At 33.3% G+C, this 111,442-nt stretch overlaps 20 protein-coding genes, 3 long non-coding RNA genes, 5 other non-coding genes and 1 pseudogene across 32 annotated transcripts; 20 read left to right on the forward strand and 9 right to left on the reverse strand.

Moving 5' to 3' along the window:
- The first annotated feature begins 743 nt into the window (after positions 1-743).
- LOC105649626 (antitermination NusB domain-containing protein) lies at positions 744-4,613 on the forward strand. The gene is made up of 7 exons (XM_012236329.4): positions 744-1,174; positions 1,578-1,654; positions 1,765-1,899; positions 2,777-2,831; positions 2,951-3,038; positions 3,879-3,977; positions 4,105-4,613. Exons 1-7 carry the CDS (start codon positions 834-836, stop codon positions 4,240-4,242), a joined length of 933 nt encoding a protein of 310 aa, XP_012091719.1. The 5' UTR covers positions 744-833; the 3' UTR covers positions 4,243-4,613.
- A 388-nt stretch (positions 4,614-5,001) lies between these two features.
- On the forward strand, positions 5,002-6,184 carry LOC110011045 (uncharacterized). The gene is made up of 2 exons (XR_002286125.3): positions 5,002-5,768; positions 5,877-6,184. It is a non-coding gene; the product is annotated as an uncharacterized LOC110011045 (long non-coding RNA).
- Positions 5,409-5,486, forward strand: LOC119369281 (small nucleolar RNA R12). Its single transcript, XR_005176957.1, has one exon. It is a non-coding gene; the product is annotated as a small nucleolar RNA R12 (small nucleolar RNA).
- LOC119369279 (small nucleolar RNA SNORD24) lies at positions 5,567-5,664 on the forward strand. Its single transcript, XR_005176955.1, has one exon. It is a non-coding gene; the product is annotated as a small nucleolar RNA SNORD24 (small nucleolar RNA).
- Positions 6,185-7,725: 1,541 nt separating the features above from the next.
- On the forward strand, positions 7,726-8,500 carry LOC119369276 (uncharacterized). Its single transcript, XR_005176953.2, has 2 exons — positions 7,726-7,816; positions 8,012-8,500. It is a non-coding gene; the product is annotated as an uncharacterized LOC119369276 (long non-coding RNA).
- Positions 8,501-9,304: 804 nt separating this feature from the next.
- On the forward strand, positions 9,305-11,823 carry LOC105650150 (putative pre-mRNA-splicing factor ATP-dependent RNA helicase DEAH9). Its single transcript, XM_012237029.4, has 7 exons — positions 9,305-9,486; positions 9,582-9,726; positions 10,102-10,176; positions 10,657-10,746; positions 10,973-11,052; positions 11,482-11,551; positions 11,656-11,823. Exons 1-7 carry the CDS (start codon positions 9,383-9,385, stop codon positions 11,821-11,823), a joined length of 732 nt encoding a protein of 243 aa, XP_012092419.2. The 5' UTR covers positions 9,305-9,382.
- Positions 11,824-14,375: 2,552 nt separating this feature from the next.
- LOC119369232 (uncharacterized) lies at positions 14,376-15,324 on the forward strand. The gene is made up of 2 exons (XR_005176900.2): positions 14,376-14,490; positions 14,916-15,324. It is a non-coding gene; the product is annotated as an uncharacterized LOC119369232 (long non-coding RNA).
- Positions 15,325-16,202: 878 nt separating this feature from the next.
- LOC105649627 (RNA helicase family protein) lies at positions 16,203-25,765 on the forward strand. Of its 2 annotated transcripts, XM_089716574.1 has the most exons (23): positions 16,203-16,381; positions 16,477-16,621; positions 16,997-17,071; positions 17,552-17,641; positions 17,867-17,946; positions 18,375-18,444; positions 18,549-18,634; positions 19,262-19,331; positions 19,473-19,568; positions 20,213-20,318; positions 20,677-20,723; positions 20,809-20,892; positions 21,266-21,319; positions 21,753-21,853; positions 22,077-22,167; positions 22,579-22,743; positions 23,485-23,574; positions 23,800-23,868; positions 24,406-24,504; positions 24,671-24,757; positions 24,992-25,045; positions 25,146-25,225; positions 25,458-25,765. In XM_089716574.1, exons 1-23 carry the CDS (start codon positions 16,278-16,280, stop codon positions 25,603-25,605), a joined length of 2,091 nt encoding a protein of 696 aa, XP_089572700.1. In that variant the 5' UTR covers positions 16,203-16,277; the 3' UTR covers positions 25,606-25,765. The 2 variants fall into 2 exon arrangements, with proteins under 2 accessions (XP_089572700.1, XP_089572701.1); XM_089716575.1 differs by lacking the exon at positions 22,579-22,743.
- Positions 25,766-26,802: 1,037 nt separating this feature from the next.
- On the forward strand, positions 26,803-29,276 carry LOC149492321 (sodium/calcium exchanger NCL2-like). Its single transcript, XM_089716622.1, has 7 exons — positions 26,803-27,266; positions 27,355-27,543; positions 27,630-27,811; positions 27,898-28,019; positions 28,179-28,458; positions 28,541-28,855; positions 28,954-29,276. The coding sequence occupies exons 1-7, from the start codon at positions 26,888-26,890 to the stop codon at positions 29,200-29,202; spliced, it is 1,716 nt and encodes a 571-aa protein (XP_089572748.1). The 5' UTR covers positions 26,803-26,887; the 3' UTR covers positions 29,203-29,276.
- Positions 29,277-31,150: 1,874 nt separating this feature from the next.
- LOC149492322 (sodium/calcium exchanger NCL2-like) lies at positions 31,151-34,156 on the forward strand. The gene is made up of 9 exons (XM_089716703.1): positions 31,151-31,619; positions 31,704-31,913; positions 32,000-32,172; positions 32,269-32,414; positions 32,515-32,782; positions 32,877-33,019; positions 33,102-33,342; positions 33,420-33,683; positions 33,773-34,156. The coding sequence occupies exons 1-9, from the start codon at positions 31,253-31,255 to the stop codon at positions 34,019-34,021; spliced, it is 2,061 nt and encodes a 686-aa protein (XP_089572829.1). The 5' UTR covers positions 31,151-31,252; the 3' UTR covers positions 34,022-34,156.
- A 712-nt stretch (positions 34,157-34,868) lies between these two features.
- Positions 34,869-37,496, reverse strand: LOC149492323 (uncharacterized). Its single transcript, XM_089716046.1, has 5 exons — positions 36,215-37,496; positions 35,976-36,122; positions 35,665-35,834; positions 35,398-35,548; positions 34,869-35,266 (listed from the first exon to the last, which is right to left on the reverse strand). Exons 1-5 carry the CDS (start codon positions 36,848-36,850, stop codon positions 35,081-35,083), a joined length of 1,290 nt encoding a protein of 429 aa, XP_089572172.1. The 5' UTR covers positions 36,851-37,496; the 3' UTR covers positions 34,869-35,080.
- Positions 37,497-38,413: 917 nt separating this feature from the next.
- On the reverse strand, positions 38,414-39,397 carry LOC149492324 (RING-H2 finger protein ATL40 pseudogene; annotated as a pseudogene).
- Positions 39,398-40,631: 1,234 nt separating this feature from the next.
- TRNAI-UAU (transfer RNA isoleucine (anticodon UAU)) lies at positions 40,632-40,705 on the forward strand. The gene has a single exon. It is a non-coding gene; the product is annotated as a tRNA-Ile (tRNA).
- Positions 40,706-41,553: 848 nt separating this feature from the next.
- On the forward strand, positions 41,554-45,172 carry IQD9 (IQ-domain 9). 4 transcript variants are annotated; one of them, XM_089716011.1, is made up of 8 exons: positions 41,554-42,048; positions 42,154-42,222; positions 42,341-42,457; positions 42,566-42,676; positions 42,910-43,068; positions 43,611-43,838; positions 44,288-44,401; positions 44,479-45,172. In XM_089716011.1, exons 4-8 carry the CDS (start codon positions 42,602-42,604, stop codon positions 44,842-44,844), a joined length of 942 nt encoding a protein of 313 aa, XP_089572137.1. In that variant the 5' UTR covers positions 41,554-42,048; positions 42,154-42,222; positions 42,341-42,457; positions 42,566-42,601; the 3' UTR covers positions 44,845-45,172. The 4 variants fall into 4 exon arrangements, with proteins under 4 accessions (XP_089572137.1, XP_089572138.1, XP_089572136.1 ...); XM_089716010.1 differs by lacking the exon at positions 42,341-42,457 and having other exon boundaries at positions 41,556-41,770; positions 41,914-42,048; XM_089716009.1 differs by lacking the exon at positions 42,341-42,457 and having other exon boundaries at positions 41,556-42,048.
- Positions 45,173-46,074: 902 nt separating this feature from the next.
- On the forward strand, positions 46,075-48,909 carry LOC149492327 (nudix hydrolase 15, mitochondrial-like). The gene is made up of 4 exons (XM_089716013.1): positions 46,075-46,560; positions 47,162-47,304; positions 47,691-47,810; positions 48,080-48,909. Exons 1-4 carry the CDS (start codon positions 46,209-46,211, stop codon positions 48,302-48,304), a joined length of 840 nt encoding a protein of 279 aa, XP_089572139.1. The 5' UTR covers positions 46,075-46,208; the 3' UTR covers positions 48,305-48,909.
- A 202-nt stretch (positions 48,910-49,111) lies between these two features.
- On the forward strand, positions 49,112-50,642 carry NUDT11 (nudix hydrolase homolog 11). The gene is made up of 4 exons (XM_089716014.1): positions 49,112-49,640; positions 49,715-49,857; positions 50,087-50,206; positions 50,295-50,642. The coding sequence occupies exons 1-4, from the start codon at positions 49,367-49,369 to the stop codon at positions 50,514-50,516; spliced, it is 759 nt and encodes a 252-aa protein (XP_089572140.1). The 5' UTR covers positions 49,112-49,366; the 3' UTR covers positions 50,517-50,642.
- Positions 50,643-51,094: 452 nt separating this feature from the next.
- On the reverse strand, positions 51,095-53,015 carry LOC149492329 (magnesium-chelatase subunit ChlI, chloroplastic). The gene is made up of 3 exons (XM_089716008.1): positions 52,804-53,015; positions 52,500-52,615; positions 51,095-52,212 (listed from the first exon to the last, which is right to left on the reverse strand). The coding sequence occupies exons 1-3, from the start codon at positions 52,904-52,906 to the stop codon at positions 51,160-51,162; spliced, it is 1,272 nt and encodes a 423-aa protein (XP_089572134.1). The 5' UTR covers positions 52,907-53,015; the 3' UTR covers positions 51,095-51,159.
- A 2,773-nt stretch (positions 53,016-55,788) lies between these two features.
- Positions 55,789-57,720, reverse strand: LOC105649635 (HXXXD-type acyl-transferase family protein). The gene is made up of 2 exons (XM_012236344.4): positions 56,501-57,720; positions 55,789-56,404 (listed from the first exon to the last, which is right to left on the reverse strand). The coding sequence occupies exons 1-2, from the start codon at positions 57,307-57,309 to the stop codon at positions 55,876-55,878; spliced, it is 1,338 nt and encodes a 445-aa protein (XP_012091734.1). The 5' UTR covers positions 57,310-57,720; the 3' UTR covers positions 55,789-55,875.
- Positions 57,721-60,324: 2,604 nt separating this feature from the next.
- LOC105650152 (uncharacterized protein At4g18490) lies at positions 60,325-67,395 on the forward strand. The gene is made up of 14 exons (XM_020685388.3): positions 60,325-60,494; positions 60,609-60,735; positions 61,073-61,261; positions 61,381-62,280; positions 62,686-62,868; positions 63,042-63,179; positions 63,521-63,700; positions 63,799-63,979; positions 64,150-64,217; positions 64,313-64,352; positions 64,480-64,656; positions 65,417-65,527; positions 65,625-65,689; positions 65,768-67,395. The coding sequence occupies exons 1-13, from the start codon at positions 60,431-60,433 to the stop codon at positions 65,676-65,678; spliced, it is 2,412 nt and encodes an 803-aa protein (XP_020541047.2). The 5' UTR covers positions 60,325-60,430; the 3' UTR covers positions 65,679-65,689; positions 65,768-67,395.
- Positions 67,396-77,208: 9,813 nt separating this feature from the next.
- Positions 77,209-80,130, reverse strand: LOC105649637 (SGNH hydrolase-type esterase superfamily protein). Its single transcript, XM_012236345.3, has 5 exons — positions 79,740-80,130; positions 79,408-79,641; positions 78,150-78,217; positions 77,825-77,989; positions 77,209-77,594 (listed from the first exon to the last, which is right to left on the reverse strand). The coding sequence occupies exons 1-5, from the start codon at positions 79,836-79,838 to the stop codon at positions 77,435-77,437; spliced, it is 726 nt and encodes a 241-aa protein (XP_012091735.1). The 5' UTR covers positions 79,839-80,130; the 3' UTR covers positions 77,209-77,434.
- Positions 80,131-82,148: 2,018 nt separating this feature from the next.
- Positions 82,149-85,170, forward strand: LOC105649638 (Tetratricopeptide repeat (TPR)-like superfamily protein). Its single transcript, XM_012236346.4, has one exon. The coding sequence runs from the start codon at positions 82,353-82,355 to the stop codon at positions 83,937-83,939; it is 1,587 nt and encodes a 528-aa protein (XP_012091736.1). The 5' UTR covers positions 82,149-82,352; the 3' UTR covers positions 83,940-85,170.
- A 154-nt stretch (positions 85,171-85,324) lies between these two features.
- On the forward strand, positions 85,325-86,236 carry LOC105649639 (signaling peptide TAXIMIN 1). Its single transcript, XM_012236347.4, has 2 exons — positions 85,325-85,744; positions 85,863-86,236. Exons 1-2 carry the CDS (start codon positions 85,629-85,631, stop codon positions 85,984-85,986), a joined length of 240 nt encoding a protein of 79 aa, XP_012091737.1. The 5' UTR covers positions 85,325-85,628; the 3' UTR covers positions 85,987-86,236.
- A 1,013-nt stretch (positions 86,237-87,249) lies between these two features.
- Positions 87,250-91,578, forward strand: LOC105649640 (pyruvate decarboxylase 1). Its single transcript, XM_012236349.4, has 7 exons — positions 87,250-88,145; positions 88,241-88,404; positions 89,223-89,784; positions 90,292-90,380; positions 90,479-90,596; positions 90,822-91,010; positions 91,198-91,578. Exons 1-7 carry the CDS (start codon positions 87,666-87,668, stop codon positions 91,366-91,368), a joined length of 1,773 nt encoding a protein of 590 aa, XP_012091739.1. The 5' UTR covers positions 87,250-87,665; the 3' UTR covers positions 91,369-91,578.
- An 820-nt stretch (positions 91,579-92,398) lies between these two features.
- Positions 92,399-94,503, forward strand: LOC105649641 (GDSL-like Lipase/Acylhydrolase superfamily protein). The gene is made up of 5 exons (XM_012236350.4): positions 92,399-92,692; positions 92,949-93,170; positions 93,267-93,415; positions 93,816-94,089; positions 94,185-94,503. Exons 1-5 carry the CDS (start codon positions 92,458-92,460, stop codon positions 94,406-94,408), a joined length of 1,104 nt encoding a protein of 367 aa, XP_012091740.1. The 5' UTR covers positions 92,399-92,457; the 3' UTR covers positions 94,409-94,503.
- A 950-nt stretch (positions 94,504-95,453) lies between these two features.
- TRNAT-AGU (transfer RNA threonine (anticodon AGU)) lies at positions 95,454-95,527 on the forward strand. Its single transcript has one exon. It is a non-coding gene; the product is annotated as a tRNA-Thr (tRNA).
- Positions 95,528-95,764: 237 nt separating this feature from the next.
- LOC105649642 (adenylate-forming reductase 03009) lies at positions 95,765-97,449 on the reverse strand. The gene has a single exon (XM_089716662.1). The coding sequence runs from the start codon at positions 97,447-97,449 to the stop codon at positions 95,806-95,808; it is 1,644 nt and encodes a 547-aa protein (XP_089572788.1). The 3' UTR covers positions 95,765-95,805.
- Positions 97,450-100,649: 3,200 nt separating this feature from the next.
- Positions 100,650-102,346, reverse strand: LOC105649643 (adenylate-forming reductase 03009). Its single transcript, XM_012236352.4, has one exon. It carries the CDS (start codon positions 102,308-102,310, stop codon positions 100,658-100,660), a length of 1,653 nt encoding a protein of 550 aa, XP_012091742.1. The 5' UTR covers positions 102,311-102,346; the 3' UTR covers positions 100,650-100,657.
- Positions 102,347-105,714: 3,368 nt separating this feature from the next.
- Positions 105,715-105,796, reverse strand: TRNAS-AGA (transfer RNA serine (anticodon AGA)). Its single transcript has one exon. It is a non-coding gene; the product is annotated as a tRNA-Ser (tRNA).
- Positions 105,797-107,700: 1,904 nt separating this feature from the next.
- LOC105650153 (phospholipase A1-II 1) lies at positions 107,701-109,149 on the reverse strand. Its single transcript, XM_012237032.4, has 2 exons — positions 108,563-109,149; positions 107,701-108,455 (listed from the first exon to the last, which is right to left on the reverse strand). The coding sequence occupies exons 1-2, from the start codon at positions 109,112-109,114 to the stop codon at positions 107,784-107,786; spliced, it is 1,224 nt and encodes a 407-aa protein (XP_012092422.2). The 5' UTR covers positions 109,115-109,149; the 3' UTR covers positions 107,701-107,783.
- Positions 109,150-111,442: the final 2,293 nt, after the last annotated feature.

Raw genomic sequence — 111,442 nt, forward strand, 5'->3', positions numbered from 1 at the left:
CCTATTTATGTTTGTAAACTTCATTTTGTGTTTGATTTTCTTTTATTAGGAAATCTGCCAATCATTCTATTTATAGGTATTCGTGATTTAATTCCAAATAATAATGAAATAAAACTTAAAATGAAATTAAAATTAAAATGAAATCAAATTAAACATTTTGTAGTAGTTTGATTCGGTTTAACAGTTTGAAGCAATTTAAAAAATAAAAATTAAAATGGAGCAAGTTAAAGAAATCAATTAAATTTTTTAATATAAATGAAAGAGTATTCTAGTTATGAATTATGAATTTATACTTAAAATTAAGTGACCTATCAACATTCTTTAAATCATTTAATGTAATTAAATTTCAAGGATGAATTAATTTATTTGCCAAAGAGAGAGCTAAATGGCGGTGAATAGGAATTAAGGATCTGACCTAAAAAAACAAAACTGAAATTGAAAACCCTTCGATCTGTTTCGAGCGGACCGGAGGACCCTTGATCATGAAACAAGGCTGGCTCGACGGTTTGCTCCATTGATGTCTTTTGATGGGCTTCAATGGCCCACTTAGACATCATTAAGCAAATTAGATTTTACCGAACGACAGAAATTTAGGCACACTCCTCTCCTATCAACAATTGTCGTTTTTCTTGCCAAAATAAATAGGCAACTGCGATGATTAACTAAATTAAACGTCCATTTTGCGCGCTCGAAAACGACGTCGGTATATGAGCGTAGATATTATCTCATACTGAGACAGCAATGTGAATGTCCAACTCTGTACAAAACAGATATTGTTATCCATACCATCCGAGACCTCCAGAAGTACAAACCACGGTAGAAGAAGAAGAGGAATGGAGGGAAGCTCAATTTTAAGCTGTTCAAATTCTTACTCTTCGTCTTCAAATCATTATTCTTTAAAAACACATCTCAAATTCACTGTTCAATGGTCACGGTCTTTATCTTCTTCTATTTGGAAAAGCCAAAAGGCGAGTTTAGGCCTTATGTCCAATTTGCAAGCGAAGAGGCAAACGCTGGTGGCAGTCGCGTCTCCTACCCCTAGAAGCTCTCTTCGTACTTCTGCATTCGTGATTGAGAAAGCAACGGAGAATTCAACGAAGGGAAAAGAAATGATGCCAAAGATTGATAAGAGTGGCAGGTTTTGCAGCCCCAGAGCCGCTCGGGAGCTCGCTCTGTATGTCCTTTCTTTCTTTTTATGTCTATATTAGTGGATTGTAAAATGATTTCTGGGTTTTGGTTTTTAGGCTTCCAAATAACTATATTTTGTAACTTTCCTCGGTAAAAATGTGATGCAAAAGAATGTAATATTCATCCCCTTTCTATTTAAATTTTAAATTAATGCGTTTTTAAGTAATTTCATTTAGTTATTTTCACAAATGTGCGATGCGCAAACTTTTTTTACCTATCTGCTTCAATAAAATTTCAATCTTTGCCTTGCTCATTTCATTTCGTTGTCCTGTTAATAATTGCAGTCGTAATGTTAATTTTCCCTTTAAGAGCCTTAGAAATTCTTCTAGGTTTCTCTTTCTCTCCATTCTGATAATTTTATTTTATGGGTGTTGGTTGCAACTCGCAAGATTGACGATATATGCAGCATGTTTGGAAGGCTCCGACCCAATTAGACTTTTTGAAAAACGAATGAATGCAAGAAGAGGTAATGCTCTATTAATTATTCTTAACATAAAGTAAATTTGAATTTTTAATCATTTTTTCTTTAGAGCTATCTGTTTATCTTATTGAATTCTTTTCAACTCTAACATGCAGAACCTGGTTATGAATTTAACAAGGCATCATTGATGGAATATAATCATATGAGCTTTGGGGGACCTCCTGTTACAGCTGAAACAGTTGAAGAAGCAGACAAGCTTCAGCAAAGTGATGAAAAAGAATCTGCAGTCGGTAATCATGCTCTTGAATTAAACTTTATACTGGCTATCCAAGTTGCTAAAGCCTCTTATTCTTACAAATGGGGCATGTTCATGCTTATTGCTCATGATGTATTGCTTTTTTTTTTTTTGACGTCTCATTCATTTTGCAAGTCATTACACCGCATCTAAATTCCAGCCGTTGCACATCCACATGCAAAATTCATTTCAATTAGCAATATAATTGTTATACTCTTATGTTCACTATGAAGTTCTTTTAGGTTGCCAACAACCACCAATCACTGGCCAAACCAGGCCTTTTATTTTGTAAAATTTTTCACCATTAAAACCCTGAAGGCTATAGGTATAAGCAGCATTACTATAGTTGTGCTAAAAGTTTCAACTTTCATACTCTCCACTATTCATGTAGATGCAGCAATATTTTCCACTATGTGGAAAGCCATCAGGTATTTCTGCACAAAATCCTGATAGCTATCATTTGTCTAAGTTGTTCACTATTTTAATTATTGTTGGCATGTTGAGGGGATGTCAACAGTGTAGGATACAGGTTTAAACATGCAGTCAAGTATAGCTCAATATGCAACTACATAGAAATAGAACAAGTTGGACTGTGATTGTTATACCTATCATGGTTGTACCAGGAACATTCATTTCAGGTTAACTACTTTTAATTGTTCTTTTTCATTTGAGCCATTGCATGAAGTATATTATTGACTGTACTGAGACACGGAAAGAGAAAGTCTATTGGATTTTATATCTGGCGACCACATAATGTACTAGAATCTGATTCCACAGGCTATAGAATAATTCCTTATGTGTCTTTCATATAAGCTTAATTTCCCATTTTCTACTTTGAATATCTGAATCCATCTCGTTTCTTTGTAATTCAGAAGAAGAAGTCCTTTCAGCTCCTCCAAAGTTGGTGTACAGCAAATTACTTTTGCGGTAAACTACTCCATTATAACTTAATTATGTTAACTAGAGCTTATGTCTACAACAGGAGGAAGAGAGAGAAACATAATCTAGTAAGATGTTTCTGATAGTATTTATATGCTTACTGGCAGTTTCACAAGGAAGCTTCTAGTTGCAGTTGTAGATAAGTGGGATAGCCATGTCCTTATTATAGACAAAGTTTCTCCGCCTAATTGGAAGGTTTGGATGTTTGATTTTTATTGCACAAATTCATTATTTTCAAGTTCGCTTTAGTTTATTTCTTTCGTTTGCTTCATAGGTATTCTTTGAGGTTGCATTTCAATAGAGAATTTAAAATTCAAGGTTTTGAATGAGTTTTTAGTTCAAATTGTACAACTATTTGAACTTGCGAGTGGAAAAAAAATGCTTCAACCCAATGCTAGAGCACGTAAAATTACACCTTTGACACAAGGATTCAAATTCATGTTTAAACATTCATGCAAACTCTTGAATATACCCAGTGAACGAACACAATGTATTTCGGTATTATTGAAGTAATTTAAACTAGGTTATGAATTCTAAATCATTTCACTTGACCTGTACCTATCTAAATGCAACCTGAATGAAACATGGATTTTTTTTCCATAAGCCTTTTGTTTTCTTTGTGTGCATCTTAATGATGATCTGTTTTTGGTGTTGGATGTTGAGTCGTCCGTGAGTTTGATTCAAAATTGAATTTGCAACTGCAATCCACTTGCTTCTTAATTGCGTATCTGATCAGTCAAAAAGTTGTCCAAGCAGAGAGAGACTATAATAGTTTAAAGGGTTAGGAATCCTAAAACTGCCTTGTGTGCCCAATCGTGGAAGGTCGAATCCAACTAGCATCATTCTAGATAATTTCTTAGTTTTTAAGATGCAATACATACAATATCCATCCATGTAGCTGAGACTGAAAGCCTGTCAACTTATCAGTGTTAACAGCTGCTAAGAATTTATTATCTTCAAGAGTTTGATGGCAAATTTGTCAAATTTTATTCAAACACATCAACATCTCACAAGTTTATTGTACTGTAACATCAGAATCAACCAGCTGGCAGAATTTTAGAATTTTGTATCCTCCATTTGGCAATGTCCGAGATCACAGTTCTTGGAACACGACACCAGATTGTTATTAATGAGGTAACTTTTATCCTTCTCCTTGATCATTGCTCATCTATGCTTGACTTACATTTTGAATGCCGTTATCTTCCAAATCTTTATCCAATGCCAACTTAATCCTGTTTAATCACTTTGGTTATTAATGAAGGCTATCGATCTTGCTAAACGGTTCTGTGACGGGTCAGCACCGCGCATAATTAATGGGTGTCTTAGGTCTTTTATGAAGGATCTATCAGGAACCAATGAGGCTCGGGCTACAGATGCTAATCAGAAGGTAGAAGTATGAAGTACAAACTCATTAAGACTTTTATCTGCTGTGGTTGTGAGATCCCTGAAGGAAAAAAAAAGCCCCAGTTTGAATACCATCTTGCTGGTCTTGGAAGAGCTACTTTAATTTCCCTTTTACTTCCAGTTTCCTTGAAGCCTCAACAGGTTCCTATTTTGCTAGTTTGCATTGTGTCCAAAAGTGTAAACCGGATGGTAGACCAGAAACTTGTATAATATGTATCTCAATATATTATTCTTTTTGTTCTTGCTATGGTTTGTTGTAGCAACTTCCATGTTTAGGATAATGATGGATTAGTAGTCATTGGCTCTTGTTTACAACATTTTAAAACAGGCATGTGTAATGTAGAAATTTCAAAATTTTTGCATGAAGTGTAATGTCCCATCCAAATCCATTTACAAGCATGGTAAAACCCAATTGCAAATTTTGTTTTACAAGCATACAATTATAGAATTATGTATTTAAAAATGGATTTAATGTGACATAAATTTTAGATAATATTTAACTCCTGCATAGAAATTGAATTTATTTTATTAAATAAATAAATGACTACATCTATTGTGATATTTCCAGTATAAATTGTTGTAATTTAATATTATTTTTAAATTTTGAAAAAGCCTGCATAATGTGTTGAGGTGGTTGACGGTTGACAGGAGGAAAGTAGTGGGCTGGGTGCAAAGAACATAAAAGGGCCCAGCCCAACTTCTAATTCTAAATAGTAACTAGCAGACTCCAGTTCAAATACTATCTAGGTCTAGGGTTTCTTTCTCGCCCTTCTCTTCTCTTCTCTTCTCTTCTCTATAAATAACTAAGCTCCATGGCAGCACTGGTGGCTGGTGAGCGGTGACAGCCAGAGAACGCACAGAAGCGGATCTCTGCAATTTTATAATTCTTCATATTAGGTCTCTGTGTTTGTAGTCTTAGGATATGATAACTCTTTTGCAATATTTTGAAGCCTAATATTGCAATTCTTTGATCTCTTCCGAAATCGGAGATAGATCAAGGAATCTATCGTTAGGCAATAGTAATTGTTTTATTTTGTATGCATGAAATTTTTCAATTTCATGTATACTCTGCCTTTAGCTCCGATTTTCCTCTCCTTTCTTTAGGAATTATCGGTGACAAGGTAGATACAATTGAAATCCATGAAAAGGGTGTGATGGTGATGGAGGATGATGAAACAAATCAGACGGATTCCCACTGATTTTACTAAATATGATAGTTACCAGCTACTTCTGACTCTTCATCATTATACCTTTTTTTTGTACTTTTTTTCTTTTTTTAAGAAAATGAGTTTAGAAATTTGTTTTAAAGATAATATATAGGCCGGTGATGTGAGAAAAAATATTTGCTACTCTTGATGGGATTCTAACGAAGGAATTCCCCAGTTGATGATTCTTTTCCACCAAGATCTCTGAGGCCTTGACTAGGATCTGCCATATCAAGTTTCATACTGTATTTCACCAGTTTAAAGGATTGATTGCCATTTTTTAACTCGATTTCTCCTAAATATACAACTCAAATTTGTAAGAAAATTATTAAAGAAATGTTCAATACCGTTAAGTAACAATGTTCCAATACGATTCTCCTTCTCACTTTGCTATTTGGGGTGTCATGATTTTTTTCTTTTACAGGCAATTCCAATTTGTAATACTCGAATTATATTGGAAGCTAAGTTCTTGATTTTGCTGGGAAAAGGAAGCAAAGCAATTGAAAACGGAATTTTGAATTTTTAAATTTGAGCACTGATTACTCGTCATTGCTACATTTTGAAGGATCAATCTTGACTTGTCTTTTTGGTATAGAGAGGTTGAGTGGTGAGCTATGTAAGAATACTTGAAATGAAGCCCCTTTTACAAAAGGGCATATAAGTCTTTATTTATAGAATCGTATGATTTTCATTTGCAATGAGCCAATAATACTCACAAAGCTATTTTAGCCACTTTTTTTTGTTTTTTTTGACATTTATTTTACCCACTTAATTTAAAGTAATTTCATGCTCAAATATCAAATTACAATTTACCGTCATGAAAAAATATTTAAAATCTTAAATTTCTCTTGGAAAAAAAAAAAAAAAAAAAAAGAGAGTGAGACCATTGAAGATTTTCCCTTTATTACTTTAGTAAATAGATTATATAAAAAGATATCTCATATCTTCCATAAAAATAGGCCTAATAATTTTCCTTTATATGATTAAATCTGTAATATATATGAAAATGAAGATGAAGGTGGAACATTGGGATTACTGAAAGAACTCTATTAAATTTATATATTCATAAAATTATTTTCAAAGATTTTAATTTTATTAATTGAAAAAATAAAAATAATTTCATTTGATTGGTTATATTAATTTTATATTTAAATTTAAATTCTATCAGTCAAAAAATAAAATAATAAACTATTAGAAGAAAACAACAAATCTTTAATAGATTACAATATAATCTCTATAAATTTAATATAGTGAAAATTTTAATACAATCGCAATTGAGAAGGCATGTCCTAATTAAAATTTTAAAAATTAATTTCATAAAGTAGAAGTCATCATGTTTTAATTAGAAAATTATCATCTTATTATAAAAATTGTAATATCATAATTAGAAAATTATAATATTATTGTAGAAGTTTTGTCATATCTTAATTAAGATATTATAATTCTATTATAGAAAATTTGCAATAACTTAATTAAAAATTATAATGAACTTTATATATAATTATTTTATCTATGCAAGTTTTATTATTTCGCTATTAAAAGTTTCTTTATTTTATTATCGAAGGTTACATCAAACCAGCCATCCTCGAATTATTATTATTGATTATTGGTGTATTAATTTTATTTCTAAATTAATAATAGAAGCTTTTTATTTCTAAATTGAACTTTATTTCCATAAAAAAATATCATTATTTTAAGGTAGTTTTTTTATGAAGCCTTGTAGGCTATGGTAATACATGTATTTAAATAATTAATATGATTTGGTAAGTTATATATGAAAAATTTGTCTAACAAGTTACGAAATTTATATGTAATTACTACATTATATTTATTTTTGATAGATTTATTACTTTTTTTAGGAGATTTGAAGAAGACTAGAATAGAAAATTGAGTTGTTATATATAGGATCGTAAACCTTGCTTGTTATGGCAATGTACATATTACAATTACTGATATGATTTGGTATATGATATAAAATTTTTCTCTAACAAATTATGAAATTTGTTTGTAATTACTATATTGCATTTATTTCTGATAGATTTACAATTGAATGCGATATATATACCGATTCTTTATTTATTTCTATATTGATTTATGTTAAATGAAAATCAGCTACGATCTGTCAATTAAAAAACTTACCAAATATTTATAACGTACTAATTAGAATACCAAACAATCTTCTAAGTTGTAGGGTACAAATGCTATATATAGCACTCTAAACAATCACCTCATCATAGCAAATTTTCAATTCACAACACTCGAATAGTACAATAGTAGGAAGAGAAGAAGAAAAAAAAAAAAAGATGAAGGGAGGGAGCTTTCAAATTTTTGTCATCCTTTTGGTTATTCTTTTCCTCTCTAAAGGTATAATTTCGTAGTACTTAAATACATATTACATATATTTAGATACAAAATGTAAATATTGTTATTAATGTTGATTTAGAAATATACCAATTACTTAATTAAGTTATCGCTTTATAGAAAAATGTTTTTCATATATTATACTTTATGAAAAATAAGATATAATTAAATTTACTGAATAAAAATTGATGGTTGCAGGAAACGAAGTGTCTGCACAACCTGTACGCGTTTGTACAATTCCATACGGTCTTCCTAATTGCAACGATGCGCTGTGCAAAGCTAATTGCGTGAAGCTGCATGGCAATGCTGCCAATGGAATTTGTCTAAATAGCCAACAAACTTGTGAATGTTTCTTTCCTTGTGGAACGAAACCAAATCACAATACTAAGTTTTAGCGGGGCTAATATCCAAATAAAAAGTTTTGAGAGGTTTTCTAAATTTTTGAAAAGCCATAATTCTCAAAACTCTTTCTAATTTTGCCCCTCCCTACTTCTTTTCTAATGTGATAGAGAGAAGTTATAAAAATTCAAAAATAATATTAAAATGATTTTTAAAATGTTGAATCTTGCTAATTAAAAATAAATTCTCCCTGTGGAGATTCTATTAGTCTATTTATTAGTTATAAAGTGTAATAGGACAATGGAAATGAGATTCAATGAAGTTTAAAAAATTTCATTATTTATTTTACTGTTTTTGTGTATTTTTATTATTATATTAGATATTCACTCAATTACCCACCATGAGCATATCAACGGCGTGTTCTATATATGTTATATGTGTGTGTGATTTTTATACCAATTTGAATCACTCGACAACTTGACATTTTCCTATGAATTGCAGAGAGAATTAAAAAATAGAATATAATTAATAATTTTAAAATAAGCAGTAAAACTTACTAAAGAAAAGGGTAAAAAGTAAAAAGTTAAAGGTGTGTGTAATTTTACAATTTTTGGAGGGTCATTCTGGAATGGGCCTATACAGGAAAATGATGTATGGGTTATTCTCAAATGGATTTGGCCTCTAAAGCAAAGACGTATCCGCTTGGGTTTATTCGGCCTATCCAAACAGAAGGATTTGAATCCATCTCGTTGTACATTACTGAACATTAAATATAAAATTAGGAGAATAAATAGAACAATTAACTATTTAATCTCTCAGTTTTGATTTACATTGCTATCATATCTCTATTATCTCATAAAATCTCTTGTCTATCTCTAAACTTTACCTCGTTAAATTATCTAAAATTTTTTGTCTAAATGCAAAATATTTTAAATAATAATTTGAAATATTAAATAGCAAACAAAGCTGTATAAATACCAAGAAATATGTCAAATTTAGTCGAAAGGACCTATTTCTCCAATGAGAGCAAACTATATAGACAGGTTCATATATTTTTAAAAAGATAGTGACTAAACAATCAACACCACCAAACTGCAAGGATCAAATATTAATTTACCAAAATAAAAATCGAAATTGGGAGAAGAAAAAAACCATTCTTATTAGGAATGACTGACTGACTGACTGATAGCTAAACACTGTAGACAGCAAAAGCTCGAAAACGGAGGGAAAATGTCACAGTTTTGGAAACCAGGCACCGAGAAGCCTCCCATCCTCGACGACAAAGAAGGGGGCGTCCTTTTCTTCTCCTCCACCATCTCCTCCTCTTCATCGGGGTAAACACATCGCAGCTACTGTTTGGTTTTGTACTGTATACACGAGTATTTATAATTACACGTGCTTTTTTTGAGGGTACCTGCTTGGTTTGCAGGTATGGATATGCGAGTATTGAAAAGCAGAGACAGAGATTGCCTGTGTACAGGTACAGAACGGAAATTTTGTATTTGGTGGAGACTCACGGCACTACCATTATTGTCGGTGAGACTGGCAGCGGCAAAACCACACAGATTCCTCAGGTTATTTAAGTTTCTCAGCTTTCAATTGATGTTTTAACTCTCAAAGTTCATTTCGGAATGCTGATAGCCTAATACAGTCTGTTCTTGTTATATTTATGCTTCTCCTTTTCGAGTTAAGTCAAGTGCTATTTGCTGTTTATTTATTATGAAGTGTGATGTTATAATTGAATCTCTTTTGAACGGCAGAGAGAGCTAGCTACAATTTACAAGCCTCTCATCTGCGTTTTATTTGATGTCTTAATGTTTATATCTTTTGAATCACCAAAAAGTTCTTCAATCTTCGCCATAGATGTTGCTTAGTCTTTTGGAAATTGTTTAATGAGTGGCAATAACACACTCAATTGTAAATTATTGTATGCTTGAATTACATTACAGTACCTTAAAGAAGCAGGTTGGGCTGATGGTGGACGTATCATAGCTTGCACCCAACCAAGACGATTGGCAGTCCAGGTGCTTTCCTATCCTTGAACTACTGCTTTTAAATCCATTTCTGTTCGCCTCCTTGCACATATACATGTTTGTTCACTTGAGTTGTTAGGAGTTAGGACAATGTGAATCTTACTTTAGAATTAATTGTACAAAGAAATCCTAAGTACCATCTAAGCAGAAGTATGAAAACTCAAAATGTTTTGAAAATGTTATATAAGTGATCTTACAATAGCTCATGATATTCAATTCTTGAAAGAATGATGTTGTAATTCATGCCTTAGTAGAATATATGTCCATAAAACAGCAAAATATTTTGCCCCCATTGTTGAAGAAAATGATAACTATTATCTTGGATGCAAAACATTAAGCATCTGCAAGTCATTTAGTAAATTTGAGCATCCTAGTTTTTCTTAATATTATTTCAATTTACTACAGTTTATATGGTGGTTTTGTTTTGTTATATTATATGTCTTGCAATCAATATTTGACGCTAATGATCAGGCAGTTGCTTCAAGGGTGGCTGAAGAGATGGGGGTTAGGCTTGTAGAGGAAGTTGGCTGCACAATTCGATTTGAGGATCTTACAAATTCAGTGAGACAACTTATTTCCTTTATATTCTCAAGTTTTTATCCCTTGTTTTAGCATCTCTTAGATTTCATTGTTGCTAGCGCAAATACTTAATCATTGACTGGCATTATACACTGTGAATTTTGGTATCTGATGCATTAAAATGGACTATCTATGCAATTACATTGTGACCTTTTTGGTTCTGCTCTGGCACTATGAATGCTCAAGTTATCTTTTTTTGGCAGTGCAGGGCTTAACCAGGATAAAATTTCTCACAGATGGGGTTTTACTAAGAGAAATGATGGATGATCCACTTTTGACCAAGTACAGGTATTAATTATGATTTTAGAGAAAATTTGGTCGTGCCACATTGATTTTGGTACTATATTTCTCCATTTACTTCCAATATGCTCCTTTTAGATAGAAACTCATAATTTCTATAGCCAACTTATTGGAAATGCTGTTAACTAGTAACATACAGCCTGCGCACTGGTATGGAATGCCTTAATTAACACCATTAGGCCACGAAGAGCTGAATTGTCCAATTAATTAGTGGTGAAGATGCTTTGATTGGCATTCACAAGTATTTGTTGATCCATGAATAACAAGGAGTTGTTTTTTAATAGCTTTAGGGTTACTTTATGCATTATTATTTGATATCCATGACTCTCACTTTCCTTCCACCCTCTTATCTTATTTTAAAAGTTTTATTTTTTCCTCCAATGTGTACTTAACCTTGTCCATAACCTAAAATCCCAGTGTCATAATGGTTGATGAGGCTCATGAAAGGTCTATTTCGACTGATATTTTGTTGGGTCTCCTGAAAAAGGTAAAAGTTTAAGTATCCATGATCTGTCATTTAATAAAATAAAAATTTTGTCCAACTTCATTGTGTTTGCACTTTTTTTAACCTTTTCATAATTTCAACTTAAGATCCAGCGACGACGACCTGAGCTGCGTTTGATAATCTCATCTGCTACAATAGATTATATAAAAAAATATTTCATATCTTCCATAAAAATAGGCCTAATAATTTGCCTTTATATGATTAAATCTGTAATATATATCAAAATGAAAATGAAGATGAAGGTGGAACATTGAGATTACTAAAATAGGTCTATTAAATTTATGTATTCATAAAATTATTTTTTAAAGATTTTAATTTTATTAATTTAAAAAATAAAAATAATTTGATCTGATTGGTTATATTAATTTTATATTTAAATTTAAATTCTGTCGGTAACAAAGAAAATAATAAACTATTAGAAGAAAACAACAAACCTTTAATAGATTACGATATAATCGCGATAAATTTAATATAGTGAAAATTTTAATACAATCGCAATTGAGAAGGCATGTCCTAATTAAAATTTTAAAAATTAATTTCATAAAGTAGAAGTGATCATGTTTTAATTAGAAAATTATCATCTTATTATAAAAATTGTCATATCATAATTAGAAAATTATAATACTATTGTAGAAGTTTTATCATATCTTAATTAAGATATTATAATTCTATTATACAGAATTTGCAATAACTTAATTAAAAATTATAATTAACTTTATATATAATTATTTTATCTATGCAAGTTTTATTATTTCGCCATTAAAAGTTTCTTTATTTTATTATCGAAGGTTACATCAAACCACCCATCCTTGAATTATTATTATTGATTATTGGTGTATTAATTTTAATTCAATATCAATATTATATTATGTGTTATCAATGTTATGTATATTATAGAAATTTTTGTCCTATTTTAATTAGAAAAATGTAATTCTATTGTAAACGTTTTGTCCTATTTTAATTAAAAATTATATATTATGTACACTATATATAAATATTTTATATATGCAAGTTTTATTTACTTTTACTATCAATAGTTCTTTATTTTCATTATTAGTATTGTCAAGAGTTTGTCGAACGCTTATCACTCAATTTGTCATTGTTTATCATTAATGTATTAATTTTAATTTTATTAATTTTTATTTAATATTGTTGGGTTATCTATATTATTAGTTATCTATTGCAATCGAATTTTGATAATTTCTATATTGTATTTTTTATTTATGCATAAAATATTATAATCTTAAGTATAATTATCGTTACATGTATTCAATTTTTAACTATCAAGTTGATTTAATTTTATTTTTTATTATAACTACTAGTGTTGTTTTTTTTATCATGGAGTGAATATTTTTTTATTCTATAATAAAATTAAATGTTGTGAAATTATATATTCTATACACTATAACTTGATAATTATAATAGAATTATATGCACTTAAATTTATTAACTTATTTACTTTGGCCATTTTAAAAAAATAAATCAAACTTTATTAGCTTATTTTAACTTAATTTAATTTTATATTTAAAAATAGTTTAAATCAATTTTAGAATTTCACAACTAGTTATTTACAGTTTAATTTCAAAAATATTATTTCAGGTTGCCCTAAGTTGGACAATTTATACTTCACACATATAAAAGAAATAAAATTCAATATAGCCCTTGAAGTTATTATCGGGGACAAAAATTCGATATTTTGGTCCAATATATCCTTTGAACTTATACTTCACGACCAATTTGCTCAAAACCTTTGAATTTGAGTTTTTTTAATGCAAATTGAATAATTATAACTTTAAAGGGTAAATTGAATCAAAATGTGGATTATGTTGCTTTTTATTTCTAAATAATAAGTTTAAGAGCAAAATTGAACTTTATTTCCATATAAAAATATCATTATTTTAAGGTAGTTTTTTATGAAGTCTTGTATGCTATGATAATGCATGTATTTAAATAATTAATATGATTTGGTAAGTTATATATGAAAAATTTGTCTAACTAATTACGAAATTTACGTGTAATTATTACATTATATTTATTTTTGATAGATTTATTACTTTTTTAGGAGATTTGAAGAAGACTAGAATAGAAAATTGAGTTGTTATATACATCCTTTACATTTCATATACCATTAATATAGGATCGTAAACCTTGCTTGTTATGGCAATGTACAGATTACAATTACTGATATGATTTGGTATATGATATAAAATTATTCTCTAACAAATTATGAAATTTGTTTGTAATTACTATATTGCATTTATTTCTGATAGATTTACAATTAAATACGATATATATACTGATTCTTGATTTATTTCTATCTTGATTTATGTAAAATATACTTATTAGTCCATAAAATATAATTACTTCTTAAATAAATGATAGTAGATACTACACACGTTATGGAATCTATCAATTTCAATAATTAATAAAATAGAAACGAAATAATCAAATTTGCAATTGTATAGAACTTAAAAGTCTTATGTTGAACTTAGAAATAAATGGACATCTCTTCATTGCTAAATTTCAAAGGCAAAATTTAATGGCCGCTTCTAAAATTTGTGAGAAAATATCTCATTTCAATTAAGTAAAAATAAATTAATAAATGAATCAATTCTCCCAATAATAATAAAAAAAATTTAATAAAATTCAAAAAAATTTAAATGAAAATCAGTTATGAGCTGTCAATTAAAAAACTTACCAAATATCTATAACCTACCAATTGTAATACCAAACAATCCTCTAAATTGTAGGGTACAAACGCTATATATAGCACTCTAAACAATCACCTCATCGTAGCAAATTCTCAATTCACAACACTTGAATAGTACAATAGTAAGAAGAGAAAAAAAACAAAAAAAAGATGAAGGGAGGGAGCTTTCAAATTTTTGTCATCCTTTTGGTTATTCTTTTCCTTTTGAAAGGTATAATTTCGTAGTACTTAAATACATATTACATATATTTAGATACAAAATATAATTATTGTTATTAATGTTTTTAGCGTATCACTTGCTTCCCTTTATTTATGAATGATTTTATAAAATTTCATAAAACAAAAGTACCAGATAGAGTCAAATGATTATTTATATAGAACCAAATTTTATCATTTCAAATCGTCCTAAATCGAGTATTTATTCGACTCATATAAAAATATTAATATTATGTTACATATTAATTTTCGCATACACAACTATTCATATACAAAATATAATTATCATTATTAGTTGATTTAGAAATATACTAATTACTTAATTAAGTTATCGCTTTATAGAAAAATGTTTTTCATATATTATACTTTATGAAAAATAAGATATATTTAAATTTACTGAATAAAAATTGATGGTTGCAGGAAATGAAGTGTCTGCACAACCTGGACGCGTTTGTACAATTCCATACGGTCTTCCTAATTGCAATGATGCGTTATGCAAAGCTAATTGCGTGAAGCTGCATGGCAATGCTGCCAATGGAATTTGTCTAAATAGCCAACAAACTTGTGAATGTTTCTTTCCTTGTGGAACGAAACCAAATCAAAATACTAAGTTTTAGAGGGGCTAATATCCAAATAAAAAGTTTTGAGAGGTTTTCGAAATTTTTGAAAAGCCATAATTCTCAAAACTCTTTCTAATTTTGCCCCTGCCTACTTCTTTTCTAATGTGATAGAGAGAAAGTTATCAAAATTCAATAATAATATTAAAATGATTTTTAAAATGTTGAATCTTGCTAATTAAAAATAAATTCTCCCTGTGGAGATTCTATTAGTCTATTTATTACTTATAAAGTGTAATAGGATAATAGAAATTGAGATTCAATGAAGTTTAAAATTTTTCATTATTTATTTTAATTTTTTTGCATATTTTTATTATTATATTAGAGATTTACTCAATTACCTACCGTGAGCATATCAATCGCGTCTTCTATATATGTTATATGTGTGTGTGATTTTTATACCAATTTGAATCACTCCACAACTTGACATTTTCCTATGAATTGCAGAGAGAATTAAAAAATAGAATATAATTAATAATTTTAAAATAAGCAGTAAAACTTACTAAAGAAAAGAGTAAAAAGTAAAAAGTTAAAGGTGTGTGTAATTTTACAATTTTTGGAGGGTCATTCTGGAATGGGCCTATACAAGAAAATGATGTATGGGTTATTCTCAAATGGACTTGGCCTCTAAAGCAAAGACGTATCCGCTTGGGTTTATTCGGCCTATCCAAACAGAAGGATTTGAATCCATTTCGTTGTACATTACTGAAAATTATATATAAAATTAGGAGAATAAATAGAACAATTAACTATTTAATCTCTCAGTTTTGATTTGCATTGCTATCATATCTCTATTATCTCATAAAATCTCTTGTCTATCTCTAAACTTTAACTCGTTAAATTATCTAAAAATTTTTGTCTAAAAGCAAAATATTTTAAATAATAATTTGAAATATTAAATAGTAAATAAAGCTGTATAAATACCAAGAAAGATGTCAAATTTAGTCGAAAGGACCTATTGCTCTAATGAAAGCAAACTATATAGACAGGTTCATATATTTTATAGGGACTAAACAATCAAATCCACCAAACTACAAGGATCAAATATTAATTTACCCAAATAAAAATCGAAATTAGGAGAAGAAAAAAACCATTCTTATTAGGAATGACTGACTGACTGATAGCTAAACACTGTAGACAGCAAAAGCTCGAAAACGGAGGGAAAATGTCACAGTTTTGGAAACCAGGCACCGAGAAGCCCCGAATCCTTGACGACGAAGAAGGGGGCGTCCTTTTCTTCTCGTCCACCATCTCCTCCTCTTCATCGGGGTATACACATCGCAGCTACTGTTTGCTTTTGTACTGTATACACGAGTATTTATAATTACACGTGCTTTTTTTGAGGGTACCTGCTTGGTTTGCAGGTATGGATATGCGAGTATTGAAAAGCAGAGACAGAGATTGCCTGTGTACAAGTACAGAACGGAAATTTTGTATTTGGTGGAGACTCACGGCACTACCATTATTGTCGGTGAGACTGGCAGCGGCAAAACCACACAGATTCCTCAGGTTATTTTAGCTTCTCAGCTTTCAATTGATGTTTTAACTCTCAAAGTTCATTTCGGAATGCTGATAGCCTAATACAGTCTGTTCTTGTTGTATTTATGCTTCTCCTTTTCGAGTTAAGTCAAGTGCTATTTGCTGTTTATTTGTTTTGAAGTGTGATGTTATAATTGAATCTCTTTTGAATGGCAGAGAGAGTTAGCTACAATTTACAAGCTTCTCATCTGCGTTTTATTTGATGTCTTAATGTTTATATCTTTTGAATCACCAAAAAGTTCTTAAATCTTCGCCATAGATGTTGTTTAGTCTTTTGGAATTTGTTTAATGAGTGGCAATAACACACTCAATTGTAAATTATTGTATGCTTGAACTACATTACAGTACCTTAAAGAAGCAGGTTGGGCTGATGGTGGACGTATCATAGCTTGCACCCAACCAAGACGATTGGCAGTCCAGGTGCTTTCCTGACCTTGAACTACTGCTTTTAAATCCATTTCTGTTCGCCTCCTTGCACATATACATGTTTGTTCACTTGAGTTGTTAGGAGTTAGGACAATGTGAATCTTACTTTAGAATTAATTGTACAAAGAAATCCTAACTACCATCTAAGCAGAAGTATGAAAACTCAAAATGTTTGGAAAATGTTATATAAGTGATCTTCCAATAGCTCATGATATTCAATTCTTGAAAGAATGATGTTGTAATTCATGCCTTAGTAGAATATATATCCATAAAACAGCAAAATATTTTGCCCCCATTGTTGAAGAAAATGATAACTATTATCTTGGACGCAAAACATTAAGCATCTTCAAGTCATTTAGTAAATTTGATCATCCTGGTTTTTCTTAATATTATTTCAATTTACTACAGTTTATATGGTGGTTTTGTTTTGTTATATTATATGTCTTACAATCAATATTTGACACTGATGATCAGGCAGTTGCTTCAAGGGTGGCTGAAGAGATGGGGGTTAGGCTTGGAGAGGAAGTTGGCTACACAATTCGATTTGAGGATCTTACAAATTCAGTGAGACAGCTTATTTCCTTTATATTCTCAAGTTTTTATCCCCTGTTTTAGCATCTCTTAGATTTCATTGTTGCTAGCGCAAATACTTAATCATTGACTGGCATTATATACTGTGAATTTTGGTATCTGATGCATTAAAATGGACTATCTATGCAATTACATGTGACCTTTTTGGTTCTGCTCTGGCATTATGAATGCTCAAGTTATCTTTTCTTGGCAGTGCAGGGCTTAACCAGGATAAAATTTCTCACAGATGGGGTTTTACTAAGAGAAATGATGGATGATCCACTTTTGACCAAGTACAGGTATTAATTATGATTTTAGAGATAATTTGGTCGTGCCACATTGATTTTGGTACTATATTTCTCCATTTACTTCCAATATGCTCCTTTTAGATAGAAACACATAATTTCTATAGCCAACTTATTGGAAGTGCTGTTAACTAGTAACATACAGCCTGCGCACTGGTATGGAATGCCTTAATTAACATCATTAGGCCATGAAGAGCTGAATTGTCCAATTGATTAATGGTGAAGATGCTTTGATTGGCATTCACAAGTATTTGTTGATCCATGAATAACAAGGAGTTGTTTTTTAATAGCTTTAGGGTTACTTTGTGCATTATTATTTGATATCCATGACTCTCACTTTCCTTCCACCCTCTATCTTATTTTAAAAGTTTTATTTTTTCCTCCAATGTGTACTTAACCTTGTCCATAACCTAACATCCCAGTGTCATAATGGTTGATGAGGCTCATGAAAGGTCTATTTCGACTGATATTTTGTTGGGTCTCCTGAAAAAGGTAAAAGTTTAAGTATCCATGATCTGTCATTTAATAAAATAAAAATTTTGTCCAACTTCATTGTGTTTGCACTTTTTTTAACCATTTCATAATTTCAACTTAAGATCCAGCGACGACGACCTGAGCTGCGTTTGATAATCTCATCTGCTACAATTGAAGCTAAATCTATGGCAGCTTTCTTCCTAGCCAGGTATTCTTGTTCAGATTTGCACAAAGCGTGATATTTTATTTTCTTGATGATGTGCTTGTAGTTCTAGTGTACTTTTGTTATGGAAATTCTATTCAAAATATTATAATTCATGTTAGATTCAAATTAAACTAAATAGCCTTTTGATTTCAAAACAATGCTGTGCCCTTAAACTGGACTATTTCTGCTGTGATGTTCCACTAATAAACTATGATTTGATTATCTAGCATGAGTTTGAAAAATTTTCAGGTTTTATACAAATGGGCAAAGTTTCATGTTTTACTGCAAAATCTTGGTTTTTGGTGTTACCATGTAGAATTTTGGAGAAACTCATTTCATGTAATTTTGCAAAAACTTTACCGGTCAAATGAAGTGTAGTTGAATAGTGTCTTGCGATAGAATCTTAATTGAATCTGCGATTGCAACACATTAAAATCTTTGCGTTGCATTTATCTGCTTTTATCGCATTTGAAGATTTTTTTTTTGTTGGGCCGCCGCCGTGCCCCCCCCCCCCTCCGCAGCTGCGTCTTGGCTGACTCTGAAGCTTGTTTTTCCAACAATTTCATTGTCATAAACAAGTAATGGTTGACAGCCATTGATTCTAAATATTTTTTATTTGTTGTAATCCAGCAAAAGGCGCCGAGGACTTGAAGTAGATGAGGTTCGTCCAAGGAAAGAGCCTGCAATTCTATCAGTTGAGGTATTGTGTAATGGCAATGTGTTGCTGTTATTGCTAATATCTATCTGGAAGCCCACTTGTTTACTTTCATAGCAGAAATTATCTTTTCTTGAAACAGACTTTATAAAATAAAGTTCTCGTTTTTGTTCTTGTAATGTTTAGGGTAGAGGGTTTAATGTACAAATTCATTATGTTGAGGATCCAGTTGCAGACTATGTTCGGGCTGCTGTTTCTACAGTACTGTCAATTCATGATCAGGTAATTTGAGGCTTACAATATGATGAAGTTTCTAAGTAACAATATGAATTTCCTAATATGTTGATTTTAGCAGGTAGTTAACGTGATTATTTGCTAAAGAAACTAGAGAAGTCACTCAAACAGGCAACTAGAAAAATCATGCAAAAAGGCTTAGAATGTCTCATAAACCAGAGAAGAAAGTCTGGCTCAATGTTATACAGATGGAAATAAGATCAACCTTGTAAACTTTTGACTTGGATGTCTCAACCAAATAGCTCAACACATCCAAGTCACTCAAACTGGCGTCCTAGCTACTTTGTTTCTTCCCTTTTCCTATCTACTTATGTCAGATATAGATGCTCAGATGTGGATATGACACTTTGATACTTTTAAGTTAAAAATCTGTAATTTTTTTTGAAAAATACTCTAATTCAACTTCTGAACAAGTACCTGTATTTGATATTCCTACCCAGAAATCCAAGTAACATAGATAGGCTTATAAAAAAGTGTTAAATACTTTGATTTCTGACATATGATATTCTTTACTACAATCAATGAACTTTTTTTTTACACTATCTGGTGTCTGGAAGGTGGATATGTCTTTTGGTAATTGGATAATAACATGATGTGACACTAACATCTGTTAGGCATATTTTGTTGCTTAGGAACCTACAGGTGATATTCTAGTGTTTCTTACTGGTCAAGATGATATAGATGCTGCTGTTAAGTTGCTTACTGAAGAAGCTCAAGCCAATGGAAAGAGTTCTTCAGGTAGAAAGTGCCCTATCTATGCATAAGAATACGTGTATCTATATTTGAATGTAAAAGTGAATGTGTATATATGTAAGCATGAAAGTAGATGTTTGCAGTTGTGAAGATGGATTTCCAAAAGCACAGAGAAAATATTTCATCATGTGTATGCACGTATTTGATTTCATATTTGGATAGGACTTCTTTCTGGACCGCTTCATTTCTGATGTTATCAAACAAACAGCAAAACCATCCTGCTCTTCACTAGATCTGCATTTGATTCAACTAATATCAGAGCACATTTACCTTGCCAGATATTTTTTTTGACATTTAACAAATAGATTGAACGTTATTATATGATAAAAATCTACATTTTCAGGATTGATTGTTCTGCCGCTGTACTCAGGCCTCTCACGTGTGGAACAGGTTAGTAATTTACCATTTGGTGCTTGTAGTACTGAATTGATTAAAATCTCTGATCTATTGCCAAACCTTTCTGCTCTCTTTATAGGATCTGGTGTTTTCTCCTACTCCTAGAGGGAAGAGGAAAGTAGTGATATCTACCAATATTGCTGAGACATCATTGACTTTGGAGGTAATGTCCTTACATTCGAAAAAAATAAATTTCACAAATTTCACAACATGTGATCAATTTGCAGTAATAGGCTGTTAGAAATCAAACCAAGCTTAAACTATGGAAAGCTATAAATTTTGACCAAGTGGGGCCCACATTATTTTGCTCCTTTGTTAAGAAGCTTAGCCATGATGAAAATCAGATTCATACAAGCTGGATAAGCATTTTTTTTTTTTTTTTTTTTTGGTTTTTAACTGCCTTTAATTTGCTGTAAATAAGGACCTTGTCCCAGCATTTCTAATTGTGAGAAGTTTGGAGAGTTTTAGCTGTATATTCTTTTTAATTGCCAACAGGCAGGGAATCATCATTTACCTTGTTCCTTTGCTTTCTGCAGGGCATTGTTTATGTTGTTGATAGTGGATTCTCAAAACAGCGTTTTTACAATCCGGTATTTTCAGTACCTTCCTTTAGTGTTTAAATTAATAGGGGGGTTAATTTGGCTAGTTGGATATAGGATTTAAATTTTTCCTTGATACAGAATTCTGTCTCATAATTGTGTTATTTTGCCAAGGCAATTTGTGACGAAAAATGTGCTCTTGATATTTATTGACTATGAGCTATACTCCTGTTGAATTTGACATTCATACATCAGTTTTTTCTCCTGATATTCTGGTTTTTATGGATTACTCCTAGTTTCTCCATTGAAGCAAGCTTAGGGTATGAAAATCAAGAGTAGATGAAGTGGTTTGGCATGAAGTCTTTCTATATATCCCAGTGATCAATTCTATGTTGTTTTGAACTGACAACCAAAATATTTTTACCTTTATGTATATATCTATGGGTAATTAATTTGTTTATTGCTTTTGCTTACAACACTGCAGGTATCAGATATTGAAAATCTGGTAGTTGCACCAATATCTAAGGCATCTGCTAGACAAAGGGCTGGTAGGGCTGGAAGGCTTCGACCTGGAAAGTGTTACAGGTTTCTAAATTTAATTATGGATATTTAATTTACATCATTCTTCTAAATATGGATAAACTATTGGGGGTTACTTGTTATCGTTATGGATCTCATTACTCTGAGGCTCAAAACATATTTTGACAGTTCAACTTAGTTTTCATTTATGTGTCAACCTGTTTGTCAATCACTATGTAGGTGCAACTCACCCACTGCTCTTAACTTTTATTTTGGTGCATGCAACCAGGCTGTACACAGAAGAATACTTTCTTAATGAAATGCCTGTCCAAGGGATCCCCGAGATTCAGAGATCAAACCTTGTTTCCACTGTGATTCAGGTATCATTTTTGTTGCATTTCAAATATGTTTCTCTGCGCAATAACTATTATTCATGATATTGTATAATATTTTTATCTTTTTCATATGCAAGAGCTTTGGATGCTATGTGTTATCTATAAACAAAGAGAAATTCAGGAATGGCTTGATTATTTTATTGAGAAACTGAACTAAATTTATACACAAGAGTAACAACTAATATCTCCTAAAACAGAGGAGATTTATTTGAATTTAAACAAGCAGAAAATCTGTAACAGAAACCAAAATCAAGGAATAGAAAATCAGTATCTCTACACCAAAGCTGTGGCTGGTCAAAGACACATGTGCTAATATTATCATGCCCCTTGCATTGAAAGAATGTTTAATTCTCGTTTAGTTCTTTAGATTCTAATTACTGTGTTATGATACTGCAGTTAAAAGCCTTGGGCATAGACAATATATTAGGATTTGACTGGCCAGCATCTCCAACTCCTGAAGCAATGACTCGAGCGCTTGAAGTCCTTTATTCATTAGGAATCCTGGATGATGATGCTAAACTTACTTCACCAGTTGGATTTCAAGTGGCCGAGATTCCACTAGTATGCCATGGCTACATAATTATCACTAAATATCTTCCTATCTTTGAGCTTCTCTCTCTCTCTCTCTTTTAATGATATTAGAATCAACCACTTTAATGCTCCACTTGTTTGCAAGCTCATGTAACTGAGTTGGGTATGGATTGGTAGAGCTTCTTATTGCTGCTTATGTTACTGTTTTCATACATGGATTGGTTGTCGATTATTTTATTGATTGAATTGTGGATGGTTAAATATATAATTTTTAATTTAACGTGGGTGGTTATATATATGTGTGCGTGTATGTTATTATTATTATTATTATTATAAAATTAGATGTGTGAAATATGGAAATGCAGGAAAACCTAGTGTCCTAATATGCTGTCTCTTGCATTTCACGTTTCATTATATGCCCCTATATGTTGAAATTACCCATATGCATCTGATTTCTCTTTTTTTATCTGAGGGAAAAAAAATTGTCTTCTCTCCTGTTTCCGTGAAACTTTCCTCTTTTATTTGAATTCATTTTTAAGTTTGTTGCTGTTTTCACTCTGCACATCTTCACTCTTCCCAATTTTTTCTGCATGAAAACCCTTTTCCACTGATTCCACCATATAGTCAGGGGTATACCTGTTTTATGTGATTCTTGATGATGAGGTGTTTTCTGCTGTATTCGTATTATTTGCATGCTTGACTTCTTTATTATTTTCAAAGTTTTTTTTTTATCTTTTTTTAACAAGGTTATTCAATTTGAATGTTTTGCAGGATCCAATGATCTCAAAAATGATATTATCTTCCAACCAATTTGGATGTTCAGAGGAAATCATTACCATTGCTGCTGTTCTCTCCATCCAGGTACTTGCCTTTCCTTCTCATGTGCAGTAGTTTAATTTCTTATTTTTTGTTTGATTGCCATGAATCCAGTAATTAGAGAATGACCAAGACATGCATTTCGAATAATCTACAAAAAATGGTTAGCAAAAATTGGAATTGTATTGCAATGACAGATTTCTACTTACAGATTATAATTGCAATATCAACTTTGATTTTTTAGTTAATATTTGCAATGTCTTTTTGCAGTCTATTTGGATTTCTACTAGAGCACAAAAGGAACTAGATGAAACCAAGTTGAGATTTGCAGCTGCGGAGGTACTTTATATGACTTATCATTTGTATATTTTATTTTGAAAATTTTCATGAACTCACATCAGATCTTGTATGCCCTATATGGATCAAGCTTTATTCTTGATCCTGTCAACTATCGATTGTTAATTAGGTAGTTTTGACACTAGGTTTCTTTTGTCCCTGTCCACTGTGCTGATGAGTTCATTTTTAAGGAATCTTTGTTATGCCCTAGCTATTATATTCTTTGACTGGCTTTTTTAAGGGTGGAGTTTCTAATATCTTGCTCGATCAAGTTTATTCCCCTTTTGGAGTGTTAGTAGCTATGTTAACTAATATTTGGACTGTGTTGCTTGTACCCCTGATATATTTATTTGATATTCGCTGGTCTATGATTTTAGTATCTTATTTGCGGTGCTGTAGTGTATGTGTAGGGTTACTATCAACATTTATTCACCATTGAATTTGTTAACCAGTGGAAAGATTGTTCCTCTTTCATTGGTTAGATATATTTCTCTGAGCTCAATACTTTCTTCATCACATGTTTAATTTCTTCATATGCAGGGTGACCATGTTACATTCTTGAATGTTTACCAAGGGTTTCTTCAATCTGGAAAATCTTCACAGTGGTGTCATAAGAACTTTGTGAATTACCATGCCATGGTGTGTATGTGTTTTTAGTGGCTATAAACTTCATGGTTAAATTTTTCACACTTGGTTTTCTTGGCTTTTATAAACACTTGCTAGCTGTTGGTTTATTTTAAAGTCTTCTTGGTTGGTGCATCCCATTTATATTATAACATTTGTACCAATGCAATTTATTTTGCAGAAAAAGGTTATTGAAATTAGAGAACAACTCAAGAGGATAGCACTCCGGATAGGCATAGTGTTAAAATCATGTGAAAAAGATCTGCTGGTAAGTGTTGCAATACTACTTATTTAGTTCGGTTTGGTGCTTGAAATGATATTTATTCAACTCTCCTGTGTACTAGGTGAACTTATACGGATCTTAAGAATAATTTCCTGCTTGCTCAGTTTATTGAAGCTTAGGGGACTTTAGAACATTTTTAATTAGACAGGTTAAACAGACTGCAATAATCGATATGCTACTACTCCTGATTCTTTTTTCTCCCTCTGAATGATGCTGCAGGCCGTAAGAAAGGCTGTAACTGCTGGGTTTTTTGCAAATGCATGCCGTTTAGAGGTGAGTTGAATGCTAACTATATTTCCTTTTGGAACTGTATCATCTTCCTTCCTCCTTAAAAGGAATGTTCAATTTATGTGTGTTTTATCTTATTGAAAAGGCCTACAGTCATAATGGGATGTACAAGACTATTAGGGGTTCTCAGGAAGTCTATATCCATCCGTCGTCTGTGTTATTCAGGTTCGTTGACTGGATTTGAGTGTTTGATAGTAACTCTGAGTTCAAACATTTTCAGAATTTCTGTGCTGATTTAAAGTTGTTTAGGATCATGTGGCCAATTTTATCTCTGACCATTTATATTTTATGTATTTTTGGTGTGGCTTTTAATGTGTGGTATGCCCTTCTTTTCTACTGGGTATTCTAGTGAGACACTTGAATCTGCTTTTTAACCTCAAACATGTGCTTCTTCCAGAGTAAATCCAAAATGGGTTATATACCATTCTCTCGTCTCCACTGACCGACAGTACATGCGCAATGTCATGACTATTGATCCTTCTTGGCTAACGGAGGCTGCCCCCCATTTTTTCCGGCATCAAAGAACAGATCCCATTGGTCACTGACTGCCTTCTCAGTTCTTTATTAAATTGCAATTAACAGGATCAAGAATTAAAAGTTGATATTCTGATCCTATTAATCGAAAACTTTTGTACATATAAGCGGATGTTGTTTGTATCATTATTTATTTTCATTATTCTATTTAAAAAAATTTCTTATAAATAACCTTTTCTTTTCCTATTTAGCTACCCCACATGTATGGTTTAAGTTTCCCCGGTGTAATTCTCCTGTATTTTGATTTTAGGCTATCATGGGAAGTGCTCTGCATTTTCTACTTCAAAAAGCCTCTGAGATCACGATGTAGGAATGACGTCTAATTTTAAATTTTGAATGATATAAATTTTTTCTAGGGTTCCAAGAATCAAATTTGAATTTCAAGCAGGTATATTATAAATGAAAAATGTAAAATTTTAGACAATGATCTGTAGTTTAGAGAACGCAAAATTTTTAAACCGGTGTATTATAAGAAAAGCGATCTGTCATTTAGAACAGTGGGTAATCTCTGCTGTCGTTAGCAAATATTAGTAGGGTAACTTTTCCCTATTATCCGCGAGTGCGGTAGAGAGACGTAACTTATGTCTGCAAACGACAATCAAAGTGGGAGTCGTCCGTTTATTGATTCTACCATGGGTAGATTAATTATTATTTATTTCTTTTTTTGATATTCCCATACCTTTTTATAGTCTGTGGTACTCTATTTCGCTAATGAAAATTGGCTAGCACCAGGTACTCATCCATAGTCTTTTCCGTTAAATCAATTTTAAAATCATAAGTCGTCAAATTCTAACTTGAAAGAATTATATTATATAAACTCGTTTACCTAATACAACTTTACTTCACAAAATAATTAATCAAACTAGTCTAAATTCAAAAATGCTCTTAACCAAATCGTCCATATGCTAAACAACCATAAGGACTGTTAGCTGAGTTTAGGTTCCGAGTTGACATGTGAGCTTCAATGCCATTGTCTTTAATTTATATGGTTGAATTAATCAAACACTGAGATTAAACCTCTGTCCTTATCTGCAAATCAATATATTCCAATCCATGGGTAGTTAAAAAGATGGCATCAGGATCTGTTAATTCAAATATCCCAGCTTGCTTATTACCTCATTCAACAAAAAAGATTCATAAACTAAACCAAATTGTTCTAATGGCTACAAATTCCATAACTAGAGGACAAAATCCAAGGCTGCTATACTAACAGTTTAAAAGTTCATCAGACAAGTCTTCTTAAACAGTTGAACTCATTTTCAGCTTCCCATTGTAGCCATTTAGACATTTACAATGATCAAAGCAGCATTTAACATATTTCTAGTTCTCTCAGCAATCCATTTTGCAAAGAGCCGTACCATTAGAGAAGATGAGTCTATTTTAATATCAGATGGATTAATGGATCATAAAAATGGATCCAAATTCCTGAAAATTGATGGTCTTAGAACAACAACTGTGACTTGTGAGCCAACATATGGGTTCTTGCCGTGCACTACAGAGATTTGGGGCCAGCTTTTTCTATTGGTTGTATATGAGTACTTGTTGTCTCTTTCAGCTCATTACATATCAGAAGGATCTGAACTTTTCCTTGAAACCTCTGGAACTGACAATATATTTAGTGCTAGTGTTTTTCAAATGCTTGGCATGTTTCCTCAAGTAATTTTGGTTCTGGGTACGTATAGTTCTTCTCTAACAACACAAAGTTTTTCCTTAATTGTGTTTAACTCTTAAGAAACTAATGTACCAAATTGTTTCTACAGTGGCTGGATTCTCAGGAACTTCCGATACTGTTCAATCAATGGCAGAAATGGGAATGGGTTTACTTGCAGGATCAGTAATCATGAACCTTACATTAATATGGGGTTCTGTTGTTGCTTTTGGCAGCTACAGCCTTTCACAGGCTTCGACTTCGTCAAATACAGAAAACCAAGACAAATTTAGCTTAACTGGTCTAGTTATTTCCTTCTTTCATCATTCAAATTAGGAACATCTTATTATTCAAAAAATTAATAAAATAAATATGGAAACTTTGCAGGTTATGGTGTGAGGACTGATAATCAAACCAAAACAACTGCAAGAATCATGCTTTTGTCTATGATCCCATTTCTTTTACTTCAACTGGCAAAAATCCTGAATTCAACTTTAGCTACACGAATTATAGTCATTGTTTCTCTTATTGTAACACTGATTTATCTTATCACTTACTGTATCTATCAGGTAAAATACTTTTTGTATATGTAATTTGTCAGCATTTATATAGGTTACATAGTCTAATATTCAAGAACATGTATTATTTAGTGCAGGCCTTTACGCCATGGATTAGAGAGCGAAGACTTGAATATTTGATGCGTAAATATGGACAAACAAATATACTACAAGCTCTCCGAATGTCTAATGGGGAGCCTAATGAAGCCAATATAAGAGAGTAAGTTTTCCAATTAATATATATATATATATAGTAATTAGTTGATTAAAACATGTGAGGTTCACCTCAGAATAACCTCTATGATAGATAATTTCCATAGAGTCGTGTACAGGTTTTGCAGCATCTGATTCTACACATCACTTTGTTTCATTTTTGTAGGTTATTTCAGAAAATTGATCAGAACAGCAATACACAAATATCAGCAGCAGAACTAAGAGCATTAGTAATTGGGATACAAATAGAAGAAGTTGGCTTAAACGAGGATGACTTTGTATCAAAAGTTTTTGAAGAATTTGATATTTCTGGAGATTCTAATATTAGTGAGAATGAGTTCATTCAAGGTTTATCAAAATGGATTAGCAATGCTAATGTCTCTGGAAAGAACAATCAAGCAACTCAAACCGTGAAAAAACTAACTAGCAGTAACAGCAATTCAAAGGTATGTGTTTACATTTCTTTCCAATTTAAATTCTTGAAAAATATGAAGAAATATTATGACAATGGAAAAATTGCAATGACAGGGAAATAGTGAAGAGCAACAAAGTCTGGTGGCTAAAAAAGCTGAGGGAAATCAAGCAAGCAAGAACACTAATAAAAATGCTTGGTGGAGTTACATTAAAGCTGCTTTTTTAATACTTTCAGGAACTGCAGTTACTTTTTTGCTTGCAACCCCTTTAATGCAAACTCTACAAGAATTCGCTACGGACATAAACATTCCTTCATTCTTAGTATCATACTTTGTTGTTCCATTGGCTTTGAGCTTCAAACAGGCGTACAGAGCAATAACTTCTGCTAGAGAGAAGACAGAAAAGGCGGTTTCTTTGACTCTTTCTGAGGTTATATATTAACTTCTAATTTCATTCTTGCATTATTTGGTACTAAGGATAAGATTAGATTAAAGAAATAATAATTAATCCATGGTTTTGAATTGCAGCTTTACGGCGGAGTATTCATGAATAATGTGATGGGTTTGGCTATATTCCTAGCACTTGTTTGCATTAAAGATTTGTCATGGGATGTCTCAGCAGAAATTCTAACTGTTCTAATAATTTGCAGTGGAATGGGACTTTCTGCTACCTTTTCCTCCAAATTTCCATTCTGGACATGTATAATAGCATATGCTCTGTATCCCATTTCTTTGGCATTTATTTATGTTCTTACCACATTCTGTGGATGGGGATAATTGTAAGAGCAATTTCAGTTTTCTTTCCTTCATTTTGGCACTTTGCTTTGTAATTTTATTTCTACTTCACAAGATAAAATAAATCAGTCATTTATATCCAGGCGATGAACAGATTTAAATTACTCCCTCCGTCCTATTTTGCTTGCAGAATTTAACAAAACACGCATCATAAGAATTTAGTCAATAAAAATTATTTTGTCCTTTTTACCTTTAACTCATTAAGATATTAATAAAAATCTTTCATTTAATGAACAATCATAAATGTTATTATGGAAAAAAAAATATATTTACATATTTAAATTTATGAACCTTGTAAATATTTTAAGACATAAAAAGAAAAAATAACAAGGCGGAGAGAGTATTATTTTCATTTGGAACATGAAAATGTTTTTGGAAAAGATTTCTTGTCCCTGTCCACTGTGTGCACATGTCTGCAACCTCTTTTTATATATACCAGAAGAAGAATTAGTGGTGTCTTTTCTTTTCTTACCTGAAAAATGAGAGTGCTCGTTTAAAGCGAAACAAACAAAGCATTAATAAATGATTATTGAATGGCATCCACTTAAGCCTCCAGACTTGATTTAACTCCATTGACCCAAGACCGATTGTATATTTTACATTTTTTAATAGAATGTGAATTATTATAATTTGATAAAAAAAACGTATTTTATAATTATTTTATATGTTAAAAATATAAAATATGGATGAATACGTTTTGTTAAAATTATTATAGTTTTGATAAAGAATACGTTCCGTCTCACTTATGTATTTCAAATAATTTAAAATTTAAATGACTTCAAAAAAAAATTATATGATATACAAATCATTATATTTTTGAAATTTTAATTACAATGTATCTAATGAAATGGTTATTTATTTCATGTAATAATTATTTATATTTAAAATTAAAATAATTAAAGTACGGAAATTAATTAAAATTAATTAAAATTGTTGAGCATTAAAATAGATACAGACCATATGCTTCGTAGAAGTTTAAAAAAAAAAAACAAAAACGCACCGTACTATTTATTAAATCTAAAATTTAACTTTTTTTTTAATTCCAATTGCTTTAATCATTCCTTCACTTTATAAGCAACATCTATGATTGTAAACGGCAATTATTTTCCCTATTGAAACTTTTCATGTAGAGATATTTTCCTTTTCTTCTACACCTTTTTCTGTGATCAATCTCCCTCATCCTTTCTTTCCGCCACTATGCCTCTCTTTTTTACAATAATTTTCATTTATTAATTTAAAAGTAGACATCTAAATAACGACAGAACGTTACTTATCCATCCATAATTAAAAACATCTATTTGGACCTATTTTATTTGACTTTGAATCCATTGATGTCATATAAATAATTTATATAATAATTTTGGATAAAAAATAAAAAAATAATGCGAATCCGACGGTGTAGTCTATCACAAGAGTTTTTACATATTTATTAAAACTGTATTCGGTAACAGCTTTTTAAGTAGTTTAATATAGCGTTTAAATTAATTTTTAAAGGTTAATATAGCGTTTTATAAAATATTAACTCATACAATATTCAGCTTTTAACATTTTATAAAAAAAATTATTCAAATAACTATAGCTATTTTTGTAGAACATATTTTAAAGTAAAAAAAAGTTATTCCTACTGCGTTGTGATTCGGAATCTCTAATTTTTTTAAAACAATTTCTTTATACAACTGTGAATTTTTTTATTTAATATTTTAAATACATAAAAATTAACTTTAAGAGCATATTAAGTTATCCTTAAACTACAGGAGCTACAAGATTTTTATTTTTATTTTTAAATATAAAGGACAAAGTGCCAGTTGGTAGTGTCTCTTTAACACAATATACAATACGTACACCATGCATTAATGATCTAAACTTAATATTTGCGTGCCAGACTGGGACCGGGCTTATTTAACCTTTGCTTGACGGGCTTCTTTCAACGTCAATAGCCGGTCTTTATATTTTCCCTAGCCAAGTTCCAAATTATGAGAGCAGCCAACTTCACTTCACTTTGACCAGCCTTTCTTTTCTTCTCTCTGCATCAATGGCAACCCTTCAACTTGTAGCCATAATCACACTCCTTGTGCTAGTAAAGGTACAAAGCCGAACCATCAAACTAAGCCATCAGGAACTTGTGCTTAATCATCTTGAACTAAACTCTTCGATTTTGAGTCCAAAAGCCATTAATTCCACTGAACATACATGTGTTCACTACTACGGCTTCTTGCCATGCGCAACCAATGTTCCTGGTTTTATCTTCCAAATCGTAATTCTTGAGTACTTGCTGCTTGTTGGTGACAAAATTTTAACTAAGGGTAGACAGCAACTTTTTAGTTTCCTTGGTGTCGGTATCTATGGCGCCACTGTATTTCGCATTCTCGCGGTTCTACCCACAATTGTGCTTGTTCTTGGTATGATATTTGTACATTTTAGTTCAAATTGATTTTAAATTACATTAATATTACTAAGATTCAAATTTTGAGTTTTGCTTGCAGCGTCTGGGCTTGCACAGAACAAAGAGGCAGCTCAAGCTAGAATCGAAAATGGAGCTGGTACGCTCGCTGGATCTACTGTTTTTTACCTGACATTGCAGTGGGGGATTTGTGTTGTTCTTGGCAGGACTAAAGTAACTAAAGAATCACCCCAATCCACCTCGACTACTACAGGATTTTCACTGGTTAAAAAGCGATTATCGATTTTTAAAGGTTAGTTATTGATTAACTATTTCGTTAATTTCACGTTTATAGTAATATTAATTTAATCATGTTCAACTTGTCTGTGCTTTTAGCAGAATACGGCGTAGAAACCGACCAGAAGACAAGTTATACAGCAAAAATAATGCTTCTGTCTTTGATTCCTTTAATTATGGTGGAAATAGCCGATACCTTCAAGTCACGGCCATGGAGTCATATAGTGACCCTCATGGTATCTGTTTCAGCACTAGTCTCATACTTCGTCTTTCTGGTAAACATCAAGCTTTAATTAGTTAATCATGGTTGTTAATTAAGTGATTAAGTCAATTCCTAATTTCATTTTAAGATGACTTTTTAACATTTGCAGTCCCGTCATCAATGGATCCAAGAAAGAAGTTTAGAATATTCAAGGGATCAGCTTCTGCTAGCTGGGTTCTTGAATCATTTGCAGAAGTTTGCTAAAAGAAGACTCGTTAATGACGAAGGACAAGTTGATGTTTCTTGCATCAAAAGGTCATTATTTGACAAATTAAATTAGCTTCACAAATTGAATTGCGATTTTATCTTTTGTTTTCTGATAATTAATTAATTTTGTTCCAAAATTAATTAACAGAGTATTTGGTACCATCGATAAAGATAATGATCATTTCATATCAAAAACTGAATTGAATGCGTTTCTTGCAAATATGAAATCTGGGGATTTGGAACTTGATGAAAAGTTTACAAAAGAAGAATTGATGAAGCATTTCGATAAGGACAGTAATCATTTGATTACTGAAGATGAGTTTGTGAGTGGCTGTGAGAAATATATCAGTGAAGCCCAGAAAATAGTTGCTGATAAGAATCCCACCTCAAGAAAATATTTACCATCGTTCCATAAAGTAAGTAGATCCATAAGCAGCTTGTATTAAAAACTCTCTGTCACTGATATTTTTAAGAAAATTCTGTTCTAATTAACATAATAAATCAATGCAGATGGTACAACCATGGATTGAGAGGAAAAAGAATAAATTAGCTGAGATGGAGAAGCAATTGTCAGAAATATTAAACACTGCTCAGAATCAACAACTTGCTTGTCTTCTCACAGATGGAAAACCTGATGAAACGAAAATAAGAAGGTTAATTAGTTGTCTGATATGTCTCCTACCTTCTGTTTTCTTTTTATGCTTCTTTTAACCTTTCCATTGATATTTGTCTCAGTCTGTTCGATGAGTTTGACAAAGATGGAGATAAAAAAATGACTGCGAGTGAACTAAAAGGAATGATCATGAAGAAATTTAGAAGTGTAAAATTGGATCACGATGATTTAGTAGAGAAAATGATGAAAGCTTTTGATGTAAACAACGATAAGGAACTCCATGAAGATGAATTTACAAATGGACTGAAAAAAAGGCTATCATCAGATGGTAACAACTCTCATTTCATTGATGAATGCATAGAGGTAATTAAGCATACAATTAAGAATTTGATTCCATTATGTATAATTATGATTTTGAAATTGTTACACAAATTTTGCAGAAGGAGAAAGGCAACATCAAGAAACTGTCATTACGTAGTCTCATGAAAGCTTTACTTCGAGTTGTTATCGGGATTGCAATCGTGTCTTCTCTCGGTTTACCTCTGGTTAATAATACTCAACTCTTATCAGAACGCATAGGCATACCGTCTTTCTTCGTTTCATTTGTAGTACTTCCTTTTGCTGTAAACTTCAAAACAGCCATGGCAACAATTTTTCCTGCTAGTCAAAAGAAGGAAGGAGCATCTTCAATAATGTTCTCAGAGGTTTGTCCTTACCATTTCCACATTAGAAGACAATTTTAAGAAATGAAATTTCATTAATGGGGTTTAGTTTTATTCGAAACTATTTGCAGATTTATGGAGCAGTATTCATGAACAACATTCTTGGTCTGGTGACACTTGTAGGACTGATTTGGGCAAGAGGTTTCACCTGGGTTTATTCAGCTGAAGTATTGGTAATAGTGGTGATTAGTGCAATAATAGGTCTAATTGCTTTTAGGAGGATCAAGTATCCACTTTGGACTTGTATAGTAGCTTTTTCTTTGTATCCATTGTCTCTGCTCTTGTTTTATATAATTAGGTATATTGTGGGATGGAAGTAGAATTACTTGGAAACCAATTTAATATAATCCCTATTATATCTATGTATGCTTTTGTGTTCCTAAAAAATAAATGTATCATAGTTTTGTTTTTCTCTTTTACCCTTTAATAAATTCACATTTAATTATATTTATAAATTTCAGAGTTACTATCTCCGTTTTTAAATACTTATCACAAACAATTATTGTTTCAATTCCTTCAAAAAATTTGATGATTTGAAATATTAAATTAGAGATAATATAGTATTCAACAATTTATTGTAATTTACATAAATTAACGGTTTTTTTTAAAAGATAAATTCAATTGTGATAAATATTTAACAATAGAGATAGTAATTTATTATGGGAATAAGGGTAGAAAAGAAAAACATATGAATTTTTGCTGCATTAATTATATTTTCTTAAAATTCGTAGATAGAAAAAAAAAATGTGACAATTTTTTTAAGAGAGGAGTGTGATTTTTATTAATTTTATTTTAAATTAACAAATTGTTTTTATTAATGAATACATTTATTAATACTCACTCTTTGAGGAAGCGGTAGGTCCACAAAATGTCGTGTCTATTATGAAAATGACGAATTCTGTGCTGACGTAAGGTTGATGATGCAACAACTAATTATTAGGTGGGTGGGAGTGGGACCACAAATAATGCACGTTCTACTCGCAATAATACAATGTGTTTGCGAAGCACTATAATAAAATACTCCCAACTGTAAAATTTAAGAAAGTTGATGGGCCGTTAAAGTCCAAAAAAACCACGCCCAAAAATTACTTCACATGGGCCGACACAGTTACTCCTCAAGCCCACTACAAGTTCGAGCTATCCAGTTTAACAAAAGGGAAAACGATGTGTCATATATGCATTTCTCTTATATTGATTCATCATATAGAAATTCACAATATCAACGAAAAGAACTATCGAGTTTATCCTTTACATATCCAAGGCCAGAATCCTCTCCAGTAGTGACCACATTTGTTTACAGTAAGGACCAATTAACATCTATCTCAACCATCTGATTATTATGTCATTTTCATTACATGATTAATTATGAGAATTGCCATTTAGAGTCTGAGGCTGAGATCAATGCTATTTTCTCTTGTTTCACCTCTGTCATTGTTCAAGCCTATGAAGTTTGGTTCCACAGTGCCAATTTGCTCCCTGGGAAGCAAGAAACTATAGAAAGGTTTCTTGTGTTTGGATCCAACTTGTGATAATGGGAGATGATGCAAGTAGTCCTCATTGCTTTCCTGCAAAGCATAACAAAGAAGTGTCATGTCAAACACCCAAATATGATTCTGAAAGAAAATTTTCTGACCATGGCATTTTCCTGTACAAAATTTGGAATTAGAATAGTTGAGTTGAAGCTTTGAAAACTTACTTGAAAAGGGCAAGGAGTAAATTTGGGTCTTTCTCTTTGAGTTGGAGGAGTTGATGGAGAACCAAATAAGAGGAAATTACCGTTTCCTGCATTATCTGTACTGCAAGTTCTGATGCTGGTCTCCATTGAACAACCTACAGGCTTCATCTCTCTGAGAAAAACATTATCAGAAATAGTAATATAAGTGTTTATTTACAATCTTTAATTAAATGGAAAGATACACCATACATATACATAGGACAGGAAGATGAAACTAATTAGGTTTACCTGGAGGTAGTCTCAGTTGGTTCAAGATTGATTAAGCTGTGACTACCACATGAAAGCGTTGAGTCGTTTAGTCTGTTGGTATGAGGTAAAAATGGAGGAATTGAGTATTGGAGAGGAGGAATTGGAGGGATCTCCATAGAAAATGGACGTGATCGCTTTACACCAACAACCTATATGTATATACAGTAACCAATACTTCAACATTAGATTTGACAATTTTCTGTATATCTTTTTCAATTATTTCATCAAATTACGAAAAACAAGAAAGTAAAAGGGAAAATGAATCTTAAATAGAATAAATTGAAACCTACCATAACCTTATCTTCCTCCGGCCATGCAGAAGTACAATGGTAATATGATGTTTGGTTTGAAGGGGGCTCTCTACCATGACAAGGTCCAGCAGATGATATAGTTGTTGAAGAAGATGATGCAGCAGGAGAATGTGGAAAGAGATTTTTCTGCAAGAGGCCAACTTAATTATAAAAATATCAATAGCAGCAATTATTAATAAAAAAAATTAAACAAATTAATTTAACTATTTCTTAATTACCATGGAAGGTGGTGATTGATGGCTTCTCTGCATCATCCTAGGAGATGGAATAAACATTTGAGGATGATGATTATTATTGTTATTATTATTAGATCCATTTAATGAATTGGTAGAAAATTGAAGCCCGTGAGCTGATCTATGATCCCCACCAACATCAACACTAGCAGGCTGACAAGAGCTACTACTCCACATTGTGGGTAACAAAGCATGCTCCGGTAAAACAACACCAGATCCAGCAATTTGGACACCATTTTTACCGCCTCCTAGTGGTGGAGGATTACTGTTACCATTATTATTAGCATGATTATAAAATGATGTCGTGGTTGGAGGAGTAAAATGGTTGGGAATTGGAGAAAGGGAGACATTTTTAGACGTTGAAGGAATATGTGGCTGATGATGATAACAAGTACTTGAAAGTGATGAAACTAAAGAAAACCCATCATTCTTGATTTTCTGGTGATCTAAATCACTTTTCTTTTCTTGTTCTCTCAAAATCTTCTCTAGTTCTGCAACTCCTGGTCCTCTTTTTGGAACTCTTTGTCTTTTTGGCTTCTTTGAATACAGATAATCACTGCCATTATCGCCACCACAAGCTCCACCACCGCAACCACTACTAAGGCTAGTATTGCTGCACATTTTCCTTACTTGAAAAGATAAAAAATTAACAAACAAGTGGGTATTTTGTTTCTTGTTTGTCTGTGTATTTTCCTGTAACAAGCATTAAAAAAAGAGCAAGAAAATGTATAATTTAAATAGTAAAACGAAGCAGGATAAAATAAAAGAGAGAAAGATGAAGAAAAATCCGCAGATTTCAAGATCCACAAATCTAAAACAAGTAAGAAAAAATCAATTTAAAAAAGCGAGATATAAGGTAAGGAAATCTCAAAGAATGAGGAGATGAAAGCGGCTGCCTATGCGTTAATAATCAAGTGGAACAAAGGGAAAGTCCAACCCATGTTTTCAGCTCTCTGAGAAGATTTTATTAGAGAGAGATTTGTTTGTCCGAGAGAACAATATCATTTTTGAGGATGTTTTCAAAGCACGGAAATCCAAGCATTCATCAGAATCTTCTCATTTCTCGATTTTCTCGCTCAATTTTCTCTCCTCTCTTTCTTTCTTTTCCTACTCCTTCTCTTCTCTTCTCTTCTCTGCTTCACCTTATATAATAAAACATCAGGAAAAAGAAAATCATATTGGAAACAAACACAGCATCTACATATGAACTTTAATATCACATGACCCCATTCTCTGTATTTGAAATGTGTCTCAAGATCTCTGAAAATCTTTACCATATTTATAACCAGTTTTTGTACTCTTCTATGCCAATTTTTCAACCTCATTTCATACAAATTTAAGGCATTTACTTGTGGACCCAACTAAGGATATACATTGCTAGATTTTGCTAAATTTCAATCCACCATTGTTACTGGTTTTTCTTTCTTTTTTGTTTAAAAAATAATAAGTTCACAAAAGATTAATATAATTAATGATATCTAACTCAAAAGATTAATATAATCAGTGCCTTAAGCTAGCAAAAAATCTATACAAGGTAAAGCAATCTCCAGGGTGGAAAGCCTTAATAATATGCATCTTTTGCTAATCATCCGCTGTACAGTTCATTATAAGTCACTTAGCATGGAAATGTAGTTAAAAAATTTTCAAATAAATTTGAAGTTTATATTATTTATTAAGAGCAAATCTTTTCTGTACGTCAAAATATTTATGGGATTTGCATTTATTTTGGTAGTAACAGGATAATTAGGGTAAGTTGGTAGGTTAAAATTACATAATGATCATAATAAGTATCTTAACAGTATCACGAAGCCCTTTAATTGATCTTAGTTGCAGGCAGACTAAATTATCAATTAAGCCTTAAGATATCTAAAAATAGTTTTCATAAAATGATTTTTAGAGGAAATTACTGGTTCTATATAGCACATGCATGTCCTCATCAAATTTCTCTTACAAATTAGGAGACAAATATGTCATTTTCATCATTCTAAGGGTATAAATATGAGTATACAAGAACTTGTTTGTAACCTATTGGAAAACCCAGATTTCAGTTCCAACCAAATCAAATTCATTAATGTAGAAATCCATAATTACTCCATTTGGATATATATATATATACACTCCATCCATATAAAGTCTCTCTGCCTCACCAATATTTATTACCATTTTCAGTTTTATATTCACAACTTTCTGTATGGAAATTTCCTCCTTTAATTATAAATTTAATTTTTACATTATCAAAATCATATATATTATATCCAATAAAATACAACACATGAAATACACAGCAATCTCAATCGCAATCTATACCAAGACAAAATAAAATAAAAATCCCAAATCCCAAAATAAAATATTGAAAGAAATATACTGAATATTTGTTATTTATTTCACTGTCTCTCCATATCTGTTTCACAAATCTCCTCTCCACAGCTTCGGGTCCTTGACGATCTGTCTCTGGTAACCATCCATCGAAAGGACCCTAACCGAGACCCTGACGATCCACCGCCTTTCTCCATCTCCACCGGCGGGGCTGACGGTTGAGTCTCAGTACCCAACTCTCGCTCCTCTACACCAGTCCTAGGCTCAGCTACGGTGCGACATATAGGACAAGTAGTATTTGACCCAAGCCACGTATCAATACACTCTACATGAAACATGTGCTTACAATTTGGCAATACCCTAACCATAGCGCTTTCCACTACAGTACCCAAACAAACAGAGCACTCTGTTTCTCTTGCTTCACCTCGGTCAAGCTGTTTCTGATCGCTTAGCTTATATGGAAATGTAGGAAATGAAGCAATAACCAAAGGATCAAGGCCCGTCTTGACTGGTCCGCCGAAATAATTAACCACCGCCACATCCGTTGCAATTTGCCTGCTAAGCCGATCAAAAGCAGCTCTGCGTGCCCTTTCTTGGCGTCTTGAAATGATATATCTAGAGTAAAGATATAGAAAAACTATCAGCAAAACCGCCGTGAAAAGAGATAAGATCGCTGCCAGCATGACTTTCCGGCTGACTCCAAATTCTCTATCGTCGTCATCTTTGTGACCCATATTTGAGGGTGTTGAGGTTAATTTCAGGACAGGGTGTGTTTGTTTGATCTCTGGATTTCTGTGGAAGTGACTTCCATATTTATGTTTGCCGTGTGTGAATGGTTGAAATTGTTGTTTAATTGGGCTTTGAAAATTTTGTTGGAGTAGGAAATTTTCGCAGCTATAATTTTCTTGACTTTGACTTTTGGAAATTATTTCTGGGGGCATATCAGTAAGTTTACATGAGATTTCAAGGATTTATAATTTATATACTAGTATATTATTTTAGTCTCACCATTTTTCTAAAATTGATCTTATTAGTGATAATTAATTAGTAATTACCATGAATTGACATTTTATTGAAATATAATATCTAATTTATAGAATTAAAGTTTGATTAGTAGTAGTTATATCATTCTTGTATATATTGAAGGAAATGATAGAAAAAAATAAATATTTATTAGAGTTGTACATTTAGTACAAACAATCCTATATATATAGATATCCAAATATGGAAATATAATAGGTGACATGAATCTTTACATCAATATATAATCATATTATTTTATATAATTTAGAGTTTAATTTGAGATAATCATATATTTACATTAACGATCATAATTAAAATTTTCATTTATACTTGAAAATAAAATCATATAGTAAAATTCATTTTTATTTTTTATTAGATATGTAATTTATTAGATAAAAAATAAAATTGCATCCTACAATTACAAAGTAATACCATATACCAATTATTAATTATTCAATTCTATAAAAAATAAATTCATAGCGTATTTAAAATTTAGACCAAACAAATGACTCCTCAGGCATTGGGTAATCTTATCTATCACTATGCCCCCGCTTTCACGTAACGTATTGGATGACTTTAATCAACGGTTGCAAATCACAATCACTCCTTAACCATTGTCAACGACTGGCTATATCTTTCCATGGGCCACTTTGCATTTACTTCTAATTTCTAAATTTATCATTAAATTTTCATCATAATTAATTTTATGTGAATATTAAGTGATGAAGTTTAATATTATTGTCTTCTAAAAAAAAAAAAAAAAGTTTAATATTATTGAAAAAAGATTAATATTGTCAATTTTTTTGAAAATTTTTATTTAATGCTTTTTTGTAAAATTATATTAGAAAAAGGTTATTTAGTTAGGATATAAATTTGTAATAAATTTATTTTTTTAGAAAAAATTTAGTTAAATATTTCTTTAATTGATTTTCACTACCAAAATATTAATCCAATGGAAATTAAAGATACAGACATTAAAGAATGACCATAATAATTTGGACGGATGTGAGTTGCACATTAGAATATTGTTCAATTAAATATTAAAATTAAATTTCAACAATAAGGTCCCGTAGCTCAGTTGGTTAGAGCGTTGGTCTTATGAGCCGAAGGTCGCGGGTTCGAGTCCCGCCGGGACCAATTTTTTTATTTTTTCGTTCTTTCAACCTCTTCATATCAAAAGCCCAGCCCAGCCCACAAACAGTGATCCAACAAAATATATTCAAATTAGGATAATCCCAGAAATATTTATTTTATTGTTTTTTGTTCCTTAAAAGTTGCTTAAAATAATACAATAGCATCATGTTCTCTTTTCTTCCAATCCGATAATTGAAAAGTTCATATTATTATTCCCTAATATAGGAAATAACAATCATTTAAACTTCTGCATTTTAGATAAATAAATGATATGTCCAATTAACCCAGAAAGATGGAAATATGATGGAAGCCACATGCCCCTTATTTTCATAATTTGTTGTAAGATAAATCAATAAATGTTATAATTTTGCAGGTAGAGATGGGGAATTTAAACTATGATAAAAAATGAATTGTCAATATGGTGAAAATTAAATTAGAAAATACAATTTAAACAATTTTATTATCAATTTTCAATGTGAAAATCCTAATTACACATTTTAAGAATTTCCTCTTTCAAAAAAATTTATTTTAAGAATTTCAATTTGTTTTTGATAAAATTAAGAATTTCAACTTAACACTTTGTGGGTGAGAGATTAAATAGTTTAATAAAACTAAATTTTAGAGATTAATTACTATTTTTACCTAATAAGAGGGATAAAATTATAATTATGATAAAATTTGAAGGATAAAATGGTTATTTAGTCTTTTAGAATAATAATTAAAAAAACTGAGGAATTCAACAAACCTCAGACGGCCCCTCCTTGAACTGGAAAAATGAAAAAGGACGATGACTGCAATAAAAAAGAACAAAATCCCTTCCCTTTTTAAAACTTTAATAAAGCAACAGGACAGTCATACAAGGCAAACAACCGCCAATCTCCATCAACTCCTATCATTCTTTGTTTGTTCTGCGGTCACTATTAACCATCCCAATCTGGATGGTTGAATTTTTCAAACCCAAAAATGAGAAAAACCAGCTAGCACTACACAACACACTGACACACAAATCACAGTCCCTTTACAAGTTGTTGAGGCCTTGATTGAAGGGCAATCAGTTTTTAATTAAATGTATATATATATATTTTTACAATTTCATGTCTGTGATTTTTGTTGTTAAGTGTATTTTGGGGAGAGAGAAGAGCTGGTAATGGGCCATGGCAGTCCACATTTCTACACCCACCTTTTATTCTTTTCTTTATTTGTTTTTTCAGGCTTTCCTTCTTCTTCACTACAACAATTTCTGTTCTTGCCAACTTTTCTTTTCCTTTTTTCTCCGAGATCTTGATTGAGTGCCCATTTGCTTGAACAGAAGAGTCCCTACAGGAATTTTTGCTACTCTTTCTCTGGTATATCTTACTTGCCTAGTTTTTTTTTTTTTCTTTCCTTTTTTTTCCGTGTCGGTTACTCGGTTTGTTTACGTATTGTATACTTCATTTTTGGATTGACCAAAGGGATTTAAGCAACGTTGATGGGGGAGATCTGGGTGCTGTTTAGTGAAGTAGTCTGAATTAATCAGATTGGTATGCAATTTATTTATTGATTTCTAAATTAATTAGTAATTAATTATTTTCTTTTTTTGTTGTGTGTATTGGCTTTCAATTTTCTGTTCATGTGTTTTATGTTTCATTTGTTGAATAGAATTGACTTCCTTGAGTTGAGATTGGGTGTAAGGAGTTCTATTTTAAGAAACCGGTGGTTACTTTGCATTTTCAATTGATTAAAATGCAATTACATGATAAAATGGCCTTTTTATAGGTGGGATTTTTTTTTGAGATGAGCATCTGTTGGTTGCCTAATGTCTTAATTTTTGGAACATGGATAAAGTGCTGATATTGCCTGTGTTTAAATTAAAATTGTTTTCAGGTTTATGTTAAGTTGGACAGGCACCTGGCTTCAGGAATGGGTTCTGGTGATTGGTTTAAGGCAATAATTAGATTAAAGAAGGTCAAGGGTGATAGTTCAAAACAAGTGAAGGTATTGAATTCCCAGAAGTTTGTATTTTGTTCAACTCATTTTCATAAGAGTCCATCTTAATTTTCTTTGTGAAGTTTGTGATAATTTGGCCTGTGGCCGTAAAATTATTTACTCAAAGATGAAGTTTTCATCCATTATCCACTTGAAAGTAGTTGTATTTAGTTTGTTGATGTCTTGTTATTAGGAAAATTGTATCTACTAGACATGACCTCTGTTCCTACAATCTGAGACAGGGGTCTTCAGCTTCTGCAAAATCTAATGGCTTCAAATGGAAAAAGAACCGATCACACAAACAGTCTACTAGTTCTAGCAGTGACAATCCAAGAGTTCTTCATATGCCAGTTGAGGACTTGGCTGCCATTCGTATTCAAACTGCATTCAGGGCTTATATGGTATGTCTAGCTACACCATATAAGCTACTTCTGTTAAATTAGTTTTCTTAGTTTCAATTCGTCATTCTTAATGTGGTCATTCTTTCATTCGTCAAGTTATTGGTTCTTTGCTGTATCTAAATTTATAGCATGCTAATTTGATTTTCATTTGCAAACCTCACTTGAAAGAAGGATATCTTAAATTCCCTTATAATCTATAATAGGCATGAGAACTGAAACTTTGCTGTCTTATGCTATCAACAGAACCTTCAACTTCAACACAATAGGAAGTAAATCCAGATGACTACCTGGTTAACTTCTTCACATTTATGAGCTCTATTCTTTTTTATGATGATTGATGTCATGTACCATGCATCTTGGCCTTATAGTCTATTTATCTCTTTATTTGATACACTAGAGACAAAATTATTTTTGTGGTTCCCATAACGCAGTTTTTCTTTCCTTTGGGAGATGTCTATTACTCTCTTTCTAAGCACGGATATGCACACAGACAAAGCACTTTTGAGCATAATAAATGGTTGAATTGTTTCCTCATGATGTAGGCTAGAAAAACATTACGCCGTCTGAAAGGAGCTGTGAGATTACAGACTCTGACCCAGAAGTATTCTGTTAAAAAGCAAGCTACAACGACATTGAATTTTCTTCATTCATGGAGCAAAATACAGGCCCAAATTAGAGCTCGTCGACAATGCATGGTAATAGAGGGCCGGTTAAGACGGAAGAAATTAGAGAATCAAGTAAAACTTGAGGCAAAGCTTCATGATCTGGAGGTTAGATTAGATTATACTGTTAAAACAACTCTTCAATTGGAGTATTTTCAATTTCTACTTATATATAGTTGAATCCGGAATGAATGTTGGAGGCATTCATGTGGTCCTAGATTTTGGTAAGAGGAGGTAGCTAGGTTGGTATCTCTTTTCTGTTATCTCTGGAACTGCATCCAGGAAAATTTTGGTCCTATTAGATTTGCCTTTGTTTTGTGTGAACGCATATAACTTCATTTTTGCATGTTACGACTTTTAGATGGCAAGAAGTAGGGATTGCCAATAATATGTAAAATAAGAAAAAGAAAATCATCATAATAGTTAAAAGAACAGATTTGCTTATTAGATGGTTAGAATTCCCATTTTCTTGTAGTAGTCCATTGACGTCCTTGAGTTCTTCCAATTACCATATCAACATGTTTCTCTCTCTCAGTAGTTGTTTAAATGGATGACAGGTTGAATGGTGTAGTGGGTCTGAAACAATGGAAGAAGTTCTTGCAAGACTACATCAGAGGGAAGAAGCAGCCGTTAAGAGAGAACGAGCAATGGCATATGCCTTTTCGCATCAGGTAACTCTGAGAGTACTATGTTCATGATATTGGCTCACTGGAGCTGAAAATCACCATTGAAATCCTATGAATTACAGTGGAGGGCCAACTGTAGCCAGAGCCTTGGAGCAGTTAACTTTGAACTTGGCAAAGAAAATTGGGGATGGAGTTGGATGGATCGCTGGATTGCTGCTCGTCCATGGGAAAGCCGAGTCCCTGCTCTGTCCATTAGCCCAAAGAAAATGCAAACCAAACAGGCAAACCAAGCTGGTAAAAACACCTATTCACCAACTGTTAAAACTCCAATTTCATCTAAATCATCTTCATCCAATGGGAAGGGAACTAGAAAGGCTCGAAGATTGTCATATCCTTTTGCTGACAAAGGAGCTACACTTGAAGGAAGCATTAAAACTGAAGAATTTAAAGCAGAACAGTTAGTATCTGACTCCTCAATCAATATATAAAGCAAAAAGCTTTTAATATTCATTCACTTATTTTCAAGATAAGAAAAGGAAAATTTCTTCAAATATGTATTTATTCATTCTAATAGTAGAAGGGAAGTGGCGTGGTTGCGAATTTGTGATAAAGCAGTATAGCACATTAGAACAGGACTGGGCTTGGACTGAACTGATTATTCTTCTCTCCATTTGTTTGTTTTTACTTTTTTTTTTTTCTCTCAAACAATTTCGCATTTTTTTGAAAAATCATATGTATATCTATAATGTAAATAAACAGAGCATTTTGTTTGAGTGAAATAGTGATAATAATTTGGCAGGGTGCTATTTTCCATTACTCTCTATCAGCAGCTTTATCCTAATCAAGAATGAAAATAATCCAATTGTTGTTCTTGTGCACATCATTAATCCTTAGCACCAAAAAAGAGAGGATAAAGGGAAATAATTCTTTCATTTCTAGTTATGAAATGTGTACCAAGAACAGGAAAAAACAGTTGGGCTTGGCGGTGTAGTTCAGGGCATTTATTCTTCGCAGCTTTATCGTTGTTGAACATTAACGACAATTTAAAGGTTTTGCAATGTTTTTAGCTTTTTGTTGGTCTTGCCATTAAAGAAACAACACAACAACAAAGGTTTACTTTGATTTTCTCCAACCAGACGAAGAGGCGAGAATTAAGAATATTGGGGTGCAGTGCAGGAATCAAAATTATGTCTTTCAACGAAACAATATGAACACTAATCATAGGGTTAAATACGTAATTGCTGAGTAACATAAAAGAATAATACAGTATATTCTGTTTAATTAAAAAGGGCATTTGAAAATCCATTATTAACTTACTATTATGTCCATTTGAGCCGTCCATTTAAAATGAAATTTTGGGGAAAAAAAAATCATGGGCGTTACTTAAAAAATAAAAGGTAAAAGAAAAACTTTTTAATTAAATAACAAAAAATTAAAAAAAAAAAACACCTTAAAATGTAAAAGAGGATATCCCAATCCACAAATGGTTAAAATTGCATATTTCTCAATGGATTCCTTTAAAAATTATTTGTACTTTATTTATTTTTTTAAATGTATAATTAAAAATATTATTATTTTAATAACAAATTTTATTTATATTAATTTAATATATAAATAGCCGTTTAGAAAAAATTCGCATTTAGTTAAACCCAATGCATCCTCTCGGGAAATTGGTTCGCAGTTCACAGCCACAAAAAAAACCTTTTTTTGTTTGTTTTCTTTTAAAAGAAAAAAGTTTTGAACTTTCAATAAACATATCACCAACTAAATTTTAAAGCAAAAGCTGCAACTACCTCTTAAGTCTTTTACTGTAAAAAAGTAAATCTTTCAGTATGCCGAAAATCACCTCCTCATGATCTCCCTCTTAAGAACCAATCTGCCGTCACCGCTGCTACTCCACAAAGCTCCATTATTTTCAGTCATGGATGGGTCATCACAGAGACTCACCTCTTTAGCCCGCCAGCTCCGCCTCTACAAGCCGCCGCCACCATCACCTGACGAAATCGAAGAGCAGACTATCGAGGAAAATGCAGGGAAAGTTGTTTCCCAAGTGGGATTTCAAGAATCTGCAACTCCAATTCCTACAGATCCTCAAAGGTTTAGACCCAAGAGAGCTGCTGTCTTGGTATGCATATTTGAAGGAGATGCTGGAGATTTTCGCGTCATTTTGACAAAGAGGTCCTCAAGATTATCTAGTCACTCAGGTTAGAGACTGACAGAATATTTTCTACTATTGAGTTATAGAGGCCTAATCTCTATTCTTGATGTTTCGCATAAAGTGGCTAATATCAATTTGCTTGCTTTTTTCCAATTTGGGATGTTACTTGTTAGACTAGATAAACTTTCAATAGAAGACAATAAAATAAATTGCAATTTCAACTCTTTTCTGTTGTTTATGTTGGATTTTCCCCTAATTATTGAAATATAAAATAAAGGAATTTAATCAATCAGAGTTATTTTATGCTTTACACAAAGGCCTGATACGTAGAATTGCTCTTTGCTTGCCAATGAGCTAGTTCAGTAATTGAATCCTATTATCATTTTCCTGCAGTTTGGAAAGAATCAAATGCAGACAAAATGTTGATTTTGATTATATGGTAACTCAACGATTTGAAGATACTGTAATAACTTTTAAGGACTTCTGAGAATTAAGACTTTTGGTTTGTGATCCTATTGTCGCTCAAGTTACTTTTTGTTTCTTCTATTTCTTGGTAACCAAGTGGAAATGTGATAATGATGATTGATGATTGAGATATGGAGTTGTTGGTGATTAGTTTTTGAAATAAGTGGGTGTTTCCGATACAGGCGAAGTTTCATTGCCTGGAGGGAAAGCAGAGGAGGGTGATAAGGATGATGGTGATACAGCAACAAGGGAAGCAAAAGAGGAAATTGGGCTAGATCCTTCACTTGTCGAAATTATTACTGTTCTTGAACCATTTCTGTCTAAGGTATGAAAATCTGTCAGGTTTTAGCTATTGGCCAATACAGAACTATGTAATCAGTCAAGAGAAATAGTCTGAAGAGTACAGTATCTTTTATTCTAATGAAGAAAATTCTATGCTCATTAGTTAACAAAATATTGAAAATTCTTTATTCATATGTGTTTTGCTATACCACACTCTTCAATTTTGCTCTTTGTTCAGTTTGTCATTCTCATCTTTTGTTTGCTGTAGTAGGTTTCTGAGGCCTGAGTTTTAGTTTATAGTTTCATTCTTTTGCATGTCAGGGTTCAGTTTTATATGTAATGAGATTATGAGAATTTTCTGGTTTCCCAGTACTTGTAGAATTCCCAGTACTTATATTCCTGAGACGTAATTGTTGGTTTTCTTTGCAGCATCTCCTAAGAGTAATTCCTGTTATAGGCATACTACGTGATTCAAAAACATTCACTCCCACTCCAAATCCTGCTGAAGTTGAAGCAGTATTTGATGCTCCATTGGAAATGTTCATTAAGGTTTGTATTTTTCTTTTTTCACTTTGATTGATTTAGGTAAGAGGGTGGTTTTATTGTAATGGGAGAGTTACTCTGGTTTTAACCGGGAGGTCATGAGTTTGAGTCATGGAATAGTGTCGTGCAAAAGCAATGGAAGGCTGCATATATCAACTCTTCCCAGAGCCCGCAAATGTGGGATGCTTCATGCACTAAGTCGCTCTTTTTTTTTCCAATTGATTTAGGTATTGATGTTTATTCGCAAAGAATAATGTACAAACTGTTTGGTTCAGGATGAAAATCGAAGAGTGGAGGAGAGAGAATGGATGGGAGAAAAGTATCTACTTCATTTCTTTGACTATGAAACTGGAAATAAGAAATATTTGATATGGGGTTTAACAGCTGGGGTTTTGATTAGAGCTGCTTCAGTGGTGTACCAGCGGCCACCAGCTTTTTTAGAGCAGAATCCAAAGTTCAGATTTCCAAGAGATGTAAACAGTGATACTGTGATGCGTTGAAGAACTGTGGCAATACTCCAAATAATCGACCTACTGCAATAAAATCTGCAACACACGCCCATCAGACTACTTAGATTTGTTCAGAATAATTATTCAGAAATATCGGAACAGAATGGTTGAAATGTTTGGCAGATTTAGGTAACTGTTAACTAAGGGACCAACTAATTTCAGATACAAAGGTGTGACTGGTATCGAGCATCATCAAGACATCAACTTCTTGATAGTGAGCAAGTTGCTGGTGACACGTCTCCTTCAACTTAGTTTTATTGGACAATTTCAAGATTTTCACTTAGATGCAGCTTTAAATTGGTAAGTTATTGGAGGAATTGATCCCAGTTCAGAAGCGTGGTTGCTATTCAACAGCATTAATAAACACATTGACACGACTTCCTCATATAATTCGAGAATGAAGAGTACCTAATGCCTGGTTTTGTGTTCAAGCTGTTTGCTCCATGGAAGTAAAGCTTAATCAAGAATCTGAAAGTGCTTACTAAATTATTTTCTTGTCTGAGTTAGCTTGGAAAAATGCCTCATGGCCACTGTAATTCCTTGGTTAAGAAGTTGGATCTTCAGTCAGTTATTAAAATGTCAATTGTTGTATTTTACTTCTCTCTTTTTTTTTTCCCTGCCAATTGTATAATACAGTTCTTGTTTCTACTTCCCAACATCTGAAACACCATTAAATAGATTTGGTAAGATAAACTAAAGAGATAAATGTTCCACTATTTTATATTAGTACTACTAAAGCAAGCAGAACGAAAGGTAGGCAATTCCAGTTACTTGGGATTTGACCAACCAATTGAATTGAATTTAGTTGGCAGATTTATTACTTTAACCGTTTTTTGCAGACCGTATTACAAACTAGGAAGACGGCTACTAATTCAAGTGGGGATAATTCTAGGTCTCATAAATGGGAAATTTGAAGCTTTTGCGTAATGCCAACTGCAAGTTCGTAATTATATTTGGAAACTCCTCAAGAAAAGGTTTCAGCTTTTCTGCTTGGAATCTTAGATCCGGGCACAAGTCAAATAGGACAAACAAATATCGGAACCCTAACATACCATGGAAGGGAAATCCCAGAAACTCGTTTCCTTAGCTCGACAGCTTCTCCTCTATAGACCAACTTACTCTTTAACCAACCCAACCAGTCAACAAGATCAAGAAGGGGTCCCAGGGGAAGAGAAAATTACAGATTCTCAAAAATTGGATTCCACAGCGGAATCTGCAAGAACCAACAATAATAGAGCTGCAGTTCTTGTTTGCATCTTCGAAGGAAATGATGGCGATTTGCGTGTAATTCTTACAAAACGCTCGTCAACGCTGTCCTCTCACTCTGGTACAAAGATCTTGTCTTTCTATATATTAATCACTATACAATCAAGAATGATGGGATGATATGTTTGAATGCAGGTGAGGTTGCTTTGCCTGGTGGGAAAAGGGAGGAAGATGATGCTGATGATATAGGGACTGCTCTTAGGGAAGCTAAAGAAGAGATTGGTTTAGACCCTTATCTTGTTGATGTTGTTACTGTTCTTGAACCATTTGTAACTCTGGTATGGTCACAATTTCATTATACTTGGTGTCCTTTTCAAATCTTCCTGCAGATTGCACTCAGGAAATCTTGCAATTTAAGCAAATTAAATGGCGAGGGAGGGGGGATTTCGACCTGGGACTTTTTCAATAAATTCATATTATCATTAAATTTAGATGACCCTCATCAAATTTAGTTAAATATAGTTAGTGGCTTATTGAACTTTCGATAATTTTGGGTGCTATTTGCAGCGTGGCATGGCGGTAGTTCCTGTGGTTGGTATACTATATGACAAGAACGCTTTCAATCCATATCCGAACCCCGACGAAGTAGAATCAATATTTGATGTTCCTGTAGAAATGTTCCTTAAGGTTCTACTTTAAATGTTTAATTATACTTTTCAATCGGATTTCGGAATTGATCTGAAAACTGGCTCATATTTTCTTTTGGTAAATGCAGGATGAGAACCGTACAGCTGTGGAAAAACAGAAGATGGGATATAAGTATTTACTCCATTACTTCGACTATAAATCAGATAGCAAAAGTTATGTGATTTGGGCATTGACAGCTGGAATCATGATTAGGGTTGCATCAATTGTCTACCAACGACCACCTGCATTTTTAGAGCAGAGGCCTCCATTTTGGAGTGGAATTTTTGAAAAAGATGTCACCAAGCTGTAGATTTTCTAAGCAACTTCATTGTCATTTTCAAAGAAAACTCTTCCTCAGCTAGTGTAACAAATTTGACCTGCTGCTATTGTTCTAGGTGCTATTCTATAAGACAATATGATTAAATTGAAGTTAGTATGCTTGCTTGGATGCCAGAAAATAAGAACTTACAAAGAATGGTTGAGCTTCATTCAGCAGTCACTTCAGGTTATTTTGTTTTTTGAAAAATAACTAAAAAATTTGAAATTTGTGTGAAAGAAATTTTATCTGATCCAAGATATCACCTAATTGTTTCCCTCTCTGTGGTTAAATGGAGAGAGATCCGGAGAGCTTTGTAAAAGGATTTCAAATGCAAGCAAGGAAGCATGAAAATTTATGATTTCCCATTATGTGAAAGCCAACGAGAATTTTGGCAACTTTAGCATAGCAAGTGTAGCAATTTTATATTAAGGGAATAGAGAACTTTCAACAGCAGAATCTGTATCTGTAGCTTCATTCTCTTCAACTTAGTACAAGATCCTCAATAAAAACCGGAACGATGGCTTTACATTTGCAGAATATTTAACTAAGATAACATGAAAAACAAAAGCGACAAAAACAGCAAATAGATTCAATTATGAGTCAACAAAATTACAGAGGCATCTAAATGGTATCCTCAGCTAAAAACTTCATAGAATTTTTCAATGACAAGTAAACCCGAGTCTATTGACTCCAATGGATCCTTCCTAAGACGGTGTCTTAAACAGTTGGGGATGACAGTAGCAACATCCTCTGCAGTGACCTTATCTCTTCCCTTCAGAGCTGCTAAAGCTTTTGCAGCTCTGTTAGTCACAATGTCTCCTCTCAACCCATCAACATTCAGCTCTGCACAAACCTTCGAGATTTTTACCTTGAGGTCATGATCTATCTGCACAGAAGAAAGAGAAGTTCTAGCTGCAGAAATTTGCTGCTGCAGCTTCTCTTGCTCTGTCTTGTAAGAATCGCGGAATTCCTTAGGGTTTTTGTCAAACCGAGCTCTTTCTTCCACAATCTTCACTCTAAGCTCTGCATCCCTTACAGTTCCAACTTGTGCATGCATTCCAAATCTATCAAGCAGCTGTGGCCGGAGCTCCCCCTCTTCAGGATTTCCAGAGCCAATCAAAATAAATCGTGCAGGATGTGAAATTGAAATACCTTCTCTCTCCACTGTGTTCCATCCAGAGGCAGCAGAATCTAAAAGAACATCCACTAAGTGGTCATCTAAAAGATTAACTTCATCGACATAAAGAATCCCTCTATTAGCTTTAGCAAGAAGGCCAGGTTCAAATGCCTTGACACCCTCTGTAAGAGCCTTTTCAATGTCAATTGTCCCACAAACCCTATCCTCTGTAGCTCCTAATGGCAAATCAACCATATTAATTTTAGTCAACATAACTTGAAGGTCTATCCCTTTCATGATACTTTCCCTAACTTCCACACCCATGGACTCTGGATCTTCTGGATCCGAGTTATATGGGTCACCATAAACTACTTTAATTTCAGGAAGTAAATCCACCAAGGACCTAACAGTAGTAGACTTCCCTGTTCCTCTATCACCCATAATCATGACACCTCCAATCTTGGGATCAATCACGTTTAACAAAAGGCATAATTTCATTTCATCCTGTCCTACTATAGCAGCAAATGGATACACCGGCCTCTGGCTTTCCTTAGCATCAACTTTCTGGGCCTATAATTAAACTTCATAAATGTTATTTCCACAATCTAGGGCTAAAGATTGTTTCTTGCTTTGCGCAATTCAACATTCTCTTCTAAACACAAATTTTCAGAACTGTATGTAATTCATATATTTTTACATCAAGTCTTATGAAGTGATGCACCAGTAATAACCATACGTCATTCTAATTTATTATTTAACAAATTAAGCCCTTCAACAAACATCTAGAATGCAGTACCCAATATCCTCCAACATTACTTCAATACATAATCGAATTATAGAATAAAGAAAAACCGCACCTGCTCAACGGAGCTAACGTCGGTAGCAACATTGGTAACCGCAAAATGGAAATGAGACCTCCCTTTCTTACCCTGAATACCAATTCCTCCATAATATTTCCTCCCAAAACCCTGCCCTGCAAATTAAGCGAAAAACAGCACCGTCACTAAACGCTCTACTGAGAAACACCGAAACTCACATGCTAACAAAATCGAATAATCCAAAAAATGCGAAATTTAAGAATTTAGAAACAATAAAATGCAATCAATTGGATGGGTTTCAAAGAGGAACATGGGTATTAGATTATTTAATTGAGAAATGTACCAGGGATTAAGGAGAGAGATGGAATGGAAGGCTTGGCTATGGAATAGGAGAAAGGCCTAGACCTTAAAATTGTGGTCGAAGAAGTTCCCAGTATTGACGCCATGCCTTGCAGAAGATCACTTGGGTCAGTGACTATGTTTATTTGTCTCCGCTGAGTCTGAGGATAAGAGGATAGATTTCAGTCGTATCTTCTATGCTACGCTGGAGGCCTCTGCTTTGCGCTTTTGGTGTTAAAAATAGGGAAAGCAAAAAAGAAAATTAAGAGGGTTAAATGCTCTCCGTAAAATTATTTTTAATCTAATCTCATTTCAAAATTATTAATTAATTTAATATCTATCTTGATATAGAGAGAGAATATTGTATTAAAATTATCAATTGAGTTGGTGGTTTCAGTGCAACAGAAAAAGTAATCCGTACTGATAAGTAGTTAGCAAAATGTAGTTATATAAATAAATAATAATTTTTATTTTGTATCGAGACCACCAATCAAATTGGTGGTTTCAATACAAAATGAAAATTTTAAATTGTCAATTTGTCTTTTCACTAAAACACATAATTTGTTTGATGATTTTAGTGCAACTATAAGATGTGACCACTGGTTAGTAAAAAATACATATAGAAATAGTGTTTTGTTAACAGTCCACCAGATTAATTAGTGGTTTCAATGAAAAAATATTTATTCACTCAAAATATTTTGTCACCAAAACACACATATAATCTTGTGGTTTTGGTGCAATACATTTGATATATGAAACGAACTAGACATTGGATTTCATTTCGAGGTGCAGAAGTTGGAGTTGTGGTAATTATTTGATATCTTTTTATCTTATCGTATAATTTCTTAATCTAATTGAATAATAAATTTTGCTCTTATTCCATAATATTTTTTTTAATACAGGCAAATGGGCTCAACATATATAGTACATCACCAATATTCCGTCAAAGATTATTTAGCTTATTCGACACAATGAATGAAGAAATTCGTATTGAAATTCATCCTATGCTTCAACCTACCCCTCCATCTATAAAGTTTTCTCTTGTTCAAACACCAAAAGACATATAGAGGCGTAGGAGACGTGAAATTACATCTAGACATATTCTAGTTGAAACCCCGTAAGTAGACAATATACCTCAAGTCCCTCCCTCTATAACATATAACTATTATGAAGGTTATCTTGTGAATATGTCGAGCACATCATCTTCTGCACCACAACCTGAGTGGGGTGTACTATTTGTAGCACTAGAAATGTTATTGAATATTCATTACATTTCGATGGTGGTAACCCAGTAAATTCATACTCCTTTCTCCGAAATAGGCGAGTAACGCCATTTCAATATACAGTACATGTTTTCAATACTTCTACGGTGTCTTTCGCACACATGATAGATCTACATTCATGCTAGACACTCATTTAATGAATTTTTTTGAGATAATGATGGTACCCGAGCAATAGACTCATCTGATATTTTCTAGCCCAAAAATGATGGTACCCGAGCAATAGACTCATCTGACATTTTTTAGCCCAAAACAACTATTGAATGTGGTTCAAGCTCCTCACATGAGTATCAACATAAATATTGAGCATGAAGAAGAATATCAAGATATTAGAGAAGATGCAATACGTCGAAATCCATGTCGTAATAGGAGGCTCCCAAGGTGTGGTATAGGAGGACATGCGAGTAGACATTAATATGATTAATTTTCCATGTATTAGTTATTAAGACGTTTTTAATATCATACAAGTTCAACTTAAAATAATTTATTACTCTCGATAATTTTTAACTGTGTAAGGAAATTTATGTTGTATTACTTAACTTGAAATAATTGTGAACCAAAACCACTAGATCATATGTGTGTTTTGATGAAAAAAATATTTTGAGTGAACAATTATTTTTTTATTGAAACTACTAATTAATTTGGTGGACTCTTAACAAATACTATTTTCCCATATATTTTTTGCTGACTAGTGGTCACATTTCACCGTTGCACTAAAACCACCAAACGAATCATGTGTTTCAGTGACAAGACAAATTGACAACTTAAAATTTTCATTTTGTATTGAAACCACCAATTGGATTGATGGTCTCAATACAAAATAAAATTATTATTTATTCATATAATAACTTTTTGCTGACTGCTTATCACCGAAACCACCAACTCAATTGATGATTTTAGTGTAACACTCTTTCTCTGATTAAGATAAAAATTAGATTGATAAATAATTTTGAAATGACAATATATTGAAAAATAGTTTTGTGAAGAATATTGTTTTTGTTAAAAGCCCAAATTACCAACGGGGTTAAAAAATATGAAAATAAGAGGCGGCTATGTCACAACATTTAGGCGAGCAAATTGTCTGCTGCCATGTGTCATCAACTTTACAAGGTGTAGTTCGAACGACTAAACGAGTTGCCGTCTTCTTGACACAACCCAAACCCATCAGAGAGATAGCATCACGCTCCGTTCTCATATGGCCATAACTTACTGGGAAAATAATACGGAGGTTCTTCAATTACAGTTAAATTAATATATGAAGATCTTTATTTTAAAAAATTAATTATAAGGTCTTTAACTTATAATTCTATTAAAACGTTAATCTTTCTGTCCAAAACAACTTAATTTAACCGTCGATTAAAAAATGAGTTCCTAAATTATAGCGGAATTAACTATAAAATCCCTAACTTGTGATTTCTATTAATATTTTAATCATTCTCTTTTAATTTCCATTAAGGCTGTGGTCCCTTTTTCTTGGACAAAAAGATCAAAACGTTTATGAATTCATAATTTCTAGACTTCGTAATTAATTTTTAGAAATAGAGATCATCATGTATTCATTTAAGTACAATTTAGAGATCGATTTATTATTTTCCCCTCACGCATAAAGAAAATAAGAATACCTTCATTAAAGCATAAAGATCTTAAACAAAAAGCATACTCTCTTATCCTGCAAATGAGTAGTTATAAATTTGGCAAACCCTGAAATGTAGATATTGCAAGTCTTTTGCTTTTCATTTTATTCACAAATTACAAGGAGAACAGTAACAAACAGGCTCTGAAATGTAAAATCAACACTACTCAAATTCTTGGTTACTAAATTTCTCCATCTCTTTCTTGAAAGCAGGCAACGCAGTTTCTTGCAAGGTCACTTGCACCTTGAACCCATCTTTCTTTCCTGCATTTGCTGATGAATAAGGCAAGAAAAAGCAAGGTTCAACACTTCCAAGTAGTTTCGTTGAAAGAGGCAAGACAGTGACCGGACCTCCCCATCCAAAATCCACAGTTGAATGGCCTAAGTGTCTCCAATCTGTGAAGCCACTCACCCTATTTCCTGCTGTGATACCATCTGCATAATGTACTTCTTGGAAATCAATAAACGACTGCACATATTCGGTAGAGGCATGAATTTTACTTTTCTTGATCACCTCAGCTGTTTTCCAAATGGGTTGCTCTAATAGCTCTTTAGCAAGAAGCTGTGCATACATTGGAACACAGCCATTGCCCCAGTAGCCAATGGGCAATGGTGGCTTAACCAGTCTTCGTATATTCATTGCATATGTAAACTTCACTATTTCATCACCAGGAACTCTGGAAGCTTTAACTCTGTTAACAAAAATGAAAAATTCGAATTATAGAATCCAATTTACAAGTCTTAATAAAGATATTACACACGGCACAACAATATCAAATTTGACTTACTTGGCTCGCCACAAGAATGCCCCCAAAGCCTCAAACGTGGTGAAATTAGAGCCGCTTTTCTCAAGCAGCATATTCTTGAACCGGTCCAGCCACTCATCTTTCACATTAAAACACTCCCTAACTACCTTACCCACAGCATGACCGTACGGTTCAGACCCTTTCTCCAACCCCAAAAACTCCCTCACCGCTCCCTCGTACCGGGGTGGGTCTCTCGGACGCAGCAAATTCGTCCTATCCCATACCGGTTCAACCGAAATCCGATCCGCCCCGCGTGCCAACTCCGCCATAACATTGAAAAATTGGGTAGCCCCAAGCCCATCGCACAAGGCATGGTGGATTGCAGCTGCCAGTGTATACCCACCGCACTCGAATACCGTGATTTGGAGCACGCACGGGTTGACCAGTCCATCATCAGCGGTCGGGTCCGGTACCAAGCTCTCTACAAAATCCGAGTCCGAGTCATCAAGGTAATTAAGGGATTCTAGCGTACAGTTGACCGTTGCATTGATGAGGGGCACACCTTGGTCAACGGAGCAGAATACCTCAAATCTGCTGTCTACTTCTCGGCGGCGGAGAGTACCAGCAAGAGGGTAGTAGTGGACGAGAGCAGAGGAAAGGGCAGCCGAAATGACATTAAAGGGGTGATTACTGTTGGTGGCGGCGGCGTTGTTGACATAAACTCTTAGGTAACGGAAGGTAGTGTTCATGTTCCGGTCGGTATCAAGGTGGGAAAGAGATAGAACATGATCTTGAGAGAAAGGAGGAGTAGATGGACGAATCGGAGTGGTTTCTTTGATATTAACTTGCATTTTGTCAATGATGGCTTTTCCTCTCGGTGCGTACTAGCGATGGATCTGCGATCTGTATAAATGGGTTCTGGATCTTGTGAATATAATATGGATTAACTGGAGTTGTTGTTTCTCACCAACCGCATATGAGCTCTACCAACCCAACCCCCGGAGCAAGACAGTAGACTACAAGAGACGAATAGTGCTTGTGGAGTCAAAAGTGGCAACCGGGAACGTGAAGCAGCAAGTACACTGCCGCCACGATTAATTATGAGATAATAAATTAAATTAAAAATGCTATTTTACTCTCTCAAACATATTACTTTGTCGAGATGGGATCTCACCTACCCAACCAGCTACATTTTGCTTTGGACTATTCGTGGTTACTCGTTAGCTAGCCGCTAACCACCCTCTCTTCTTCTAATATAACCATTTATCAAAATTTCAAGCATAATAATGGATATTATTATATGAATTTCAATTAAACAGCAATGTTTTAGAATTTTTTTAAAACACAATTTTGGAAATCGATACATGCCAATAATAAGTTGTTTGATTTTTTTTTTTTTTATCAATTGGTCAAAAACTGGTTATAAGAAAATCATATATCTATAAACACATAGCACATTTTATTAATTATAGCTTAAATTTTCTAGACATAATTTATGAATATCTTAGCATTGAGTTTATCTTTAACGGAATTAAAACAATAAACAAATTTAACATATAGAGACAAAATTATGTAGAGGAAATTATTATGTAATAAAATTATTAAAAAATAAATTATTTTCATATGTTGTTCATAATGTTCATTTGAATTATTTGATTATTTATAAAATAAAAATTAAAACAAACTCATTATTAAAATTTAAAGGGGAAAAAATCTAAATTTCTCCTTTGGAATCATTATGTTTCATAGCGAATTACAGTCCACGCTACGATGAAAATATAACATTCAATTAATGCCTTTTTTTTTTATGACAAGGATGCAGCACAAAAGAATATTACAATCTTTATTGGCATGTTCAGTGATAATTTTTAATCTAGGTTTTAGTGTTTTAATTTCGATAATTTAATATCCACACTAGGATTTATAATTTACAAGGTCGAATGATGAAATATTATATCAGTCTAAACAGTTGACAGTGACAATAACTACTAATATAATAATTATTATCAAAACAATTAATATTGCCAAATAAATATTATATTATGTTTTTATTTTTTTAACAGCTTTTATATCTTATTTTTGCTACAAAATAATACTTGTATTTTGCAATCAACGGTGAATTTTTTTTTTTAAATAGTAAAAAAACTAGAAACACGGACTATCCGTTATAACTTTGAAATATAGTTAGTTCAGCATCAATCAAGAATCCTTAAGGAATTCCAAGAATTCTTGTTATACATTCATTCCAACCCTCAATTTTCTTTTCTTGGCTTATCGATATTAAATCAATTAAACGCACTTCTAATATTTGTTCCACTTTTAGAAGACCCTGTGTTATATCACTAGATCTCAATTTTTCATTTAAAATGTAACTAATGTATCTCCTTTATAAAAGATTTCTCCATAATAGGGATGAGCAGTTTGCTCCTAGAGCGGCCAAATAAGGTTTTGTTGATTGTATTACTATTGAGCCCATGTAAACAATTATAACTTGACCCGATTTTAGATGAGTCCATTTTTGGCCATACATACATTTATACAAATAAATTGTTACAGAATAATTGTTGTAAATCTTTTTTTCATAAAAATTATGATAATAATTACCATGGAGAAAATATCAATTCAAATTGAATGGATTCAAAATGTTGTTATTGTATGAATTAGGATTAACAATTCTCCCCTTCCATTACATAATATTTAAGTATTTGAAAAGGTTTATTTTAAATTGTTTAGTTTTCAATATTTAGTTAATGACACCTAATTATGAGTTATTAATATTAGATAAAATAAATAAAAATTGGCAATTGGAAGGGCTTCTCCTAAAAGGTCCAATGAAATTCTAATTGGAATCATGGAGCCAGATCCGAATACAAAAAGGGTCAAGCTGCTTTCATCTCTTATTCCCGCCCTGGAACAAGTCCAAAGTTATAAATACAGAGAACATTTGAACACAAGCTGCCACTCTGAACTGGCACTCCATTTTCCTACTACACCCCTAGAGCATACTCAATTTTCTGGCGAACCAAACATCAGCAGGACTCGGACTTATCTTACCTCAATTACAGGCAAATTCTCTCTCTGTCCCACTCTCTCATTTCAAACTCAGAACTGTATAATCTATCATTGAAGATTTAAAATTAGGTATTTTAAGATCATATGCTCTTGTTTCCTGGTGTTTTCTCGGTCATATCATCCGTGGATTCAATGCAAGTCCAATGTACTTTTTGTTTCTTTTGCTTTTGGATTTGTGCTTGGCCGAATTAGGTTGAGTACGTCTGGATCTACTTCGAAGTTGAGCTAGCAATTCTTCAGTTTTGTATTTCTGTTGATTTTACTTCATCTCTTACCATAATCACTCTCTACATCCTTATCAATTTTAGGTTTAGTATGTTCTTAAGCGTTTTATTGCAAATGAACTGGCGATAGACCACGAAATCATATCGACTGTCTCTCAGGTCATGTTTCTATGTTGCCTTCATAACTAATTGTCTTGCAAATCACTGGTTATTGCAAATCAGGTCATGTTTTGTTTTTCTCTAATAGATGGAAGGTGTGTCGAAACTTCTTTTATCATTTATAAACATTTTAGGGAAAGAAAATTATGAACAAGGTACTCAGGAGGTTTCATTTATCTGTAATGGCATAATTTCTAGATGGCTAACTAGTTGTCTGCAGGATGATTTGAGCAGGTCCAGTTGAGAAATTTCTCTGATACATAGGCATTACCTTGATGTAAATATTTTTTTCTTTTAGTTTAGTTAAATCGGTAGTTTACATTATTAGGGGCTTGTTCTGAGCTTTTCAATACTACTTCGGTTAAGGTTCTGCCATCACTAAATTGGATGCTTGAACTTCATTATGGCACGATAATTTAAAGCTTTTGAAATATGCCATTCAAATTTTATTGTATCTGTATCCCTGAGTCCTCTAGTTATTTGCGGCAGCTAATTCTGAAAGAAACCTACGTTACAGATGGCAGAACCACAGACAGGAACTTCCTCATCTGTTGATCCCAAAAAGAAAAATTCACCTCTAGGTATTTTCAGTATCGCTTTATATATATACACACTATATATTTGTTGTCTTCTTATTTAATTGCTTTAATCATGTGTGGACTATATTTTGAAATCTTAAATTACCTTGAAAGCAGATGAGGAAATTGGAAAGGAATTTATTAGCTCTTGGAAATCACTTTCAGCGGCAGGAGATGATAAAATGGATTTTAATTTTGATACAGTTTCAAGTGGCAAGAAGAAAACATTCAACTTTGACAAATTGTAAGTGCTCCAAAGCTCCGAAAACTATGGCTTCTTAACCTCCCTAGATCTAGTATTTTGTTGAACAACTTTTCCTTTCTGTCTTGGTACTTTTTTACTGTTAAACTGAGTATTGACTATATTTTCATTTTCTTTTAGAATTACTATCATTTAAAATGATGCACCATTGTAGTTATTCTTTCCTCAGTTACATTTCTTGTCCCTAAATAATTGTGTTTCATGAGGGTGTGCTAGCTTGGATACAAGTATGCTAATTTACCCTAAATATATTACTGGTACGCAAGGAGTATGCAATTAGTGAGTTAATGCTAAATTGCTAATGTAATATTCTTTTCAGAGATATGGATTTTAATCTAGATGGTGATTTTGAAAAGTTAACATCCTTCAAAGTGGACTTGCCTGACCTTGATTTCTCATCCCCATCCAAAAAGACTGCTAAACCCAAAGAAAGTTCTAAAGAAGAATCTTCCAGTGGAAATCATCGAGGAAAACGAGACTGCTTTGCATTCTCTTTTGATTTTAACGAGTAAGTAGATAAAACTGTGTGGGCATTTGACCTTATTATACAGAACTTTTCAACTAGCTGTCTTAGGGAATTCAAAATGATATCAGAATTGCTTACCTGGCCTATTTGTTGCAAAGTAGGTTGGATGATTTCAACTTTGATTCATCTATAATTCAAGGAGGTAAAACTTCCATGAAAAATCCGGACAGCAAAGTGGCTGGTTCAGATAGGAGTGAATATCAGAGCTCAAAAGTTAACCTGGCTTGCGGCAATGATGCATTTGATTATAGCCACACAGACAAGAGTCAAGCACCAGAGAATGCAACTACTTCTGTTGTTGAGACTACTGTAGTTGGTGAAGCAACTGGCAATTCCTCAAATGACAATTTTCCTTCAATATCAGAAAAAATTGGAGATATGTTTGTGTCACACTGTACAAGAGATTCAACAGAGAAAACAGTCTCTGTTAGTCCAGAAGAAGCAGATCAGCAGAATCACTTCCAAGAGAAGGCAATGCCCACAGAACCACAAGCTCAACAGTTGACACAGATATTATCTGTTCAATCTGTTACAGGGAAAAATTCAATTCGAGATACTGAATCTTTCCAAGAGAAGGCAATGCCCACAGAGCCACAAGCTCAACAGACAACAGAGATTTTACCTGTTCAATCTGTTCCTAAGAATAGTTCAATTCAAGATACAGAATTAGATATTCAAGTTGGTTCCCTGGCTAGAAAATTGAATACAGAATCTGGTGCAGAAGAGGATGTTATGGACAGAACTATACCTTGTAGTAGCTCTAATCATGAGAACTTACAGTTGAAGAATTCGGCTCAACCATACAATGACGGATCAGAGAGCAGTGGAGGTGCATGCAAAAAGGCAGATAGTGAAACCCCAATTGGAAATATGACAGGGACTGAGCCAATGCAAGATGATCTAGATTTTGAAGTTACATCCTCTGCAGATCATTTACCGAGAAGACCAAATGATAAGGATGTCCAGAAGTCAGCTTCAAAACTTTTGGTTCCATTAAGGAGGTTAGACAATTTTTTAAATTCTGGCATTTATTGATGTCCATTTTATTATAATCAAACTTCTTGCATTTGGTCCCATTGGAATGAGAAAGTGATGACAATATGAACACTTTAATTCATTTTCAGATAGATGGCTTCATTCAAATGAGGGAAGAAAGATAGTTTCATGTCTATCTAAAGCTATAGAGAAAATGACACGTTCCCTAAACTGCAAGTCAATGCAGCATGTTCTGGTCTAATTATTTGTAATTAAATAAAGAGCATAACATTGCTCATGAGTGATTTTTTTTTTTTTTTTTTTTTTTGCCGAACTATGTCAATATAAGCCCTCATTCATGGAATTACTGGTTAGTTTGCATATAATTGATTCTTTCTTCTTCTTTTTCTATTTTTGGTTATCTCATATAGTGAACCTGTTGTCAATAATGTGACACCAACAAAGGAGACAGAATCAGGAGTTGTTTGTTCAAAGTATTTTAAGAGATTGAAAGAACCCAAACCTCAACTATGTCAGCCACCATCCACTGGCATGGAGGTTTCCTCATTTGGGTGTAAAGAAATGGATACACTTTGTCCTGCAAATGAGAAAAGGTGAGATGCAGGACTGGAGCACAGCAAAGAGCTTATCCTCCCTGTATGCGCTCCCCTTACATAAAGTGGAGTAATTAATCTTCTGTGTGGGATGCCACGCGCCTACGCCACATGATTTGTGTAAGAAGTGCAATTTTCAGTAATGATAAGCTTTTCCATTTTTTGCTCAACAGAGAAAGCTTCAATGTTAATGATGCACAAACGCACAAAAAAGTAATTGGTGATTCAAAGTCACTTTCAATGGAATTGGCAAAAGGAGAACCTTCTTCCCTAGGGAGCGTAAAGAATGTTAAAAATTTATGTAATATCAGGTGAGGTATATTTAACTGGTATGATTTTCTATAAAGGTTTTTCTTCTTCAGTATGTTGAAATTTTGGTCCATAAGTAGAAATACATCACTTAAAATTTGAGCAACCAGTTATGTCCCTTCTAACTGCTGCCATTTTGCTATTTATCAAGCTTTCACTATATATCATTTGCAAGCTTTAATTAACCAGAATCTGTGAACTTGTCCTTCTATTTTCTACCTGTGACTTTTTGACTGGGTTCTTTCTGAGAACTTGTATATTTTTTGAAATGCATTAACATTATGCAAGTTCTGGAAAACATACTAATGGTATAAGCTCTGGGAGCCTTGTGAAATATTTGCAGTTTTGAAGTTAATACTTCCAGCTCAATTGATAAGGCAACTAAGTCTAGCATCCAGACAAGTGAAAATTCTACTGCTGCAGTTTCAAGCATGGGATCAACTTGGAACTCAAAGATAATTCCTTTTGAAGGGCTTAAAGCTGGAAAGAAAACACCTGATCTTTCTAGCTTGAAGATTACAAGGTCTGATAAGAATATGGAGATTTATGTTTGTCAATGCCTTCTGGTTTTCTTTCTCTGTTGTGATACATCTCTTTGATGATTGATGTCTCTCAACATAGGACTACTGGAGCAAGCAAAGGTCATTCAAGTGCTGTAGATAAATTGGGACTAAGTTCCTCGAGAAACTCAGGGAAAAATGTGGAAGTACAAGGAACTACAGCATCCAAGGTTGCTCATCCTATTGCAAATGCTGAGAGAAAAACTCTGTTGATGACATCTTTGAAACGGAAAACATCTGAGGTTTGTTCTCCTTAACCCCCACCCTCCCAAATGTGGCTTATTATGCATTGGATCCTCCACTATATATTATCATGAGTACTGTTTGTTTTTAAGCAGCAGCAAATACTTTCTTCCGGATCTTTATCAAAGTATTGTGATGTATTTCTATTATTCTAAGATGCAATTTACAGGCATCAAATCAAGAGCTAGTGGCCTTGAGTCCACGAAAACGTCTTTCTCAGTCACCCAATGAGATCAGGTACTGTCATATGTAATCCAGTGTGCATATGTTGCAACTCAAATTACTGGTTGTTTGCTAGAATAAAACAATGCTTTTCTCCCAAATGCTTTCAGCAATTTGAAGGAACCTCTGAAAAGCACTATTGAAGAACAGGTATCTTTCCCAAAACCCCTGTGTTTGTGGATCAATAGCAACCACTAAGATCTATATATAAAGTGTACTTGGTTGAAATCTGGTCAATTAATTTCTAGCTTCTCTTGCCTTAATATTCTTTTGCTAGGGTTGTCATCAGGATAATCAGGTAAAGAGTAAGCCCAAAGGTGTTCTCTATAACCACTCAACCTCTGGACATGAAATACCCCAACAGGCAAATATAAGAGAACAAGACATTTCTTTGGCTATGGAAAATGATGGAAATGTTGAAAAGGCCGAAGCATATGCAAAAGAGCTTGAGGATGTGAGTGAAAATTTTGTTTTCCATTTTGGTGTCTAGAGGTTTATATATGTTTACTCCACAAGATTTTCAATGTCGGTAATGTCGTAATGAGGAACTAAAACATGTCATGTGACTTGGAAAAATTAGAAACCTAAAAGCGAGATGACATAGTAAAAACCATAGAGACTTGACAATGTCAAATTTGACTGGAGGCATTGCCACTTGTCATCAACCTCTTAAGATGGATTTTCCACAAAGCAAAGCTATGGTAGTGAAGGACAAAATATTGATCTAGCCTGATGAAAATTTTGAAACTTGTAATTTGTAACAGCCTAGAACTAGAAGGACTCAAGTTTGTCGGAAGACCCATATTTGTCTTTTCTTTTTCTTTTTACTGCCAAATCTGATATTTTGACTTTTGGTTTTAGTCTTCAATACTGAGGTTCATTGCATGCTATTGATAGTTTGATCGAGTCTATTCTGGACTTTTGTTGATTTTTTTCTTTCCTCGAAAGAAGACACCTCATTGAGTTTTTAGTCTGTGTTGACTGACCAAGTAGGCCAGGCTTGGAGAAAAACGATTTTGGATTGGGTTTCCATTACATGCTTTATTCTCAGTACCTATCAATCGAATGTAATTATGTCTTACTTAACTGCAACGGATTTTGATTATTCTGCAAAATCTTCTAAAAATTACTCGATTTCTTTCTGAATTCTGAACTCTGTTTCCACTAAGGATAGATATTCATGAAGTATACTTCTTTACAATCTTTTGCTGCAGATTTGCAACATGTTGAAGAAGAAACATGAGGAAGCCAAAGAAATAATGGTTCGAGCTATTGTGAATAATAACAGTTTACTGATGCTTAACCATCCTATGTTCAATGAGAAGATATCCTTCCAATCCTCTCTGTTATTCTTTATCCTCTTCCTTTGGCTTTTCTTTTAGTTGAAAATAGAACTGTTGTTATTCCTTAACAATTGAAAACATTCGAATGGTTCAGAAATTTGCTGCACAGTTGACTTCTGATTGGCTTCAGTAGGAACAAGATAGGTACTCTCTGTTTCTTCCTATCTTATACACACGTTTATAACTTTGTAATGATTTGATAATTTAATGTGCCATGCTCAGGGCCAGTAGGTGTGAATCTCTTACCAGCTGGTATCAGAATCTGTTTCCTGAGCAGTCGAGCTTTGCAACAAAGTCTCCCTCGTTGCAGTTTTACTTTTACATGATCTCTGTGCGTGTTTACTGTGCTAAGCTTAACACTCAGAATTATAAGCTTTCTTGTTCCAATCTTATTTCGGGTTAAAAGTAGATAAAGATTTTCCTATAAATATTCTCTTTGGGACTAGAAGTAGAAGATTCAAAAGAAAAAGTAAAATAATTTCTTTTGTGATCTAATTGCAAAATTAACTTTTAAGAGAAATTACTTACAAACGGGTAATCCTTGAAAATTATAATTAGCTATTATGTGGTACTTCATTTGTTTGAACAAGACTATAATAGCAAATACAAAATCCTATTTGAGATCAATGAAAGCAAATTCTGACTTCTTTTTTAACACTCAGGAAAGATTGTCATTGACAGATATGATTCTAATATAAATATTAGGATGATTATTAGTTTTTATCTGATGAAACATGTATCTCATAGAATCCATCAGATATATGTAAGATGGAGAATGTTCTTGTACTAATAATGATTTATTTTTTAAAAAATGCAAACCGGTCATATGATTCGCTCTTAAACTTTTTCTAACTAAAAACAAGGCATAGCTAGTTGGGCAAGTGAATAGAGTTTGGTTGGGCTTTTATTTTGGCTAAATGTGAGTGAGGGAAATAAACCTCGCATTTTTTTTGAAATTCTTTTTCGGATAGTTGGATTTTCCGCGGTAGAATCCAGTCCCGTGCTTTTTACTTACCATTCTAAAAATTTGAACCTCTCTCTGGTCTCATTGTACAGCTGAAAGTAGGCGCGCCTCCGCCCCCACTTTCAAGTTTCAACGTTCGGATTTCAAATTTAAAAGCCGCCCGCTCCCCCTAAAAAAATTAAAAACGAATAAAACCTCCGCCTTCTCCCTCCCATCTCCGTGAAAACTAAAATCAGAATACATCCCAAAAATTAAAACCTCTCATTCTACCCTCCAAAAACCAGCATCACATATACAATATTCTTGCCACTCCAATTTCACCACTCCCTCTGTCTCTCTCTCTCTCTCTCTCTATCTCAAGATCTTGATCTGTCTGTATACAATGGCTTTTCTTTCTCGTAGTGAAAATCGTAACAAAGAGAACATTCCTCCTCTCTATTCAGAGCTGCGAGCCACACTGGATGCAAAATCTCCACGCTTCCCCTGCGACGGAAGAAGAGCCAGGAAGCCTCTAGAGGACATTACCCACCTCTTCAATCAACCAATTTATTCAATTTCACCTCCGCAGAACAGGATCCCTGTTTATATTTCATCTTCTTTACCTTGCCAACTGAAGTGCGGGAAAAGGAGAGCTGTAGGAGGAGGTGTCGAATCCATGTGCAAGAAAACCAATGTGGTGTATTCAAGCAAAAATTTTAGATAGTTAAACTACCGATTTATTACTGTGTTAAATTTGTTAGCTAGTCAATCTGCTTGATTGAGGATTAATTCAATCTTTGTGGACTGGACTAGCGTTTCCAAGTCCAGAATTAGGGGTAAATTCCATATTCAATGTAATATATGCTACACAGGAATAAAAGATGAAAAAAAATCTAATTATATTTTATTTGTGGGTTTCCTTTTTCCTTTTCCCCCTTTTATTGTGATAATCTGGATCAGAGCCACCTGCTTGAAAATTGTTGCAACTCTTAAGCTGAATTCTAATTCTAGAAAACAATAGAGATAAGAATTCAAAGGCCCCGTGGGAAATTTAATTGATGGTTACCCATTTTGTTTGGCTTCCTAGTTGAGTTCTTCCCTATATTTGAAACCTTAAAATTACTTGTCAAAAATTTGAGCTTATTGATGGTATTATCAACTGTCCTTTTCTTGCATTTCCTTTAGCTCACTACAGATCCCATTATCCTTTATAATTGATGATATATTGTCACTGGTTTAAGAAAACATAATGATCTATTGATTATTGATTTTGATGTGATAGTTAGATAATCACACTTGAGATTGGCTGAAATCTGGTCTGGATTGCTGCAATGCTCTGTGGTTCTGCCCTGCTCTAATGCTTGGTCAAGTTGCAATAGCAGTGGGAGAGGGACGTCAAACTTGCTGTAAGTGAATTTCAGAAATCTCTTTGAATCATGTTTTCATGTATTAGTTCTCTCATATACTGATGTACGTGCATACAGAATTAAGAACTCTGGTTATGATTGTTTAGATTTCATTGAATAGCTTGGATATGCATTTTCTGCTGCTAGTTCTTCGTGATTTCTGAGTATGAAGAACTTGATTAGACCAACTTCAATTTTCACAGGAAGAATGAAAATTAAGCTTCAACGACAATCTAAAAATGAAAAAGCTTTAACAGGGCAGGCAAGGTGGAAATGCCCGCCGGCCAAGTTAGCATAATTGTTTCATTCTAAATTTATGGTAGCATATATTGGAAAAAGCAGAACGTAGAGAAAAATGGTTTGGAAGTAATCAAGAAATTATTATGGACAAAACTACATGGCGATTTATTAATTGTACAAAACATAAACTAATCAACATGGCGGTGGCATGAAATGCATTAGAAGCCAAACTAGATAGCTCTTTCATGCCAATAAGAGAATGAGAAAATTTTTAAGAGTTATCTCCTCCATTGCTAAGCCACCCTTGTCCTTTTCTTTTTATATATGTCACATGATACACGTGGCCACTGAAGCAATAGTAGTACTAGTGTGAAGGAGTTGAGTAAATAGATTATAGATAGAGGATTTTCATTGAAATAAAGGATACTAAGTCTCTCTTGCAGTTCAAGACAAAATATTCTAACTGGTCGGTGTTTCTTTGTGTTTTAATTCAGCAAAAGGCGACCATTTAGAATAGAAATGGAATACACAACCGAACAAAACTGAAATCGTAAATGGATGTTGCTTTTTGCCCACTTTGATTATTATAACAAATAGAAACATCCATAATCCCTCTATATATACCTCTTCCTAGTTTGACTCTCTTGCACTGCATTTTCTGAAACCTTAAACAAGAACAAAAATGGCTAGCTTTAGGTTTTGTCTTTGCATATTCCTGATATTGGTGGCTGTTTCAAGTTCTGAAACTCGCCCGCTTGATCAGTCTTTAGCAAGGAGGAACCTGATAAGGTCAATTCGTGCAATGGGCGAGACTGAAGTTTATAATGTTAGGCAGGGAAATGAAAACATGAACAAAGGTCATTTTGATTCCAAAAGAGTGAGTCCAGGAGGACCTGATCCACAACACCATTCAAAAAACCAGTAGTGTTGTTGTAGAATTAGTTCTTGTTTTTGGTCTGTTCTCTGCCAATATAGAGAAGCTTCTCATAATTATAAAATGTATTTTGTGCCATGTTATAAAATACTTGCCCTGAGATTTTGCTTGTTCCAAATTTGCTTCCTTCTCTGCTATTATGCTTCTAATTGGTAGCTATAATTCTTTTTTCTGAAGTTACACCACAGGTTAAATTCACTTGGTCTATCACATCGATTATAAGATCGTGTATCTTAAAATTGTTATCTGTATGAAAGACCCAACTAGTGCAGCCACCAGACACTTTTTTTTTTTTTTTGACATTAGCCACCAGACACTTAAGTGGTGCTCAAGTAGAAGTACCTCTAGATAAGATAAATAATGCTATAGAGTAGCATATAATAATCTCTACCTTTCCTCGAGGTAGGATCCATCCACAGCACTTATCCCTTTATAGATGTAACTAATTAATTGTTTAATGCCTATTAATTAAGGAATAATTAGGATTAGGAACTAAAACCTTGAAATAATCCAACTCATGCAAAAACACAAGAAAGCCTCCATTCTGACATCTCTAGTTCAATGAGAGAAATTTGGAAGTTCCCCTCAAAATTGTTATGTAATTATGAGTCAATTTTTATTTATACTCTACTCTATATTAGTAGTAGTAGCTTAATTATGCTTTCATTAGCTGCACTTTCTTTTTCTTACATTGTTTATGCTGTGAAGCAAGCACCATTAATTAAGATATAGATGCTTGAAGCTGTAGAGCACCACCAAAATGCCAATATTGTACAAAGAATGTCACTTTTCAAAGTGATTATATCATAAACTAATAGAGTCAAATTCTCTTTTGCACTTTTTAACTAGTTTATTATCAGATTAGATTAACAACACTATCTTGAACACTTAGCTGTTCCACTACTATTATATGTACGGACTGATGGAGCACTTTTTATGGGTAAACCTCTCTCACATATGCCATAGTTCTTATCTTATATTAGGGTTGTTCATGTAAATCTAGTTTAAGGAATTTTCTTTCAGTGTGAGCGACAATAATTAGTAATAATTAATAATTAATAATATATTCTTATTAACCATTATTTAGATCATTTTTCAATTCATCGTATAAGCAGCCATCAAACATGTAAATAATCACAAGAATATAACAAGTTGAATTGATAGATGTGACTTCAAGTGTCACGTCCGACTCTAATCACAAGAGAAATTGTCCGCTTTGGCCACGGGGTTGTGTCTCGGCCTAATCCGGTCAACACATACACCCACCTTCACGGTTTTATTCCACGGGTTAAATGAGAAACTTTTCAGGAGGTCATCTATTCTGAAATTTCTGTTAAACGAGCACGCTTAAATCTGGAGTTCTTCCAACTCTCCAGCCACTATACCAAAAGGCGCCTCTAATAATTAGTTTCTCCATTTTTGATATATGATTCGATTCATTTCTGTATCCCGCATTCTATTACCCTAGCTAGCCTGACATTTTAAGATCGTTTTGTCGGATCGAAATGTCACATCAAGCCCTTATTGGCTCTGATTAAAGCAATAAATTCATGCTCAGAGGCAATTATTAGCCAATTAGACAGGAAAAATAAAATGATTGGGTTTGTCTTTAAGCGATTATTAAAATGGAGATAAGGACAATTTAAAAGCTTGTTTTGGAGTGTAGCTAAGCATAAAGACAAACACAGTGTCTCATTGCCTTCCCCTACTCTACTAAGGCCTGACTAGACCTACTCATAACTCACTCTGTATATGGATTTCAACAAATGCAATTCAAGAATGAATTGATTTTTGTTTATATGGTAGCCTAATGGACACCTTTGATCATAAAATTATATGATTTTTGTTTTTCTTGTGTAGAGTCATACCACAAAAGTAATTAACTTGTTAAAACATAAGCCACACAAAATATAATAATAATAATAATAATAAGACAATTTATGATCTCTTGCGTTTACCAAATAAATACTTGTTTAATTTAATTACATATGTATGAAATTAATGGATGAAATAGACAACAATTAGTTCAAGAGATCAACCTAAGTTGCTTCTAATTAACTCCACACTTGATTTATATATTTGAAAATTATCTAATTGAGTATTGACTTTAAAAAATTCAACCACAATCGCTGATTAATAAAATAGAAAATAAAAATCCATTTTATGAATTGTCCAAGTGTCCTAAACTAAATTTTGAATATACTGCATGATGCACTTACTTCATATTGAAAACTTTTTTTCTTTTTTTTTTTTTTTCTTTTTTTTTTTTGACCTAGATAGATAGATAGATAGAATTGGATAATATAAAGAATCTCCTAAACCATTTTATAATTGCTGCAATATACATCAACTATGTTATCCATAACCTTCTAAATTGCGGTTCTATCATTAATCGACTTATGCAAATTCCTAGTGCTAAAGTTGAAGAAATTTATTCTTAAATTATGCTACTAATACCTCTCAATCTCGTACTCCACATTTATGGACAGTAACTATATTTTCTATGATTTCAGTGCCATTAAGCATGCCTGCGTTCATAAATATATAATAACAGACGCAACAATCTCCTAGGGGTCATATGGTTACTTTACTGAATGTCTCGAGTTCAAGTTTTGGATATGGAGTATTTTTAATATTCCAAAGGCAAAATTAAAAAAAAGTGAATTGAAGATTTTTAAAATTTTAAATTTGATTCTGCTTATAAACGAGTGATTCTTGATCAGTTTCAATTTCAACTGATTTTGTAGACTGTATTTTGAAGCTTTTTTTTTTTTTTTTTTTTTTAAATTAACCACGTAAAAAAACCTTTTTTTTTTCAAATTAATATTTTTATATGATCAATCTTATTTACATAACACTTTAAAATATAAAATAATATATTTAAAATATTAATTTATGAAAATAATATACTTTTAACAACAATTACATTTCTAACACTAATCATTATTAAAATTTTATCAAACAATAATATTTTATTAGTTAATCGATATCGTCAGTTATTAACTATCAACTGATAGGCCCAAATATGGATTAACTTGAAAGGGTTGGTTAAACCTTTTGGTAGTGTGAATTAGTGTAGTGGCAGTGCCATTCAGCAACACGTCAGTTATAAAGCTTGGCAGCGACATTGTGCTTATCTGACAGCAGTTTCACTATTTAATTACCACCGGCCGGAACATCCCATTACTAAAGCTTTTTTTTCTTTTCTTTTCAAATGAAACTAATAGAACAGTGGATGGGGTTTATATCTGTGAAGTCATTTGCTCATAGTGGAATCCATACAAGGGATAATCCAAGAACAGCTCACCATAAAACCGATTGTTTTCCTAATTTACTTTTTATTCTATGTATAAAAGGTTTTCTTAGATTAACTTGTGTCATCAGCCGGTCTTTTTCAGCATTTTAAGCTCAATCCTCCTTGACAGTAACACTCTAGTTTATCCAGTATTAATCTTGTAAGATTAACATTTCTCTAATTCACAATTGAATCAGCGAAATTGAATTATATTTCATTTGCAATGTCGAGACACAAAATCTGAATTCTGAATTCATCACTGTTAGAAAGATTTTATCTACGCTATCTTTAACTCGAGAGCATGGAGATGTGTATGTATATAAAACAAAATGAAAAATAAAGAAAAGAACTGACATATAGTGGACAAGTCATATTTCAATATAACAAGAAGATGTAAGGTAGAGAGACAGTTAAAAGAGCTAATCGAGAAAAAACCGATTATTCCACGTAGGCCGGCAAATCAAGATTGTGGGGATTGAATTACACTCTGTCCGTCCACTATATCGATTAGTGATTGAAGAGAAAGCAATATTGCATATGTAATATTACAAGCCCATATAAATATGCTCAGTCAAGCTCACCAGCCTATATAAATAGGGTTTAGGACACATTCACAAGTACCCTCAAATCAACCAGAAAACAAAATAAGCTGCAGTAAGTAACTAAGTACAGTGAGTTGAATGGCAAAGTTAGGGTTTCTGTGCCTGTTGATAACGATAGTACTTGTTTTGCTCTTCTCTGCAAAGGTAGAGAGTGGCCGTCCCCTAGATTCCAACTTTAAGAAGAGGAATGTAAGACAATTATACGAGGCCTTGAATGAGTTCGCCAATACAGCAAACAGAAGTGGATACGAATATCCTGACAGAAAGAGCCCTGGAGGCCCTGATCCACAACATCACTCTAAACATGATTAGCGTCTTCCGTATAATTAACCAATGTTTGTCTTGGTTTATGCTTTTCATTTTGTTCTTAATGTTAAGGTAACCTTGTCAAGATATTAATGGAAGTTTTACTATTCTGTGTTTCAGTACATTTTCTTGATTGAAATTTGCAGATTATCTTACCAACCTCTTTATATAATGGAAGTTCGGAACTTAACTTTTATGTGTTACCCAGAAAATAAATAAACAAATAATTGGGTGCAAGTACTTGAGAGGAATAAAGCTTGTTATGTTTTCACTTAAATTGGTAATGTCTTTGTGTTCATATTCATCCTCTTACGGAAAGAAATTTTAAGCTGATTATTTGACTAAATGAAGTGCTGGCGTATATGAATTTTTTTTTTTAGCCTTCCCTTTCAATAACATTCATCAAATTTATGAAAACTTTTACGGTGGAGGAGACTCGAACTCGAGATATCTCATTTTCCACGTTTTCTATACGATGTAGACGGATCAAACCAAACTTGATTAGCAAGTAGTATATGAACTTTATTAGACTCAGATGTTTGTTTTAAGTTTCTGTTTGATAGGTTTTACCTTCTTTGCCAAAAAGATAATGTAATGCATGCATTATTGTCACTAATTCAACAATGCAACTTATGGCTAAACACCCTGCTTCATCCAAGAGTTTAGATCAGAATGGGCTCAAAATTGCAATACATTACCAAAAAAAAAAAAAAAAAGGGTCCATGGATATATTACTACTAGGCCCAACCTCCATGTTATCTGGGATAAGTACATCTGTTTTTCCTCGTATATTTTCATTAACTATACGAATTATTGACCATATGACAAAAAAAGAAATAAAATTTAATTCACAACAAATTTGCTGTTCAATCCTAGAAAAGGTTACTACTGGGCCATAATAAGTATATCGTGGACAAAACATGGATTCTAGGATTTTGTCGGTAAACGCAGACAATTGTGGGGTTTGAATCATTAGTTAAGTTGAGTGTTGAGAAGAAGCCAAAAATGTAGAATGAAACTCATCAATGAAAATTCTGGAAGAGCCACGTCCATTCATAATCTTTTAGCAAGCAAGTATAATGCTCAATTCAATGACTAGACTCCCACACTTCTAATTGTCTAATACGTTGTGCTTAATCAGGAGAAAGCAATCTGCTATTCTAAACCACCAGGAATTAATTCATTGCAATGGTGATTATAGGTTTACTAATGAAGTTGAATTATAGGCTTTGAATTCAAATTCGATTAAAGTTAAAACATCGAGCTCGAGTTTGGCAAGCTTAAAAAAATGGTGAAACTCAAGCTCAGTTCATTGTAATTATCAAATAAGCTCGAAATCCGATTCAAGACTTATTTCAAAGCTTAAGAATAATTCATTGATTAAATATGTTTGACAAACATATTCCAACTTGGCTATGCTTATCAAATGAACTTGAATAAGTAATAAACAACTCATAGGAGGATTGATTTATTTATGATCCTAATAATTGTAATAAGTGGAATCAATAGTTCTGTGACTTTTGGCACGGATAAAGGGATAACTGATTTCAAATCGTTGACCGTTTTTTATAGCATAATCGAAAGTTTGTAATCTTTAATCAACTCAAAAACAAAATAAAAATATAAAAAATAAAAGCACTCTTCCTCTCTCCTCAATCTTTATGTTAATCCAAATTTTTATATGTTTGTCTTTGCTGTACTGCGTTCTGCATAAATCACTTTGAATATTTTTAAGGTATAATGTCAGGATATCAAGGCATAAAATAACACCAAAGTTATATAAGCAAAAGAGACAGAAGAAAACAAACATGAATTTCCAACTGCCAAATTAGGAAGAAGTGGAGGCTGTTTTTTATTAGTAACCATGTGGAAAGAGACACCATACCCATATGAAAAGCAAGAACGCACTTATCTATGGAGATTTACTGATAATCAAACAAAAGAATTCTATTTAAAAAATTAAAAAGAAAATCAGCATTAAAGGTTCTTTTGTTTTATTGGTAAAAAGGGTTTCCATATCTCCTCCCATTCAACTTCCCATTTACATAAATCTTCATTGTTTAACGTTAACTTATGTTCAACAACTGTCCAAAATATTGAACATAAAGAAACGGTTTTGATGAGTGGACAGACAAGTTCTAGTTGGTACTTAGTAATGAAAGATGGGAATTAAGAAAAGACAACAGGGTACACGACGATGGATTTGTCCTCTCATAGACGCCGCGGCCATTATCGATCGTTTAATCTTTAAAATTTCAGATATTTTTTCTTCAAATTTGCAGTATAAATTCATGTTTTTGTTCTATGTTGTAACACACTACTCTACTCACAACCCTAGAATATCCCTCAAAGCAAAATCACACTCTTACATCAACTCTCATGGCTAATAAAACTATGGTGCAAGTTTCAATAATTATCCTTCTCATTTTATCTTTGAATGTGATTGATTTGGAAGCGTCGAGCTTTCGTGGCGTTAGGGCTGTACCCAAAAGAATTGATAGTAGTTCTCTTTTGCAAGAATTAGGGTATGATTTGTCAAAAATGAAGCGTCTTGTGAAGAAGGAAGTGACAGATGCATCAACTTCAAGAGTCTCACCTGGTGGCCCAAATCCTGAACATCACTCTGAACCATCAGGAGCTTTGCCCTAAACAGTAAACAAGTTATATGCATGCACTGTTCAGAGTTCCTAAAGCTCCTTGTAAGGCAAGAATAGGAAGAAAAACGAAAAAGAAGAATATGAGCTTCAATAATTGGTGTAGAAAATGTGTTGGAGCATTGATCTCCACTATATCAATGGCTAATTGATAATTTAGTGCATGCAATTCATGAGCAGTGCCATTTAGTTTCCCGTTATTAAGTTTCATTATATTTTTGTTTTTTTCTCCCGTTTCTTTTTTCGGTCGAAAGTGTCTGTCTTCCGTAGAAGAAATTAAGAGTTATGTTCTCATTTAGAAATGTTTAATGTTTTAATATTTACAGTGAAATATGTTTTAAAATTTAATCTAGCCTTTGGTAGTCATGTTCTTGAAAGTCCTCCTGCTGAGGTGTTGAGGTTCATGCGTTAGGATATTGAAGGTTGTGGTTTGGCCTCGTGTTAGACGGATTGTGTCTTAGGTGTTCTCTCTGAGTTTTTTTCCCTTCAATGTATCCAAAAAAATTTTTTTAATCTAACCTAATATATGAGAAAACTATATATATGTGCTGAAAGAAATATGAATTTCAGGAGAAAAAAACACAAATTTGAATGAACAAATAAGTATCATGATTAAATGTCCTAGGACATGCTAAATAAATAACACAACAAAAATTGGAGAAAAAGAAAAAAAAATGAAGATGTAGCTGAATTAATCATGTTTAATTATTGTCAAAAGAAAACATTTATATTAAAATATGACCGTTGTTTCCTTAAAAAAAATATTCATATTTAACTGTATTTTAAATATAATTAAAAAATTAAAAATAAAAATTTAGAACATGCATGCATTAAAATATAGAATGTTTATATTTTCATTCCATATCTCACGTATCTTTTTTTTTTAAAAAAAAAATCATTCCATTTTATACTTATATTCTGAAATTTTAATCTGATATTTCATTTTAAATTAAATTTCAATTTAGAACCAAATATATCAAATCAAATTGCACCCCTAATGCAGCTTCAGACATGTGTCGTCTTGCACAGGAAATATTAAAAACGGGTTGTCGTTTGACTTAATTAGATTATAACTAAAATACGAAGAAGTATGAGGCCCGCTAATACAGAGCCCATTCCATCATCGTCGCGATTCGATCATTGTTCTTCAAGTGTCCAAACGATGGTTTGCAGTATTACTCTTCTTTGTGCATTTGCAATATTCTTTTTCATGGAATATGGACGCCATGATCTTTTTCATCAACCATTATAACGTGATCTAATAACAACCAAGAACCAAGAAATGATAGAAATAGACACAGGGGATAATGCTTTTCATTCACAAAGCTAGATGCACTATGAGAGAGTGACAATGTCTTAAATTAAATAGAGAAACAATGCTTTTTCACCAAAGCAATTTGCTTCACCATAGCCAGTTCTAGATAATGAACATTTTTTCAGGTATCACTCTCATGGCTATTTATAAATATAACTGAAACAAAAGAAAAACCTATTAGGCAATGATTTTGATTATTTCAAAAATGCTTTTAGTGGATCCTGAGGGTCAATATCACCCATAAGTGGGAGATCAACGGGCAATGTCTCTACACTCAGCCCCTGTTCCTTCAGCTTCACCACCACTTCCTCAAACACAAGCTTATTTCCGCTCCTAGTTAGATGCAGACCATCCCTACAATTCCAAAAGAACATTATAGAAAAACAAATTAAGAAATGCAGAAAACTGAAACGAGAGTATATTTATTATTTGGTCTAAATAATTATTCATAAGGTAGAAAATAAATGGATGCCAAGAAAATTCCTTGAACAATTGGCAATTAAATTTTTCTTTTTTCGGTTGTCAAACATCTATTCCTCTAATTCAGAATTCTAAGAGAAGCTAACATATATATACATATATACCATAAATAAGCTGTTTTCCAGTCGGGATTCTGCTGCATTTTGGTCCAGATATCGATCACTGGGCACCCACATTCTTCTGCAGCAGCAATACATGCCTTGGCATAAGCACCAGCAGCTTCATTTGTCCTCTCGGGCAGACCTAAATGATTCTCAGAATAAGGATGCCTGCACAGTTTCCGAGAGTTAAAGTTTTCATCAGAAATTTTCGTATAATCATCTAAAACTGACTATTACTTTCAAATCAATTAAGGAAAACCAAGGTTACATAGAACAATATATTCATTCTACTTATTAACCAGCAAGGATGATGATCACAGAACCATACTGGAGGCGTGCAGCTTCATCAATTGGAGGAGGAGTGATGAAAAGAACGATTGTTTTTGGCCAACGTGTCTGATACACAAAAAATTAATTAGCACATTAAAGTTAAGCAATTACCACCTCAAAATACTTATCAATCTTAACGGTAGAGCTTGCTGGAGTTAGCTTCAAGCTAACTTACTACAGAATCTCCTTCATTTGTCAAACAAAGCTAGAAGGCTCGAAATTTCAAAGTTCATGAGTACAAGAAAAGAAAAGTAATTCACCACTAACTTTGTTATGTAGCCAAAGGTTAAATAAACTTTTTATGCCGTTACAGAAAAATAAAAGTTAAATTGCAAAATTATAATATTTTAAGTTAGAATGAGCCTTTTTCAGGTGGGGTTAGATCTATTAGTTTATAGAATGAAGGACATAGCCTTTTCTAAAACAGAGAAAGAGAACTAAATTTAAAATTCCCCAGCCGATGAAAAGAGGCAAGAAAGCAACAAATAGAAACCAACAACCGCGTGACATTTGATATATAAGTATAACTAAACCCACTAAAACTCCAGCAAATGCCATGATGGATCACCAACGTTAGGAGGTCCCATTTCTTGTATCATGACATGCTCACATTCTTGAATCTTGGATCATCAATTACATCAACTTTACCATACGTAAAATAATAATGAATGCCCATAAAAATGGCTGCGTTTGCAAAAAGGAAGCCTGATGAGAAAGATAGTAGAGAAATCAATGATTTTGTTTAAAATCTCTGAAAAAGAAAATTATAGCTAACTAGCTGCCATTCTTTTTTCACATCCCATAACTATAATAACCAAATGGCCAACAATAACAGCGACAACTGGGCCACACCACTGGACATTTTGTTTGGATTCATCTCTCTCTTAATCCAATCAGACCCCCACATATTCATCTATCAATCACTCTGACACTAGTTTTGTCAACCCAATATACGATTGTGATCATTCTTGCAGATGTCCCGAAAATCTAATGCTAAAATCTACAATCCTCTATATATATTTTACCACATACCAGCACTTAATCAGTATTTTAACTATTCTAATGTGCATGTGTTAACTAAAATGTTTTGTTCAGTCGGAGCAAATCAATTTATATGCTGAAATGGTTGACAGATGATACTGTATTTTTTAGCATATTAACTAATTTGTGAATTATAGATGCACAAATAATAGATATGTAAATAACACAGACACACGTGAGGATGTTATGATGCAGAGAGATTTTTAATTAAATACCTTGAGAAATGAGAAAATGGCGTGAAGGTTGCTCTTATATTCTGGAAGAGGCACGTGTTGGAAAGCAGAACATCTATCGGGAAGGCAAGCATCGTTAGCACCAAAAAACACAGTTATAGCTAAGGGCGTTGCACCACCATCTGCTCCACCTTCCACTGGCAGAAACACCCTTTCCGCCGCCTTCAAAGCCCATCTTGTATTATATCCACTGTACCCTCGAAGCAGCACATCAACCTGAAAATCAAGATTACAAAAAACACGAAACAAGAAAATCATAAAGATCGTGTCTTTTTTTTTTCTTTTAACAAACATATAGAAGGAAATTAATATACCGTGCGAGCGAAATGGTTTGCAAGAGAAGCACCCCAGCCGTCATCTTTAAATGACTCTTCAGTGATGGAGTCACCAAAAAGATAAATCTTCGGCCTCATTCTTAACAAATCTGAGATGGGTTTCGCTAAAAGAAAAGGGAGAACAAAAAAACAAAAAAAAGTGAACTTTCAGTCTTTCTCTCTTTCGTAATCTGATCTTTTATGGTTGCCTTCTGTTTGTTAGCACGAACTATAAAACAACTCAAGCTTATTGCTCTCTTTTAACGGTGTTACTCATAAACTATTGAGGGTAAATGAACAGCGATTGGAGTTTTTAAGGTGCGTTGACTCTCCTTTCCAAGGATTTTAGTGGCTTTGGATCTCTCCGCCAAGTCTAGTTTCTTGGTTTCTTGAACTTCCGGTTTCGTTGGCGTATGAGTATAGTCAGGTCTAGTCGTATTTATTTCCATTCTAATCAATTCCAAGAACTAAAAAGTAAGTTAAGGACCAAAATAACCTTGATAATTAATTATTATACCAGAATTGCGACGGATGGATAAGACATTTGATCTCCGATTTGTAGTTGGTAAATTGTACTGTCATCATCTAGCGGCACAATTAATTGCGTTCGCTTACCTAATAAATGGACAATATTAGAAATGATAGTTTGCTATAGTTACGGAACTGCCACTACCATACTCTGAATTGCTGACATGACGGAGACCGCTCATTGAGCACTAGACTTTACATTAAATTGCAGGCCAGAGGATAGATGAGAGAAGGTGACTCTCTTTTCTCTTATAGCATCTTATGAAAAATGGAAAGATTGGCAATATCTATTTCCTATCTGAATCTGACGTGTAAAAAATATAAAATATAGATATTTTCAATTAGGCTTTCCATTTTCCGGACTTTTAGATAATACAAGCATTTATTCCCGCCGTTAACCTTAAAAATGCTTTTAAATATCAGATTTATGTATAATTTATTCTCTTTCTCAATGAAACAACTCATGTATTGATGTATATAGAAAAAAAAAAAAAGGAAAATAATTTATTTAGATCGGGTTTATAAATCAAACTAATAAAAATAAAATTTTTTATTGAAACGAGAGCATTTTTTACTTTTAAAAAATGATAAAATTGGAACATTTTTTAAAAATTCTTAATTATGATTAGTTTGATTAATAAACCTGATTATAAATCCAGTCCAGGCAAATAATTTCCCAGTAAATAGATACAAAAACGCCATATGCAATTTATTTTGATCAACTCATTTAAATGGCCAGCCAACCATCGCCATGGCCATGTTCTCCATCTTCCCTGTTTTTCGTCTCTTTGTTTTTTTTATTTTCTTGGTGGCTGATCACTATTGAGAATTTTTTTTGCTATGTGAAATATGTTTGATTGGAGAAATCTTTGTTGCTGGTGATCATTTTCTTTTTGAAAATCCATTATTTTTTTTTATTGGTGGTTTTGGATATTTGATTCAGTTTTATAGGCTCAATTCCGATGGTTTTAATGGTATTTTTAACATTTTTTATTTTTTTCTTCGTGCAATTACTGTGTCTCGTTGTAACTTCATTCAATTCAATTTATTTTTTATTATTTTTCTGATTTGAATTTGTTTTAGTTTAATGAAAGTAAAACAAAAAAAAAGATTTTTTATATTAAAATCAAAACTAAATCTTATTATATGTTAAAAGGTTTGATGAGTTTTTTAAATATGGGTTATAGGATAAAGAAATTGCATAATTAATTACACAAAGCACCTTTTCTTTTACGTTCTTTAAAAAATGGTATCTTATGACTTGAATTTGAGCATTGTTTAAAAAATTATTAGACGCATAAAGGAAAAATAATAATTTCCTGAATATTATATTTAGTTAATAATATAATAATATATTTTCAATAATTTTCTAAATACCATGCGCTAAAGATGTGAAAGGAGAGCCCGTATTAGGCCCATTAATTGTCGAAAAGAAAAAAATATGAGGCCCACTAAGGGTTAAAACTGATGAGATTGATGCAACCTCTAATAATTGCATTAATTAATTAATAGTTAATTTAATTGGAATGGATATTTAAAATTAAAAGAAAATTAAAGAAAGATCATGCGTCATTTGCTTTGTTATTAAAGATAATCGGTGCATGCGAGTACTAATTACTATCCCTTTTTATAATATTTATTATATTTAAAATTTTACGTTATTTAAAAAGTTATTAAATTTATTTAAATTATTAGATAAATTGATTTTATTATCTTTAATTTAATATTTATTCTTTAAAAAATCATTAAATTAAAATAATTCTCTAGGAACATTATTTTTTTTTTTATTGCAAATTAGTTGTATTTTCAATTTCATTTCTAGCCTATTCATTACTCTTAAGAAAGTATGTCATAAATTGAGTTTCAGTGCATTAATAAAATAATAATGCTTTCGTTGGAGTGTGAGCTACGAAAGCTCTATTGATAATAAATTTCACCGTGCTTAGAAAAACGATAGCCGCAAAAACATCTGCTCCTAAACCAAACTCTAAAAATGTCACCACCACTCTAACAAATGTGCAAAGCCTAAACTCAAACAAACCACCACTCTAACAAATGTCACCAAACTGATTTTCACGATGAAAAATGTCAAAGCTATCTTCAATTAGACCAAGCAGTTTCTCGTTATTCAACAGCCGTGCTTACCAGGGTTCACTAAACCAAATCTTCTCGCCAAATGAAGACCACATCAGCCGCTCTACTGCTACTACACTATCTTCAGTCCTTCAACGCTACATCAAATCAGATACTCCCTTTTACGGCCAAACGATCCATGCCCATATTTTGAAAATTGGTTTTGTACCCAATACCAATTTATCCATCAAACTCCTTATTCTTCACTTGAAATGTGGGCGTCTGAAGAATGCGCGCCAGATGTTCGACGAATTGCCTCAACGGACTCTTTCGGCTTATAATTATATGGTTGGTGGTTATTTGAAACAAGGGTTAGTAGCAGAATCGATAAGTTTGGTACAAAGGTTGATACTTGATGGTGAAAGGCCTGATGGGTTTACGTATTCCATGATACTAAAGGTTTCTACTAGTGGTTGTAATCTTGCATTGCCACGTAATTTAGTAGGTATGGTGCACGCCCAGATAGTTAAATCAGATGTTCAGCCTGATGATGTTCTCTGTACTGCGCTTGTTGATGCATATGTGAAGAGTGGGAGGATTGATTTTGCAAGGAGAGTTTTTGATATGATGATAGAGAAGAATGTGATATGTTCGACGTCTATGATTTCTGGGTACATGAACAGAGGCTTTGTGGAAGATGCTGAGGAGATTTTTAAGAAGACTATTGAAAAAGATGTAGTGGTTTTCAATGCAATGATAGAAGGCTATAGCAAATCAGTTGAAACGGCAACTAAAGCGCTTGAGATTTATGTTGAGATGCAAAGATTTGGTTTTAGGCCTAATATATCGACTTTTGCCAGCATTATTGGGGCTTGTTCTGTGTTGGCAGGATTTGAGATTGGTCAGCAAGTACAGGCTCAGCTTTTGAAGACCGAGTTATTTACTGACATAAAAGTGGGGAGTGCTCTTATAGACATGTATTCAAAATGTGGAAGAATTGAAGATGCACGAAGAGTTTTTGACTGCATGCCTGAGAAGAATGTATTTTCATGGACTTCCTTGATTGATGGATATGGAAAGAATGGAATGCCCATTGAAGCACTTGAGCTTTTTTATAAGATGCGCCAATGTGGTACTGAGGCCAACTACGTTACATTCCTTGGTGCTCTATGTGCATGTGCGCATGCTGGCTTAGTTGCTGAAGGTCGCGAGATATTTGAAAGCATGGAGAAAGACTACTCAATGAAACCAAGGATGGAGCATTATGCTTGCATGGTTGACCTTTTGGGGCGTGCAGGAAGTTTACACCTAGCATGGGACTTTGTAATGGGGATGCCTGAGAAGCCCAATTCTGATGTTTGGGCAGCTCTTCTGAGTTCATGTAATCTGCATGGCAGTGTAGAGATGGCAAGGGTAGCTGCCAATGAACTTTTTAAGCTGAATGCTGAAGGTAGGCCTGGTGCCTTTATGGCGCTATCAAATGCCTTGGCAAGTGCCGGGAAATGGGATAATGTAAGTGAGCTCAGGGAGACAATGAAGTCAAGAGGGATATTAAAAGATACCGGTAGCAGTTGGGTTGGAACTGAAAGTGTTATATGATGCTTCCGGTCAGGCAAGAGATGTGAACTGACATCATAAGTGAGAAGGTTCGTCTCTTTGAGTAGCTTTAAACAACATCATTCACATGACTTAATTATCAAAGCATCACCTTATCAAGAACTTTTCAGTTATTATGCTTTGCTTAGAACAATGTTCCATGTATCATTGAGGTTGCAAAAGCTACATTGCCGAAGTTTACATCATCAACTTGCTGTGGAAAATGGAAATTATATCTTTGGAATCAATGGGTTTAAGTTGGATTGGAGGAAGTGACGGATAACAAGAAAAATGAAGATGTCAAACGGTGGGGTTTGGTACAGAAGAATTTTGGCTTAGGACCCAAAGAATTCCTTAAAATATAATGATTTATGAACCTCCCCAAGATTTAAGTCCACATGCTCTAGATTTCAGGCTAATTTGTTGATTGGTTGAAATAACTGATTGAGATCTATAGGGAGACCGAGGGTCAAGGTTAGTTGTATCCTGTGTACTGCAAAGGGTTTTCTTCATGCAGTATTCGAATCTCAAGGTTTCATTCTAAAAAAAAAAAAAAAAAAAAAAAAAAAATCAAGGTTGAAATGGCAAATGCATCTCAGTTTCTAATTGTTAACTCTAAGTGTGAGTAGACAGGCATAGTTGGAATGATTTTAAACAATTTGATAACTGCTTGAAAGTGTATCAGAAGAATGTTCCTACATAATTTTCATAGGACTTGTATTGTAAAGAAGAGTTTGGAGCCGAGACAACAGCACTGTAAGTAATGCTGCTTGAGATCTAAAGAAGAAGACATTGTTATACAGGCTGAATTCAACATTCAGGACCGAAAGAGTATTGTTTGTAATTATCATTTACTACAAGATATGCCCTCTGAAGGTTAATTTGCTATTGGTATTCATTGTTTTGTTTTGCATCAGGAAACTGTTGATTTCCCGTATTGGCAGTATATTCCTTGTTTTTTGGTCAAATTCAACCTTGTCAGCTTAATTAAGCTTGTTAAATAAGTCCATTTTTGACGGCAACAGCATCACATTCTAATTAAAGACTCGGGGCAGACTTCAATTTTCTTCTTCCTTTGTGGTTCATGTGAGAGGTTGGAAGCTATCTGACAATTTTTGAACTGAAATATTCCTTCTTTCTTTTGTATGTATATTGTTCGTCATTTTCTTGTCCCTCAGGAATTATTGTACTTGTGTAATTCAACTATTAGAGAATAAATTATTATCATAAAACATAGGCTGCATGATTTTAGTAATTATCGATTAGTAATTACTAATTGAAATCATCCCTTATTTCAGGATAAGACATAAAACAGCTCAGCCTATGCTCATGTCATTCCTAGTTTGAATTAAAAAAAAAAAATATCTTGATAGATAAATGAGAAATCCAAGTCCAAATTGGAGAGGAAAAAAAAAAAAAAAACTCCATGGAAGAGTGACGGAAGTTGCTTGGGAAGTCGGTATTGGTTGGTAATCCATCCTTGTAATATTATAGACTTTGGCTTTTATCGTCGTTTAAACGGCATTATATAATACACGTTTTCTTTCTACTTGTTGTCTTATTGATATTCTTTTCTTTTGTTTACTCCGTCAAAGTTCCTCTACTCGTTTTTCTCTCCAACAGTTTTTCTCTACAACAGAACAGAGGCTGCCCCAACCAACCAGAACAAGAACAAGAAACAAGAAACAAACCATGTGTTGCTGTGGCGAAGATTGTGAATGCAGGCCTTTAGGGTTTCTCTTAGGCCTTCCTTTTGCCTTTCTCTCACTACTCATCTCTCTTGTTGGTGTTGTTGTGTGGATTGTTGGGTTAGTTTCTATCATATATACATCTCTCTCTCTTTCTCTCTTTTTTCTTTTTTCGATTTCTTACATAAACAAGATAGAAAATTAAACTAATACTTGTTTTTATGTTTTCTTTTTTCAGGTTGGTGTTGAGTTGCATATGCCCATGCTGCTTTTGCGTGACGTTGATAGTTGAGTTCGCACTGGGACTGATCAAGGCTCCCATTCTTATCATGAAGTGGTTCACCTCCAAGATTCCTTGTTAGGGTTTTTATTTTTTCTTTTTAAAGAGTATATATCTCATTTTATTTAGATTCATTTCTTGTTTTAATTACCATTGGATTGCCTATTCCTTTGGTATTGGGATGCGGAATGGTTGACTTTTTTTTTTTTTTTTGTTCTTTCATGTTAATCATCTTGGATTGTTCCTTTGTACAAGTTCATTTGAACTTTTGATTTTTGAGGTTTCTTAAATTATGTGTTTGCAGAGATTGGAAACACAGTTTCCTTTAATTATCTTTGGTCATCCATTATTTAATTATATATATATATCATCATAATTTGGTATCATCCATAATTTATGGCCACCTCACAGTTTTCTATATCATCTAAGGAAGGGGCTAAAGAAAATCATTGAAAAAGCTAAACTGGCTTAATGGGCCTTAAAATCAACAAAAGCCCAACTTGACTCGCTCTTATCCATTCCGCTTCAATTCTCGGCTAGAGTTTAGCCCAGTTTGATCAATTAGGTTAAATAATTAAAAGAATATTTATTTTATTATTTGCATGAGTCAGGCCTCAAGTAGGTCACAGGAAAACACATGCCTACTACTGGTCCACACAAAATGGAAAGCACATGCCTGATGGTCCCTACAAAATGGAAAATTTTTAAATGGATGACAAATCATTAAATTAAATCAAAAGACGGTTCTATTCACAATATTACAAAAATAGAAAAACAAGAAAATGTCGATTTTATTCAAAATGCAATATGTTATATGCAAAGCTAAGTAAGGTAACCAATTTACCCATTCCTATATCTGCAACTCTGTCCCCCTGCTGCCTGCTCTGCTGGAGATAGAAAGGGACATTCCAAATTTGGATATGCAAGGAATGAGGATTATTACATCAGGAATAAATAAATCTGAAAAGATAAGGAATAAAATTGAATTTGTTATTTAGAAAAAAAAAAAAAAGCTATAAAAATGTGACTTTTTAATTCTAATTACCTTTAAACTTGTAAATCGGATGTAATTTGCTCTAAAAAGCTAAATTTAGGCAAAACTATGTGAGAATTTAGATAAATTTAAAGACTTTTTAGCTAAATTAGGCTCAAAATGTGAATTCAAAGGACAAATTGAATGAAAAGTTCCATTTTATAGCTTTTTTTTTTTTTCCTTTTTTCTTTCTTAAATAACAATTATTTCAAAAAAACAACCTCGCAAGTGGTCAAGTATTGTTCCTTTTTGCTTACTGATTTGAAAAACCAGACTGCTCTGTTGGTTTGTCATGTATTATGCCTTCACATCTGTCTTCCAAATTATACTATTAATTAATTGAAGACTAATCAAGCTACTGATCCAACTGCAGAAACCTACGGCAAAACCAAAACAGCTCCAAGAATCCAATTTGGTTTTTTTTCAAAGGTCCACTTCACATTCAGCCGATGACTTTTCTTATTTCTTTTAGTTATCACTCACTTTACCATTTTGCACATTTCAAGGTTCTACCTCAATCTTGGTTTATACCATTTGCCCATGGTTTTCAAAACCATAACCAATACTTTTCCTTCTCTTTCAGTCTTTGCTCAACAAGCCCATATCTCAAAACCTATATTTATCACACCAAAACCCTTCAGAACCTACAAAGGTTCGACTTTCTCATTTCTGTCATAAACCCCATATTCTAAAGTTAACGTCTTTTTCAACATTTTCGTTGCTATTTCATGATGGAAGCTGCCAATCAACTCGGATCAATTGCTCAACCGAGCTCCGTACCGGCTTCTGTAGCAGGTAAAACCTGCAGTGGCACTTTGGGCCGCCATTTGGCTCGGCGATTGGTGGAGATCGGCGTCAGTGATGTTTTCTCGGTCCCTGGAGACTTCAACTTGACGCTTTTGGATCATTTGATAGCAGAGCCCGGGCTGAACTTGGTCGGCTGCTGCAACGAGCTGAACGCCGGATATGCTGCCGATGGGTATGCACGTGCCAGAGGCGTGGGGGCTTGTGTAGTGACTTTCACTGTTGGTGGTCTTAGTGTGCTTAACGCAATTGCTGGTGCTTATAGTGAGAATTTGCCTGTGATTTGTATTGTGGGTGGTCCTAATTCTAATGATTATGGGACTAACAGAATTTTGCATCACACTATTGGTTTGCCTGATTTTAGTCAGGAGCTCAGGTGCTTCCAGACAGTCACCTGTTTTCAAGTAAGTATGATCTACATATACACAATACATGTTTATGTTAGTATTGGTATATACACTATGTGGTGATAGTGATCATGATGGTGGTAATGTTGCAGGCAGTAGTGAACAACTTGGATGATGCGCATGAGCAGATTGACACTGCAATTTCTACTGCTTTGAAGGAAAGCAAGCCTGCTTATATTAGCATAAGTTGTAATTTGCCTGGAATTCCTCATCCAACCTTCGCTAGGGAACCTGTTCCATTCTGTCTTGCTCCTAAGTATGCCTTTCTATCTCGTTATGATTTTCTTGTTTTTGGAATTTGTGGCGGCGTTTGGTTTTTGGTGAACGTTAATACAATTTGATTGGTTTGGTTGAAAGTATAACTTTAATGATAGGCTTGTAATTTGTGGCATGATATGTTAAGAGTGTAGTGGCTGGTTTTAGAGTAGACAATAACAAGAACGTGTCATCAACTTGCTTAAGGTTTTTTGAACTCTTCGAGTTGGTAACATTTTTTTTTTTTTAAAATTTGGATGTGCTTGATTATTTAAAAATATCCTGGATAGCCTTGTGGAACCTACTTATTATTGCATAACGATGATGTTTCTCTACTAATCAGGGGCCTAGTCTTTTACGACGAATGTAAGAGGTCCATCTAGTCTTTTACAACGAACAAAACCTTTGAAATGACAACTCTGTTAATGATCATTTCCAGTTGGTCATTCAAGGATAATCACATTCTGGCATCTACTGCTTTTGTTGTTGAACTTCCCCGTCTTAACTTTTTATTGCAAGAGTTATGAGTATGATGTAGGACTTTTAGTTTTAGCCTTTGCAATGAACATATATATGAGACCAAATCATCATCTTAGCTGATTTTCAGTTTGCTTTGTGTTGATGCATTACACTCACATTTGAACTCTTAGATTATACCTGTTGCATTTTTTTTTTTGCAATTTCTTCAATTAATTCTACTAAACCGGGAAAGTAGAAGTGTGATGTGTTTTGGCTTATCCTTTCTTAAATATCATAATGTACATTTAATACTTACATTTAAATAATTTAAGGTGGTTTTCCTTCAATTTTCTCATGCAGTGTAAGCAACCAGTTGGGATTAGAGGCAGCTGTTGAAGCAACTGCTGCATTTCTGAATAAAGCTGTGAAACCTGTCATCGTAGCAGGACCCAAATTAAGGGTGGCAAAGGCGCAGAAGGCCTTTGTAGAGCTCGCGGATGCCAGTGGGTACCCAGTTGCTGTTATGCCCTCTGGTAAAGGGCTAGTGCCAGAGCATCATCCACACTTCATTGGGACTTACTGGGGTGCTGTTAGCACAAGCTTTTGTGGGGAGATAGTGGAGTCTGCTGATGCCTATATTTTTATTGGTCCTATATTCAATGACTACAGCTCTGTCGGATACTCCTTGCTGATCAATAAGGAAAAAGCGGTCATAGTGCAGGCTAATCGTGTGGCTATTGGCAATGGTCCTTCCTTTGGCTGGGTCTTTATGACTGAATTTTTAAGTGCATTGGCCAAGAAATTGAGGAAGAATAGCACCGCCATGGAAAATTACCGACGTATCTTTGTCCCTCCAGGTCTCCCTCTGAAGAGTGAGAAAGATGAACCTCTTAGGGTCAATGTACTCTTCAAGCACATTCAGGTACACAACGTAAAATAGTCTTGCTAATCTTGTGATTATATTAAAGTTTATAATTTGTATGACCATAGAAATGGTTGCTAGGCCTCTCAGTTGATTTTCTTGGCATAGGAGGGGTAACATATGCCGCTTATTCTTAGCAAGAGTCCAAACACATGTCTTACCAGTTGCCTTTACTTCTTTTCTTTGTTTCTTTTTTGTATAAAGGGGTAAATCCTTATACGGTTGTTTTCTAGGTCTTCTAGTTCTACCCATATTATCCTTTATTATTCTGTTCTTTAATGAGCTCATCTTCCTAAATCTTAATGCAAGGCTAATCAATTTAACGATATTAATTGCCAGTTTTTACTCGAGTATGGGTTTAAAGAGTAGAAAATCTGAAACGTCCAAAGAGCCTGATAGTGCAAAATTTTACCAAGTGGCATTCTTCCTTCATAATTGATATTTTATGTGCTATCTAAGTGTGCCTCACAACTGTCAATTTCCTAAATGATTTTGAACATGAATAAGGAAATGCTAAGCGGGGACACTGCTGTAATTGCGGAAACTGGAGATTCATGGTTCAACTGTCAGAAACTCCGCCTCCCGGAGAATTGTGGGTAAGTAATTTAGTAACCGGGGGAGCTGTAAAATTTGAATGTTTTTCTTCTTATTTGTCATTAAAAGGCTGGCAATTGTTTATGAACAATTTGTTCAGGTATGAATTCCAGATGCAGTATGGATCTATTGGCTGGTCAGTTGGTGCTACTCTTGGATATGCTCAGGCAGCCAGAACGAAGCGCGTGATTGCTTGCATTGGTGATGGAAGTTTCCAGGTGAGTGATATTATTAACATTTTCATACCAAATTTATGTTGATAAGCACAACTTCACCATGATATAGCATTAAAGAAATAAAACATAATGGGAAGAAGAAGAATACACGAACTGCAGAGGTCTATATGACTGCCATCATGACAACTAACATTGAATTCTGTGCTATCATGTGACTAACAAATTGCTAAGGTGTAAGGTGTGGTAAATTGTTTTCTCCTTATTCAGGTTACGGCTCAGGATATTTCAACAATGATTCGATTGGGACAAAAGACTATAATATTCCTCATTAACAATGGGGGTTATACAATTGAAGTAGAGATTCACGATGGCCCCTACAATGTAATAAAGAACTGGGATTACACTGGCCTTGTCAATGCAATCCATAATGATGAAGGCAAATGCTGGACAGCAAAGGTTAGAATAGTTCAATAAAGGTCCATATTTTATCATATGATTAGGACATTGGCATCTGTGTCTTTTACTTATTCCTTGCATCGGAATCTGCAAAATTATGAGAGCTACTCTCTATTCACATTGCTTGTTTTAATACTACAATGGCTATTTGCTTTGAGAGGGACTGATGGATTCAGTGTTGATACAGGTCCGAACAGAGGAACAACTAAGAGAAGCAATTGCAACAGCAACTGGAGAACAAAAGGGTTCTCTATGTTTCATCGAAGTTTTGGTGCACAAGGATGATACTAGTAAAGAGCTGCTGGAATGGGGATCCAGAGTTTCTGCAGCTAACAGCCGTCCTCCAAATCCACAATAACTTTTTGATGCTTTAGACTAGTTCATAAATAAGCAGATTGGAAATCCAAGTCTTGGTTCCATGTTCTAAATCAGAATTTGAAATATGAGAAAAGCTGGAATTGCCTTGTTTTATATGAGACCCTTCGGGTGATTGTAACCATAATATCATGTACATTAAATTTTATGGCTTTAAGCATGTTAGAGGAAAAGAATTCAATGTGATCCAAAATACTATTTTGTTGTCTTCTGTGAGATATGAATTCCAAAATACTATTTAGCTGTACATGGTCAATTTTCTGACACTTGTTACAGCTCAACGACCTTAACTAATGACTGACCAACTGTTATGCTCACCTGTGACACATGGAAGCCTGGCCCAAAACATATTGCCACATAATGATAAATATAAATGTTAATTTAATTATTTGGGTTAGATAATTAAATCTTAGTTCATGGCCAGAAAAATGAAATGGTTGCCATTTTCCAAGTAGAAAACTTGTAGCAAGTAACATTTGCAGTCAAATATATAATCAATTTAGAAAAATGTTTTGCATAAATAAATAATTGGTCAAATGTTACTTAAAAATTATATCATGCCACCCATTATTATTTCTTAATATAATCAAAGTTTAATATGAACTAAAAGTGTGGTTCAACTCCCATACCTTTCCTTTTCCAATCACGAAAATTAAAAAATAAAAAAAAATCACAATATCGAATAAGTATATAGCACACTTTTGTAGACAGTAAACAAAGATAAGGTGAATCCATCAAATTACTTGTATATAGCACACTTTTGTAGACAGTAAACAAAGATAAGGTGAATCCATCAAATTACTTTATTTAAGCAATTGCTTACTAGATCGAGATCTCTACATAGAAATTAGCAAATTTATGAATAGAAATTTGATGTATCAGCAACTTGAGAAAACACTAATTTAAGAGAAGTCACAAGAGTATGCATATGTGGGCAAGTCATAAAGAAAGAGGTGCAAAATTGGGTAGAAGTTGCTTTCAAACGTTAAAGATACAATATATAGTTAACTTTCCATCTAATCACGTTAAGAAGAAAGAAAAAGAATCCATTTTTCGCAAAATTTCTTGCATCATGAGGAATTTTATGATCCTTTGCCTTGCTTTATGCTTCATTGGAATTGTCTCTACAAATCCTTTGAAGTATGACTCAATTTTTAACTTTGGTGACTCTCTTAGTGACACTGGAAATTTCCTTCTTTCTGGTGCATTAGCTTTTCCAGTCATAGGAAAGCTACCCTATGGTGAAACCTACTTCCGGCACCCAACAGGGAGGTGCTCTGACGGACGTCTAGTGGTCGATTTCATTGGTAAATCCAAAACTATGGTTTCTTTTTTCTGTTCGAAATGGCCAAAATATATTCTCACATTTATCTGTATTGAGTGTATTACTTTCATATCAACAGTTGATTGTTATTTAAAAAAGACGATTCATGCACGTTTAACGTTTTTTTCCATTAAAAAGCAAGACACTTATACATTTATTTGCACAAATTGTGACTTAGTAAAGTAAATCTTTCCCTTGCATGATAAATGACATTTCTGTGCTGTTGGAATTTAATGTAGCCGAGGCGTCTGGATTGCCACATTTGCCACCCTATCTAGGGCTTGGCAAAGGCCAAAATTTCCGAGACGGGGTGAATTTTGCGGTTGCCGGAGCTACGGCACTCAGTTCTGAATTCTTTTATGACAAAAAAATTGGCCAAGTTTTGTGGACAAATGATTCACTGAGTATACAGCTTGGTTGGTTCAAGGAGTTGAAGACTTCTCTTTGCACTACTAAACAAGGTGACAGTGACAAAAACCTAATATTCACACTCCATTAATTTATAATTATTATGTTCACTTGACTGTTTTTTTTCTTGAATGTCCTCTTTTTACTAGAATGTGACAATTACTTCAAAAAATCACTATTTGTTGTGGGAGAAATCGGTGGGAACGACTATAATTATCCATTTTTTGTGGGTGGAAGCATTAAACAACTTCGAGCTTCTGTACCATTGGTTGTTGGAGCAATCACCAAAGCTATCACTGTAAGTCTTGACATGGTACATTAATGTATACGTATATAGGTTAATTAATGCGATCAAACAGGACCAGATCCAGAAAATTTAATTAATGAGACAGTATATAAATATAATAATTCAGTGGAGGTAAAAGATAGGAACATGGTAAAATAAATTTAAATTAATGTAATACATAGACTAAAATGTAAAGAACTATGAACTAAGGGGTATGAAATCAAGGAAGCAAGTGCCCCCACTGCCCCGTACCCTAAATCTACCTCTGGGATTACAATTTTTTTTTTTTTTTTTACTGAATTCAAAGATTGAATTCTCATTTCAAATATATAATTCTGCTAGTAAGATTTCAATTTATTGCATCTTATTAATACAATTTCTATATATTTGTTGGAAACGTTATTGGGTTTAGGTATTGATAGAAGAAGGTGCAGTAGAATTGATGGTGCCAGGGAACTTACCAATAGGATGCTCTGCTGTATATTTGACCTTATTTCAAAGCCCTAACAAAGCAGATTATGATAAAAACGGGTGTTTGAAAGCTTACAATTCTTTCTCCAAGTACCATAACAACCAGCTCAAAGGAGCTCTGGAAACCCTAAGAAACAAGTATCCAAATGCAAGAATCATTTATGCTGATTATTATGGAGCAGCCAAGCGCTTCTATCACTCACCAAAACATTACGGTACGTGAAAATTCAAGATTCACATATTATACGAACACTTCTGTAACCTATTGATTAACTATAACAGGGTAAGCATTAACGATTAATGCATGCAGGATTTTACAATGGGGTCCTCACAGCATGCTGTGGAGGGGGTGGATCTTACAATTTCAATAATTTTGCAAGATGTGGTCATGTAGGTTCAAAAGCATGTGTTAATCCTTCTACTTACGCAAACTGGGATGGAATTCACTTGACAGAAGCTGCCTATCGGATTATAGCTATGGGTTTGATCAATGGTTCTTTCTCTACACCACCCCTTACGAAATTTCCCCTTTAATAACTCCATCGATTAGTTTCATGGTTTGTCATATTTACAAATAAAAAGGATATATGATTATCTAATTAATGGAGTTCTTCTTAATTTCTTGTGTCCTTCTCAGTTTGCACCTCTAGTCCATTTCTTGCAGAATTTGTTTATTTATTTATTCATGAGATACTATATACAAGAGATATCTTACAGACATGCACGAAATACTGTAAATTTAAGCAGACTTAATAATTATAAACTTATTTTTAAATACACCATCATAAATTACGTTTTAAGCGGCAGCTCAGCCAAAAAGGGGCAATACAAACCCATTTTGGGTAGAAATAAGAACCATATATAGGTTATAGAAATTACAAAAAAGAGAAAAATTGAAGTAGCTATATATGTCGCAAGGCATGAGGATTTGCCAATTGGAGTAGGTGTCATCTATCAGATTTTGATTAAGAAGTCCATTTCTTACAGCGTTTATATGTACATATGTGGGCTTTCAAAACTGTATTGTTGCCACTTCGTTCGCATTATTTTGCTTTTCTGGGCCTAATTTTGCGTGCCGTAAGGATTGATAGCAGGCCTAATATAGTTGATCATTAGACATATAAAATAAGTGGAAATGGTCTAATTATCCACTTAAGTTCTTATAATCCATTTTAATTTCAAATATATAAATGAGGAAATCAAGGTAGAATAGCTTAGTCATTTTCACATCTTTGTTTTTCTTTTTGGGTTCTCATCATATATTATTCATATATAGAGTTCTTGAGTAACTTTTATTATAGCCAATAATGAATTCTCTTATTTGATTTTTAATTTTTATTTATCAAACTTCACGTACTTTAGTAAATTTAAACAATATATAATATAATTGTAACAGTACTTTTGTAAATTTAAACAATATATAATATAATTGTAACACTAAAAATTGTTAAAGTGAAGAGGATTGTGAAAGCTTAAACACAGAATTAAAAACCAATTGTGAAATTTAGCTAAAATAAAGTAACGAACAACGAATTTCGTTTAAAGTTTTTATATGTAAAATGGCAATTTAATATTGATTGCTTTCGTAGCTCAGTTGGTTAGAGCACCCGTTTAGTAAGCGGGAGGTCTTGAGTTCGATTCTCAACGAAAGCAATTTAATTTTTATGAAGTTTTTTAGTACTCTGAACCAAAGTTAATGCATGAGACCTTACCTTTTTTTTTTTTTCCGCCATCATTCATCTCTCCCTTGACTTGAGTGTCTCAGGGCAACAAGAAATTAAGAAACATGATCTGAACTCCAATTAACAATTAATTTATTAATTGAGTAGCAACATGAGACACACAATCTGATTGCAGCGCTTGTGCTGAGATTATTTGATCGGGTTCCATAATACAACAAATATAATACAACTGTTCTCTCAATATTGAAATCAAGAATCCCAGATAGGACCAAAGGCAGAAATACCAGCAGCCTTACAAGCATTGACCACATCCCTGCTTCCTTCAGGATTGCTTGTAACAATGACTACTTCAGCTCCCCATTTTTTAGCAGTATCAACACTCATTTGAGACACATTAGGCCGACCCAAAACAGCCGTATCATGCACAATTACCTTGTCTTTAGGATGTCCGCTCATCATTTCTTTAATCTCTTTACCAAAGTTTTGCTCTATTCCTTTGGCGACCCAAAGCACGCACACATCAGCTTTGCTTGGCTGCAAAAGAAACGACAAGAACACACAAATACCTGAACCTGTAGCCACTAAAAGAACTCTGTCGTACATATTCACCAAGTAAGGCAAGCCTGCAAAGTGCACTTGTCTAACCCACAAATGGCTTGGTGGGTTTGAGACTAAAGACTTCGTGAAATCCCCAACTGCACCAGCTAACATCATGTGCTCAGTTTTCCCATCAGATATTATTCCAAAAGCATGCCATTCGGAAAATGGCGATGGACTAATCCTTCCAAGAATACCGGATTTTACTCCCCCTTGGAATTTTATTATAGAGGCATGACCTGAAGGAGAGGATAGTTTGACAGGTACGCGTCTAACAGTCACCCATGGAATTATAATTAGAACTGTAATAGCTACTGTAAACCAGAACTCCTGTTGTTTGATTAACCTGGAGCCTAGTTCGCTGCTGTAGGATTTAGTTTTTGGGTCATAAGAGATGGTGAGTATAACAAAGGCCCATAGGAGGCCGAGAGCTATCCATCCAGCGAATCTGTGAGTCCTTTCAAATACGTTATGATGCAGGTGGCGTATTAAAGGGAAGGCAGCTAAAGCAGATAAGCAGAGAAGTGATAGAATAGTGGAGGCTACAGCTATTATTTCTGAGGAGGTGTTTTCTCTGTCCTTAAGAGTGAGAACTAATGCATATATTAACCAAGCAATGGAAGCAACGCCACAGCTGCTATGTATACCACCGAGACTCTGAAGAAGAGAGGTAGTAGCAGTCTTGATTGGGAGAGGTATCCAAGACCTTCCCAATACTTTCACTGCAAGCCAGAAAACAACTCGCAGAAAGGCTTCGCTTCTACAAAGCGTCAAAGCAAGGATATTGGCTATAGAAAATAGAGCGGCTCTGTTTCTTGCATATGGGAAGTGGCTGGTAGCTGCAAGAACCAAAGCGGTAATGTTCAAGGTCAATGAAACGACAAAAAGCCGCTTATACACAGTGAACAAGCCTTGATCGAGAAGTATAACTGACAGTCTTGATTCTGGCTTTCGAGCAGGCTTTGGAGCTTGCTCACGCTTACTAGCTGAAGGAAGTGGGTTTGGCGTAAATTCTTTGATCTCCTCTTGTTTTCCTTCTTCCAATATTTGGAAAATGATGTCATCTTCATCTTCATCGTCCTCTAGATCACAGAAATGGCTACTAGCTCGACTCACAGACCTTTGAATAGTAGTAGAAGGGAACACTTTTGAGGAGTTCCCTTGAAACCAAGAAAACCAAAAGCTACTGCTACCGGTTGGCTCCTCTGGGACTGGTGAAAGAGTGAATGGATTAGAATGAGGTTTGATCTCAAACGCCACTCCTCGGCAACTTGAAAACCTCACCGGACTTTGCATGGTAAGGTTTTCACGTTTTCTTTTAGGATTTGTAGGCGAAGAATGATTTGTATGTAAAAAAGATTGGGATGCTCAGTACTGTGGCTTGTGTAGTTAATGGTTGCAAAGTTGGCTATTTATAGAGCTTGTGAATATTATTTTTTTGTTCTTTAATTTTATTTTATTTTTTAAATATCGTCACTCAGTGCAAGGAAAAAGTCAAAACTAATACTATTTCTTCCTTTTTTATTAGGTCAGGAGAGTTGAGAATGCAACTTGGAACTTAAAAATACAGTGGCAACACATTTAAGCAGTCTGCAAGTACTTTCAAAGTTAATACTGTATAGAAAGAGAACACAATTAACTTTGAAAGATTCAAGACCAAGCTCACAATAATGCCGGCTGAAAGTTTCCTAAATTGTCATATTTGATTAGGTCTAAATAATTTCAAATGACAAAGCCAAATCACAGTAACATGAAGAAGACTGCATCGGACTTTGGAGTATAAGATAAAAGGTTGATTTTCGTACTATTTAGGAACATTTTATGTGAGGTAATTCACTTTTATTTAAAATAAATTATCCGGTGCCAGATAAGTCTACCGCTGCCTATCAAATTTTAAAGATGTTCTACAACCAACGCTCAAACTCGGGGTTTTTATTTAATAAGAAAAAGGGACTCTTCCGATCTCATTTTTACTCGGCTTCTTATTGGAAAGTAATCGCCCAGTAGTTCCAGTAGAATGGCTAACGGCCTAAGAAATAACAAGCCCTTTGGTGGTCTAAGTCATCACAAGAAGTTATCCAAACATTGTCAGGTGAATCTTTCTGAGGAAAACAAATAATGATTTCACTTACATCACTAATGAAATGTCTACGGCTTATCTGATCATCAATGGCCAATGCATGAGTTTAATCAGCTAATTGCTTGTAATCACAGAATGCTAAATCATTGACTAATTCTGTCATATTATCAGTAAATATTTAACAAAAAAAAAAAAAAAAAAAAAAAACCCGATGTAATGTCAGCCGTCTAAATTCATCTCTCTGTAGTTCTGAGCCAATTGTTCCCGACTTGCGTATTTGATTGTATAATTTCTTTGTTTGTGATTTTTGAATACCTAATTAATTAAGAATTCTTATTCCTTAACTAATTACCTTAGCTTGAGCATAAAGTTTAGCAAAACCCAGTGAAGGATATGTGCTATTAAAAGAAAAAAAAAAGTGCTATTAACTATTCATCCGTTTTCAAAACCCAGTAGCTCAATTTTTTTTTTTTCAGAGAAAAAAAAAGAAAGAAAGACAAGAATTTCATAAAAAAAATATAAGGTATGGAACTCTAAAAATATTATCTAGAAATAAGCCATTTATATCCTTTGATGGGTCGGTCAAAGTTATGCTGCCGTAATGGGAGAGTGCCTTCTAGTTCAAATCATAATTTCTATACGCAAGTACTAATAAGAAAAAAATATTCAATGCTTGAGTACCATTTAATTAAAAACTTAATAATTATTTATGAGAAAATAATAATTTCCATGTCAATATAATTTTTTTATTCGATTACAGCCTTGAATAGCTTAATTAATATACTTCCATCATCACAACAGAAGATGATCAATGAAATTTTCACTACCATATATATATATATATATATATACACACAATCATCACTCTTCACGTATGATCTTTGTAGTAATTGTCGTAGACCTAGTCCTTACATTTTTTTTTTTTTTTTAATTTTTGGAGAAAAGAAACTAGCCATAGCCATAGACATAGTCCTGTCAAGTTAAATTCTTTTTCAAAGGAAAAAGAATGAACGTCTTGAACGTGGTAGCCTGAAGATTGCAAATGACGTGCAATGATTTTGATATTAGCTAGGTTCCTTGTTTATAATTCTTTTCTTAATTAACTAGTTGAAAAGGATTGTAATTGTTAATTAATTCCCTTCTGAGCTCACTCTTTTTAACGTAATCGGCGGTTGGAACATTGCAATAACCTGGCCAAATGAAATAACCGATTATCCTTTTGTGATTTTTCAGTACAGATCATAGTCCACTGCTAGTTTCGAAAATGGCCAGATGCAATAACACTATTATTATTATTATTATTTTGGGATCATCCTTTATAAATATACTTATAAAACATTTATATTAATATAGAAAATAAATAGCGCAAAAAGAAATATTTATAATATGAAAATACATGTTCTGAAATTTTGAAATCTTGATACATATAAAAATTACAAAATTTTTTTATGCATAATAGATTTAATTTATATATTCATAAAAATGAAAATTAAGTTATGATATACCCATAACAAATATAAACTAGAAATATAAAATATTTGAAGAATGTAATCAAGAATCATTATGGTTACTTCATTTTGGCATGCAAAACTTACATTACCTGATTTTTTTTCCCATATGTACCATGAGGTGCTTCAACTTTCTTACGCGGATGGAACTCTTTGTTCGGAGCGTAGTGGGAGGCCCTTGACCATGAGGAGCAAAGTTTTAATTCCCATTAACCCTACCTACGGGGTCTCGTCTCCCATCCGAGCTACTACTTGTATTTAATTAATGAATTTTGGTCATTTAACAATTAACGAAACAGTTTGTTAACATCAATTTAAGACAAGGGTTAAGAATTCTAAGTTTCAGACTTTTTTTTAACAAACATGGAAACACTTACCTACAACCTTTTTGCCATTACAAACATCTTTTTTTTTTTTTTTTTTTTTGAAATTAACATGCCTGGTACTCAGTGGAAAGAATTCGTGTCCCTTAAATAAGTGTGTTCGATCTTTGTGAATGGAAAAAATCTCCAGTGGTAATACTTTCCCTTTATGTACCTGGCTCCATTTAAGTAGGATTAAATTCAGCCCAATGAGCTAATTAAGAGCACCTGTTGTATATAAAAAAAAAAAAAAAACTGATATTTGATTCCCAATGCAGTTAAGAAAAGAGTAAAACACGAAAAGAAACACAATATGAGCAACAAATAACAGTTATTTATTAATTCTACACGTAGCAACATGAGACAAACAATCTTGGATTAATCCTTATTGCAGTACATGTTCTGGGATTAATTTTATGATCAATAGACCATAAAAGGTCCCTTTACCATTTTTTAATAGCTGACTTAAAAAAATATATATATATATATATATATATATATATATATATATATATATATATATATATATCATACAATCGATCTCAGCATAAAATTCAAGAATCCCAGATAGGACCAAAGGCAGGAAAACCAGCAGCCTTGCAAGCATTAACCACATCCCTGCTTCCTTCAGGATTGCTTGTAACAACGACTGCTTGAGCATCCCATTTTTTAGCAGCATCAATACTCATCTGAGCCACATTGGGGCGACCCAATACAGCCGTGTCATGTATAATTACCTTGTCTTTAGGATGTCCACTCATCATTTCTTTAATCTCTTTACCAAAGTTTTGATCTACTCCTTTGGTCACCCAAAGCATGCATACATTAGCTCTACTAGGCTGCAAAAGAAAAGACAAGAACACACAAATACCTGATCCTGTAGCCACTAAAAGAACTCTTTCGAACATATTCACTAAATAAGGCAAGCCTGCGAAGTGCACTTGTCTAACCCACAAGTGGCTTGGTGGGTTTGAAACTAGTGACTTGGTGAAATCACCAACTGCACCTGCTAACATCATGTGTTCTGTTTTCCCATCAGAAATTATTCCAAAAGCGTGCCATTCTCTTAATGGGGATGGACTAATCCTTCCAAGAATACCAGACTTAACACCTCCTTGGAATTTTATAATACTGGCATGACCTGAAGAAGGAGCATATATCTTGACAGGTACACGTCTAACTGTTACCCATGGAAGTACGATTAGAAATGTTGTGATTACTGTGAACCAAAATTCTTCTTTTTTTATCAATCTGGAGCCAAAATCATTGCTATAGGATTTGGATATTGGGTCATAAGAGACAGTGAGGATAACAAAAACCCATACAAGAGCTAAAGCTGTCCATCCACCGAATCGATGAAGTCCTTCAAATACGTTATGATGGAGATGTCGTACTAGAGGGAATGCAGCTAAAGCAGATATGCAGAGAAGTGCTAAAATGGTGCAGGCTACACCTATTATCTCTGAGGATGTATAGTCTCTCTTCTTAAGAGTGAGAACTAAAGCATATATAAGCCAAGCAATAGAAGAAATACCACAGCTGCTATGTATTCCACCAAGGCTTTGAAGAAGAGAGGTAGTAGCAGTCTTGATTGGGATAGGTATCCAAGATCTTCCCAGTAGTTTAACTACAAGCCAGAAAACAACTCGCAGAAAGGCCTCGCTTCTACAAAGCGTCAAAGCAAAAATATTGCATATTGAAAAGAGTGCAGCTCTGTTTCTTGCATATTGGAAGTGACCAGTGGCTGCAAGAACCAAAAAGGTTATGTTTAAAGTCAATGAAACGACAAAAAGCCGCTTGTAAACTGTAAACAAGCCTTGATCGAGAAGAATAATGGACAGTCTTGATTGTGGCTTTCGAGCAGGCTTAGGCTGTTGCTCTCGCTTACTAGCAGAAGGAAGAGGGTTTGCATTAAGTTCTTTCTCCTCTTTTTTTCCTTCTTCTAATATTTGTAAACTGATGGCTTCTTCATCGTGGTGGTCGTTTTCAAAGTCAAGATCACAGTAATGGCTACTGGCTCGGCTGGCAGACCTTTGAACAGCAGAAGGGAAAATTCTGGAGGAGTTGCCTTGAAACAAAGAAAGCCAAAAGCTGCTGCTGCCTTTTTGCTCATCTTTGGTGGGTGCAGGAAAAGCAAACGGATCAGGATGAGGTTTGATTTCAAACTCTACTCCTCTGCAGCTCGAAAACCTAACTGGGCTTTGCATCTTTCTTTGTCTGAATTTTGTAGACCTAGATTGAGATGTTCAGTTAGGCTTGTGTATTTGAAACTGGAAAAAGATGCTATTTATAGGGATTGCAAAAGAATTTTTTTTTTTATTCTTTAGTTTTCCTTTATTATTTAAAAAAAAAAAGATTCTTTTGGTTTTTAATTAGTTGCAAAGAAAAGTCAAAACTATATCCTTTTTGGTTTTTTATTTTAAGTCAGGCCAGTTAAGACAACTGGAAAAGGAAAAAAAAATTGCAAAATGCATTGAACGCACATTAAAGAGTCTTGAAAAGCCTGTCTAAAGAAGGAAATGGAAGTTCCCATCTGTCTAAGTCGGAAGGAATGAAAATAAAAGAATAAAAATAAAGGTTTGATTGTGCATTAATTATGATTTTTGTGATTGCTAAGTTATTCCTTTTTTTTTTTTTTTGCCAAAGATATTCTGACTAATCCCTTTCGGAACGAGTAACGATTATATTTTAAAATTCTCCCTAAGATGCCGACTCCAGAACTCGGTGGTGCGATCGCCAGGGTAAGACCTAATGCACTTTAACCGCTAGACCAAAGTAGTAAGTTATTCCATTTTGATTTAAAAAAAGTGCAAATTTATTGAGTAATAAAATGATTTGTCATGGAAAACTAATACAAAAAATTAAGATATTCTAACTTAGAAATGTTATTGTTTAATCATATCATTTTATTCTTCTAAAAAAAAAACAAATGATTTGCCTAGACCGAGTTTATGACCACACTTATAGAACAACAAAATACCACCTTTTGCTTTTGACTTTTAAAATAACAAAAAGCAAACTAACAAAATGGAACAAATTAGCATCCTCAATAATTATAATCACACAGAATTTCTTTGGGATTATTCCCAAACGAAAAAGAAAACATATTTTATCAAATAAGCAGTCTAATTATAATACCTTGAAAGGATTTAGCATGTGCTTTTCAAAAATTTTTATACAGAAATATAAAAAAAAAAAAAAAAAAAAAACCTAAAGTACTTGATTATTGAGGGATTTGAAGTTTGATATAGGTTGCTAATGTAATTTAGGAAATGTTTATAAGGATTAATTTGCAATAGTATTGAAAATTATTGGTGGAATTTGTTTTGGTTGTCTAGTAATAAGTCCTTCATAAGCTTCCAAACCCATTGACCTCGTTGAAACAGACATGGCTGAGCAAGACCGGAACCCCGCGTTCAGCCAATGTGACAAACCCATAGGTCAAGACCGAAGACGAGCTATTTCAAACTTTCAAGTTTCAACATCCGCGTGAATGGTCAATTCACCATTTGTAACTTAACTTATTCGGTTAGCTCAATTAATATTTCTGTACTTAATTACTTCAACAATACAACAAAATTTCTTGGACGGTCAAAAAATGATTGGCATAGAGTAGAAGCTTGGTTAATTGCGATATTATTTGATAATGTTTATCGCTTTGGAAATAGGGTTTCTAATTTTTTTGATGACTCACTTCACGTTGAAGTGATTATTAATGAAATCATATTATTTTCTTTATCACACTTGATCATGATTATTCTATATCCCTTCCCTTAATTACAAAAATAAAATTAAAACTCCACATGATACATGTCGATCCTTCTCTTAATCTCCTTAATTTGAAATGATTAATTAAGGGATTACCAGCTATACGTAGAGTACACAAATTTACGTCGAATCGAATACTTCCTATTTTCGTGAGTTCATGGAATTGTATAATTATGAATTATATCATTAAGTATTGACTTTGGACCAAGTCTTTCCTTCATCGACTTGAAAAAGCATCTCCAGCAAATACAAACTCTGTGGACTATAAACCAATTAACCGATCACATGCATGTTCTTTCCTACAAGCCAGCAATAATATCAGCTTTCTTAGACTCGTTTTGATACCCTTCAATAGACATATAATATTGTTGACTTTGTCTAAAGTCTGCAGATGACTTTAAACTAGAGGCACCTCCAAAGGTGGTCGACGCAGTTTTTGTCGTTTTGTATTTTAGGTCATAAAACCTCATTCCATTTTCTGCTGATGGTAGACTTTGTTCATGTTGGCCTGTTGGGGATGTTTTTGTAGGTTCATTGACAGGTCTAGAAGGTTTTGGGATCATCTATAAATTTATTAATACTTGATGATGGCAAAGTTTTACTGTATGAGAAGTTCGAGAAGAATGTGTTCTTTGAGCTCAATACAAATAGTTTTGTTTTTCATTTTTATTAAACAGAGTTTAAATCTTAAAAATATATTAATATACTAAAAATATATTTGTCATTTGTTAACTTTTAATGTTAAAATATCATTTTATTTTAAAATAAACGAAGGTGAATTCCTTGAGAATAAATTATTGACCTGAATTATTTTTAATTGCATTGAGGGATAAAATTCAAAATGACCATAGAAGTTCATATTTTTTTTATTATCATATGCTAGTTTTTATTTTTAAGATGAATATGTTATTTAATTAAAATTTTTATAGTAAATATTTTATTTAATGATAATTTATTATTTTAAAATAATCATAAATAAAGTAATCAAATAAAAATATTAATTTGAAAAATAATTATAATTATAATATTTAACATGATGTTTAATATAATCAAAATATAACATAAATATACAAAATTTAAAATACAAATCATTATAACATAAATATAAATTGATAGAAAAAGTTAAAAATTCCAAAATAAAGCTTTGGGATTAGTTGTTAACAGAAAAATGTTAGCTCATTAGAAAATTACAAATCATTTAGGTATTATGTATCGTGACAACGTTTGAATTTTTTGCAGTTTATCAAATGAGTAAACTTAACTATTGGAAGTTAAAATAATTAGTTAGCTCCCAACAATTAAACCAAACACAAGAAAACAATCTTTTTGTCTTAACAAAATTTCAAATTGTCTAAAAGTTCTAATTTTTTTTTAGATATTTATTTTAATTTATATTTTTTATTTGATTAATTTGATCTACAAATTATTGATTTTATTTTAGTTCTATCTTATATTTTAATTGTAATCACATTTCTTGAAATTGTATATTTAAAAATATTATACTGAAAAATCAATTTGTAAAAAAAAATTGAAAACACACGATTATGATGAAAATTCAAATATTCCGGTCTTAAAATGCAAGGAATATAATTTATTTATTTATAAAAAAAATTATAATTTGAAAACACGTAATCATGATGAAAAATCAAATATTTTCAATCTTAAAATGCAAGGAGTATCATTTATTTGATTATTTTAATTCTATCTTATACTTTAATTGTAACCAAAATATTTGAAATTGCATATTTAAAAATGTTATAATAAAAAATAAATTGAAAACACGTGATTACGATGAGAATTAAAAATAGTTCCAGTCTTAAAATAAAAGAAAAACGATTTAACACGTGAACAGCAGGATTCGAACCTGCGCGGGCAGAGCCCACATGATTTCTAGTCATGCCCGATAACCACTCCGGCATGTCCACGAGACGTTCAAGTGATTCTAACGAAACACTAGGATCATTTAGTATTAATGCAATGGAAGTGTTAAAAAAATGTATGGGATATTCTTTTCTCATATGCTTATGTGATTTTAAAAAATGACGATAATAATTATTATTATTTTTTCGTTCTTTTCCTCTAAAAAAAATTTGATATTCCAGTTTGTTACATCGGTTATCTTGCCATAACTTTTTTTTTTTATATATTATAAAATTAAGCATTATATTTAATAACTAATAGAATTATAATTTTACTCATGGATAATTCCGGAATATCATTGAGATTGGGTTTATTAGTATACCAAAGATAGAGAAAATTTCTTACCAAGATAATTGTACGTTGGATTTCAAAATTGTTCATATACACATATACCACTCAAAAAAAAAAAAATTGTCCATATGCATTATCAATAACATTTAATTTAATATTAATCAGGTGTGGTCTGATTGGTCTTCCTACCTTTCGCAGAAGATGTAAAAAGTAAGAGATTTTAAGTTTGAGTCTTTTCCACTACAAAGATTATCGCAAATTTGGTGAATATTATTCAAAAGCGAGGACATACTGTATAAGCCACAATATTATTTTAACTCATTAGGCTTCCCATGTATAAAAAAAAATAAAATTTAATCTTATTGAAATAATTCATTAGCCACTAAAATTTCGATTAAAATATGTTTTACTTTTATTATTGCGTTTCAAAAAAAAAAAAAAAAAATTAGGCAAGACTTAATGAACATTTTCATCTAATATTTAACCAAGACTCAATGAACACTTGAATAGTGCAAGTGGACGCCAAAGAAAGAAGTCCTATACTACATAGTCAAATTAATATTTGGGCAGGTGAAAGTTCTGTGCATGCATGGAATGCAATTTCCGGTCAGAGCCATACTGTTCTCTAGCCCCTCCTGTCGGAGACCATGGCTCAAAACGGTCTTCGAAGGACTCGGAGATAATAATGATCTTCGTCTCTTACGCATTACTAATGCCCATGATCTCGTCCTAATCTTCCTCCGATTGGGTATGTTCATGTCGGAGAGGAATTGGTAATCGACACTGCCAAGTCACCGGATTTGAAAGATTCTATCAAGATACCACATAATTTGGGAGTTTACCTTCATGCAATTGCAGGGATGAAGGAAAGGAAAAGGAATTGGAGAGACATTTCACTCGTAAAAAGGCATTATATGGCTTAAAGGATGAATTTTCAGTGCCAGTTAAATGGTGGATATAGAGGAGAACAAAGCTATGGTTCAAGAAGATGATGGCTCTTGGAAGTTGGACCAGATCCTCCAACTGCATCATAGATTCTGGGAAACTAATTTATTATTAAATTGTGCTGTGTTTCTCAGTTAATATTCAATTAATTTGCTCCTAAATATCATAAACAGTTGATTTCCAGGACTGTATAATAAGTTGTTTGTTTGTCTGGTTTCCTATATATAGTTGCTGTTAATTAATTTCTATACTTTCCAATTTGTGTAATCCAAATAAAATACAAAATTTTCTTTTCAAGCAATTAAATTGTTTTTGATCTAGAGATAAAAAGTTTCTGAATGTTGAAATAGATAAAAGCAAGTTTCGTACTATAAAACTGCAAAAGAACCAACAAAGCCTTAAAGAAACTGAACCCCAGCTCAGCGAAGAGTAATTTTTGTTTATCACTAATATCAAAATTAATTATGTTTATATGGAGCTAGCATATATATGATTCAATAAATTAATTTTTATTGAATTTTTGGTGCTGGAAAGGGATGAATTTAGAGCAAGTAGATGAACTGATCATCTTTTATTAGAAACACAAAACGAGATACAATACATATATAATGCAAGCACAAGCAAATCAGACTAGATCAACAAGCACAAAACCAACCATCCACTGCATAGCAGATCATGCAGATAGGAGGACTTTATTTCTCACACACTTCTTATTTATTAGCCACTGTCACATTATAATGACATATGATTCATATATTACTTGGTTCCATTCTCTGTAGCAACAGTAGCAGCATCATCATCAGTTGGAGGATCAGGCACATAGTCATTAAGCTTCCAGGTTCCATCATCGAATTGAATCATACCTTGTCTAAACACATTACTCCACCAGTTAGGAGGCACACCATAGCTATCTTTCAAAAGATCGTTATATTTGTTCAAAAGGGCAATATCAAGATTAATAACCAACTTGAAATCCTCGTTCCCTTGATAACCTGCAACTCCATGCATGTAAAGGTTCAGATCATGTGCTTCTGTAATACTCTCGCCTTTTATGTACGGTGACTTGGTTGTGTCAAGGTAAAGCTCCACACCAACGTCTTCATAGGTAAAGTCTAAAATTTTTGGCGGAAGCTCAGGAACAATATCGTTATAGTTTCTAATCCGTAAGAGATGAAGAGTACCAGCATCTTGCAGTCCGTTGAACACATCTTGAAACTCCTTGTTTCCAACTCGAGGACTTGCAAAAACAAAGGCGGTAACTGGGTATCCAGTGTCTGATCCGCTTGGTTTATTGTACCCATTGAAAGCTATGTCCATTGCGTTTAGGGTTGCTAGGGCTGAACCCAAGCTGTGTCCAGTTATGGTGATGCTCACATCCTCCTTCAGTGCTGCATACTTGTCCACATTTCTCCTGACTGCTGCTAGAACCTGGATTTGGGAATATTAACATCAATTGCAGCAGCATTTATTAGAGCCCTAAAGGCTTGAAAGTAATTAATATAAATAGTACAATGCTAGCTTAAATCAAGATTCACCTGCTCTCTAGCACTCCTCTTATTGTAAGTTGAATCTGATTTAGAGGTAGTGTAGACACTGTGGAAACCGTTGTGCACTTTAGCATCGGTGTCAGGAAACAAATCTGAACCAGAGGTGAAAATATGGTCAAAATCCTTAAACCATTCGATAGTAAAGCTGGTTCCTCTCCAACAAACCACAATGTCTCTTCTCCCTGTAACGATCTTCCCTTCATCTGTGGTTACAGCAACGAACCCAAAATAAGCAGATAGGCCAGCTATCGTCCAATCTCCAAAGTCAAATTCTGATCTCCCGTAAAAGAAGTCAGTCACTTGGTATTTGAAAGGATTGCCTTTTTCTATACCAACTTCAGAAAAGTAATTCTCAGGTGGATATCGAGACAAAGCATATCCAGGGGATTGCTTCACGTCATTTAAAGCAGCCGGAGCAGCTGCAGTCAAAAAACCATTGTTAATAAGATAATGACGAAGATTATCATCAATGGGATCTAAAAGACCATCCCAATTGTTCTCGCCGCTAAGAACCTTCCAGTTTGATGCTATGCCCGCCATTATCTCTTTGTTTTTCTATCTCACAAGGTTTTTAGTGTTTTTGAGTAGTGTGAGTTCCAAAGCATGGCTTGCATGGTTTATATAGAGTGTCTGCTCCTTCTTCTTCACCATTTTCAATATCACAAACCCTAATCGCCATGTGCATTGCGTGAATCTTTATTTTAGCTAAAGCACCTTGTTTTCTTTTTTTTTTTTTTTTTTTTTTTTTGGTTGGCTAATGAGTCGGGACCACCTTACTTTTACCCCCACACGTTTCAAGTTTGAAGTTTCAAAATGATGGAGAGCTGTCATACATGGCCGTTGATAAAAAAAATGGCTTCCATATTTCAGAACTTTAACTTACATATTGCAGAATTATATCTTTAATTTGGAATGCTGCACGTAAATTAATTCGTGATTGAAGAAATTATATATCTTCAGCACTTTTACAAATGATAGAATATATATTACTTAGAGTTTGGATAATGGAAAGGGTTTACTGTCTCATTTATGCTTAGTTAATGATTTTGATATGAATTAACAAAAACAAAAACGGACAACCATCCATGCTGGGTTTAAAGAATTTGCAAATCAAAAAAAAAAAAAAAAATCTTATTTATACTCTAACTTCAAAAATTGATTGTTTTTCTAATAGCACAAGAGACAGTGGATTTATGTTCTAGCAAGTAGCAATCTCTTCTCCTTCAAAAATTTTAGATTCATTATTCTGAAAAAAATGATTCATAAAATAATCACTAAAATATTAATAAGATTAGCAATTCTAAATCTAAAATGGCTTTGTGTTAGTATTAAGAAAGGTTCACGCGAATACTACCAAGCCTAATTGTAGAAACACATGCACAAACAATTTACGGATTGGTTAAGTTGGCAACGCAGACTAGGCGTATAGAAAGAGCTCTCGAGTTCGATACTCACTAAACGCACTCACATGAAAGGATGAAGAGTTTTAACTGTGACTAAACTCCGAGCCGGATTAAGCAATTCCTAATAACAGGGTTCGGATTTCGGTGGTTTATACAAAAATGTGCAAACAAAAAAGAGAACATAGTAAGGTCGTAATATAAATCAAGATAATTTATTTTCAGGAAATAAAATGGACATTTCTTTTTTCTCTCCCTTAGCTTTTGCTCTTTAATGTATTATAATTTATCAAGGGACTGTTCAATTCAACATGAGAGGAGTCTACTGCAGCACGTAAATGGGAACATATGAAATTAATCGAATAATACAATAGGCAAGACATTATGATCAATCTCCTACATCTCGTGTATCAAAATAATGTTCATCTCCTTCACTCCTCGTCATCTCTGATTCATCAAAAAATATCTCTGCAGCGATTTAGGGATCAGAAACTCGAAGAAAATGTCAGTATTTTAAAATTTGGAAATTTAACGATGTTCCTCAAATACTAGTAAGACAAATAATCTTTTCAATTAACTTGGAGAGAGGAAATTCAAAAGGGGAAAAAGTGGAGATAAAAGGAGTACAAAATATCACCGAACATACAGAAGCTTTTATAAGGTTTCTTTTTAAAACGAGAGTATTTATTACCATGCATACACACAAAAAAAATGATAAAGTTAGAACACTTTTTCAAAAAATTCTTCTTGGTATTGATTTGGTCCATAAGCTGTTGCGGAGTCGCTCCAACATGTGAGACCCACATACATTTGAAAAAAAAAAAAAAAGAAAATGAGTGGTATTGTGGGTCCCTCCGACATGTGGGACCCACACAAATTTGGACAAAGAAAAAAAAAAGGAGCATGTTTTTTTTTTCCTTCGAAGGTTGGCAGCCAACAACTCAAAGGTTGGCATGCCATTTGACAAAGCGAAGAGTCATGCATTGCTAATGCAGGTCTCTCAAATCCTCTCTAGTAAGCGAATCCCTTTTCAACGTACAAAAACCAGAAGGAATAGAAATACATAGAATGTATAGAATTTTAGGAAAAGGGTTCCTAAAATTGGGAAAGAGAGAAAATAGTGAGGAAATTATTTTTGGGGTGTTTTTTGGGAAACACTTAGAGTACCACTATTTTGTAATCTCTTTTGTACCTACTATTTTTAATAGAAGAATTATTCGGAGTTTTTATCCCGTGGACGTAGCACATAACGGTTGAAGGGTGAACCACGTACATCTCAGTGTTCTTATTTTTCATCTGGCATTTACGGTAATTATTTAATTTTTATCGTGGTTATTATTTCTGGTGGATTCCATCGTCAATATCCAATACGAAATTATTGGAGGTATATGTGGTAACAGTAATTTTATTTTACTTTTACTACCGATATTTTTCCGCGGGCTCCACTCGGAATCATTTATTATCTCAA

The sequence above is a fragment of the Jatropha curcas genome, chromosome 11 (assembly GCF_041381405.1).
Source record: "Jatropha curcas cultivar XTBG-Jc1 chromosome 11, XTBG_Jcur_1.0, whole genome shotgun sequence".
NCBI classification, from domain to species: domain Eukaryota; kingdom Viridiplantae; phylum Streptophyta; class Magnoliopsida; order Malpighiales; family Euphorbiaceae; genus Jatropha; species Jatropha curcas.

Coding starts and splice junctions, on each gene's coding strand:
- LOC105649626 (XM_012236329.4), top strand. CDS start 834: ATGGAGGGAAGCTCAATTTTAAGCTGTTCAAATTCTTACTCTTCGTCT. Junction 2,832..2,950: donor TACAGCAAATTACTTTTGCG/GTAAACTACTCC, acceptor GCTTACTGGCAG/TTTCACAAGGAAGCTTCTAG. Junction 3,039..3,878: donor TTTCTCCGCCTAATTGGAAG/GTTTGGATGTTT, acceptor CTGTAACATCAG/AATCAACCAGCTGGCAGAAT.
- LOC105650150 (XM_012237029.4), top strand. CDS start 9,383: ATGTCACAGTTTTGGAAACCAGGCACCGAGAAGCCTCCCATCCTCGAC. Junction 9,487..9,581: donor ATCTCCTCCTCTTCATCGGG/GTAAACACATCG, acceptor CTTGGTTTGCAG/GTATGGATATGCGAGTATTG. Junction 11,053..11,481: donor CCACTTTTGACCAAGTACAG/GTATTAATTATG, acceptor CTAAAATCCCAG/TGTCATAATGGTTGATGAGG.
- LOC105649627 (XM_089716574.1), top strand. CDS start 16,278: ATGTCACAGTTTTGGAAACCAGGCACCGAGAAGCCCCGAATCCTTGAC. Junction 20,319..20,676: donor CAATGGAAAGAGTTCTTCAG/GTAGAAAGTGCC, acceptor CTACATTTTCAG/GATTGATTGTTCTGCCGCTG. Junction 24,758..24,991: donor CATGTGAAAAAGATCTGCTG/GTAAGTGTTGCA, acceptor ATGATGCTGCAG/GCCGTAAGAAAGGCTGTAAC.
- LOC149492321 (XM_089716622.1), top strand. CDS start 26,888: ATGATCAAAGCAGCATTTAACATATTTCTAGTTCTCTCAGCAATCCAT. Junction 27,812..27,897: donor TCACTTACTGTATCTATCAG/GTAAAATACTTT, acceptor TATTTAGTGCAG/GCCTTTACGCCATGGATTAG. Junction 28,459..28,540: donor GCAGTAACAGCAATTCAAAG/GTATGTGTTTAC, acceptor TTGCAATGACAG/GGAAATAGTGAAGAGCAACA.
- LOC149492322 (XM_089716703.1), top strand. CDS start 31,253: ATGGCAACCCTTCAACTTGTAGCCATAATCACACTCCTTGTGCTAGTA. Junction 31,914..31,999: donor GCGATTATCGATTTTTAAAG/GTTAGTTATTGA, acceptor TGCTTTTAGCAG/AATACGGCGTAGAAACCGAC. Junction 32,173..32,268: donor TCTCATACTTCGTCTTTCTG/GTAAACATCAAG, acceptor TAACATTTGCAG/TCCCGTCATCAATGGATCCA.
- LOC149492323 (XM_089716046.1), bottom strand. CDS start 36,850: ATGTGCAGCAATACTAGCCTTAGTAGTGGTTGCGGTGGTGGAGCTTGT. Junction 35,835..35,975: donor CGGAGGAAGATAAGGTTATG/GTAGGTTTCAAT, acceptor ATATACATATAG/GTTGTTGGTGTAAAGCGATC. Junction 35,267..35,397: donor TTACTCCTTGCCCTTTTCAA/GTAAGTTTTCAA, acceptor TATGCTTTGCAG/GAAAGCAATGAGGACTACTT.
- IQD9 (XM_089716011.1), top strand. CDS start 42,602: ATGGGTTCTGGTGATTGGTTTAAGGCAATAATTAGATTAAAGAAGGTC. Junction 43,069..43,610: donor CTGCATTCAGGGCTTATATG/GTATGTCTAGCT, acceptor CTCATGATGTAG/GCTAGAAAAACATTACGCCG. Junction 44,402..44,478: donor CATATGCCTTTTCGCATCAG/GTAACTCTGAGA, acceptor TATGAATTACAG/TGGAGGGCCAACTGTAGCCA.
- LOC149492327 (XM_089716013.1), top strand. CDS start 46,209: ATGATCTCCCTCTTAAGAACCAATCTGCCGTCACCGCTGCTACTCCAC. Junction 46,561..47,161: donor AAGATTATCTAGTCACTCAG/GTTAGAGACTGA, acceptor TTTCCGATACAG/GCGAAGTTTCATTGCCTGGA. Junction 47,305..47,690: donor TTGAACCATTTCTGTCTAAG/GTATGAAAATCT, acceptor TTTTCTTTGCAG/CATCTCCTAAGAGTAATTCC.
- NUDT11 (XM_089716014.1), top strand. CDS start 49,367: ATGGAAGGGAAATCCCAGAAACTCGTTTCCTTAGCTCGACAGCTTCTC. Junction 49,858..50,086: donor TTGAACCATTTGTAACTCTG/GTATGGTCACAA, acceptor TGCTATTTGCAG/CGTGGCATGGCGGTAGTTCC. Junction 50,207..50,294: donor CTGTAGAAATGTTCCTTAAG/GTTCTACTTTAA, acceptor TGGTAAATGCAG/GATGAGAACCGTACAGCTGT.
- LOC149492329 (XM_089716008.1), bottom strand. CDS start 52,906: ATGGCGTCAATACTGGGAACTTCTTCGACCACAATTTTAAGGTCTAGG. Junction 52,616..52,803: donor ATCTCTCTCCTTAATCCCTG/GTACATTTCTCA, acceptor CTTAATTTGCAG/GGCAGGGTTTTGGGAGGAAA. Junction 52,213..52,499: donor ACGTTAGCTCCGTTGAGCAG/GTGCGGTTTTTC, acceptor GTTTAATTATAG/GCCCAGAAAGTTGATGCTAA.
- LOC105649635 (XM_012236344.4), bottom strand. CDS start 57,309: ATGCAAGTTAATATCAAAGAAACCACTCCGATTCGTCCATCTACTCCT. Junction 56,405..56,500: donor GCATTCTTGTGGCGAGCCAA/GTAAGTCAAATT, acceptor TTTTGTTAACAG/AGTTAAAGCTTCCAGAGTTC.
- LOC105650152 (XM_020685388.3), top strand. CDS start 60,431: ATGGCAGAACCACAGACAGGAACTTCCTCATCTGTTGATCCCAAAAAG. Junction 62,869..63,041: donor TGTCCTGCAAATGAGAAAAG/GTGAGATGCAGG, acceptor TTTGCTCAACAG/AGAAAGCTTCAATGTTAATG. Junction 64,657..65,416: donor ATGCAAAAGAGCTTGAGGAT/GTGAGTGAAAAT, acceptor CTTTTGCTGCAG/ATTTGCAACATGTTGAAGAA.
- LOC105649637 (XM_012236345.3), bottom strand. CDS start 79,838: ATGAGGCCGAAGATTTATCTTTTTGGTGACTCCATCACTGAAGAGTCA. Junction 79,642..79,739: donor CAAACCATTTCGCTCGCACG/GTATATTAATTT, acceptor CTTGATTTTCAG/GTTGATGTGCTGCTTCGAGG. Junction 77,990..78,149: donor GATGAAGCTGCACGCCTCCA/GTATGGTTCTGT, acceptor GAAACTGTGCAG/GCATCCTTATTCTGAGAATC.
- LOC105649638 (XM_012236346.4), top strand. CDS start 82,353: ATGTCAAAGCTATCTTCAATTAGACCAAGCAGTTTCTCGTTATTCAAC.
- LOC105649639 (XM_012236347.4), top strand. CDS start 85,629: ATGTGTTGCTGTGGCGAAGATTGTGAATGCAGGCCTTTAGGGTTTCTC. Junction 85,745..85,862: donor GTTGTTGTGTGGATTGTTGG/GTTAGTTTCTAT, acceptor TTCTTTTTTCAG/GTTGGTGTTGAGTTGCATAT.
- LOC105649640 (XM_012236349.4), top strand. CDS start 87,666: ATGATGGAAGCTGCCAATCAACTCGGATCAATTGCTCAACCGAGCTCC. Junction 90,381..90,478: donor CGCCTCCCGGAGAATTGTGG/GTAAGTAATTTA, acceptor CAATTTGTTCAG/GTATGAATTCCAGATGCAGT. Junction 91,011..91,197: donor GCAAATGCTGGACAGCAAAG/GTTAGAATAGTT, acceptor GTGTTGATACAG/GTCCGAACAGAGGAACAACT.
- LOC105649641 (XM_012236350.4), top strand. CDS start 92,458: ATGAGGAATTTTATGATCCTTTGCCTTGCTTTATGCTTCATTGGAATT. Junction 93,416..93,815: donor CAATCACCAAAGCTATCACT/GTAAGTCTTGAC, acceptor TATTGGGTTTAG/GTATTGATAGAAGAAGGTGC. Junction 94,090..94,184: donor TCACTCACCAAAACATTACG/GTACGTGAAAAT, acceptor TAATGCATGCAG/GATTTTACAATGGGGTCCTC.
- LOC105649642 (XM_089716662.1), bottom strand. CDS start 97,449: ATGCAAAGTCCGGTGAGGTTTTCAAGTTGCCGAGGAGTGGCGTTTGAG.
- LOC105649643 (XM_012236352.4), bottom strand. CDS start 102,310: ATGCAAAGCCCAGTTAGGTTTTCGAGCTGCAGAGGAGTAGAGTTTGAA.
- LOC105650153 (XM_012237032.4), bottom strand. CDS start 109,114: ATGGCGGGCATAGCATCAAACTGGAAGGTTCTTAGCGGCGAGAACAAT. Junction 108,456..108,562: donor AGAGGAGTGCTAGAGAGCAG/GTGAATCTTGAT, acceptor TCCCAAATCCAG/GTTCTAGCAGCAGTCAGGAG.